Source organism: Mus caroli, unplaced genomic scaffold (genome assembly GCF_978045245.1).
Source record: "Mus caroli unplaced genomic scaffold, Mus_caroli_1 scaffold_12, whole genome shotgun sequence".
Classification (NCBI taxonomy): Eukaryota; Metazoa; Chordata; class Mammalia; order Rodentia; family Muridae; genus Mus; species Mus caroli.
In genome coordinates, this window is record NW_028227267.1 from 67,284,645 (window position 1) to 67,428,823 (window position 144,179).

General features: G+C 42.1%; 1 long non-coding RNA gene across 1 annotated transcript; it reads left to right on the forward strand.

Annotated features, from left to right (window-relative positions):
- The first annotated feature begins 55,244 nt into the window (after positions 1-55,244).
- Positions 55,245-96,593, forward strand: LOC110309928 (uncharacterized). The gene is made up of 3 exons (XR_002379768.2): positions 55,245-55,302; positions 79,920-80,091; positions 96,225-96,593. It is a non-coding gene; the product is annotated as an uncharacterized LOC110309928 (long non-coding RNA).
- Positions 96,594-144,179: the final 47,586 nt, after the last annotated feature.

A 144,179-nucleotide genomic window follows, 5' to 3' on the forward strand; every position in this document is an offset into this window, starting at 1 on the left:
TTAATTTCTTTCTTCAGAGACTTGAAGTTTTTGTCATACAGATCTTTCATTTCCTTAGTTAGAGTTACGCCAAGGTATTTTATATTCTTTGTGATTATTGAGAAGGGTGTTGTTTCCCTAATTTCTTTCTCAGCCTGTATATCTTTTGTGTACAGAAAGGCCATTGACTTGCTTAAGTTAATTTTATATCCTGCTACTTCATTGAAGCTGTTTATCAGGCTTAGGAGTTCTCTGGTGGAATTTTTAGGGTCACTTATATATACTATCATATCATCTGCAAAAAGTGATATTTTGACTTCTTCTTTTCCAATTTGTATTCCCTTGATCTCCTTTTGTTGTCGAATTGCTCTGGCTAGGACTTCAAGTACAATGTTGAATAAGTAGGAAGAGAGCGGACAGCCTTGTCTAGTCCCTGATTTTAGTGGGATTTCTTCCAGCTTCTTACCATTTATGTTGATGTTGGCTACTGGTTTGCTGTAGATTGTTTTTTATCATGGTTAGGTATGGGCCTTGAATTCCTGAACTTTCCAAGACTTTTATCATGAATGGGTGTTGGATTTTGTCAAATGCTTTCTCCGGATCTAAGGAGATGATCATGTGGTTTTTGACTTTGAGGTTGTTTATATAGTGGATTACATTGATGGATTTCTGTATATTAAACCATCTCTGCATCCCTAGAATGAAACCTACTTGGTCAGGATGGATGATTGTTTTGATGTGTTCTTGGATTCGGTTAGTGAGAACTTTATTGAGGATATTTGCATCGATATTCATAAGGGAAATTGGTCTGAAGCTCTCTATCTCTGTTGGGTCTTTTTGTGGTTTAGGTATCAGAGTAATTGTGACTTTGTAGAATGAGTTGGGTAGGGTACCTGCTGAATCTCTTTTCTTGAATAGTGTGTGAAGAACTGGGATTAGATCTTCTTTGAAGGTCTGATAGAACTTTGCATTAAACCCATCTGGTCCTGGGCTTTTTTTGGTTGGGAGACTATTAATGACTGCTTCTCTTTCTTTAGGGGATATAGGACTGTTTAGATCATTAACCTGATCTTGATTTAACTTTGGTACCTGGTATCTGTCTAGAAAATTTTCCATTTCATCCAGGTTCTCCAGTTTTGTTGAGTATAGCATTTTGTAGAAGGATTTGATGGTGTTTTGGATTTCCTCAGGATCTGTTGTTATGTCTCCCTTTTCATTTCTAATTTTTTAAATTAGGATGCTGTCCCTGTTCCCTCTAGTGAGTCTGGTTAAGGGTTTATCTATCTTGTTGAATTTCTCAAAGAACCAGCTCCTCCTTTGGTTGATTCTTTGAATAGTTCTTCTTGTTTCCACTTGGTTGATTTCGCCCCTGGGTTTGATTATTTCCTGCCCTCTACTCCTCTTGGGTGAATTTGCTTCCTTTTGTTCTAGAGCTTTTAGGTGTGTTGTCAAGCTGCAAATGTGTGCTCTCTCTAGTTTCTGTTTGGAGGCACTCATACCTATGAGATTTCCTCTTAGAAATGCTTTCATTGTGTCCCATAAGTTTGGGTATGTTGTGGCTTCATTTTCATTAAACTCTAAAAAGTCCTTAATTTCTTTCTTTATTCCTTCCTTGACCAAGGTATCATTGAGAAGAGTGTTGTTCAGTTTCCACATGAATGTTGGCTTTCTATTATTTATTTTGTTATTGAAGATCAGCCTTAGTCCATGGTGATCTGATAGGATGCATGGGACAATTTCAATATTTTTGTATATGTTGAGGCTTGTTTTGTGACCAATTATGTGGTCAATTTTGGAGAAGGTACCATGAGGTGCTGAGAAGAAGATATATCCTTTTGTTTTAGGATAAAATGTTCTATAGATATCTGTTAGATCCATGTGTTTCATAACTTCTGTTAGTTTCACTGTGTCCCTGCTTAGTTTCTCTTTCCATGATCTGTCCATTGGTGAAAGTGATGTGTTGAAGTCTCCCACTATTATTGTGTGAGGTGCGATGTGTGCTTTGAGCTTTACTAAACTTTCTTTAATGAATGTGGCTGCCCTTGTATTTGGAGCATAGATATTCAGAATTGAGAGTTCCTCTTCGAATATTTTCTCCTTTGATGAGTATGAAGTGCCCTTCCTTTTCTTTTTTGAGGACTTTGTGTTGAAGCTGATTTTATTAGATATAGAATGGCTACTCTAACTTGTTTCCTCAGACCATTTGCTTGCAAAATTGTTTTCCAGTCTTTCATTCTGAGGTAGTGTCTTTCTTTTTCCCTGAGATGGGTTTCCTGTAAGCAGGGAAATGTAGGGTCCTGTTTGTGTATTCAGTCTGTTAGTCTATGTCTTTTTATTGGGGAGTTGAGTCCATTGATATTAAGAGATATCAAGGAAAATTAATTGTTGCTTCCTATTTTTTTGTGGTTAAAGTTGGCATTCTGTTCTTGTGGCTGTCTTATTTTAGGTTTGATGAAGGATTACTTTCTTGCTTTTTCTAGGGCATGATTTCTGTCCTTGTTTTTTTTTTTTTTCTGTTATTATCCTTTGAAGGGCTGGAATCATGAAAAGATAAAGTGTGAATTTGATTCTGTAGTGGAATACTTTGGTTTCTCCCTCTATGGTAATTGAAAATTTGGCTGGGTATAGTAGCCTGGGCTGGCATTTGTGTTCTCTTATTGTCTGTATAACATCTGTCCAGGATCTTCTGGCTTTCATAGTCTCTGGTGAAAAATCTGGTGTAATTCTGATAGGCTTGCCTTTATATGTTACTTGACCTTTTTCCCTTACTGCTTTTAACATTCTATCTTTATTTAGTGCATTTGTTGTCCTGATTATTATGTGTAGGGAGGGATTTCTTTTCTGGTTCAGTCTATTTGGAGTTCTGTAGGCTTCTTGTATGTTCATGGGCATGTCATTCTTTAGGTTTGGGAAGTTTTCTTCTATAATTTTGTTGAAGATATTTGCTGGCCCCTTGAGTTGGTAATCTTCATTCTCATCTACTTATCTATTATCCGTAGGTTTGGTCTTCTCATTTTGTCCTGGATTTCCTGGATGTTTTGAGTTAGGATCTTTTTGCATTTTCCATTTTCTTTGATTGTTGTGCAGATGTTCTCTATGGAATCTTCTGCAACTGAGATTCTCTCTTCCATCTCTCGTATTCTGTTGCTGATGCTCACATCTATGGTTCCAGATTTCTTTCTTAGGGTTTCCATCTCCAGAGTCGCCTCACTTTGGGTTTTTTTTATTGTGTCTACTTCCCTTTTTAGGTCTTGGATGGTTTTATTCAATTCCTTCACCTGTTTGGTCTGGTTTTCCTGCAATTCTTTAAGGGATTTTTGTGCTTCCTCTTTAATATCTTCTACCTGTTTAGCAGTGTTCTCCTGCAATTCTTTAAGGGATTTTTGTGCTTCCTCTTTAATGTCTTCTACCTGTTTAGCAGTGTTCTCCTGTATTTCTTTAAGTGTGTTATTAAAGTCCTTCTTGATGTCCTCTACCATCATCATGAGATATGCTTTTAGATCCGGGTCTAGCTTTTCCGGTGTGTTGGGGTGCCCTGGACTGGGCGAAGTGGGAGTGCTGGGTTCTGATGATGGTGAGTGGTCTTGGTTTCTGTTAGTAAGATTATTATGTTTACCTTTCTCCATCTGTTAATCTCTGGAGTTAGTTGTTATAGTTGTCTCTGTTTAGAGATTGTTCTTCTGGTGATTCTGTTAGCCTATGTCAGCAGACCTGGGAGACAGGCTCTCTCTTCTGAGTTTCAGTGGTCAGAGCACTCTTTGCAGGCAAGCTCTCCTCTTACAGGGAAGGTACACAGATATCTGGTGTTTGGACCTCCTTCTGGCCGAAGATGAAGGCCCAAAACAGGACCTTTCCCAGAAGCTGTCTTGCTTTTGCGGGTCACAGAAGCTGTCAGCTTGTGTGGTGCACACTCTCACCTGTGCAGACTAAGTTCAGCGGTGTCCTGGAACCAAGATGGCTTCCGCTGATCCTGAGGCAAAGGGCTCCCAGCGATATTTATGTTTTATCAAACTCCTGAAATGATATTCTCACCACTACTGCTTCAAAGTGCAACCTTATTTGGAAGTAAGAACACTGCAGATGTAAGCAGGTGAAAGGAGAACGTATGGTAGAGGGTTATGAAGACCCTAGTTTCAAATGACTCCTTATGGGAAGGGGAGCTTTGGGTACAGACACACAGCAATGGAGGGGGGACTGCAATGATGAATTAGAAGCCACCGAATGTAAAGGCTGCTAGCAGCATATCACAATGAAGGAAAGATGTGTGGAGGCTGATCTTCTCAGGCAACTCTCAGCAAGGACCAACCCTGCCCACATCTGATTTCAAGATCCCAGGACTGGGAGATGAAGCCACCCAGTTTGTGTTGACTTGTAGAAATTCTGCAAACTGAACCTCATATTGTAGAGTTTGTAGATTAAAAAAAAATGAAGTAAAAGAGCCAGGGAATAACTATTGGGAGGAGGGAAAGGGGTGGGATGACTTGGGCTTATGCAAACTTCAGTGGGAAAATCACCACTGGGATCCCTGGGGTTCTGGAGCAGCATTGTGCCACCTGCAGTAGGACACATGTGCCCTTTGAGGAATAGCTCTTGGCACAGCATTGAAACCTGGAAGAGACAGAACACTTGGCTATGGGAAGCAAATGACAGTGCATTTTGTAGTTTTGAATTATGCACTGGGCTTTATCAGAACTGTCAGGTTCTAAAGTCAGCCAAATTCTGACTCTAGTAGTAGTAGTAGTAGTAGTCATAGTCGTAGTCGTAGTAGTAGTAGTCGTAGTAGTAGTTGTAGTCGTTGTCGTAATAGTAATAGTGTGTGTGTGTGTGTGTGAGAGAGAGAGACAGACAGACAGACAGAGAGACAGAGAGAGACAGAGAGACAGAGAGAGACGAGAGAGACAGAGAGAGACAGAGACAGAGAGACAGAGAGAGATACAGAGACAGGGAGAGAGTGACAGACGGAAAGAGAGAGAGACAGAATCAAGTGAAGGATTGGGACAGAAAAAGCATTTGTAATATGGTCTGTCCAAATGGCCCCGTCTTTTTTTCTGAAGTGTTCTTCTTTAATGGAAGAAAGCAGCCAGAGTTCCTTATTTCTCTGCCTTCGTAGTCTGTACACTCTGAAGAAGCTCTGCCTCTTTATTCCTTATCACCTTTCCCATATGCACCTTTTTATGGGTAGCCATGTACTCATGTTCAGTGAGAGCCAAGCCAGGGGCTAAGACTAGATGGGAAGCCATGGAAAGCACTAGGGTAGCCTGGAAGAATGGTTGACTTGTGGTTCTGGTTTGGAGCTATGGAGACTGAGGAAAATGAAACCAATGTGCCTCCCCACCCCCATTAGGACCCAAACATGACCAGTAGTGTTCTTCAGAAGAAAGAGGGCAAGGGGAGGTTGCTCTGACTACAGTTATAAAACAAAACAAAACACAGACATGCAGAATGCCGGGGGAATTTAGACAGAGAATGAGCAATTCAATGCTGTTTGAGACAATCTTTGTACTATGCTGGGGAAATCCCCTTCTGTTTATTCTTTTCTTCCTCCTGGCCACATTTACTGGACAACTGCCATCAGCAGGAACTGCTCAAAGGATCAGGATGCAATGCTAGACAAGATAGATGAAAATCCTCCTCTCTGGGGCTGTTGCTAAGTGGTAGTGTGACTACTTACAATAATTATTTGGCATGGAGAAGGTTCCAGAACCTTAAACAAAGAGGATCCCCTTCCTTATATGTTGGGGTGTGTATGTTGTGGGGGGCAGATAAGTAATAGATAAAGCAATGAAATAAATGACCTGTCATGTCAGCAGTGGTAGGAAATAAGGTGTAAAGCTACCCAGGGAGAGTACAAAGCTATGTCTGGGTTGGAATATGGCATGAAGTGAATGGCTTGGAGACAAGACAATATAGTGATTTAAATAATGTGAATAATAACTTGAGTATTCCATGCACAAAACATAAGAACATCATAGGCTTGAGACTAGAACACACCTGGTATTCTCCTGACTGACCCTGGGCTTGCCAACCTGTACACGGGAAGCCATGTTTACAGAGTGTTCAAGTCTCAGGGTCTTACACTCCCAGTTTATGTTTATGTTACCTAGCAGTTTAACAGAAATTTTTATCCCATAATGCCTTACAGTCCATTCAGAAAGAGATACACTCCTTTGCATGTGTCTTAACCCAGAGACTTCTAACTCAAAAAAAAAAAAAAAAAAAAAAGGAAAGAAAGATATCCTGGCTTTTAGATGAAGATAATAGTAACACCCACTACACAGTCAAAGGGGGAGGCAAATAGGATGTGATTTAATATATTATCTTTTTTTTTCTGTTTCTTAACGTTTATTATGGATCCATAATAAAGCATGTCAGGAACGAATGGCTTGAATATCAATCTTCATTTGATCAGAGTTCTGAAGAGTAGGCTGGGCTTAGCTGGGTGGTTCTTGTAGGCATCATTCCTGTATCTGTGATGCAGACATTTATCTGGTGCACATGATCCAAGATGGCACCAAGTGTGTGTCAACATTTGCATTCAAACATCCTCAGCTAAGGCTTGGGGGGCCTTGTCTTGTCTCCTATCATACAGCTCCTTCCCTTTCCGTAAATAATCAGCTACTTTTCAAAGATAGCTCTTATGGTTTTGGTGGCCCCTGCTCTGAAGTCATTCAATGTATCTCCTGCCCCTTTCAGTTGGTCAAAGCAAGTCACAAAGTCATCTAATATGTAAGAGGGGAGATGGGCTCCATCTTTTAGTGTGAGTCATAAAGTTATGTCTTCTAAGAGTGTACACTGTGAATGGAAATAAGAAGCTGTGTTTAGGAGCAGTATACCAAGTCTACCTATTAGCCTCAGTAAATCACTCCATTGTCCTTCACAAGACCCCCAGCAGGTTTTATGACTATGGCATCAAGCTTGAAGTCTATGTGTCTTTTTCAAGTTTAGATGTAGGCAAGGCCTCTCGATATGGCTTCTTAAGCACACGGCTCCTCCCGATCCACAGGCTTTGCACTTAAAAAAGCAAATTTGTTTCTCCTCACTACCTTAAAGCACAGCGGTGAGAAAGGCATTTGATGAAGCTGGTAGACATTCGAATTTCAGATGGAGAGGACAGGACTCACAAAACTGTACAGCAGTTTTAAAGTCCAACTGCTCACAGGTTGGGTTTCTCTATGTGGGACAGACAGAGAATGTCTTTCATTTGGGCCTGGGTTTTCATCCTGAAGGAGTTAACTAGTTCATTGTCTGTCTGTTGGAGACCTTAAACCCTTCTTTTAGGCCCCTGGTTTGACTCTCTGAGAGGGTATTTTCTCTGTCACAAGAAATTGCCCATTTATGTAGTCAAGTAGCCATGGTAGCCTGATTCATGCTTGTTGGAAGTGGGGATTTAGAGGATTCTAGTCCTTTCAATTGTGTCTTTGCTTTTAGTACATCATTGTATAGCTCTCACAGTCAAAACTCTCTAGAAACTTGTGGTCTGCCTTTGAATATCACAGGAGCTCACTCCATGTTCCCAAACCCTCATGGAGTCCTTGCTTCATTTGAGACAGTCTTGTGTCTTGGAAATTGCTATTATTAAGATCTGAAGTAGCTCCCAAGGACTTAGTCCTCAGCTTTGCACTATTGGGAGACAATGGAACCCTTAGGAGGTGGGGTCTGTAGGAGATCTTTTAGTACCTGGGTGGCCTTTGAAGTCAGGAGAATGGGATGCTTCTCCTTCTTTCTCCTTTTCCTTCCTGATCATTATCTAATGAGCCTCCTCTGCACTGTCTCACACCTTGCCACCACAATGGGCTACCTTGTCATGGTTTTTAATGACTGTGGACTCTGAATCTGAGCCCCAAACCTAACTTTTCTTCTTTATAAGTGGGTTATCTCAGTTACATGTTGCAGTAATGGAAACCTGGATGACACAGGTATTCTGCACTTCCATGGGACAATTCTCTGAAGATTTTAAGACATCTCTGCCTCCCCCTGAAAGGATCTAGTCCCTGCCTTCTAAAAGCACATTAGTACATTATCACAAATATACCTGTCTTGTTTGATTTTTATGCTGAGACTTTCTCATATTTGAGGAGCACTGACTAGAAACACTAGTTGTGAGGAAAAGTTTAATTTTTCTAAACTGGCACATTTAGGGTCCTCTGTATTTCTTTTAAAATCTGATTGAAAACTGAACAGCTTCCCACTTAATTCTGGCAGTTCCTTATCACACACAGCTGGAAGCATCCAATGGATGCTTTCAGCACTGAGTTGGAAGAATCTCTCAACCTAATCGACAAGCTCATTAAGTGCTGTCTCTCTTTCAAGTTTCTGTAGGCAACATTTATTTTCAATTATTTCATCACTCCATAACACGGTGCTCCCCCTTTCCTAGCATGCACTAAAAGATTTTGCACCACTTCCCCCAGCCTCACTTACCAACCTATTCACTAATTCCACAGCTCCTCCTCTTTGTCATATCTCAAAGCCACTGCCACACGGTTTGGAGTTCTGTTACAGTATTAACTCCTCTTCTAGATCTGAATTGCTTTCGTTGCTATCCACGGCTGGCAACAAATCACTCCAAATTTTTGTGGTTTCAAACAAGATCCATTTATTTCCTCACTCTTTTGTGGTTCAGTAATTTGGGCCAGTGTCGCTTGGATGGCTTATCTCAGCTCCACACAATGTTGGCGGGATTCAATCACACACTGGCGGTCAGTCTGTCAGTTCATCTGCAAGCTGGCTGATCAAGATGGCCTCACTCGTATTGCTTCCAGCTGGCTAGGGATCCTAGCAGAGGTGCCTTGCTTCTCATCCATGTGTCCTCTTTAGCAGAAACTCTGTGCTTTCCCTGTGGTGGTGGTGACATTCCAAGAGCCTCAGTGTGCAAGCACTTCTAAATCCAGCTTGAATCACATTTGTTGATGTCCCCTTAACCAAAAAGAAAATGACATTGGGTGAACTCAAAGTAGAGCAAAGTAGATGTAGCAAGGGGACTAATTCTTGCAGGGGTAGGGGTCAAGATCAATTGGGGGCCACAAGGAACAATCTCACAGGCTTGATAAACTCTTTGATCCACTCCTATTGGCGTCCAGACTTTGTTTTAGGAAATTTTGGTGCTTAGCCCTATCTTGATTTATGCCTCCCTCCTTATAGGTTCGTGGCAACATTCCTTGTCCCTCTTTAGAATGGTGACATGAGGCCAGAGTAGTCATGGGCAGAAGGTTGTAGAGGAAAAGATTTCATTAGTTCCAGACAGAATATTGCAAGTGTGAACACTGGTAGTCTATTGTGTCTTCTTCCATTGGGCAAAGACATTGATGGAGTGTGTTGTAGCTTCTCTTGGCTGACATGAAGCATCCTGGTGCCTGGCTTTCTACACTTGGCCACTCTATAAAGAGGTGACAATGGAGCTTTACAGTTTTAAGACATGGAGCATCTGGGTTTATTGGTTTCCATCACACAACTCAGTTTAGTTAGATGGACACAGCTCTTCTGCCTCTCTATGCATGGTAAATTCTAGCTTCACCCCAAGGAATTTTTGTTGTAATTTAAGAAGCAAAAAGGAGAGGGTATAAACCACTGAGTGTTGCATGGAAAAAAATAGGAATGGGAGAATAATCCTGAGCCAATGAGAAACCTGTTGGTGGGATTTGGGGAGGGGAGCATGCCAAGCATTTACCAGAGCTTTCTGTATGCCAAGATGGTATGAACTGCCTGGAGTGTGCTAAGATGTATAAGACACATATTCTGAAGAAAGACAAGCCTCCAGGTGAATCTGACATATTGACAATGAGGCACACTAGAGAGTGACAGGAACCACTGCACAGTGTGAATGATCTTATTTTCTTCTTGTAATTAGCTAATTGCCCCTGAGGTGATTTTCATAGGGAAATTTTATCCCTAGGGTCTGGGGTGGCAGCCTCTTTGGAGTAAGTATGTGGCCAGCAGAGCATGGTGACATCTTTGAAGGCCAGCACTCATCTGGATTCATAGGGTCTGTGGTTTGTTTAAAAGCCAGTCTCATTACTTTATAATCACATATCAAATTCAATCCTTGCAGATGACAAGTACAGGGACAAAGGGGGACTCTTCCGAGGCCACAGTTTGCATTCTTGAGGCAGGGACTACAGCTGACACAGGAAACTACTTTTGAACATTCAATGCCAGCCTAGAGCCTAGGGCCTTAGCTGTTGGCTGGTATTCATGACTGAACTTGGAGTCTGACAAGGTAAAGCCACATCGAAGGAAAGGACTAACCCATGAGACACTAGCTCCCTCCTAGAGCTGGTTTCTGAATTGTGAAGGAAAATCTGCCTTGGTTTGCCTGGGATCAGGCAAACTGAGGCTGTATGGGATCCTTGGGAGGCCAACATAAAACAGGCATTCTTGAGGTCAGATCCAACAGAGTTATTGATGGTGTGATTTAACTGACAGATGCGAGCCAGGTCTGGATAGTGGGTGGGAACATGTTTAACTGGTGTAGATTTCAGTCTATAGTATGAGATAAAAGGAGAGACTTTTTCCTTTAGTATTAATCTCATTTGTTCTAAGCCCCCAGCCATATTATATTGATATTACTATATCAAGCCGAAGACAATATAAAAACTTAGTTCCAATAGAGGTACATACTCTAACAGAGTTGTAAAAAGTGCTGAGCATCAGTGGGGCATCTCTGGTGTTCAGTTCACAAAAACATGGTCCTCTTTGAAGTCCCTGTGTTTTTTTGAGGCCAAGCCACTGTGCAAGTGTTGCCTTAGGAATTGAATATGAGTAACAGCCCTTGGTAGTAACCTAGTGTCATTTATCCCAGAACTGAGTCACAGGCACATATTATAGATGATGCAAAGGAAGAGGAAACTGATTCTGTAAGTCCCAAGAACATCTCTGTCCCTACAGAGCTGTGTAAAGCCTTCTGGTCTTCTCTAATATCTGGCTGTCATGTTGCTGTCCTAATATAAAGTTCTGGTGACATCCTCTTTTCAGACAAGCTATTCTTTCTTTTCAATCTCCAAGATTATAGACTTAAAAGTAAACACACATACTGACAAGACACCCCCCACTCCCCACAAACGTGTTTATCCATAGGCAATAACCATAGAGACGTGGTAAAGGGAGGAGTCAGAACAGCAAAGGCAATAGATAACATAGAAATTACCCAGGTTATAGAATTCTTACAAGTGCATATGTGTATGACAAGCTTGGAACCTGGGGATCTTTGGCTTACTGGTATAGGCTTATAAAGGGTCCAGGTAGAGCCTAGCCTGGGGAGAGTTCAGGATCCAGGAGAGACATTTCTGGTATTGAAAAGGTTCATAACACATATTTTTCTACTCCATGGCCTTTGGAAATGTTTATCCAGGACCTGCTATGTTCTAGGTAGTATGTAAGGAATGGAGAAGCTCCAGAATATAGCCAGGAGGAGCCACAGCATGGTGAAGGCTCAGGTGGCAGGTTGCCAATGTTATACTGTCTGGCCTCTAGGTGATTCCAGAGCCAGCTTGTGCCAGTGATGTTTATATGTGTGGAAGAATACTATCAGGAGATAACTCAGGCAGCTGACAATTTCTCCTTCCATCAGAGTCTCAAAACATTCCTGGGTGTGGTTCTCGAGATGCATCTTCAAACATCATTGTCATTATATCCAAGAGAAGACTTTTGAACCCATTTCTCACTTTCTAACTTACTAACAAAACTGTCCTCTTCTTACTCTTTTGATAAGGCAAACACCATTGGTCACAGTGGTTCCAAGGAGACTGGAACTCAAGTGCAGAGGCTGGGCAGGAAACCAGTGCTCACAGGATAGTCAGAGGACTGCCTTGCACGGCAGCATGGCAGACTCATGGTTTCTCGGAGATTGCAGGGAAAGGTCCTTTCTAGGTCCTCATTCTTGGAGCCCACATTCTTAAGTCACAGGTGTGGGTTTAGACTCAGCCACAGGTCTTTTGTCTCTGGACATTGAGATTAACTCATCAGTGAGGCTATTCTGGGTCCTATGGGTCTGGTGAGCTCAGAGGAGTGGCTTGCCTGGTTTCCTTCTTGCCACTTGGCTTCAGTTGTTCTCCACACTCATCCACTCCACCATTGTAACAGTGATGTGAATTGTAATTGGTTCTAATATGATTTGTCCTTGTCAATCTCCAGTGGTTGGACCTGAAGGCTAGATAAGGAAGTTTTCAAAAGGACAAGGCTCTTTTATTCAATTCCTACTTGGGCTGAATATAGAGGCCAACAGTGATGATGGCTGATGGAGGGGGAATTGAGCATGTGGCTTTAGGACTACTGTGACCTCTGGTTTGGCACTCATTTATCCACGTTGTCCACAGTACAACTTGTGTGTCTGTTCTGACTTCTGTAAGCTTGGATGTTGGAGAGTGCCAGGTGTTGACATTTTTATTTCCTGTTACACAGTAGATGCTTAGTAAATATTTGTGGCTCTGGAAATACCAATTTTATTTACACATCAGGAAATAACATTCTCAACTATTTTCACTACCACTGGCCTTGCTCATGGAGAAATTTCTTCCGTGGGGTTTATGTTACTTGGTCCTTTTGTTGCTGTGACAAATACCTAAGGCACACAGTTTAAAGAAAGAAAAATGTGACCCCTCCAGACCTTCTTTCATTGTGCAGGATTGTTTTAGATATTCTGTTTTGTTGTTGTTGTTGTTGTTGTGTTTCCATATGAAGTTGAGAATTGTCCTTTCAAGGCCTGTAAAGAATCATATTGGAATTTTTATGAGAGTTGCATCGAATCTGTAGATTGCTTTAGGTAAGATGGCCATTTCACTATGTTAATCCTACCAATCCATGAGCATGGGGGATCTTTCCATCTTCTAAGATCTTCTTCAATTTCTTTCTTCAGAGACTTGAAGTTCTTGTCATACAGGCCTTTCACTTGCTTAGTTACACCAAGATATTTTATTTTATTTGTGGCTATTGTGAAGGGTGTTGTTTCCCTGCTTTCATTCTCAGACAGTTTATCGTTTGTATAAAGTAGCGCTACTGATTATTTTAGTTAATTTCCTATTCAGCTACTTTGCTGGAGGTGGTTATCACCCATAGGAGTTCTTTGGTAGAGATTTTGGGGTCACTTGTGAATTCTGTGATATCATCTGAGAATAGCAATTCTTTGACTTTCCCTTTCCAATTTGTATTTCCTTGCTCTCCTTTAAAAGTTGTCTTGTTCTAGCTAGATCTTCAGGTACTATCTTGAAGAGATATGAAAAGAGTGAACAGTGTTGTCTTGTCCCTGATTTTAGTAGAAGCAGTACTACAGAGAAAGAGTAATAAAAACTCAATGGTATTGGTATAGAAACAGACAGGTTAATCAATGGAATCAAATCAAAGACTCAGAAATAACACCCAAGGACACTTGAATTTTGACAACAAACAAACAAACAAACACCCACCAAAACCATACAATAAAAAGGAAAGCATCTTCAACAAATCATGTTGGTCGAACTGGATGTCTGCATGTAGAAGAATGCAAACAGATTTACATCTATCACCCCACACAAAACTCAAGTTCATCTGGTTCAAAACCTCAACATAAAACTAGATAAATCTAATAGAAGACAATGTGGAAAATAACCTTGATCTCACTGGTACAGGAGAAAACTTCCTGAACAGAACACCAATGACTCAGTCTCTAAGATCAACAATTAATAAATGCAACCTCATGGAACTGAAAAGCTTCCATAAGGCAAAGGACACTGTCAATAGGACAAATAGCAGCCTACAGATTAGGAAAAGCTCTTCAACAACCCTACATCTGACAGAGGGCTAATATCCAAAATCTATAAAGAATTTAAGGGAGCTAGAGCAATGGCTCAGTGGCTTAGAGCACTGACTGCCCTTTCAGAGGTCCTGAGTTCAATTCTACATGGTGTGGTGACTCACAACCATCTGTAATCTGATCTGATGCTCTCTTCTGGTTTGTCTGAAGACAGCAACAGTGTACTCACATAAAACAAATAAATAAATCTTAAAAAAAAAGAATTTAAGAAGTTAGATAACAGCAAACCAAATAACACAATTAAAAATGGAGTACAGAGCTAAACAGAAAATTTTCAATAGAGGAATTCTGAATGTCTGAGAAGCACTTAAAGAAATGTTTAACATACTTAGTTATCAGGGAAATGCAAATCAAAATGACCCTGAGATGCCATCTTACACCCTTCAGAATGGCTAAGATAGAAATCTCAAGTGATAGCACATGCTGGTGAGGATGGGGGACAAGGGGAACACTCCTTCATTGCTAGTGGGAGTGCAAACTTGTACATCCTCTCTGGAAATCAATGTGGCAGCTTCTCAGAAAATTTGAAATAGTTCTACCTAGAGACTCAGCTATACCACTCCTGGGCATATACCCACATGGTGTTTTATCACATCACAAGGACATGTGCTCCACTATGTTCATAGCAGTTTTATTTGTAATAGCCAGAAAATGGAAATAACTGAGATGCTCCTCAAGCAAAGAATGGATACAGAAAATTTTCATTTACACAATGCAATGCTACTCAGCTATTAAAAACAAGGCCATCATGAATTTTTAAGGCAAATGGATGGAACTAGAAAATATCATCCTGAGTGAGGTAACCCAGAGCCAAAAGTATATGCATTGTATATATTCGCTTATAAGTGGATATTAGTCAGTTAAAAATATAGGATGCCCATTGCTATACTCTACAGACCCAAAGAAACTAGATAAGAAGGCCCAAGGAAGATGCTTGAATCTCACTTAGAAAGGTGAATAAAATAGTCTCAGGATTCGGATGGAAGGATGGAACTCTGTGGGAGAGGGACTGGGGCGGGGGTATGGGGGAGATTCAGAATCAGGCATGGGGAGATACATGAGCAAGGGACAGATGGCAAGGAGGAGTGGACATCAGTGGTTGGCAGGGGTGGGTTGTTGGTGGCATCCTAGGATGTGCCAGAGACCTTGGATAAGGAAGACTCCCAGGAGTCTATTGAGGTGACCTTAGATAAGATGCCTAGCAGGGGTATGGAACTTGAAGTGGCCACCTCCTGTAACCAGGCAGGACTCCCAGTGGACATATAAGGACCCCAGCCTACACCAAAAACTTTCAATCCAAAATCTGTCCTGTCTACAAGAAATTCAGGGACAAAGATGGAGTAGAGACTGAGGGAATGGTCAATCAATAATTGGCCTAACTTGTGACCCATCCCAAGGGCAAGCACTAATGTCTGACATCATTAATGATACTCTGTTATGCTTGCCGACAAGAGCTTAGTATAACTGTCCTCTGAGAGGCTCCATCCAGCAGCTGACTGAAGCAGATGCTGAGGCACATAGCTAAACATTGGGCAGAGCTCCAGGAATAGTTGGGGGAAGGATCAAGCACTCTGGAAGGGTTCGGAACTACTATAGAAGAACAAAAGAGTCAACTAACCTGGCCCCTTTAGGCTTTCAGAGACTGAACCACCAACCAAAGAGCATACACAACCTGGACCTAGGCTCCTCCAGACATATGTAGTGGATGTGCAACCCAGTATTTAGGTGGGTCCCCCAACAACTGGGTCAGGAGTTGTCCCTAAAGCTGTCCCATAACTGGGCAGCATTGTCTGGCTTCAGTGGGAGAGAATATGCCAGCCCTGCAGAGATTTGGTGTGTCATTGGGATGGATACCCAAGGAAGCCTCTACCTTCTCAGAGGAGAAGGGGAAGAGGAAAGGAGGAGGAAGAAGATGGGACTGTGTGGGAGGGTGACTGTGAAGGGGGCAGCTATTGGGATGTAAAGTGAATAAAAAATTAAATAGAACAAAAGAAAAGGAAAAATAGTAAAAAATGGAAGAGTAAAAAAAGAAAGAAAAATGTATTTTGACTCATAGTTTGAAAGGTTTCAGTTCCCAGTTGGCTGGCTCTGTGGGTGCTGAACAATGTCAGAAGGAGTGGTGGAGGAAAGCTGGTCAGGACATTCAGGAAGCAAGTTCGAAGAGGACAGGAAGGGGCCAGGCCAAGATGCATCTTCTAAGTTCAGTCCAAGCCCAATTCACTCCTTCCAGCTGGGCAGCAGCATCTCCTAAAATTTCCAAAACATCTTAAAATAGTGTTGCCAGCCGGGAAGCAAACCTTCCGCACTCTTCGGAAGGCACATCACATTCAGGCTGCAGCAGAGATCCATGCTCAAGATGAAGGTCATTCTTCAAACAAACACAAACAAGCAGACAAACAGCCAGGTCATCTTAAAAGCAAGCATTCCATGAAAGCTTTGAATTACATTCTCCTTTAAAACCTTTCTGGTAGATAGAATGGAGGATGTCTCTTTTCCCTCTCAAGGGCAGTATAGATTCTTAACACACACACACACACACACACAATATGAGAGAGATAGAGATAGATAGATAGAGAGAGAGAGAGAGAGAGAGAGAGAGAGAGAGAGAGAGAGAGAGAGAGTTCAGGCTTTGACCTGACTTATCACATGTACTTGAGTGTCTTTCTTGTGTTTAAATAAAACAGAACCACAACTTGAAATTTCTTCCTCAGATCAGTTCACCCTCCGTAAGTTATTTTATTCTCTTTTATTCTGGCCTTTGCTTTTCAAGGCCACGTTAATGCAGATACCTGATTAGTGAAGCTCTCTGCAGCTTCGATCTTGGGCGCTGAGCCCCTCAGGAAATAAGGTTCTCCCTGTGGGCAGTTCTGACAGGAGCTACAGTGGAAGAAACAGGCAGAAACTCTTGACTCAAATGAAGGGATTAATTATGAATCTTGTCCAATGGGTCTATACCAGTCTAGCACTGTCACCAATAATTAAGAGCTGACAATATAGCAGTTTTCAATGCGAATTCTCACCAGGGAAATTCAAAGTTCTTTAGAAACATCACCTGAAGATCCTTCTTAACACCCTGGAAGCAAAGTGTGATGAATCCACTGGATGTTCGAATGTAAAAGCACTTGAGGGAATATTCGAGAGGACGGATGTGTTACAGGGGAAAGGATGCAGGGCTTAGAGGCAGATGAAGTCTAACTTTTGAGACTTTTCCCTCACACTGTAGACAAATCATAATGAGTAAGTGACTTCAACTTTTGGAGTCTTTATTTTCTCAGCAGTGGAAATGGAAGTGATAAAATAACATTGTTTGTCAGCACTCATTATTATTAAATACCATAATAGCCATAACTTAGTGACCCTCCAATATAACGGGTTATATGTTATTATCCACATCTCATCTTAATTTACCAGGGATTTAAATCAATCTTGCAGTTTTTTGAAACAGATACCCACACGAGTATACCTGCACACTTTTGTACATATGGAATTTATAAAAAAAAAGTCAGATCTTGTCATCAGTTAGAAAAAGAGTTAGAAGGGGGTGACACTGTCATTCAGAGATGTGGAAAGCATGTAGTAGCATTCATAGATGTTTCTTATCCTGATAGTGCTTTTGTGACCTCCTTAGTTTATGACCTATGTTAGATCTCATGTGGCATTAAGAAAAGTGGAACCTTAAACTATATAAGCAAGACTATCATTTGAAAGAAAAAGACTGTTGGGGGATAGGAATCAAAGTCAAGGTGCTGAAGGTTGCAGAACAGTTTCTAGTAGGTGAAATGGGGAGCCTGAATGTTCAGGCTACTTAGACAGACCCTCCACAGGCTGGTGGACAAGAAGTAGCCATAAAGGTTACATTCATGACTTCCAAGAGCAGCCATCATCATAGATGACAGAAGTAGCTGTCACAGTCCTGATGACTCATACCTGTTGTCTCAGCCCTCAGGAGGCTGAGGCAAAGTGAGTTCAAGGCCAGTCTCAGCTATACAGCCAAACACTATCTAAAATGGTATCAACTCAAGTTAAAAAAAAAACAAAGCTTTATCTCTTGAAACTACTAGGAGGTATGAATGATGCTGGGTAGCCACAAGAATGAGGATAACATAGGGGTACCACCTGGACATGGGTGACCCAGGCTGGATGCTACACATGCATGTGTTTAATTTTATCCTGGCTGCTGTAAAAAAAATGTCCTAAATCCTGGATAACTTGTGGATAGTATAAATTTGTTGGAGGTTTGAATATAAACAATGGTGGCATCAAGTTACTAGTTGCTTGTGTGAGTTTATTTAGTACATCACATTGGCCTGTTCCTGCTGTGTCTGAAGGAAGAAGGGCAAAGTTGACCAAACAGTTCCATTTGTGCTTTCTAAAGACACCAGTCCTATTCAGGAAGGTGGAGTACTCGTGGGTGGGTCAGCTCTACAAGTTTCGCCTTCCTCTTCTCTTTCTTTCTTTTTTTTTTTTTAAAGAAAAGTAACACATTTATAAAGTGAACCCATATTTTTCACTTCAGATAGTTATTTATTTCTGTTCTAATCTTCCTTTCTAAAATTAGATTGCAAAATAATTAGTTTCATTAGGACCTATCTGTGTGGCTTAATGAGAGAACTAGACGACAAGAGCTACACTGAGGCCCAAAGGCAAATCCTTATGAAAGGTAGGGACTGCTGGGCTGTCTCCAAGAGAGGGAAGAGCAACCCCAACTAAATGGGGAGTTTGGGTTTTATAAGGTGCTTTAAGATGAAGCGAGGAAGGGAACTAGAACTGCAGTAAGCAACATTTTATGAGGGGAGTGCTCTGGCTATTAGGATAGCAGGAGGCTATGGTCAAGCTCTTTTTTTTCTGAAACAAAAGGTCAGCAGATTTCTGAGAAGGGCAGAATATTTGTTTTCCATTTCTTCAAAGGGTCTGGGTCCCACACAGGTCATTTATCTTGGTGCCTTAGGGTGACTCTATCTTGGGTCAAAGATCTAGGCCACCCTATGCTTTCAATACATGCATACATTCACATGCAGTGTTCTGTCTGGTGTTCCTCTTTCTTTCCTCAACTCCCCTGCATCTATTTTCATTTTATTCACGTACACAGACAAACACAGACATACACAGACACACACAGACATACACAGACATACACAGACACACACAGACACACACACACACACACACACAGACACACACGATATTTATCTTTCTGAGCTTATTTTTATTTAGCAGTGTGATCTCCATCTATCTTCCCATAAATGTCATAATTTCACTCTTTATGGTTGAATAAACTCCTTCATGGATACATACCACATTTTCTTTATCTATTCATATGTTAATGGATATGAAGTTGATTCTATATCTTGACCACTGTGAATATTCGCTCGTGTGCAAGTCCCTGCACAGGGTGCTGATTTAGATCTTTGGGAGTAGCCTACCTCAATCACATGGTGATTCTGTTTTCAGTGTTCTGAGGTTCCTCCATCCTGGTTTAGAGTGTTTACCTCTTAATGTAATTGCAGTGCTGATCAAGTTTCAACATGAATTTCTGAGAGACACATACAAACCACAGGACTGCAGGGATGATAGAGCACACTTAACTAGGACTGAAAAACCTTTGGCTCATCTGGACATAAATTTGTCATATAAGCAGAGCAGAGACCTGGGTGGAAACTGAGTTGAGAATAGAAACCTAGGGGTGTTCTTCATTCTCACATTACGTTTGTGGCCTACAAAGGGATTCTTGTTCTTCAGACGTTTTCTGACATCAGCCTGTGATAGGATTGGCTCTCACACCTTTTTGGCTGCTCCAGCTTTGTCTGCTTGGCTCTCTACATTTGAGGGAACATTGGAGAACATTCGAAACCTTGAACAATGTGGAATTGGGAAACTCAGAGGACAAAATGCCGACAGCTGCCTCCTCAGCTGCACCCAGATCTCTGCTTTTTATCTTGGAAGGAGAAGGAGAGCTGGAGGCAGGCCTTCAGGTTCTAGATATCTATCAGCTGCTTTTTCTTCCTGCTTCTCCCAAGACATTCCCACGGGCTGTGGTCCAAATAGAGTAGTCTAAAGGTATTGTCTATAGAACAAACTTGATACCATGATCCCTTCAGGGTTGTTCATTTAATAGTGCCAGGATTTAACTTGAGAGCCCAAATGGATTTTCTCACCTGTCCTCTCGTCTCTTAGCAGCCCAGACTGAAGCTTGGACTTCTTTTAGTTTTCTCTCTCTCTCTCTCTCTCTCTCTCTCTCTCTCTCTCTCTCTCTCTCTCTCTCTCTTTCTCCTCTCTCTCTCTCTCTCCCTAGCCCCTCTCTCTATGTGCATTACATTAAGCAAACCTAAATTTGCCTTCATGAGAAAACCTTCACACATATTTCTCCATACATACACATACAATTATAACCTAACTCAGTATAGAAACAACTAGAAAATCCATTGTAGGATCTTGCTTCTGTTGTGGTTACCCCACAGGCTTGGCCAGATCAGATTCAAATAGGCTGTTGAGCTTCCCCTGTGCCTCATTACCATTTTCTGTCTACAAATGCTATTCCCCCATACGGCAGCCCTGGAGCCCCTGGGAGGAGTCATGATCTATTCCAGCATATGCAAAGGTAGGTGATGGATGTCCAAATTCTGGTTATGGGGTATCACAGCAGCAATTTTGGCAAGGAAAGATGTTAAGGCAGGTGTTAACAGCTGTGTACTAAGACCATAAAACCCAATGAGAAATAGCACTATTTTTCAAATAATATTGTATATCTATGCATATATGTTTGAAAGATGTTCAATATAAAATTTTTTCTAAGTTCGTTCATTCATTCATTCATTCATTCATTCATTCATTCAGTGTGTGTGTGTGTGTGTGTGTGTGTGTTTGTGTGTGTGTACATGTTTCTCCCATAGATATTCTCGGTGGTCAGAGAGTAACTTAAGAGAATTGGCTCACTCCTTCCATCATGTTTAATTCTGGGGATTGAACTCAGGTCATCAGTCACCTCTACCTGCTGAGCATGTCAGGTAAGTTTTAAGGAGCTGTATCTCCTAAGCATTTCCTCTTGGCTGTTCACAGAAGCTCGACGTCCTGGGAAATGGCTGTGTAAAGAAACATGCTCAATTTTATTAATCTCAGTTGTTTTCTATCCACTCCGGGCATCCTACTCTTGTGGCAAAGCTTTAAAGAACAGTTCACATGAGCTCCGGGAGAGAGGTGATCAGATAAAGGTGCTATGAGAGATTGGCAACCTGAATTCAATCCTTCAACTCACATGTGCTGAAGAGTTCTACATCATCTTGACACAAACTGGAGTCATTTTGGAAAATGTAACTTCAACTGAGAAGATGCCCTCCTCCATCCCCAGATTAGCCTGTGTGTATACCTGTGGTATATTTTAAAAATTGATGATTAATGTGGGAGAGCTAAACCTCCCTAATTAATCCTAAGTATGAGAGTGGTGCCACCTCATGGGCTAGTGATCCTGGAAAGAAAGCCGAGAGGAGCAAGCCTGAAAGCACCACTCCTCTATGGTCTTTGCTTCAGTTCCTGCTTCCATATTCCTGCCTGGAGTTACTGCCCTGTCTCTCCTCAGTGATGGATTAAGCTGTGTGATGAAATAAATCCTTTTCACCCCAGTTGCTTTTGGTTGTGATGTTTTATCACAGCAGTAGAAACCCTAATGCAGACCCTACATAGAGGTGGAAGGGGAGAACCAACTCCACAAAGTTGTTCTCTGTCTACCGTATGTATGCACACTCACATGTATACACACAATAATGATAAATGAAAAATTTGAAACAATGAAACACTTAACAGTGTCCATTGCTGAGACCTACATAGCTTTGGGATTGGCTTGACCAGACTGACTGGGAATAAACTACAGACATACATATAGAACAAGCTGGGATTGATGGACCAGAGAAATCAGCCCTTAAAGGCTAGACTCACAACCAAAATGTCAGGAAAAGTTGGGATAGGTGTGTTGTGTGCTCTGATGGAAATGTGCCAGCAGCAGCTTGGGAAATCAACACATTGATTATACACAGCATGAGCTAGAAGGCAGGTTAGCTGATCTCAGTAGGGGTTTCCTTGGGGAGCAATCTCAGGCTGCAGTCATCCTGGAGGAGGAAGCTGTGGTTGATGCTTTCTGCACACACTGTCACAATATCTGTCCTGGGACCAAGGGGAAGGCCTTGCTAGTCACTTGGATCTGGGGCATCAGGATCCTTGATGTAGGAGTGCCCATACCAATGATATACATTCACTGAGAACTTCATCTGCTCCCCAGTTTGCTTCCTGTGTTAGCTGATCTGTCAAAGGCCATCTCCTGTCTCTCCAGGGTCCTCAGGCTGAAGGACACTGCTGAACCCTTGGCTTTTAAAGGATGATTTTTCTCTTTGACTTTGTGTTAGGTTTCTATGGCTCCCATAATCAAATGACATAAACTACAAGTCTGCAAACAACAGAAGTGTGTTCTTTCACATTATGTAAGCCAGAGCCCCAAATCAAGGTGCCAGCAGAGTCACCCAGTCTCTCTCAAAGCATTACCCCAATCTCTGTGTTGCTACATGTATAGCTACTGGGTGCTAGAACTTCAATGTAACTTTCTTGAGGACATAAAGGAGCCCCTAGTGACTTTGTTTTTCTTTATCTTCTTGTGTGTGTGTGTATATATGCCTATATATGCATATGGATATTTTTGTATGTGTGTAGGTACATGCGTGTGCGGGTTCTTATACACCTTTGCACCCCTGCCTATGGATGTCAACATGCAGAGGCCCTAGGTTGATGTTAAGAATCATTTTCCATCTCTCTCTCTCTTTTTTTTACCCTATTCAAATGAAGCAGCTTCTTGCAGCCACATCCAGGGCTCACCAATATGGCTAGGCTTGCTAGCCAGCTTGCTCTGGGGATCCTCTGTTTCCACATTCCGAGGCTGAAATTGCAGGTGGGCATCATGCCCGCTTGGCATTTATGTGCGTTCTAGAGATCCAAAGTCTTCCTCATGTGCAGGAACTGCTTAACCATGGAGCCATCTCCCCAGCCCCCTGGAGACATTCTTATTTTTTAATAGAATCCTTGGAACACATTTTGAGAATGTGCTGGCCACTAGAATTTGAAATTTTGAGTTATGTAGCTTCCTGGCAAAACCACCAAGATGAATTATTTAAACACTCTATCCCTTGATAACAAGTCAAACCGCGGTGTAGAATTGTTGGGGTAACAACATGAAGAATGTTTCCCTGAACAGATGATTTTGGTTTTAGAATAGCTGATCTGAAGCCATTCTTTCTGCCTTGAATGGGCTGCCAGACAGGTTGTCTGTTCCAACTACACCTCCTTAGATAATGAACAGCTATCATCCGTAGAGAAGGACACGTGTCTGTCAGCAGTCTTCCTCAGTCACCTGCATGCATCCAGGACACCCAAGATACTATCAGGACAGATAGGCCCCAAACACTGCATATCTCTCTCTCTCTCTCTCTCTCTCTCTCTCTCTCTCTCTCTCTCTCATTTTTTTTGAGAATTTCATATTTGAAAATTATATTTCCACTCCCTCTCCAACCTCTCCTGCCCCTCATTCCTCTCAAATTTCAAATTCATGACCTCTTTTTTTATTTACACACACACACACACACACACACACACACACACACACACACGTATAAATACACACAGACTGTTGTGTCCATTTGGTATTGCTTTATGTGTGTGTTTAGGGATGAATGCTTGGTTGGATAACCTATCAGGGGTCTGGTCTCTCGAGAAGTCTGATTCTTCTTCTCTTAGTAGCCAATAGTTGCTCGTAGGTCCCCACTGAAGGTAGAACCTTGGCAGATTTCCCTTAAGTGCATTGACAGAGCAACTGATGCTGGCCTTGAGCACATTTTGTTTAGGCTCTGTATTACTGGGATTTCAGGGGTGCAATTTCCTCGTCATTTATAGATGTTTCTAAATGACAGATGAAAAAGTGTCTTTCTGATTCCTATAATATGTCCAACTGTCCTTTCACAATGTCCTCCTAGACTTAGATTTAGGAGGTGTGTTGTAGATGTATCTATTGGGGCTGGATACCCCTACGGTCAGTTGCTCTCCCCATTTTGAGCAGCTGTCGAGGCCTCTAAGGTGATCTCTGCCAAGGTGGATCTCTTTATTATAACCCATGAAAATGTTAGCTAGACTTCTCCAGGTAACATTAAATGGAGGTTTGTATAATCATTGTGGCCTAGTGGTGAGCACTTGCATTAAAACCAAGGCTGTTACTCTAAATGCCTGTATATCCTTTCCATATTTCTACCACATTGCTATGAAAACAATAATGGTATCTGTGTTTCAAGACTAAGTAAGATGGGGTAGGTCATAGTGTTCATAAATTATAAGTCTGGGAAAGAACAGAATCCTTACAGAGGGTGGAAAGGACCAGCTTGAATGCTAGTATAGCTATTATTGTCTGTTAGTATAGCTATTATTGTTGAGGGGCTTTATGCTGATAATAAGCGTTGGCTTTGGACAACATTACCAAGTCAAGTTTGTGGCTGTCTGCCTGCCCACTTCCCATTCTGTGACATTTTTCTCCTTAAGTCTTACCTGCCCTTGCTAAATGCAGCCCTGCGGTTGACCTGCTGATGTGAGTTGGTGTGGTTCTGGCTATATAAAATGGAACTGCTGATTTTAACAGCCCTGTTATTAGGGGCAGAGGAGGCTCTTCTTAGAAAACAGAAGGAGGCAAACCCTTCCTGTAATCAGAAGACAAGCCTTTGGCAGGGCCTGGAGAAAAGGGGGGTGCAAGACAATGCCCGTTTTGCCCTTGGAGGGAGTTATTTTGGAGTCTGGTCCCCAAGAATCTGTCTGGAGTTTAGAGAATGAGTCTTAGTGGAACTGGAACCCCAAGACCTTGGGGTAAGGAATATGAAATACTAGGGTAGCTGCAGCAGAAAGTGATTGGAGTTCATGTGCTAGAGACCTGCTGGAGAGTGATAGGAAAAAGTAAGGATGGGTGAAGGGGATTATTTAAAAATAAAACAAATATTGGAAACATCTTAAAGGTAACTCATACCCCAAACCATACCTGCTAGTCTTATCGTTTGGATTGAGACTCCTTAGTGTTAAGACTTCCCTGCTGAGGGGCTGGAGAGATGGCTTAATGGATAAGAGCACTGACTGCTCTTCCAGAAGTCCTCAGTTCAATTCCCAGCAACCACATGGTGGCTCACAATTATCTATAAGGGGATCAGATGCCCTCTTCTGATGCATCTGAAGACAGCAACAGTGTACACATATACATAAAATAAATAAATCTTAAAAAAGGAAGACATCCCTTCTGAAATGAAAACATCTATGAACCTGGATGATGAGGTCACAACCTAATTGTGATTTTTAATAATATTTAGGGCATTGATTTATTGATGGGATAGATTTATTGACTAGCTCAAGAACTGTAGAACTTGATAACTATCTTGTCACTTATAGTGGCTGGCCAATGCAAATTTCTGATCAGGTCCCTGTCATTGAATCACAGGGAGATTAAAGGGCTACAGACCTATTGTGCTATGAGGGAGAGGATGGAGAATGGAGGAAGGAGTGTGTCAGGATAGGAGTGATACTCAGAAGCCTTATAATTTGGGAAAAGAGAGATACAAGGATCTACAAAGAGAAGACAGTGTGGTATTAAGGGTATGAAGCCAGAAAGAGCTGATTAATGCTATAATTCTATCACTAAGCACCAGATAATATGCAGGCCTCATGGATCTACATCTTTGAACCTTGGTCTTTCCCACTGCAAAATGGAACATTGATGCAGAGAGACTGTATAGCTGCTACAATATGCAACTATAATGGATAAACAGTTGCATATCAATGAGAAAAGGAGGGGCTGGGGATGTCTCTTCTTTGGTAGAGTGCTTGCCTAGCATACATGATGTCCGAGTTTGATCTTTAGTGCTTTTGAACTTATAGGCAATGTCCAATGCCTAGGGCATTTTTGAGGACCACATAGAAGTTTTGCTATCAGTCTGCACTGCCTCTTCCATAAATGGCAGGGAGCTCCAGTCATGTCAAGGTCAGACAGAGACTTGTCTGCTTAGATTCTAGTCTGCCAATGCAGAGTGCTGTGAGCCTTTTCTCAGAGCCAAGAAATTCCCTTTCTTTTTAGGACCTTTAAGGAAGGCGTTTCTAACTCAACAGGACTAGTGTGCAAACCTGCAAACATGACACTTGAGAGGAGGTAGAGGGAGGGCTATCAGAAATCTAAGGATATATTTAGCCATATAAGGAGTTAGAGGCCAGTCTAGGCTACAAAAGACTCTATCACAAAAAAAGTAAAAGAGAAAGAACTAATCATAACTAGATTATTACTGTTTTCATTTAAGGCAGAACACACTCAGAGCTATGACAACTGATTTTATGTTTTCTGACAGCGAGACACAATGGGCTGTATATTCTTGCATCTTGTTTTTAAGTCACATGGGAAGTATTAATTTACTACAAATTGAGAATCTATTTTAGTCTGACATCTGGCAAAGAGTGAGAGTTCCTTTCAAATACCAAGCTAAAAATCCCCCATCTTGCTGATGTGGACCAAGAAGGAGGCTTCCCCTAGCTTAGATAGACCTCGCTCTGTAGAAATGGGGTTCCAGCATCAAATGGCTGGTCCTAGCAAGATGAAGCAGGCAGCCAACAGTGTGGAGGAGCTCTGATGATGATCACTCAGAACTTTGGTGAAGATACTCTGGCAAGCATGTTGGCCAGTACCAACCTGTTGAGTCGGAAACTGGATCCTTAAAGGTCTTAAAGAAAGGGAATCCATTGTTCTGAACAAAGGCCCATGACACTGTGCACTGGCAGACTAGAATCTAAGCAGATAAGAGTTTGTCTTCACTTGTCATGGCTGGAGCTCCCTGCCACTTATGGAGGAGATTGAGTGGTTTGGTAGTAGAACTTCTTCATGATCTTCAGTGTGCACTGGGCATTGGGTAGCCTCTATAAGTTCAATATTCTCTCACACTGTGCAGACATTCTCTTTTGAGCAATCTATTTGCCATTCATAAAACTGTCAATGATGTAGTTGCAAATGTATTTTCTATGGGAACCTGACTTGGTATTTAGACTCAAGGTTCTGGTTGCACTAGTAAGGGCTAGGCCAGGGAAGGAGTGTCCATTAAAGAATGCCATCATAGATGGGTAGCCAGTCATCACATCAAGACTGGGTCCCAAAGGGTGAGAAACACATGAAGAAATACATAGCAATTCCAGTGAGGAGCTAAGGAAGGTCTTGTGAAGTAAGACAGTTGATACAGGAAATTATGATGTTGCGGTTTGAATGTCCCTACTGAGTCCATGTAGACATTTAATCTTCATCAAGAGGTTAATGAAGAGACCAAATAGGTGGAGCTTTTAAAATATGGTTTCATCAAGAAAAATCCATCCTCATCTCATCCACTCATAAGTTGATAGATGAATGCCTTAGTGGACTGTCTTCAGAGGAAGTCCGTTATAAAACATGGTAGGGCAGTATCTCTTGGAAGTACCCTTCTTGCCATGTACCATGTTGGTACTGAAAATCTCAACCAGCAAAAAGGGCTTTATCCACTGTGAGCTCTCATCCTTGAACTTCCCATATCCCCAAACTGTCAACGTGCCGAACGTTTGCCTTTACTCACAGTTACTCAGGCTGTGGTACTCAGTCACTGCAATGGATGGTTGATGGAGACAGGTAGGATATTTGGAAATGTATACCTTGAGCAGCAAGGAGACAATAGCTCAGGCCAAGTGGGGTAATAGGGCAGTGATGGAGTCTGGGAGAAATGAATGGGAGGGCTTGGGGAAACCACCTATGGTGGTTCTACTGGGGCAGAATAGGGGCTGAGTGGTGGGATTCATCCACAGATGTGGGAGCTAAACACTCAGGATTCTGGACACACAGATCCAAGGGCTTCCTGACTTAGGCAGAGGTCTAAGCTGACCCAAATATGTCCTTTGTTTTCATAGCGCTACTACCTGGAGCTCCTTTTCTGCTTTGTTTAGAAAACGAGGTTGGCATTTTCTGGAGTTGTTACAGGAAGCTTTTCTAAATGAAAGTCCTAAGAACAAGCTTACACCTCCCCCAAAATACTTAGAAGCAGAAGTGCTTCATACTTCATAGTTTTCCTTGTTTTGAAATATTTGCATGTATATAATGAGATATCTTGGGAATAAAATACAAGTTTAAACATGAAATTCATTCACATTTTCACATATTCCTTCTATGTATGACCTAAAGATGATTTATATTGTATTTATAATGATTTTATGCACAAGGCAGTGTGTGTGTGCCTTGACCCATTCTTTCAGTTCATGTCGTCATGTTGACACTCATGTGCCTTCCTATTTGTAGCATTTTTGCATTTCTGATTTTCATGGGAGGGATGGTCAACCTGTGTTACCCTTTTCCCTAAGCAGAGCTTAATCTTTAGCAAGAGTGACACTGGAAACCTAGGACTCACCCTGTTGATGTCACTCACTGCTTGTGTCTACCTCCCTGTGTCATCACCTGGTATGAAAGGTGGCTGGCTGGGGCATGTGAGAAGCATCTCACACCTGTGTCCCGCTTACCTGGAGGTGGAGCAACCTGCTCGCAGTAATTTGTATGATTAACCCTCCCTGAAAATTCAAATAGAGCCTTAATAAACAGAACTTGGGAAGAAAATACAAGTTTATTTAGTTTATGATTATCCTTGCTGGTTTATCTAGTGTGGGTGCACAGGGATGTGTGCATTCGAGTACATTCCATCTTATGCACGTGGAGGTCAGAGGACAACTTTCCGGAGTCAGTTCTCTCCTTCCACGGTGAGGGTTTATGGGAACAAAACTCAGTCACCAGGCCTGATGGCAGGTGCTTTTACCCCCAAGCTGTCTCACCAGCTCTGAGATGCATGTTTTTTATGGTGGCAAGAATGAGCCTTGTGATGGTTAATCCAATTTTTGTCAACTATTTAGGATTTAGAATTGGCAAGGGAAACAAACCACTGAACATGTCTGTGCAGAATCTCTAAAAGAGGTTAGTGGAAGTGAGAAAGATAATCCTGAGTGTAGGTGGCACCATTCCATGGACTGGGGTCCTGACAAGGATAGGATAAGCACCTGCATCCATTTTTTTCCTCTCTGCCTCCTGACTGTGCATGCAGTGTGACATATAACCAGCTACCTTTGTGCCAGCCCCTGTCACATGGACTGTTCCCTTAAACTGTGAGTTAAAATAAACCCTCCTTCCAGTTGCTTTTGTCCATTATTTTGTTGCAGAGACAGGATAATTAACTAATGCAAGGCTATAAAAAGCAATTAAGCGGCTTGCATGCAACCACCTCGACTGCTTGATGTTGTCTGGCCCCACATGTGCAGTTGAAGGTTTGGGGAAGAAACATCTCAAAAATAATAAAAAAAACCCAGGTGGAGAGATGAAGGAGGTGGTATAAAGACAGGCAAGTGCCGAGACTGTGCATGCCTTTGGAGCCAAGGCTCAGCGCACAGCTAGCTATGTTGGTCTGACCTCTGGATGTGTATACTTCGAGGCCGACAGCATCTTGAAAGAGGGTGAGTCAGCCTCTCTGCTTTTTATTTTCCCAATGAAAAATTTCCTTAAAGAAATTCTAGTGGCGGAAATGATGGCATAATTGCACCCCTGCTCTGTTGCCGCAGTGTTTTCCAGCTGCATTGACTATTTATTTCCCCCTCAGGACCTGCTTGCTTCCCAAGAGGAGAGGGTGTTTAATAATAAGGTTGCTGAGAAAGGTCACTGCCAGGGAACAGAGTCATGCAGTCCACATCGATATAGCCTCTGGGCGTCTCCATCCCTAACAGAGGGATAGATAGGGAGTAGCTCTTCTCACTAGCTCACACCTCACTTCCAGTCTTTGGTGTCTGTCTTCCTTTTATCTCTTCTCCACAGCCACCATTGTTAACTGTCATGGCTAAGTCAATGTCTCGGGGAGAAAAAAAAATCCTGCTTCCTCTTCCTGGCATTCTCCTGTTGGCTGTGTGACAAGTCAAGGTTACCTTGAAAAGAATGCAGAGAGGGTGGGGAATCTATCCATCCAGCAAGATCTGAGTCACCAATGTGATATCCTCTGAATCACACAACCTGATTCCATTAGTCTTGACTGTGGAAGAACATTAAGCACTGGGAGAGAGCAAAATGCATCCAGTTACAACGACCCTGCACCAGAATGCACCAGATTTGTACACTGAGATGTGCAGACGCAGAGCCCCATATGCACAGCCATTGGCCTCCTGTGCCTGGGAAGCCGGTAAAGTTCCATTGGTTTTAGAGCAAATAATTGTATGGAAAGAGAGCGAGCTGCCTTTGGCAATGTTAATGAGGGTAACCTTCAGGGGCTGGGGTGGGGGCGGGGGGGGGGGCGATATGCAGGCAGCATGGGATCATGGGAAAGGGAAATCTTGGCCTTCCTCTCAGCAGAAAGCATGGAGGGGCTTACAGAATGAGGTTTAATCGCCTTCACTCTGTCCTCACTGGACGTAGCTCATGCAGGTAGAGCCTAGCTTCCTTGCACATGTGGTCCCTGGATGCTTTTCTTCAAATCAAAACACAACTCACCTGTAGCTGTGGTGTTTGGAAGTCAGGCATGTAGGCCACTGTGACAGATGAAGGTCGGACTCCTTCATGTTATCAAGTTTCTTCCTGTACGCAGGCAGCAAGTATCTGCCTACTTCACCCTATGTCTTTAGGGAATCTTATACTTTGTTTTCTTGATCTAAGGATGAGATTGTTGGCAGAGAACACTGGAGCAGCTGGCATTATAGCCAAAACAGAACCTTAGGGCTTCTGTAGTCCTTAGTTTCTTCCTCAAAATGGGTATAAGAAAATCTACTCGACCTATCAAGATGTCATATCCGACTCTGCAGACTGGCCACTGAGCAATGTAACAGTCCTGAGGAAATGGAGCGCTTGGAGCAGAGGGATCATGAGCTAAATTATTGTTTACAGGCAACCGCTCCTTACTTCTGCTGATTTATTCCTGGGATGCATCCTCTGTTTGGCTAGGCTTGTGGTGTAAACCTATCATCTTCATTTGTGGTCAAATCCTTCCTCTTTCTTGGTTGATAAAACATTGCCCCCAGACCAATCTTGTCCCACCCCTGAAACCTGGAGTTCTCAAGAGAAAAGTAGGGGTAGAGGAATCTTCAGAGCTTGCTTGGGGCTTTGCTGTAACTATAGTTCATGTGTGCTCAAAGCTCACATGTGGAAGGATTTGGGGGAAAGTAGCTCACCAAGAAGAAAAGGGAACTTTATTCTAGGGTGGAGAAAGTATTTGTTATGTCCCTGTTGCTGTGATAAGACAGCAAAAACAACAGACAAAAATGTTTATTTTGGCTTGTGGTTTCAGACAGGCAAGAGACCATCATAGAATGGAGGGGTGGGGGTGGGGGCAAATAGCAGCAATCAGCATGGTGGTAGGGGCAGGATGCTGGGATCACACCTTGATCACAGCAAACTAGAAGCAACGTGATGCCATAAACTCTCAAAGCCTACCTCTAATCATGTACTTCCTCCAACAAAGCTGTGCCCAATAAAAGTTCCATAAATCCCCAGACAGTACCATCAGCTGGGAACCTAGTGATCAAGTTCATGAGCCTAAGAGGGTCACTTTTTATTCAAGCCACTACAGAGAGAATTGAGCAGAGGAGTGAGCCCAACTACATGTCTGTCTACTCCATGGGTACAGGAGTCATACAGCATTTGCAGTTGCCTGAGATGCTGAGAAGTGAGGACAGATGACATTCAAGACAGGGTTTCTCTGTATAGCCCTGTCTGTTCTCAAACTCACTCTGTAGACCAGGCTGGCCTTGAACTCAGAAATCCGCCTGCCTCTGCCTCCCAAGTGCTGGGATTAAAGGCGAGCACCACCACTGCCCGGCAACTGATGACATTTCTTGATGCTCACTTCAGCCAGGACTTTTCAACATACATACTCCTCAGTATCTCTGAGGGTGTTCTCTTTTCCACCATCCTGTAGCTATCATGAACAATGAAACTCTGGGCTTGCTTTCTGTGACTTGTCCAGAAGGATGCTCACCAGGGCCAGAAAAGGCAAATAGACTGGACTCAGAAACAGCAGCATTAAGAGAGCCCTTATCTATTGGATTGAGTCCAGGCAGAACACGCGTGGTATTTAGGACTGTAGGTTGGAGTTCTTTCTTTAAGCATAGGTGAATACTCTGAGCATGGTCAGCCTTGGTGAAGAATTTCCCCATGGCCCTCCCACAAAGACATACAACAAAATCACCCCTGAACATTAGAAAACAGGAATGGATCTCCGGGACCCAGTCTCAGACACTCTGCTTCAATAAATCTGTACCTTACTCATTTTTTTTTAAAGAAGTAAACACGTAGTAGCTTCAGATGTGCAGAAAGCCCACAAAACAACGTGTAATTTAAATCCATTTTAAACTGTGAAGAATAAAACACACGCAGCTCCGTGCCCCAGATGGAAAGGACAGCTCAGCGCTCAGCGATTTATCACAGAGCAAACACCTGAGCCATTCAGGAACAGAGCCAGTGGTTCTGCTTTCCCCTCCAACCAGCAGCTGCATCAGGTAAGCAATATCTCCAACCTGCACTTTCTATCCTCTCCAAATGTTTGGTTTCATTTTTTACCAGTTTTTCAAACCTGATAGAAATTGTGCCATCTCTTCATTGCTGGGACAAAGTAACCTAAGAGAAATCAACTTAAAATTGGAAATGTATGTTTTGGCTCATGAGTCTGGAGCCTTCTAGCTGACATCTCTTGTCCCAGTTGTGTCAAGACGGGACATCACAGAGGAAGCACGTGGCAATGCAGAGCTTCTCACCACAGGTTGTCAGAAGAATGGAAGAGGATAGGATGGAGAGTCTATAATAATAGAGATTACATCGTTCCCCTGTAGGGTGTGTCCCCATTGATACAGCTTACTTCTACTAGGCCCTCCTCTCCTACAAGTTCTAGCACCTCACACAGAGTCATCATAATGGAACTGAGACATGGTGGAGCCTTTGAGAGGCAGAGCCTAGGGAAGTTTACTAGATCCTAGGGTTGCCATGACCTTATGAAAGGATTAATATAGTTATGGGACAGGGTGGATCTCTTGAGATCTATTTGTATAAGACGAGGTCACGCATGTGTTCAGTCCATTATATATGTGACTATCTCCTTTTCTACTTCTCCATCACATTATGATCCAGCCATGATAGGCACCATGTTTAGATTTCTCAGCCATTAGAATTATGAAACAAATAAACCCATCTTTAAAATACATCATCCAGCTTCAGGTATTCTAGTTGACGGATATTTTGGTGGTTTGCAGCTTGGTGTGGCTGAGAAGGCTATTTTTGAGAATGTTTTAAAATGTGTCCTCTGGTCTACCTGAGAGTCTAATCTTAGCTCTGCAAATGCCCATTTTTGCTAAATTATCCAAAGTTTCTTTTCTTTTTTTTTCCAGTGGGACATTAATTTATACTTTTGCAAGAATCTCTTTTTCCAGAGCAGCTCAAGTAATTTTGAAGTTGAACCAAGCTTGGGCTCACTGCTTGATTTCTCAAAATCGGCAGGTTTTTGTTCTTATATGACAAAGAAGTTTCTAATGATCCAAACTGTTTAAAGAATGCCCCATCAGGTGGTACACATCCTGTCTCACGAGTGTCCAAGCTGATGTCATACAACGCTGCCCTAGCAGCTCCATGAAGAGTTCTTGGACTTGGCAGAAAGTCATCCTGGGTGATAGATAAACTTGTCTTCAGCTGCTTGAGCCGCTGAGTCCATCCCTTTCATGGCTATGTTTGGATGGCTACGTGCTGGGCAGTAAAAATTATTCCTAGTTAGGCAGCAGAGGAGAGAGAGAGAGAAAGAGAGCGAAGTGATGCCAGAGGCTCAGATTAAACACAAATTGGATCGTTAGTCCCTGAATAATTGAGTTAGTTGTCCCGTTGATCAATGAATCTCCCCACACTTTCTCTAAACCCACTGTTCCCACTTGAGCTCTTGGGATAATGGGAATCATGGCTTCTTCAATGTCACCCTCTGCAGACACTTACACTCCTTGTTTCTGTTTTAATGGCTTTATTGGATATGTGCCTATTACAGTAACAGTCTTAAATCATGTTGGAAAGCAGGTGTGGCGTGAGTCTTGACACAGTAAAAATACTCCTCCCACCCAGTGTTGCCCAGCAATACACTTTCATCTGTCTTTGAACTATCTCTCTTCACCTGCTTCTCCTGGCTGCTCCCCACCTGGAATTCCCTTCCATCCTTCAGGGGTTAGGCAATGATAAGATTACTCCAGGTCATGAGAGGACTAAGCTTGCTGCCCAAACACTTGAAAGGCTACCCTTTGGGATAAAACAGCTTCCTTTTAACTCACTTAGAAGCTGATTGTTTCTGCTAAGAATGCTGTTAGGGGATTTGGGGAGAAAGATCTTAAATCTCACTGAGTATAGTGGAGCTATCGGATTTCAAGGGGTGAAATGAGACATGGGAACATAACCGGAGCTTATGCAGGGCACATTTCTGGTGACCATCTCTGCTCAATCAGCTCTCCATGGGACTCATGAATGATATGAACAATGCCCAGGGAACCAACATCCAACATCCCAAACAACATGTGAATGTAGCTACCTAAGTTAGGCTGGGTTCTCTACAGAAACAGAACCTATAAAATGTATGTATATGCATTCTAAGAAGTTATTCCCCCAGGGGTTTGTCTTACTTGAAAGAGGCTAGTTAATCCAACTTTGACCATCTCTAGCTTGTTAAGGAGGTGGGGGTCCAGTTCCTCTTCTAGGAAGTTAGATGTTTCAGCATACAAATGTAGCACAGAATATCTGAAAAATGCCCTGGACAGTCGCTGACATTAGGCCCAAATTGAAGGACCTAGAGGTTGCAGTCTGCAGCAGCAGATGTGTTCAATCAGGACAAAATGGCACCCTGAAGGCTCACATGAATTCTCTGATCTCTTGTCTTCCGGTCAGGAAATTTCCCTGGTAAAAGATACTGTTTCCATTCAGGGGACTATTTCCCTCCAGTCAGTGCCCCCAATGCCAGTCCTCTCTGGAAATGCCCTTACAGACCCACAGATGTGTCTCATCAGTCCTAAGCATCTCTGCAGCCAGTGAAGTAGACAACTAAGACAAGCCATCATATCATGCCATGCTGGGCCACCAGGGAAGTGAAATCATGGTGCTTCTAAGTCACGGCCTCGATCACTCCTGCTCTATGAGGTGTGAACTAAGGAACGAGTGAGACTCTATTCCTTTGTCCACACCATTTGCAGGAGCGGGGTTGCGGTGGGGGCAGAAGGGTTCTTTGTACCATAAGTGAAAACTCTAGATGATTTGATGAATCTTATGGGGAAGCCCAGATCTCTACTCTCTGTGTGTTGAGACATTGTCTCACTCTCTTGTCCAGGTTGGTCTGGAACTCATTAGCTAGCCCAGGCTACTCTTAAATTTGCAACAAGGCCTTTGCTTTGACCCCTTGAGGACTGGGATTTGCAGGTGTGAGCAAACTGCCTGGCTGGAGCTCATTTCCAATGGCATTTATTTGAAAACTTCCCTAGAAGGAAGCAGAGAGAAAGTGAGAAGAAACTTGAGAAGGTGACAAGGTTAGGCCTAGGATTCAGGTGCTTCCATGTGTCTTCAGACTGCTATCAATTGTCGTTAAAAATATTTATTTTACTAGTATGAGTATTTTGCCTACATGTATGTATGTGTACTACATGGGGAACCTGAACCTCAATAGAAGGTGGTATTGGGTCCCTTGGATCTAGGCTACAGATGATTGTGGGCCATTTTGTGCATCCTGGGAATTGAACCCAGGTCCTCTGAGAGAACAACAGTGAGACTTCTCAGCCACCTACTTTCTTGATCCTTGGCTTCGTTAAAACTTCAGGAACAAAGGCAATCAAAGGGGTATGTCTAAAGTACGTCCTCCATCCCCAGAGACATGCTAGGATTAATTAGCTGGTACCCACAGGATGTTCTGAAAATGAGAAATGCCCTGGATTATTATCTATCAAATGTCACATACAAATATGCTCATGTTCCCATTATGGATGTATGTGTTGCAAAGTTGCTCAACCGAGCGTGACCCGTTGGGTGGTTTTAATTACAAATATCAATAAAATTGGTTGATATTTATGGGCACAGACCCTTCAGATCAGTGGAAAGGAAGCTAATTGTGGAAGACAGTGCTGTGATTGAATCCAAGGGAGGCACAGGCTCCTGCTAGCTGGGTACCATGCTGAGCTATCTCTAGTCTCTCCATGTTAATTAAATGCGATGAAATGAATATTTACTTGTATAAAGAGTCAGAACCTTCAACTGGGTAGTGCTGAGGCTAGGGACAAGGGATGGTCCTATCTTAAGGTGGATTAGGGCCAGTCCATCAAGGGCTCATACCTTAGGGAAAAGCAAACACCAGCAGAGACAGTCTCAGAAGACAGTAGCAGTCCAGCACAAGAAAAGTAACTTTACTACCAATGCTGTGTCTGTTTAGACACCTCACTGAGTTAGTCTCCTGACCAGCCAGGACCAAGCTCCATTGACATAGTAAAGGGCACTTATGTTCTTGGAATCAGGTAATTGAAACTTCAAAACAGCCATATGTCTTTGAGTTACTTCTGATTATTTTTCCCTGTTAAAATGAGGTTAATTGGAGGGACAGTGTGCCTGTTTGATAAAGTGAGGTCACGTGTGGAGAAGAGTTTGGTGCCCAGTGGGTCTGTAATGCAAGTTCATCTCTCTTCCATCCTGAGATGCTAAGCAGCCAGATGAGCTGAGAAGACTGTGGGATTGGCCATGGAAGCTGAAGTCAGTTCTTTCCTGAGCACAGACCAAGGAATTACCCATAAGCAGAGTCCTTTTCTACTGTAAACTAGCAAACAAAGTTTCCTTCATCGTCCCTCATTAAATGTTAGCACCAAGATGAGAACCTTGAATTTCTATTTAAAAAAAATTATCTCTACTTCCTGGAGTTGGTTGTAGATCCTTCATGGTAGACACTTAGTGAACTTATTTCCAATATATCCAGTTCGTATGCAGAGAAATTTCATTTCTCTGAGGCTCCCTGGTTGCTTGCATGTGCAAATGTACCTGTGAAGCTGTAAGTGGAACAGGGCTGGGTCTCAGAATTAGCAGCTGGAAGGCCACAGCCAGACTGGCTTGTTCTTCCTGCGGCTCACTGCTGCACCTCAAGCTACCTGCGTTGGAAGGATTGACTTTCTTCCTCACAGTTGTTACAAGGGCACTTGTTCTGTGTTTTGTTGGCAGAGACAATGTTCTGAGAAGCAGAGAACAATGATGTGATGGTACATGGGGATTTGAACTTGGGTTCTTGGTACGTCTTACCTTGATAATACATGTTCTCCTGATTTCATCCTGTCTTCGTGTGTGTGTGTGTGTGTGTGTGGTTTGTGTTGATGTTTGTAGACATTCACATATATGGAAGCCAGAGGTCAGCACTGGGTACTGTTCACCAGGACATTGTTTACTCTTTTTTTCTGAGACCAAGTCTTGCACTCAGCTAGGCTGGCTGGCTAGAAAGACACAAGGAACCTCCTGTCTGATAATGGAATTGCAAGAGTACACCTCCATATTAAGCTTTTGGGTTGAAAATGTGGGTTCTGGGGCTTGAACTCAGGGTTTCCTGCTTGCATGGCAAGGACTTTACTCATCCCTTTTAACACATCAAATTGTCCTGCTTGAAACACACACACAGGATGCAATTAAACTAGAGTTCTCTGGCATTCTTGTTTCTTCGAACATTTTCTCATGTCAGCTTTTTACAATTTGTGTGAGAAAGCTCAGTGCACCAAGATTCCCTTGGCATTTACTTTTCTTCGGCATACCTTTCTTTACCTAAATGGTGACAACAGTGTATCTGACAAGGCAGAAACCCCACAATTTAATTTTTCTGTAGTTTTGTTTCTGTCTGGTGACCTGCTGGCCTGGACGTGGGTAGGGTAGAGTTGGAAGGAGCACAGACCTTGATCCTAAGGCACACTTAGTCTGGAATTCACCCCTGTCAGTCACAGATGATTCTTGGAGAATCATTTGGATTCTGTAAGCTTCTGTTTATGCATTAATTAAAATGAAGAAATAATTCTTATTTCTTAAGGCTGATATGAGGATTAGTTTGATACATATTTATGAAAGAATCTGGCAAAGAGAGTGTTCTTGAATATCTGAAATGTGATGAAATGAAGTGATAAAAACGACCAGGCCCCCTCTGTTTCAAGATTGCATTTGGGGAGGGGTGGTGATGGGAGACAATGTACTGATCCTTTTCAGTGACTTAAAATGCAGGGTGTGGATCTAAGGGAGGAAAGAAGATGAGCTGCTTGGGTGGCTACTGTAAAGTCTGCATCTCCTTGGTTTCTCATTAAACCCTTAACACAACTCCAGGAAGCAGAGGCTATTTTCAAAGATAGACAAGGCTCATATCAGCCCTACTACTTAATGAAGGGTTGTGTGGGATAATGTTGGCTTGTTCTGAACTTTGCTTTGCTAATATATACAATGGGGTATATCCTCTTTCTTTCATGACTTGTATCCATGGGACAAGAAAGAACAGTGCATTGTGGGCAGGGCCCTGGAAGGGGACTAGGGGACTGGGAGACTTATCCATGAGAATAAGTATAAATATAGTTGTCCTTTGGACAGTGCACAGGGCACACTGGCATCACCAGCAGAGCTTCCTAGCTAGCAAGATTAGTGCTAGTGTTTCATCTTTTGGGGGTCTGTATCAAGTCCAGCCCCTCTCTCTGCACTGTCTTGCTCTGGGTGGAAAGCCTGTCTTAGCTTAACTCACAGCATTGTTAAGAACTTTGTCCTAAGCATCTGATTTTTAGTGTTTCAGAAGTTTGAATTTGCTACCATGACCAAGGTCCCCAATAGCTCATGCTGTCCGGCATCAGGGCTTGGTTCTCCCTGCCAAATCCCTACCCGACTCTATTTCCTTTATCAACCTGCAGATCAACCCTCATTTGTCATATTTATTGCCTTTTAATCTCCCATCCATTTAGTGCTGGGGTTTAAGAGTAGGATTAGAGGGGGGAGTTTAATTGGATGATCCTCCATGGCCCCTTGAACATCAGATTCAATAAAAGTTTATGAAAAGATAAAATCACGTAGGGTTTTATAGCCCTAGACAAGAGTGCGACGCCGGTGCCAGGACAAGGTAACTGTTTTTCAACCTCATATAATCTGTGTTTCGACTTGATTAAATGAGGAAGTTAGTTCTCTTTCTCTGTGTGATGGTCTCTGTGTCTCTGTCTCTCTTCCTCTTTTTTCCTTGTGTAGCACTATCCTTTTCTGCTTGGTGTAAGCAAAAAGCCACTTTATGCCACATGCTTGCAACTCTCACTCTGATTTTCACTGACCAGAAGACTTAATAAAATCTGGACATACCAGAAAATAACAATTAGTTCACACAGAAATATGCTGAACCACACCACTCAAGGGGTTGAGGATGGGAGAAAGGCTAGAGAAAGGCTAGTTTTCAGTAGGAGGAGGACCATGGTCCATGAAATCAGAGGAAGAATGGGGGCTTGTCAACTCTGTCCACACTACTGCCTCACCGAATTATTTCCCTTTCAGTACACAGGTGTAGATGGCCTGAGAACCTAAGGAGTACATAAAGAATAACCCATAGCAGCTGGATGTGTAAGTTAGTGGTATAGTGCTTGCCTAACAGGTCCTGGCTTCTATCCCCAGAACAGCTCCCATACCATCTAATATGTGTGAAAAGAATATACAACACTCCCAGACTTTTTGGTGAATTAATATTTATATTATTATTTAAAAATAATTAAGGACAAACAAGACAGCAATGCTTCATAACTTGTGAACCAGGAGAGCTCATCTTTCTAGGAGTTGATAGAACTCTGAAATTGGGCTTTACATTTCTAGTGGCTGTGCACTGGGGTCCAAGCTAATCTTAAAGTGATGTAGGCACTTTTTAGTCACATGTTCAAAACTGAACTAATGGCAGGTATGGCCAGATCTTAAACAAGTTACTTGTAACTACCCATCTACTTGGGAAGTGTGGGTGTGCATCAGTAGGGGCCTCACTTGTCAGGTCTGGAAGATGGGTGTGAGTTTTCTCCATAACTGGTGAGTAGAGAAGGGAAGTAGGGTACCTAATGAGGAAGAGGTGTCAGTATCCATGAGGCCAGGTGCTCCAGGCAGATGAGAATATTGGAGTGGAGTAGAGTGCAGGTGATGATCATGGTCATGTAGGTCATGCTATGGCCCATAAGAGGCCACGTGTAAGTGTTCGTACGCAGTGATTTGGGAAGAACCCTGTAATAGATGTTTGCTCACAAAAACATCAGGATAATGTTTTCATTTCAAAACAATCACTCTGGTTCAGTGTGGGGGCTAAATTAGAGGGTATGTAAGGCTAGAATTGGGAGACATGATATACGCTATATGTATACAAATATATATGTATATATAATAAATATGTCATATATACTTGATATATATTTTACATATATAGTTAGTATATATGTATACTCACAGGCACACACTGAGTATATGTATATATAAGATACAGAGGATGGAGCAACCTGGAGGCATGTTTGGAATAGAAATCAATTGAGGGAGACATGATATAGGCCATATATATTTACAAATATATATTTGATATATATGTCATATATATACTTCATACATACTATATATCTATACACATATATACATATACATCTATCTATCTATCTATCTATCTATCTATCTATCTATCTATCTATCTATCTATCTATCTATCTATGCCAAGTGTGTGTATATATAATACACAGGGGATGGATCAACCTGGAGGCATGTTTGGAATGGAGAATGAAAAAAATGGGATTGGTAGAATGAGATTAGGTCAGAGAAAGTGATGTATCACTTCAAGGCCTCTGGACTGGTTGGAGAGCTGCCTGGGAGCTCTGTCTCAGGCATGGGTTGCTGGGAGTTGGGTATCTGTTACAGAGCAGGTGTGCTTGAAGCCTCATGAGTAAAGTGATACATTAAGGCTTACAAAGATGAAGAAGAGAAAGAATGGAAGGACAGTCAAAGAGGAGTAAACTGTTTTTGTTGGGGGGGGGGGTGGGGGAAGGCCTGGTTCCACTGACAGTGTCCTGGGATTCCATGTGTCTGTTTATCTGTGAATGTGGGTTTTTAAACTGTCTTAATTGTGGGCAGGAAAGGAGGACGACTCTAGTGTTGGCAGATATGTGAGACATTAGGCAACTCTGTGAGTGCCTTGCTCTGGATGGTTGCTCTGGGTGAGCGGCTCCTGAGCACAAACCTATGTGGTTAAAGTGACAGCTGTTTGGCTTGAGAGCCAGATGTTTGATTGGTGCTGTTAGAGTGGGGGTGGATCCAAGCTTTGTGGGGCTTGAAGCATGTATGATCTTTAGTAGAAAACAACACAGAAATGTTCACGTGAAATTGAATGGTGAACTTTGGACTGGTAGCATGGATCTTTAAAGCGTAAATCTCATTAGCATCATGAGAAAAAAAGTTGCCTTGTTAGGGAGACTTCCAGAAAGAAATAAGTATGTGTATATGTGCGTGCATGCATGGGTACATGCGTGTGTGCATGTGGGTGCACACAAGTGTGCACATGTGCATTGTGCATTCACATAAGCACTGTTTGGGAGACTTCCAGAAAGGAAGAGGTACTCACACATGTCCATGCACTTTCACATAGACAATGTTCCCAGAACATATTTTTGAGGACAGTACTCAGCAAAAGGGGAACTTAGATTATGTCTAAGATCAAGACCTTGGTGTCTTGTTCTCTATTACAGGGTACCCAAACAGGAGTCCTGGGTATATGCACTGGGCATATTCAACTGAATGGTATATAAGCTCTTTACTACTATCATGAAATACCTGAAGCACTGTCAATTTATAGAGAGAAAATGTTTGTTTAGCCCACATTCAGAGGTCCACATCTCTCTATCTAGTATTAGCTTTCTTTGTGATAGAGCCCTGTCATGGCATGGGGTAGCAAAGGACAAGAAGTGAGGAATAAGCACCTGTTCTTTTCTTGTGGTCTGTCTCTTTTCTCTTAAGGTGACAAGTATTCAGTCACAAGAAGTATATCCTGATGACTTTATGGAACCTTAATATCCTCTACTTCTAAAAACCATTGTCAGGTTAGGCTTCCAATGTCTCAATATGTTTATAGGGGACAATTTTAAGCTACATCTAAACCATCACAGATGGTCCTTCTGGTCATGTATAGACCCTGCTGGTCTGGTCTGGGTTTGTTTGTGCAGAGGCTGACAGTTGATCAATTGTATCAGCCATCCCTGGTCTACCATGGCTGTAGCAAGAATGGCTTTCCTTTTTTTCAGGTGTCCTTTGTACTCACCCAGTAGGCATTCCCAGTAATAATGACAGGGCCCAGACTGGAGTGTGCTGGGAGGCTCTACAAAGGACATAATCCAGCCAAGCAGAACCAGCCATGCTGTTAGAGCAATCCATCCATCATCCCGTGTCTCTTATGAGGCATTATCCTCAGCAAACACCATTCTCCCCCTAAGAGGCATCCAGGTTCCAGCTGTTAAGACAATAATTTGCTTCACTCTATTACATCTGGTTCCTACTTTGCATCTTATTGAACAACCAAATTGCCTAGGGTCTGACATTTTATAAGGGCTTAAGCATTTCCTCGTGAAAGGGAAATCTTCGTAGATCATTTATTTACTTTCTACGGGTAGGGCTAACCTCTATTTTAAAAAAGGTTCGGCCTCTTTTCCAAACACAGCTTAAGAAGAGCAAGATGGCCAGCTAGAGTTACTTTGCCAGCACTTCAGGTCTCTTGGCTCAGATGAGAAACCAAGGCAATGAGAAAATTCCTGCTGACTCTGCATCATTTTAAGAAGCTTTGAACATAGATGCTTCAGGATTATCTAAAGGAATACTGGTTTTCTTTTTTTTTTTTTTTCCAAAGAAACTCGTTTATTGTGGTTGTTCTCTCTGCCTCTTACCTCCAAGCCTCCAAACCATCTGCTTAATACAGCTTCTGATTCTATTTTCAATATGTCATCTTTGGGTGACTCCCCCAAGAAGGGGTTTGGGGAGCAAGAAAAAGCAAAGAAAGCATTTGTCACTGCTGTCCTTCTATGAGAAGGGCTGAGATTGGACAGTACACTCTGCTCCTCATTGGATTAACACACTTTCGTGTGGGAGTGTATATATGTGCATATGAATAAGTAAGTGGGAGAATACATGTAGACCTATATGTCTAGACGGATATCTCAACACACTTCAGGGGTTTGTGCAGAGGGAAGTGCAGCTTTGACACTGCTATGCTCAGCTCTGTGAGGGACCAGACAATAGGGGACATGATTAGGGCCTTGCCAAGTCACCTAACAATGGTGTCAGGCAAATGCAGCTGATTGAGGTTATGTTCCCCACTCTGATGAGCAAGAAAGGAGGGCAGCCCAGCCGGCCAGGGTGGATCTGTGTTTTGCAGGCCCAGTCGCAGGATGAAATGTCCCCCTCTCCCTTGTCCCTCCCTCCTGATTTCCTCAGGGCCCTCTGGGTTGGCTAAATTTAGTGTTCTGACAGATCCAGATCCATATGATTTCTTCCAGGACTCTGCCTCTAAATGTCACCCTTGCTGTACAAGAGCATGGATAAGGGCTGTGTTTCGGGGGGGCAGTGGGGAGCAGATATCTGTGACAAGAACAAGGAGGCAAGTTTTGGTAGGTAAAAAGAGAAAGAAGAAAAGAGCAAAGGAAGGTTGATTTGGGGACAAGACTAACAGGGTTCCTTTTCTGTCAGTCAGCCAACGGTAGTGCATAGGAAGCCAACTAGGGGGTGATAGCATCAAAACACTTCATGGAGGAAATTAAAAGTAAAGGCTGCGTGGAAGTGGATCTGAGTTAGGAACCCTTCCAAATCTAAGAGCGTCCCTCCACTTGTCTTAATAGGGAGTGAAGACAGACAGAGGGGCTTACTTCTAAGAGCACTTCCTATGTTCAGTGGGGATGCAGAGCAGGCAGAGTGGTGAGGCCACCAGGCTGATAAACCACAGTGCCAGGGACCTGTACTCCATCCTTTTGTTTAAGCTCTGGGTTCTTACTCTGTTAAATGGGTTAGCGATCTTTGCTGTGGCCATTTTATAGGAATGTTTGGAGATCTAACTAGGTGGTGTATGGAAAACCCTTGTCAATTACTTACATAGTAGTATCACTGAAAAGCCCTTATGGCTTTGCCTGGGTCAAGCAAAATGGACATTTCAAAGGAGAAAGAGGCATGCACTATGCCTTAGTTCTAGATCAAGTCTTAGGGGTGAAATCTATCCCTACTGTAACCAGGCTGTGTAAGCTCAGAAAACGTTTCGATATCCAGCAGTTTCCTTGGTTTCTTGGCCTCTATCAGAGAGAATGAACAACCAGCCATGTAGGATTCTCACAAGGCTTAATGGGTGAACAAAATATATCAGTTATTTCCCCCAATTCTGTGACAAAAAACACTTGATAGAAAGAGGGGCTTTATTTTGGATGTCAGTTTGAAGCACAGTTGATTTTGGCAGAGAAGTCGCTGCTATAGGAATATGAGGCAGCTGGTCTCATTGCCTCTCCAGCCAGGAAGCAGAAAGAGATGAACGCTGTTCCTCACCTTGCTTTCTCCTTTTTATTCAGCTCAAGACCCCAGCCCAGGGAACAGTGCCAAGCACAGTGACAGTAGATCTCTCGAAAGAGATTCTCTCCAAGACTTACATAGATATTTGCCTCCCAGGTGTCTCTACATTCACCACACACATTCAAGGGCTTACTCAGGTTTGCCTAGCAAATAATAAGCCAGGTGTCAATGTGGTCCATGAGTTCACCTCTTCTCTATGATAGTATACTTTGGGATCCCAAGTCTTTATTAGAAAGACTTTCATAGGATGAATCTGGAAGCTCAAGTTGATTTATGTCAAATCTCTGGTTCCATGCTGTGTTGGTGTCCTGTTTCTCGTGCATCTTTTTAGATTCCTCCTCTAATCCTGCTGGATCCTGTGGGTACCAAGAAAGGAAACTCAGAAGACCTTGATAAAGACACTGTTTCTCAGGGTTGCTACTGTGCTGTCTCATACCCAATCTCTTGCTCAAAGGCTCCACTCCGAATTCACCCTGTTTCTGCATCTTTATAAGGAAGAAATACCCCGGAGAACATATCCAAGACTTCCTGATATGTGATAGATATTGAGAAAATGGTCTTCTCTGGGACTTAGTTATCCTATCTATGAAATGAAATCAACATGAAGCAACTTTCTAACATACCAGGACACCTTTGACTCCATTATTGTCAAAGGATTACTGAACTCATTCTTCTCTCCATGACGGTATCGGTAGATATTTTATCTTTTTTTCCTCTTTGTTTCTTCCACTTGGATATGCCAAGTGTTTATGTCATTTCTGAGGCTCCAGTAAACTGCATTATTGGGAGGAGACAGGGAGTAACACACACAGGCAAAAATCTGCTATTTTCACATGAATGCTTTAGGCAGTCAGCCATGATGGGAAATGAAATGTGTGGAAAAATACAGGGTGAATAGAGATGGCTTTAGTGAGATGATGAGCCTTTTACTGCCTGCATCTGATTCGTGATTTGTAGTTAGTCTGTCAGCCCAGCGACTGTGTCCCAGAATGGCTCCTGCTGTGGAATTCCTTCTTCCCATCCTCCTCCACAGGTTCCATTTGGATATGAGACAGTCTGTGGTTATTTACTAACATTTTATCAGGAGTACAGGTTACCAGACTCCCTGAGGGAGGGACGCAGCAGTTGGGGGTTTAAGGATTATTTCTGGAAAATAAAAGCCATTGAGAAATTCCTCAGGGGATGGCAAGATGTCCTCTGCCAACTAATGGAGCAGAGGGGACATTGGTTTCTTGTGTGTGTGTGTGTGTGTGTGTGTGTGTGTGTGTGTGTGTGTGTGAAGGGTAAGTGTGTTTGCTTGTTTGTGTATCTGTAGGGTGCACATGTATGCTGAAGCCACAGGTTGACATTGGGTGTCTTCTTCGATTCCTTTTTGTTCTATGTGTTGAAACAGAGTGAGAACCTTGGTGGAACACAAAGCTTGCTAACTCAGCATGTTTGAGGAAGCGGTCTTTCTTTAGGGATCCCCTGTCTCCCTGCCTCCTGAGTTCTGCCATTTTAGCCAGACCACCACACATGCGTGAAACTTACATGGAGGCTGGGGTTTCTAACTCCAGTCTTCTTGCTATTGTAGCAAGTATGTTATCCTCAGAACCCTAGAAAGGACACTTACAGCATGAGCTGGAGACAGTAGCCAGCCTGGAATGAGTTTAGATTGATGCTTCTATATTGAGTGGCAAGGTGGGGGACTGCTAGTTTCATAGGTGTGAGAGTCATGAGACAGGGCTCAGGCCCCAAGATTCCCATCTAGTCATTCAGTGCTGGGACAAGAGAGCAGCCATGTCAGCCGGGCCCCTTGCTGCTCATTGACTCAAGTATTGAAGTTCATACATGCTACATGCTACATGCTACATGTCTACATCCTTCCACAGTAGACAGTTTTTATTTACTTTTATTCTTTTTAAAAGGAGTTTTTTTTTTAAAGAGCAAGTTTAAATTTAAAGAAACATTGAACAGGAAACATAGTCCTTTCCATATAATCTCTCCTCTAACATAGTTCCTACTATTATCATCTTGCATTGGTGTGGTAAGTCTGTGGTCACTGATAAGCCAATACTTATCAGTATACATTACCTACCAACCATTAAGCTCTGCATGGATTAACACTTCATGATGTGTAGTTTTACCTAGTTTGGGAACACAAAATAGCATGTAGCCTCCATCCCTGGAAAGCCTCTGTTGCTTCACGAAGCCCTCCCCAGACTCATGGGAGCCACTGCTTAGATTAGTGGCTCTGTAGTGAACCCGTCTTCCTAGACTGTCACATGCTTGGATTTGTGCTGTATGTAGCATTTTTTGATTGGCTTCTTTCATTTGGTAATATGTATTTAAGGTTACTTCACATCCTTTGTTGGGCTTGATAGCTCATTTCTGTTTTACTACTATATAACAATTCATTGTATCCGAGTTCCAGAGTCTGTTTATTGATAGAGGGACATCTTGACTGCTTCCAAGTTTGGGTAATTATGAATAAAGCTGTTATAAACATTCTGGTGTGGACGTAAGTCTGTAACTCAACTTGGTGGAAATTATGGGGTGAGACTGTTGAGTTCTATGGCAAGATTCTGCTTAACACTGCAAGAAGCTCACAGATTGTCTTCATAAAGAGGTGGCCACCCCATTATCCATTCATTCTAATAGTAAATGAGAGCCAATTGCCCTGTGCTAGTGTTTGGTGAGTGGTGATGTTCAGGCTGTGCAACTGAATCTTGCTTTTAATATGTATTTCCCTAATGACATAGGATGTGGATCAAATAAGAATAGTGTCTATACATTTTCGCTTTACAAATAGTCTTAGCAAGCTTCTGCATTTAGTTTTTATTAGTCTTTCAACCAATAGGAAATCAGAAGTACATATTTGACATGGATTAACGAAGTAGGGGCACAGCTGGAAGGAGCACAGGGCCCTGGGTCAGAATTCAGAAAACTTGAGTGTTCACCTTGTGTCTGTTCTCCTGTGTTCAAGACCTTCAGAAGTCACCTTGCCTTTGAAGGTTGTCTTTCTCACCTGTATGTTGTGACATTTGTATTGAGTCAAGACTGTGACATGTTTCTCAGGCCAACATTTCCCAGTTTGGATGATGACCTGGAACAGGGACAGGGTGGTGGCCACAGGGAACACCATGTTGAACCTGAAAAGAGCTGTCTCACCCTTCCTCCACCCCCACTGGGAGAGAGATTACAGTGGTGGTGGGGTGCCTGTGCTTCATGCCTCCTCTTCTGCAGAGCAGTTTCTAACTTCCTCTCTGCTGACAGTTCTATGCTACTTCAGGTGACAAGTGACAGCTTAGCATAGAGAAAAGGAAGACTAATTTTCCAATACCAATGCCGGGTAGGGACAGCCTGTGTTGTAAAGGTAGTGTCGCTCATACTCAGCAGGTGGTAGAACCTGTCCAACTTTTCAAATGCTCCCTGCCTAACTCATGAATTCTATTTGGGAATAAAGAAATATTGTCACTTTGTCACTATCTCCACTGAGTACTCATCCATGCTTGGCTGAGGGAAGATCTCCAGTTTCATCTACCAAGTGCTTAACCTAGGTCTACTGAGCATCTTAGAAGTCACGAATTATTCTCATCACTGTGGGCGCGGGGGGTGGGAGCAGGAGAGGAAAAGGCACTGCCCTTATATGGCTTTTAACCTAATGATGTGCACAAACAACCCAAACTAATTAACACTGTATAATCCATTTCAGACAACAGAGTGGTGCCATCCTATTCTAGAAAGAGGCCAGGCCCATTTCAGTGGGGGGAAATGAATTGGGGATTACAAGCATGAGCCTCAGCTGTATGAAAAAAAAATCTCTCAAATGATTATTGACCTATTGCTGCACACGAAGCTTTATCATGTTTCCTGTGATTTCACCACTCAGGTCAGGTAGTCAGCAGAGGAAAGCCTTTGGAGTACCCTAAGCCCTGAGCTCCTAGCTTTCAGAAGACTGAGATCTTGGAGGAATTTCTCCCTTTCTGGAGCCCATTTCCACACTATAATGCATAGATCCATCTAAAGAAGGATGTCCTTTGGTTAGCAAATAAGCTACAGCCATTGGATGCAGCTCTCACCCACAGCCTCTGGCACTTGCCCATGAAGTCGGGGGAAATGATTAAATGCATAAGACAGCCAAATCATTTCTCTAGATGAAGAGTTGTGTAAGGAGCAGAACAGCCTGGGAAGTCAAGAGATGCTTATCCGGGTCTGTGAGCTCCTGAACTCTTCCTTCCTCACTGAGAAGTCTGGTAATGGCTTTCTTCATGGTAGAATGGCATAATTTCCTCTTCTCATCCTGAAAACTTCCTGTGAGCAGCGACCTCAGCCCATCCTGAGAGCAAGGGAAAGGTTTCTGATAACAGGTAGAGACCACTTTGTAAAGTAGGGGAATCTCAGGCTAGTTCTGTTTCTCTTTGGGATCCTCTTGTGGCTGTACCTGAGGATGGGACAAGAAGAGGACAGAAGTGGAAAATTCAGAGCCACTAGGCTGTCATGTGCCTACAAGTCACTTGGACTCTTTGTATAGTGATTCAGCGTGTTTCGGGTGGAGTCTACAGTTTTCATTTCCAATAGGTTCTCAGAGGATGCTGTTGGTCCACAGACACAACTGAAAGAAATGGTGGTTGGGCCACCGTTCACATTTTAGACAGAAGAAGGGATGGATTCAGAGATTCGATATGAGTAAGCCCAGGTCTGGGTTTGGTCCTGAGCTCTACAAGTTCATCCTGACACTCCAAACTCAGTCTGGTCTTTTGGTTGCCAAAGAAGTTTCTGGTCTTACTCCCACTGGTCTTGCATGGTACACCCATGTGGATCTTATTACAAACTTAAATGTGAATAGAAAACAACAAAAACTGCAATGTCTACACCTTTCATTTGGCAGCTGATGGGTTCAACTTTCTTCAGACCAAAAGTCTGCTCAGGTTGACAATCTAATTCTAGTTCCAACTCTGCTGTTAATAGCATGTTGGATTATAGATAAATTGTTCCCTCCTTCCTGGCTCTCAGACGCCTCATCTTATAGTATTAAATTAGATGTTTCTTGCCACCCAGGTTGCCGCTATGAATGTCTTATTTCTCCACTTTTGCAGGATTAGCATGGTGGTTACTATTTAATGAGTTAGGCAACAAATTCATTTAGTGTGGCAGTTGATAGACTGCCATGAGACAGAAATGATGGTGATGGTATCAAAAAGTCCTGTCAGGTCAAGAAGGTTAAAAGTTAAGGATGGTGTTCCTGGAAGAGCTAACAATAATGGAAAATCTAGAAGAAACTATAGCTCAGCACAAAGTAGTTGGAATACTTAGCGGGGGCGGCAGCAAATGACTTTGTAGCCTTAATGAACTTCCAAGGTTCTCTGTGATGACACTGTACATTCATGTGTCCCTCTAATGTCTGCTCAGAACTGTCACAAGCATTGTTCCCTTGAATCCTTAGAACAACTATAGTAGGTAGATTTGGGCACCATCTGGTTTTACCCATGAGTGATGTCCAGGGAGATTTAAAGACATGAAAGTGATAAGAGGCTTTGTCTCCCTTTCCATAAAACCAACCCTGACATGGGCAGAGCTCACAGTAAGCATGAAGCTGTCACATATGGAACATATCTTTCACCAACAATGGCCAAAGTAAGAAAAGTTCATGTTTGGAAGGATAAAGCAAAGTTATCTGGAAACTTTACTCAGCCTGAACCTTCCCTTGATTTTAGACAAAAAGGCATAAATGAGGCATTCTGAACCTTGTGTTTGTAATCAGTTTCAGGTTGTCCCCAAGTTGGAGCTATAAAGCACATGCAGCCATACCCAATAAATCACACATTCAAGTATACACAATAGGAGGCGATTTAACACATAGTAAAGATGTATGTCTACCCCTTAGCAGGAGAGAGATTCTATCTAGAACAAGAAGCACGTGTCTTGCAACCAGGTGTGGACTTGATAGCCCAGAGGACCCATTCTTGCTATAATGAGAATGGTAAAGACAATGGCTAATGTGATTGATTACTTATTCTCTGACAGGCAGAATGAGAAGAATTCTGCACGTAGTAATTTATTTAAGCTTTATAAGTACCCTGAGGTAGGCACTCTACTCTCCCTGTTTCTGAAAGTGGAAAGACTGAGAAGTAGGTGAGTAAACTGAGACTCTGACACTTCTGTGCAGGTGGGCAAATTCCACCCTGTGCTTTGTAGTGAGACTGAATTCTTCTTGGAGCTTGAGCAAAAGGTAATTCCTAAGTCCTCCAGTTCCCTTTACCCATCCATTTTCCTCTCATACACTTACTCATTCCCCCCTTTTCCTTCTACATTCCATGAGTTTCTGCTTTTTCCAATAGCCACCCATGGTTCTGAAGATACAGAATTTAGAAGAAACATATCCTCTGCTACTAAGAGCCTGAGAATCTAGAAATGAGAGAAAGAAAGATATGAACATTGGTAGATGTCTTAGTCAGGGTTTCTATTACTGTAAACAGATGGCCAAGGAAACTCTTAGGAAGAGTCAGAGGTTTAGTAGGATTGTCACAGTCCACACTCTGTAAATGGGCAGCCTCCTTCAGGGTCCCTCTGTGGATCTCTGTACAAAGCCAACATTTAATTGGGGCTGGCTTACAGTTTCAGAGGTTCAGTCCATTATCATCACGATGGAAATCACGGTAGCCTGTAGTCAGACATGTTGCTGGAGGAGCCAAAAGAGAGTTCTATGTCTTGATCCAAAGACATCCAGAAGAAGACTCCTCTGCAGGCAGCTAGAAGGAGGGTCTCCTCTGTCCTGGGCAGAGCCTGAATGTAGGAAGAGACCTCCAAGCCTGTTTACACAGTGACACACTTCCTCCAAAACCACCACACCTATTCCAGCAAGGCCACACCTCCTAAAAGTGCTATTCCCTATGGGTCAAGCATATTCAAACCACCATAGTAGAAATGTGATTAGGAAAGAATGACCGTTACAGTAGAGCGAGATGTGGTGCACCTGTATCAAGCAGGTTACCACAGAGATTGACTCTAACATACCATGGTGGGGACAATGTCAAAGATTTAGTAGGATTGTCACAGCTCTGTAAATGGGCAGCCTCCCTCAGGATCCCTCTGTGATCTCTGTACAAAGCCATCAAGTATCTGCCACCTTAGAGGAGTTGAGCCTTGGACCTTCATTAGTGGCGGTATTACTCATATGCATGTAGTTGGGACCAGGTGCTTAAGTAGAAACTGGACTGAAACTGTCAACTTTCTCACAAGAGGGAAGGTTAGAAAAGAAACAGAATTCCATCTGTAGTTCCCAGGGCTATGATTAAAAGACAGCGTTGCTTGCAAATTTCAGCGCCTTTTATCAGTCAATTAATTTGCAGATGTTTCTTAAGCTCTCAGCAGAACTAAGCTACTGTTTCAAATACCAGGGGAGAGGACAGAAAGGTAGAATGCCAGTCCCTCCCACAGAACCCTGAAGTGTGTCTGGGGACAAAGAATAACATATGCATTGCCAGGTATACTGCTGAGTACCACATGCATTGTGAGAGATGTACAGTTGCATCCAGGGTGGGAGATGGGCATAGACTGAGCTGGTCTGGCAGACAAGAAGAGCAAGCTTCTTGGAGGTGGTATACCTTGAAAGAGCAATAGGATGTAACTCAACATGGAGAGGATAATTTGGATCGAGTGCCTTTTCAGTGATGGGCAAAGAAGGAGAGAGGGTGGTGTTCCAGGGTCTATCTCTTCTAGATTGATTAGAAAGTTCCAGGGAAAACTCACATCCAGTGTAGTGCAATAGAGCTGGGAATGAATGAAGGCTTAGGATTTAGGCTCAGAAAGGTTATCTAGTGGGGGCTTAGTTTCTTGTTTGTAGGACTCCAGAGGACAGATTCTCCTGGATATTGTCAGACTAGAACAAAGGACATTTTGCTTGCCTAAATGGTGGGATCACAAGTCTGAGGGAAAGCTACTTGCTGACTCTGGTGTGGAAAGAGGTACCTATGCCCTCTTCTATATCTCTTCCTCCTTTCCCATCACTTCCCATCACTCTCTATGAGTTTGCTTTGGGTGTGCCTTAGTCGGGGATACCCCACTAAGAGAGAACCCACCCCATTCTCTAATCCCAAGAGCCTCCCCTGACTTCTGCCCAGTAGCTGCCTCTTGGAGGTACCTCTGAAATGCACACACTGTCCTTGATCAGTCACTAGCAATTTGACGAAGTCTTCCCAACCACTGATCAATCCCAGAGTGGGCTGAGCCCACTCATATTGAATGGCTCTTTGTGTATGTGTACACTCGTATGTGTGGGTGTTATAAAGGTTGGTTTCTATATCACCTTGACACAAATTAGGATCACTTGAATAGGAAACCTTAGGTGAAGAACTATTATGATTACTTTAATTGATTTGGGATAACTCACCCCAGTTATGGGGAGCACCTTTGGTAGCCACTAAGATAAAAAGGGTGTGTCAAAAGGAAGATACTTTACCTTTTACTTCCCTGGATTTCCCTCTCATTGCTCAGTTGGTCTATACTACTGCTGCTACAGCTGCTACTGCTGCTGCTGCTGCTGCTGATAATGGTGATGATGATGATGATGATGATACCTTCTCTGATAACAGAACCAACATGTCCTAGCTCCTATTCTAGACTAAAGAAACAGCCACTCCCCAGGAACTTTTCAGATTTTCAAAACCAGATTGGGATTGTGGAGATATGAAGCTCTGTGAAGTGCACAAGGTTGTCAGCCTGCCTAGTGAGAGACAGCCATCATAAGACTATTCCAACTGCAAAGGCTTCCAGCCTTAAGGACTAAGCAATAGCTGAGATCTCAGCACTCAGTGTGATTCAGTTGCTGTTGCTATTTTAATGTATTCTCTCTCTCTCTCTCTCTCTCTCTCTCTCTCTCTCTCTCTGTGTGTGTGTGTGTGTGTGTGTGTGTATCTGTGTGTGTGTGTGCCTGTGTGAGTGTTCATCCTATTGGTTCTGTCCCAGAGAACCCAGACTAATAGAGGTATACACATGCATGTATATAAATGTGTATAGAACCCAAGGGTCTTCTTCAATTGGTTTCGACTTTAGTTTTTGAGCTAGAGTTTCTTCCCCAACTCTTGAGCTTTTTCACTCAGTCCCACTGGCTGGCTAGATAGCCCCAGGCATCCTCCTGTCTCTGCCTCCCTAGTGCTGGGGATACAGGCACGTGCAGTATACCTGTTTTTTAATGTGGGTTCTGCAGATCTGAACTGAAGTCTTCATGCTAGCATGACAACTCTGATTCAGGTATCTTTTTAGCTCCTTCCTTGTTTTTTGCTTTTGTTCTTGTTTTTGTTTTATGGTGCTAAGATATGTCTGTGGAATGAATCCATAGAGTTGAGGAAACATCAAGAGATTTTAGGGGAGTATAATATGTTTGGGGGCATGAGAGATAATTCTAGACCTTTCAAGGTAAAAACAGAGAGCCATGGAGTTCTGCATATCAGCTGTTCCTAGGACTTTCTTTTCTATAGAATTTCTTCTTTTCTCTTTAGTGCCTCTGACATTCTTCTAGCTCATGGCTCCTTTTGGCCCCTCACTTTTGTGATTATGGTTTCATGGGCTTCCCAACCTAGGTGTTAGTCTCACCTCTGTCATATGGAGGGTAGGCTGTGGCATGGAGTAGCATTCCTAGCCTTCTGCTGTCCTTAGGCCAGCAGAGTCACACTGTTATTTTGGTCAGAGCACAGAGGTCAAGTATGTGACGTGTCTTCTCCTTCCATGCCTGCATGGAAGCTCAACCCAAACCCTGGGACCCAGGACACATTTCCAGATCTTCATGGTGTTGGGTTCTTCATGTTTTCATGACTGCATTTGGTCTGAATGAAAATACTATTGTCCCTGCTTCTGCCCCTACTTCCTGCAGGGTAGCTGTGAGTTGCTCAGGTCTAGCTTCTAGAAGTTAGGAAAGAGCAGGGGATTGTGTGGGTTTCTTCTACAGGGGCATAGAGACTTGGTGGGGGTGTGTACACAGATGGGCTTGAAGAATGGCAGGGGGTGGATGGGGGTGTCGCTCTCCTCTGTGTAATAGCCCGTTTCTGGCAAAGAGCTTATGTTCTCTTCCACTGGAAAGCTTTTAAGAACGCTGAAAAGGACAGGCAATTACAGGAAGGTTAGGTGCGCCTGATTGGATGTTGTTACAAATCACTCATTGTCATACAAGGCATTTGGAAAGGAGGCCATCGGGGACTGATTGCCGCTTAGGGTAAGTGATTTCTGTTTAGAGTGACTGAGCAGATGAAGGCTTGGCTCGTGCTCATTGCCCTTTCTCCCTGTTTGCTGTTGTGTTGATTTTTTTGTGGGGGAGGGAGTGGGAAGAGGAAGGGGTCATTGCAGATGCTCAGAGGATGTGGAAATGCGGAGGGGCTAGACATTCCACTCCCCACTTCACCCAAGCCCTCCCTACACAGTCTACCTGAGGGAAGCAGAGAGAGGGAAAGAGCCTAGCTCACTTTAACCTGGCCGGTTAGTGTGAAGGTGCTGGGCTAGAGGCCAAGTCCAGACTACAGGCTAGCATCCTTGCTCATGGCTAAGCACCAAGATGATGGCTAGAACTCGGAGTTTTATTAACTCACCCTGCATATAGCTGTGCAGGCTCAGCATACCTCATGGGGCAGTTTCTCTGCTTCTGGTTCCAGTCTACAGTCTCTTCCTCTGGACCCCTTACTATCTCGTGACTGGAGCTTCCATTTGACTATGAAAGGATCCCAACAGGGAAGAGAGCTGGCTGGACTCATTCAGTGTCTCTGGTCACTCTCTTTCAGTTGCCTCCATTGTTATGTCAGAAACACTATTATGATGGAGAGATATCCTTAAACCTTGAAGTTGGCTTCACATTCACTCACACACAGAGGTGAATTCCTTGTAGCCTACCAGAAGACACCAAAGTACAAGAGAGGTAAGAAGTTACAAAATTGAAAGAATGGTGATGGAAGAAAGGTCATCAGACATAAATTTTGGTGAACTCACAATTTGTTCAGACAGTTATCTGAGGTTTTACTAACAGGCAAACGAGTCAGAGAGTCGTTGAAGTGCACTGGATGGGTGGGGCCTATCAGCTCTGAGTATGCACCGGAATGAGTTGAGTTATATCTTTCTAAACTACACTGAAGTCTTAATGGCCATACTTTAGCTGGTTTTCACCAGTGTGATGGATATCTGAGAAAAACAACTTAAAAAGAAGGGAGGTTTATTTTTAGCTGATACTTTCAGGGTCTTAACCCATGATTGGCAGACTCCATTGTATCACTTCTGAGGAGAAGCAGATCATTACAGCAGAGGAAGAGGTTGTTTACATCATGGCAGCCAGGAAGCCGTGAGTGGGAGCTAGGACAGTTGCTGTTGGTGGAGGATCTGCTGAGCACCCACACTGGGTCCTGTGCATAGACTCACAAAACTACAGTCTTGCCTCATGGTAAATATGAGGTGAGTGTAAGGGGTGGGCAAAGCAGTCGAGGGAATAGGTCACTGTGGTTGTAATGTGACAGATAAAGGTAGGGGACGGAACATGAAGAAGCTTGTGAGCATAGACCCTGAGTGTAGGCTTGCCCTGCAAATCTGTGTTGACTGACTCAGCAATGACTCACTGACAGAGCAGTGCCTCAGATTCCAGGAACCCAAACTGAGTGAGATGAAATGGAGTCTTACCTGTTTTCTTAAAATAAAAAAAAATCGTGTGGGGGGGATTCTTACTTTAAGAAATTTATATTTCAATGAGAGAGAGAACAGGAGTGAGAGAGCCAGAACAAGAGGGAGGGAGGGAGGGAAGGAGGGAGGGAAGGAGGGAGGGAGGGAGAGAGAGAGAGAGAGAGAGAGAGAGAGAGAGAGAGAGAGAGAGAGAGAGAGAGAGAGAGAGAGAGAAGAATATGATTACACACACAAAATCATAATTAGGTACTATTTAAAAAGACTGATAAAATGCAGACTGATGGCAGGGAGACTCCTTATTTAGGTCAGGCTGACAGAGGTGATTGGGAAGGAGAAGAGCTGGGCTGTGCTGAAGTGAGAGGCAAATAAGTCTCTGGGCTAAAGGCGATGGTCCAAGGATAGGAATAGTGTGTGCTCACAGAGTGGAAAAGACCAGAGGACATCTGTATATGGCAATGCCTTGTCAACGGTGAGAAACTGCACAGTAGATTCACGTACAGTCTCTTGTGCCATGTCTGTGGCAACAACTAAGCCTTTCTTTGTGTTTTCCTCCTTGTCTCTGTTAAAAAAATGTCCTTTCTCCAACTAGCATTCTGACTATTTTCTTGTATGTGGTTTGGTGGTATATGTACGTGGGGATGTCTGAAGGATGTGTGAACACTCTTCTTACACATGTGGAATCATTGCACTCCTGACTGTAGCTTACACTGAGAATGTGGCTTGGGTCATTTGTCCCTTCCCGAATGAAGTGAACTGCATTTCACAAATAGGCTCAGCTTTCACTCTGAGTCAGGTACCAAGTGAATCTGTTTTGTTTTGTTTGCTTTTTTTTTCTCTGATTTGTCCAAAGACCAAAAAACAAAAATAAAAATAAAAAAGCTTGCAAAGTGTGACATCTGTATCCAGTGCTAATGGTATGGTGGAACCTCTCCAAGAGAACTGATAAACTTCTCAGATTGAGGGCAGACTGTGAGGAGAGACCAGCTCCAGATGTGCAATTTGGAACCCATGTCTAAGAAACACTCACAATTTGGAATGCTCAGAAATAAAACCTCAGAAAATGAAAGTCTGGGAGGAACTTCACTGTTGAATCTGACCAAATAGAAACCAAGAGAAGCCAGCCATGCTCAACTTTCTCCAAAGATATGAGAGGGCCAGGAGTCCAGTGTGTGAATTCTGGAAAAATGAAAGAGTATTTGAAGCAATGCTTTGGGAATATGAAATCAAGGAGTCCCAGCCCAGCAATGGTCTAAGCAGTGGTTTTCCCTCCTGGAGCTTAGATGGGAAGCTGAATCTTGGAGGTAGCAAGGTAGTACAAAGTTGCACAGAACCATTTTGTCATAGGAGGACCCAGGGCCTTATAACTCGTCCTTCTTTGACCTTTGAGTTGCTAAGAGGCCTCCAGAGGAGTGGTCCTGTTGCAGAAGACTAGGGACTAGAGGAAACTACATCATGATTAACATATGAAGGTCCAGAGATGTGGCTCAGCTGGAAAAGGCACTTGTCACTAAACCACTACACCTGAAAGTCTGAGTTTGATCAGGCACCCACAAGGTAGAAGGCGAGAACTACAGGAATAAGTTGTCCAGTGGTCTCCACATGTATGGCACACATGCGCACACCAGCACACAAACACACACATCACATTCATACATTAGATAGATAGATAAATAGATGGATAGAAAGTAGATAGAATTTGAAACATTTTTAAAAAGCTTAGTAAATGAAAGAAGCCAGTTTTGGAGAAAAAAAAAAGACAAGAGGATTGTAAACATATTTCCACCTGGGTTCCATGCTACATGAAGCAAGCATGCTTGAGAAAAGTATGCAATGTGGGTAGGTACTATGTCCATGACCTATAAAGGGTTATGAGTCTAGCAGCTTAGAGCAGTTGAGCCCATGCCTTTTCTCTGCTCATCAGCCCATTCCCATTCTTGGAAATGCATTTTCTTTTTAAATAAATTGTCTCTATTTCTATTACCTTGCCCTGTATCTCTGGTGCAATCCTTTGTTCTGAGACACAAAACCAATGGAAACCTCAGCAGGTCCTTCTCAGAACTCCAATTTGTGCTTATAACAGGAAGGCTAGTGTTTATTTCATGGTGTAGCCAAGGGTCTCTTCTTCGGCTGAGCTGACGATGAACTCTGCATCATGGGGATGTGTTGCCTCTTAGGCCTTGGGAAGTGTTTGAGCACTGTGGTCTTGATGTGGAGAACTGCTCTCAAGCCTGGGAGGCCTCTCCATCTTTGTTTGACAGCCACAAATAACTAAATTAGAGTAAGTACCATACTAGGGAGTAAATTGGAGGGTTGTGTTAAGTAAGTCCAGGGAAGCAATTTTCCATGCATTCTTTCATGAGAGATTTGGCCAAGAGAGCCAGGGCCTTCATTTTCTATTAAGGCCATCACTAAATGTGGCTTTTGAGATGGAATTGAGTGATAAGGCAATGAAATGTCTTGCAAAGGTGAGTTGTGGGTTAGGAAGTTCAAGCCCACATGGAGTGCTTGAATTGCTGTCAGCTCCCCAGGAAGACTGTGCCTACATCTTAGATTGAGACCTGCTCTCTGCAGTTCAAGGCTTGTTTTATTTCAAGCATTTGGATGAAATTCTAGTAAAGCCATCCTTCTTACACACTGAGTGTTTCATATGTACATATTCAACCACGCAATGAGGAGATGTCATAGAAAGGGTTCATGGGAACACAGGGGATATTGGTGAGTTTGTATTCAATCCACCATTGTGGACGGGCAGGGGACAGGAGTAGAGTTGGACAGGTAGGCTTCACTGACTCCCCAGAGACTGTATGGCTCAAAGGACTTTCATGTTTGTCTCAAGCTGGAGCAAGACGGCCACCCTTGTATTAGTTACATTTGGGGGTCATGTCTGAGGAAGTCAGAAGAGGGCAACAGATCCTCTAGAACTAGAATTATTGCTAGTTCTGGGAATTGAACCCAGGTATCCTGCTGCAAGAACTGTAAGTACTCTTAACCACAGAGCCACTTCTCCAGCCCTATAAAAGGAGAACAAATAAACGACCTCGTATATTTTCACTTACATCTTAAGCTTTACATAAAATTTTAAGCTCAGTCTTTGGAATGCAGTATAAATTATACTCTAAGTTAAACCATATAACTTGGAAAGAAACAACATCCTGCATGTGTATGTCATTCGTAAGACATCTCAGTGTGACTCTCTTAAGAAGCCTGTATCTATTTCTTTGTTGCATACTGTGATTTCCTGTGTCGGCCTGTCTATCTGCCTCTCTTTCCCCCCTTCTCTCTTTATTTGTCCTCTTCCTTATCTTAATACAATCACTAACTTTGCTTTCTGCTGGCTCATCTTGAAGTCCTTTTCTTCAGTGGCACAGTCAACGGTGTGGCTTTACCTAGCAGAGATCACGACAGGATAAGGGAACTCCTCAGATGCCAATGGTTGTTTTGATGCTCTCCTTCACAAGTTTAATAACTCTTGTGTCCTGGGATAGCTCACAGAACCCAGAAAAAAACAATTTATTACACCAATTTATTACAAAATACAATTGGTATTACAAAATACCAATTTATTACACGTCATACTTTAAACAGCCTGACTGGAGAATATGTAGGATGAGGCATAGGAACTTCTGTCCCTGTGGGACTGCTTGACTGCCTGCTTATGGCTGTGAACGTGCTTGTAACCTGAATGTCTTGAGCCTTTTTCATTCGTCTTATTACTATGGCTTCATTGCTCAATTGTGACTGAGTAATGGAATGTGATCCAGTAAATGATTCTCATTCAGTCAATCATTGGTGAACACCTTAACCTTTGACCTCTCTCCCCTCAGAGGTCATGGCTTGGATCTGGAAATTTTCAACTTTCTAGACCCATGATTGGCCTCCCTAGCAACCAGATTCCTCATTCTGATGCTATGAGGAGCCTCAGGCTTCAGGTTCTTCATTAACATACAAAGATGCACCATTCCCGAGATCCCGAGGATTATAGAAGCCATATTCCAGAAAACAAAAAACAGGTCAGGACTCAAAATATGTTTCTTAATATATCAAAGGCTCACATGGTCCTTCAGGTGTGGTGGCCATGAGTTATGTTTGCTGCCCTGACCTTGTGTTGGCTCAAGGGGATGCATTACTCATCAAAGGAAAGGCTGACTATTATCACCTCTTAAGGGCAGGTGGGAAGTTTCACTTCAGATGATTTAGTTCAGCATGGTGTAGGTAACAAGGGGAGTGAAGGAGCCAGGTACCATAAACTGAGTACCAAGCCAGGCACCAAGTCACAGCCCAGGCTTCTTTTTAACTGTCTCAAAGAGCACCGAAGGGAAAGGTGTGCCCCATTTCTGACTAGTAGACATGGGCTAAAGATGCAGGCCCATGTTCTAACAACTGGAAGCTGGGAAAATTATTAAGTAGTTATCATTTACAGCCAGAAATGAACAGGAAGTCCAGTCATATCTATTTCTGGGGTAGGTGCAACACAGGAGGGCTTGTACATGCTTCTGGGAAATAGATTCAAACTGCTTCAGTCACTCTGGTTGAAAGTGTGGCAAGCGTTGGTAAGATTCATTAATGCATCTCTCCTTCCACCCAGAAGTTCCAGTGCTGGGAATTTATCACAAAGAAACCCAAACAGCAGTGAGTTTAAGTGTGGAAATATACATACGGTTGTTTCAAAGGGAGGGGCCACCAGTAGACACAGTCAGGTAAATTATAGTATACATACACTGCTCACATTCTTCTGATATCAAAAGCAAATTAATCCTAAACCCATTAATTTGGAGAAACTACATAAAGTATATGATAAGCAAAGTGGAGAGAAATGTGGAAAATGATCATTTGGGTAAAACAATGACAACTTTCCCTATATTCATAAAAGATGCAGAGGATCAAAGGGTTAGAGTAAATCTCCTAAAACTCAAAAGAATGTTGAATCAGTACAACACACACAGGCACACATTCACATCACACGGACATATACATACACACATACATATGTACACACATATACATACACACACAATATGGATGGCAATATGACTTCATATGGTTGCTAAATACTGTCATGGTATATAAAGGATGGAACTTACTTCAGGGTTAGGCAACTTCAGTAGTTAACTAATTATCTTTTATTTATTTATTTTTTTTATATAGGTTAGGCTTCCCAAATCCAAAAATCTAAAATCTAAAATGCTACAAGATCCAAACCTTTTTGAGCGCTGACTGGATACTCCTGTTCTGCTCAGCTAAGGTGTAAATTTTAGATGTGGAATGCTATATAATCTATGCACAGATTTCAAGTCTTAAGTGCCCTGAAATCTAAAACACTTTGTATATTTTTTAAATATCTGGTTAAGCTACTTTTTGGCATATATATATATATATATATATATATATATATATATATATATGTATATATATACATATATATGTATGCATGTATATATATATGCCTATATATATATATATGTATGTGTGTGTGTGTTATGTGAGCTATTATCTTATAGTAATAGTATATATAATTACTTTAAAAATACAACACTCCCCATCTCTCCAGGCACACATAGAAATGCCTTCACAGGCTCCTTCCAGGAGCAGAGCAGTTGGAGATATTTTAGATGTGTCCCCCTCCCCCCCCTCTGTGTGTGTGTGTGTGTGTGTGTGTGTTACTAGGAGTTAATTCAGAGTCTTGTGTATGCTAGGTAAATGGTATACTAATAATTTATAGTCCTAACCATTTTTATTTTGAGACAGAGTCTTGCTATCTATGCAGCACAGGCTGTGTAGAACTTGATATGTAGCCAGGATTACTGGTGTGCTGTTTCAAACCTAGTTAGCTGGATTGTATTTTTGAGACTGGGTAAGAAGACAGTAAAAATTAAGGGGATGCAGGAAGGGAGGATTCTCCTTAAGCTAAGATCTTATTTGATTTCCTGCTAGTCAAGAGTCAGAAAGAAATAGCCTGCATAGATACTACTGGCTTTTCTTAAAGACCTCTCCAATAAGAATGTTAAAATAGCAAGTAATTGTGTTTGCTTAGTGCCAGAATATTTTAAACCATATTAGATCTCTTATTCCTAAACCTAAGTAAGGAACCCTCAGAAAAACACTTTGCAATTTTATTTGTAAAATGAACTTCTTTAAGAGAAGCAGGTAAACTAGACCTCATATTTTACCAGTTTTTAAGAAATAAGAAATCATACTTAGCCGGGCGTGGTGGCGCACGCCTTTAATCCCAGCACTCGGGAGGCAGAGGCAGGCGGATTTCTGAGTTCGAGGCCAGCCTGGTCTACAAAGTGAGTGCCAGGACAGCCAGGGCTACACAGAGAAACCCTGTCTCAAAAAAACCAAAAAAAAAAAAAAAAAAAAAAAGAAATCATACTTGTTAAACTTTGTTTAATCTTTAAACATCGCTGTAAATTACATTCTTTCAGCAATAAGACTTAACCAAAGGGTAGTACTTACAGTCAATGCGAGGACACCTCAGGCCCCCCTGTCTTTTTGTGTATCTCTATCTTCCTGTGTCTCTGTCTCTGTGTCTCTGTCTCTTTGTCTATTTATTTCTTACTCTCTGTACCCCTCTCTCAGCCCACCCTTGGACATGTAGCTTCCTCTTTCGAGCCAACTTTCTTACTAGTCTATTTGTATACTACATTTTATGTTTATATAAACTCACGGACTTTGGTTTACCATGTAGTTGGTTCTGAATTTTTTGTTTTCTGTGGCATAGCCAAGGATGAAGCTTTGTCAGAGTGGTGGTCTCTAGGGGCAGGATGGGGTTGTGTGGAAGTGGAGATGGAGATGGAGATAGGAAGTACACATCCTCTCCTTGATGATGACAGATGGTGCTGACCACCAACAATCTTGGTACTAAACCTTGAAGTATTAAGTTCCTCCCTCGCACCTCGGGTCCCCATCATTTTAGTCCCATCTCATTTACTCAGACCCTGAAGCTTGGGACTTGGGCTTCCACTGTGACTTCCCTATTACCTGACTCTGACTGTGAATTGGGTTTCTGAGAAACCTTTTTTGGGCCCTAGACACTTTTCTCCTAAATCTGGTTCTGTGTCCAATTCTCCCAATATCTCTCACTGGGTAACTCTAAGATGTCTACTGTTTCTCTCACCCCAAAGGACCCTTCCAGGTACTGTTGAGTCCTTTACTTCTGACTTTGGTGTACTACTCTGTAGGGGTGTTTTTCTCTCAACCCAGCCTAGAGCTAGCTCCTTGACATGCCTTTCCCACCCCAAGAAAGGTACAGGCAGGTGCTAGCTGAGGAAATTCTAAGATATCTATAAGCAAGAGAAGAGGGAAAAATTCCATGTCAAAGTTCCAGAAGGGGAGATAAGGGGAGATAAGGTTAGATAGAGTAGTGTGAAAGTCTGGTATAGAGTGTTGAATGAGAGCAGAAGCCCAGAATGAGCAAGTTGCGGGTCAGATTAGAAACTCAGGTCTGTGGGCTGCAAAGTATGAGGTTCTTATGTTCAGACATGTAATTCATACATCAACAGAGAGCTACATACTGCTAAAGGTTGGTGTGGATGGGAAGAATCAGGGAAGAGTTCACAGAATTAGAAGTAGAATTGAATGTTGTCATCTGTGTGTGTGTGTGTGTGTGTGTGTGTGTGTGTACATATGTGTGTATGTGTGTTTGTGTGCCTGTCCTGAAGCCTATATAAATTTTACATTATCTGGCCTTGGCCTTTCTACAATACTAGCCATTAACCATACATAGGTACAGAGCATTTCAGTTGTAACCAACAGCATGGAGATAATGCTGTAATTGTTAAATATACATCTGATTTGCATGTATTTAGGAATAATAAACCAAAATATATAATGTTAAAAAATTCTTTAGGTTGATCACACCTTGTCATTTTATTAGGTTAAATTCGATATGTACTTTCTGACATCTCAAGGTGATGGTCAATAGCTTTTATATTTTGTGTGTGACCTATATTGTACTATTCCTCATGCACAGGTTCACTCTAGACTTGGGGTTAGAAAAAAATTGCTGTAAAGAGGCAGAGAGGAAATATTTCAGGCTCTGTGAGCTGTATGCTCTATGCTCATTACAAGTACTTGGTGACCCAAACCATCATCAGTTACAGATAAACTGTAGACTGACATTGGCAAAACCTTGGATAGACCCATCTCCTAATCACAGAGTTGGAGTTAGCCTCTGATGCCCTGATAAACCAATGCAATGCTAGGGTTTCTGGCTTTCCTTCTGGCTCTGTTCACTTTTCAATAAATAGTCAACACAGCAATGTCACTCTCTGGGGCGATGCTGCTCTTTGATTGAGGAGTTCATCACAGCAAACCCTCCCAGAAATTAGGGTTCATTCATGAACTTCCTGAGAATGACATTTTCAAATCCAAATCGCCTTTCAAAGAGGTTCGGGTACTTCTGTCGATGTGTTTGGTTTCTGTCGCTGCTCTTCATATTCCATGATCCAGGTCTGTTTTCTCATTGCTGACCAAGTGTATTCTCAAAGTCTGAAAAGAAAAAAAAAAAAAAAGGGCTTCTGTCAGTGCTCAGGAAATTCCTGCTGACTTTGGGGCAGCTGCATTTAGATATATGTGTAATAAAGTCTGTAATGCAATAGAGACACAGACTGCAATACAACCTCTTTCTTTCAGGGAGAATTGTTGAGTTTTGTTTAACTGTAGAAAGAGCTTCCACCTTCAGGTCTTTTTGTTCACCAGGACTCATGAGAGGTCCAGTAATGCACGTGGTCTGGTTATGGTCATTGCTCTTCATGGGTTAGTGCTGGGCAGATAGCAGTCCACCTGATCCTCAGGTATGGTGTTTTTTGTTTGTTTGTTTTTGTTGTTTTTTTGTAGATGCTTCAACATTAGAACACATCACAATCCCCCAAGCCCCCTCTGTGCTGTTTTTTACATGTACCTATGCTTTACATGTTGGCTCCTATTCATGTCTGATCTTCCTCTCTTCCCTGATTGCACATGACATGCACAAGTGGGTGGAAATCTAGAGGCTGTAGGTAGACCATGGGTAGATTCACAAAAGTGTCCAAGGAAACCCACCGAGAAGGAAGCCCTTATGTCCCAAGACAGAAGAAGAAAGAGTAAGAAAGCTCATGATTGGCTTATGCAGGCACCTCCCCCCCCCTCAGTTTTGCCTGAGGACTTCACTTCCTGTCTTCCTATGAGGAAGGTTCAGACTTTGTCGTTTATTCCTTTTCCCATTGGTTTCACCCTCTGGAGTTGGTGGAGATTTGCCTGCATAGCCCTTTGCAAATACACACCATTAATCCTAAGTGCATAGCACTTAATAGAAATGAAGTACAGCCATTCATGGTGTTTGCAATCTAATAAAATGTATTTATATCTGTTTAAGAATATGATGGCTACATTTAAATATCTTCTGAAATGTTTAAAATGTGCAAAAACTTTACAGATGAATGTGCTGGGTACCCACTTAGAGCTCTGGACACTATCCACACTATTTCTAGAATTCCTTGCCCCAGGTAGCTTCTACCATGCATACAGTGTTATTAGCATGCATTTCATTCTTAATTCATATACATTTGTCTGTAAATATGCATGGGCAATGGATAATATATTCTGACTCCTGACCAGAAGAGTCTACCTATGTGCACAGCATAACACCTAAAGCTCTTAAATAAATTGCATAATGATGATTTAATTTCCTGTTCTGTCTTTGGTTATTTTGTATTTTTTTCCCTTAAAATTCTGTTGAAAAGATTTAGCATTGTGATACAATGTCTTTGCCAGTTTCATTTCATATATGCTCTGGCTGATAGATCTATTGTCTTGCTAATGAATGTATTTGTTTCCAAGTTGCACCACCCAAAAATGCCTCCATGCATGTACTTGCCACATTTTTGAGAATCTAGAATATATAATTGGAAGGGAATTTCCTGGATCCTTGTGTGTGTGAGTGTGTTGATGCATTGCTCTTTAGTGGCATCTGTTTATCTCAATGTCACATTTCTGGCCACCTGTATCCTCACTAACACAAGCAGATATTAACTCATAATGTTTGTCTGGTGTCTAAGAGATGGTAGTTTAAGTGACATGCTTGAGAGGAATCACATGTTCTAAAGAGACACTAGTTTTTCTCTCCCTTTGGCTACCAGGCTGTGAAAGAAGGCACCCAAGGGAACTGGGATTTCCTCTAGGAGTCTCATGCTGCGAGAAGGAGAAGGCTGAAGCCTGGTGCTAGCCAGAGGGAGAACATGATCCCAGAAAGAGATTTCACAGCTCTGAGAACTTGGCAGACCATGGTGCAGAAGGAGACTGCAACCCAGACAGTGATGAGCTAATGATGGGCAGGATTGCTGAGATATGCAGAACTCTCGCCTCCTATTTGCACTTTAACCTGACCCTGGAGATGATCTTCAGGGTGGGGATAGGGGGTGTTCACGATATCTCTTTGTCCATTTTCCCAATGTTAGCATCTCATTTTCACTATTAATTTGATTGCTTTTAATTGTCTTATCAAGAAAGGACAGGTGACTGAATCTGGCATATTACAGCTGCCCAGCAAGTAGGTATTGACTCAGATACCAACTTTGGATAGTATATTTGTTTCCTTATATGCTTATTGGATTAATTTCCTTTCTGCAAATTGCCTGTTTGTACGCATCTTCCACTTTTTCCATTGAGTTCCCATGTCTTATATAAGATGACTTTTGCATACTCCACATAGCTACCTTCGGCTGATTTTCAGGCTTTGAAAACATCTTTTCTCAAGTGTTGATTCCGCTTTGTTCGTACAAGATGTCAGCCATGACCATGCCATTTTCAAAGTTTCTCCACTTAGGTTAAACCACATCAAGTACTGAAAACAATGTTATCTTGTTGCTTTTTAATCCTCATCCCTTATCATTCCCTAGGACAGGAAAGATGCTTCTCTGACACTCTTCAGCTCAGCACACACCCTACCGGCCCCCTAGCAACAACCTACCCAGGACCAGAAAAAAAGAAAAAAAAAGAAAACTATTCACTCTCCCTTTCCCGACTCCCCCTTTCTACCCTCTGCCACTAAGCCTGAGAGGAAAGAACAGACTCTGCTCTTTGCACTAAAGACCACCTCGGCATCTCCTTTCCTGAGTAAAGCCTGCGTTGTCCTTGAGTCATTTGTTCATTTGTCAGTCTGTCCTCCTTTGCAGATCTTATACAAGCGTCAGGACAAAGAGTTTTCAACTCTAACCTGTCTCCTGTGGCCTGGTGAGGCAGCTGCTCAGAGCAGGCTGAAGCAGTGGGCTAGGTGTCTAGTCCTCTGTCTTCTCCTTAGCTTTTAACCCTGGGAACTCTGTTACCCCTGAAGCAGCTGCCTAGATGGGAGGGAAGGCAGGCAGCCTGTGTTCCCTGCTTAGCTATTTTCCCAGGCACTTAATGTGCTACTTTGAATCCCATGGAAATATTTGCAAAAAGCCTCTGTCGTAAGATAACTTAATTAAACATTACTTACGAGAGTTTAATATTCATTATTTGGCTTCAATTACTGTCCTTGTCCCCTCCCTTCTCTCTCCTCCGCTGGAGAGTTCCCTCCCCTCTCTTATTCCGAGGGTCTAATTAGCCTAATGGCTGCTGCTTGCCGTGACCTTCTGTCTGTTGAAAAACAAAAAACATAAAGGCTGTCTTTGGTTCACCTTCCCATTGGTCTTTGCATGTGGCAGGCCAGATTCTGAATTCTGCCTTTCTCTCCCTTTGCAAATACGTGGCCCCACATGAGTGGCCTAGTGGAATTAATGATGTGTATTTGGAAAGGGTTTGGCAGCCAAATCTCCATGAACACCAGAGGGCTGGGGCAATGGAGAAAAGGAGGAACTGAAGGGGAAAAAACCTTCAGAATGCTCCTGCAAGGGCTGGCAGCAGAGGCTTTCAGAGGAGGGTGCCCGCATAAGCCAATTGCATGCTGTCCTGTTCTTTCCTCCCCTGTCTTGGGGCATAATAACATCCTGGGCTTCCCTCTCAGTGAGTTTCTTTGGAGGCTTTTGTGTGTCTTCCCATACAGCCTCTAGTTTCCACATATGGGGCCATGTACATAGCAGGCCCCATCCAGGAAGCAGGCAGATGGATGAGGAATTTGATCTTAGCTATAGCATATTTTGTCTGAGCTCCTTTTGTGTTGTCTGCACAGCTGGACATCATAGGGATTCAAAGGTGAGGATGTTTGGTCTCCAAAGAGCCAGAGAAGCACAGTGGGGACTCTGCCATCAGTCAGCTGGGAGAAGAGCCAGAGGACCTTTGTTAACACCCTTTAGGACCCATGAGCTGCTAGGCACTGGTTCTAAGGGAAGCTGGGTATGGAAAGGAGGAAGCAAGGGCATTGACATCAGGAGGTGGTATCAGAGATGTACCTTAAAGGAGAAAAAGAGACTGGGTTAGGGACAGGGATGGTGGCATTCTTGGCAATGGAAGAAGAGGCACTGAAGAACTGATGTATTTGGGGACAAGTAGGGTATAGAATGGGAGGGCACTGTGCCTGGAGAGAGTAAGGGGATGTTAGATGCAGTTTGGGTGCAGGACGAGGGAGTAGCTATAGGGGTGCACGCCCGGGAGCTTGGTCTTTATACTGGAGATGCATTTTACTGGAATACATTGAAAGTCATCACATCAGACATGATACTGACCGATCCATACCGCGCCTCAAGGGTCGACATAGTGGTGAGATGGGTGAATCCATGAGGAGAAAAGACAAAGCAGAGGAGAATGGAGTCAGAGTGCAGTTGTAGGGCACTGGCTCATGCAGCTGGAGATAAGGGACCTCGGCAGACAGTTGCTTAGAAAGCAGGTTTTACATAATGTGGGACTAATAGGATGGGATGAGTACCTAAGCTGATCAGGATCTGCCCACGAAGCAACTTCCAGGGAGAGAGGAGACTGATTGATATCAGCTACAGACAGAGACCAGACCGTGTGCCAGCCCAGAGAGGCTGACCATAGTGGTCACAAGCACCAGTTCTAAAGAGACAGTGAACTCAAGGCTTGTCCGAGTCTCTAGTAATGTGCAAGGTGTCACCTGGGAGGTGACCTAGGCCACAGGGAGTGGGGACATGAAGACTTCAGTCTAATTTAGGGCGGAAAACTTGACTTAAAAACCAGTACAGACTTCAGAATGTGGTCTTTGTTTTTACTGTCCCTGGCCTCTGCTCTTTAGGAGAGGAAGGACTGTCTATCTGTTGTTTCTCAGGAAACCCAAAGGTTACGTTTAGTATGGTACATCTCATTTTCTACTTTAGGAGCTGTACTGGCTGGTTTTGTGCATCAACTTGACACAAGCTGGAGTTATCACAGAGAAAGGAGCCTCCCTTGAGGAAATGCTTCTATGAGATCCTGCTGTAAGACTTTTTCTCAATTAGTGATCAAGGTCGGAGGTCCATTGTGGGTGGTGCCATCCCTAGGCTGGTGGTCCTGGGTTCTATAAGAAAGCAAGCTGAGCAAGTCAAGAGAAGGAAGCCAGTAAGCAGCACCCTCCATGGCCTCTGCATCAGCTCCTGCTTCCAAGTTCCTGCCCTGTGTGAGTTCTTATCCTGACTTCCTTTGGTGATGAACAGCAATGTGGAAGTGTAAGCTGAATAAACCCTTTCCTCCCTAACTTGCTTCTTGGTCATGATGTTTTGTGTAGGAATAGAAACCCCGACTAAGACAGGGGCCATAGGAGATTCTTGGGGACATCTGTAGGCTGAAGAGGATCCCTCTCCTCCAGAGTTCTTTGCAACCATCAGCCATTGTTTGATACTCTGACCTGAGCTATCCTGGGGGGGGGGGTCACTGATTATTATTGGATGCAACTGAAGTTAGAAGGTATAAAAGGCAGCTGGGCGGGAACACAGGCAAAAAAGAGGGAATGCCTGGCCACAGGGCACTGTTACTAGAGAGCAGAATTTCATATTCTAGGTTCTCTGACTTCTCTTCCTGAGATTCTGCATAACAAAATGAGAAGTCTACTTGCTTTCTCTTCTGTCTTTTCCAGTGTCAATGCAGGCCCATGATGAGGCCTATATGCAGTATAGTACCCAATATGCAGTACCCTATGTGGTACCCTATATGCATGTGGCTCTTTCTTCCTGTTTAGGTCCCAGGGTCTGAGTGGATCCAGTAAGACAAACACACTCTCTGGAGCCAGGTTGCCTAGGTCAACACCTTATGTCTTATACTTACAAGCCAGGTAATCCTGGGCAAGGTAGTTAACTTTCCTATGATTCAGTCTCCTTATCTGTAATATGGGGAAGGTGAAATACATTCCTGACAGTGTTAGTCAAAGCCAATTATCCCAGTGTAGCTATTCATCATGTTTCCTTTCCTTCAAATGTGTTAGATTTGGATAAATCCTGAGGTTACCCTAAGCATGGGGTATTAATAATAGTACTTCATTTATAAGACTGCAATGATTAAGCACATGAGAGCATTCACATCACCGACATAGTATATAGCTGTGTGTTACTAATTATGTCTTGGATATGATAACATTGTAGGGCTGCCATGAAGAATTGTTACAAATTGAGAACTGCAAGCAATAAGAATTTCTTCACTAGTAGTTTTAGGTGCTGAAGGATGGAGATTGAGGTGTTGGTTGGCTCATCTGTATCCACTCCATAAGCTTTATCTCAAATCCCATTGCCTTTCCAGCCATTGCCTTTCCAGGTACCTGGTGATCATGGGCACTCCTGGGCTTGTGGCGACATCATTCTCATCTGGCTCTGTCTTCCCTTGCTTTGTTTTCCCACTTTGATTTTTCCTCTTCTCACAAAGATACCAGTCACTGGGTTAGGGATGAGGCATGACCTCATTTTAACTTGATTACCTCTTCATGTTTGCAAAGTTGTGAGCAGATGCAAATCCGTGGGATGCATCATTCAGTCTTGTAAAGACACAGCCCTCAGCTCACAGTTACTCTTTAATCTATTTGACTTTTATACCTAGTGCAAGACTTCATTTAGCACAGTGGGTTGTTGATTGTCCATTGATAGATACAAGGCTTCTGAAAGATGCTCTGTGTTGGCTCACTGTAGAGCCACTGCTGGCAATGGAATTAGGGAAAATGAGGAACGAATTGCTTCCTGTGATCTCCCCCTCCGCAGAGGATTTGAGCTTCCAGGAGCTGTCAATCTCCGTGCTTGCTCACCCTTCGGCTAGTATTTTTAAAAAGTTAAAAAAAAATAATCTTCAAATCATTCTTAAAAAAGAAAGAATTCAACCACACAAATCAACAACCGCACACACAAAATCCAACAGAAAGCCCCCTCTGCACATCAAGGGGATGCTGTTGCCCAAGCTGAAATAGCTTTTCCATAATGTAGTGAAACATATTAAATTCAATAGACATCAAAGGAACTTTGCGAGCAATTGCTGAATTTCCTGAAGTAAACAGGCTTTCAAAGAAAGCACTGGGATCATGGGGGTGGGAGCACATTTTGAGGGGGCAAAACATGGACTGGCCCGTCTCTACATCAGAGAACTGACTTCTTTAAAGAGTGGTAATAAGTGAGGCCTTGAAACAGTTTTTGACCCGAAGTGCCCCAGGTGCAGCTGGAGACTGCAAGTGACAAGTCTATCTCCAAATGACAGAGGTGGATGGTGCTGTCCCCAATTTCATTCTGCTGGCTATTCAGAATGGGCAAATCACTGCAGACAAAGGGGATTCTAACAAGAGGAAGATGCTTCGTGTGGGCCTCAAAGCAGTAGATGGCTTTGTGTTGGGAGCAGGTCCACAGTAACTGTGACAGCCTCACTGTTGGAGAGATTAACATTTCAAAATCTCAAGGTGTGTGTGTGTCTATAAGTGTGTAAATGTAAGTGTGTGAGAGTGTGTGTATGTATAAGTGTGTATATGTCTATGTATAAGTGTGTGTATGTGCCTATGTGAGTATGTGTGAGTTTGTGTGTATGTGTCTGTGGACTGTGAATGTGAGTGAGTGAGCATGTGTGTGCATGTGTATAAGAGTGTGTTTATATGAGTGTGTGTGCATGTGTGTATACATGTGACTGTGTGTGAGAGTGTGTAGTGTATCTATGTAACTGTGTGTGAGTGTGAATGTATGTATGGGTGCTTAAATGTGAATGTGTACATGAGTATGTGTGAGGGATAGTGTGAGTGTATGTGTGTGTATGCCTGTGTGTATATTGTATGTATAAGTATGTGTATATGTGTGCTTCTCAGTGTGTAGGTGAGTGTGTATATGTGTGTATGTACCTTTGTGTACCTACTCAAATGACGGAACTCCTGTCAGAAAGGGGATAGGGATGCTCCTACTGGCAGGAAAGCAAAGGCCCTCACATTCTCCCTTTTTATGATAGAGTTCTTTGAGATCAACAAAATATAGAAATGTACAAAACATAGTCCCAGAAAGGCTAAGTATCTTGTCCAACATTACGTAGATTTATTGAGTTGTATTTCCTCATTAATGGGTAAGCCTTTACTTATACAGTGATTCCCATAGGCAGGACTCTCTAGGGTACCAATACCCCATGATGCTCAAAATCCTCTCTAACTGACTCACAAGCCTAACATCAGGTAGATGCTGTATAAATAGTTGTCTTGTTTGTTAAGAAATGACAAGAAAAAAAATCTGCAAATGTTCAGTGTAGCTAGGTTTTCTTGAGTAATTTTGAACCTGGTTAAATTTGCAGGTGTAGGTCCCGTAGTAGAGATTTGACTGAGCAGTTGAGGAGTAAGAGATGTGCTCATTTATCAATATATCATAGACCCTCAGCACAATGGCTTCCAGGTGTGAATCACTGTCAGAATCACCTGTGTTGGTCTTCCAAGGATGAGTAGGTGCCTGTAGGAGTATGTCTCTCATTTCTCCCAGGTAACTATCTAGGAGTGTACTATGTTCTATGCAATCCTAGTTTCTGCATGAAATCAGCCCCGCTGTGTCCTAACACAACCCCATCCTTTCACATCCTTACCAGCAAAGCTGGAGCATCCTCTCATGTCACATTATCCCTGCCTCTTAGAATGGTTGGTCTGTTCCATTGCAGTCATTCCATCCTGCATGAGGAGGTCCCTTGTGGGATGTGGCTTTCACTTGAATGCTCTAGTGACCAATGATAGCAAGTATCTTCTCATATGGGTAATTTTATATCTGTACAACTTTTTGTTAAATTATTCTAATTTTTATCCAGCTTCCCCACCCCCCGGAACACCCCGCGGACACAATTTTATTCTTTATAGAAACAAAGTGTCATTCCCCAGCATTCTCCCTTGTCTTTGTCTATAGCAAAATAAATAGCTGTTCCCTCTAGAGTGTTGACAGCAGTCCTGGGGGGGGGGGGGTCCGGCAGAGATGAAGAATTTGTTGGAAGGCCTTAGTCCTGGCTCTTAGAGTCAGCTGTGAATTTTCTGTTTTGTTTTTAAATTAAGATTGGAGGATCCCAAGAGATAGGTCAGTGGATAAAGCTACTTCCCACACAAGCTTGATGATCTGAGTTAGATAACAGATCCTGTGTAAAAGTGGAGAGAGTAAGAGGTCTTTGGACTCTAGCATGTATACAATACCATACCCACACTCATGTCATGGAAACAGTGATGATGATGATGATGAATAGAGGATTTTGTGGTGTGTGTGTGTGTGTGTATGTGTGTGTGTGTGTGAATGTACATAATGTCTCAAAGCAGAAATAATCCAAATATTTACTAACACATTTGTGTTATAACCCAATTGTGGCATATCAGGGGAATGGCATCTACATAGAAGTAAGGGGACACCAGTTCATGTTACAACACAGATTCGTTTCAACATAATCATGATGAGTGCCAGAGGGCTAACACACAAAAAATATACATTCTGTGAGTCCAAATAAATGGAAAATTCCAGAAAATACAAAGTGTTCTTTGGTAACAGAAAAGTGTTCCCATTGCAGCCTGGTGAGGAGGGGAAGGGAAGGATGGAGGAGGGAGATTGCAAAGGCTTATGGGGGGAAACTGGGGACATCGGGGTTCAGGATGTTTATTATATTCATTTTTTGAGAGTCTTGAGTATATACATCTGTCCAAATTTCCCATAATTTTCATGCTAAGCATCTTAGTTTGGGCATAAAAAAGAGTGAGAAAGAGAGAGAGAGAGAGAGAAAATCTAGGCTTGAGTCCTTATTCACTACTTACCAGCTGTGTAGATCTGAAAATAAAAACGAAGTCCAAATCACGTATCTACATCTTAGTTTCCTTCATTTGTACAAATGGGCTAAAAAAAAATTCTTCTGAAGTGCCTAGCACCAAGTAGGTCTCCATAAATGCATGTTTGTTTGTCTTTCGTTTTTCCAATACTTGCCTCCATTCCTCCATCCTTAATCTGCCCTCATCACAAGAGCAGCCCGCCTCCATGTGTGTGTGTGTGTGTGTGTGTGTGTGTGTGTGTGTGTGTGTGCTCTGTGTATGTGCATGTGCAGGAGTGAGTGAGCTGTGTATACGGGGATCAGGGTGAGATTATCTGCCTAACCCAGGGTTAGCATGAAGGCCCACGAAGGCCCACATTTACCTAGTTCATAAATCCCCCACCAAAATGCATACAGAACAACCCCAGCTCCCATAAGGCACTGCAGTGATTAATGTTTATCTTTATTCCACATCAGGGCCCTCGGGCTGGCAGCTCCCCTCCTTCCCTGCTGTCCTTTATCATATGGTTAACTGGTTAGCTGGCTCAGATTTTGCAGCCAGAACTGAAGGGAGGCAGCCAAGCAGTCTTCTTTCTTTGCTCCCCTGCCTCTCCCTCCCCTTTTGTAAGCTCTCTGCCTCTGCTCCATTGTCCTGCGAGCTCCAAAAGCTCTCCAGGCGAATGTGTGTGAGTGTGTGCCACACAAACACACAGACACAGGTTCGTACCCACTCACTTCTTGCAGCTGTAGCCAGGCCTTTGAAAGTCTCTTATCATCCCGGTGCACATGTGCTGGGGTTGTGGGTGCATTTGCAAGGGTAGAAAGGAGGCAGTGGGAAGCTTACAGGAGAAAACCAAGCTCCCAGCTCCCCTGGTCTCTGCCCTCTTTGTCTAGATGAAATTTCAGATGCTACCAGGTGTCTTGTCAGCACATCTTTTGCAAAAGAAATGGAAGTAATATTATATATAAAAGCTGATTTGTTCAGTATTTTGCCTAAGGAGAAGTTGTGTATAAATGTAGAGAAAACGCCTGATTCCTCATGCGGCTGTGACTTCAGGTTTGACAGATGTGGAACCACAGTGAAGGAAAAGAAAAGCATTGATTGAGTGCCTACTGTGTGCTAAGTTCTTTCAGGCACATGTGCTTATGTGATTCTCAGTGCCTGCTATATGGGGTGGGCAATCATTAGTCAACAAGGTCTGAATGAAGTCACTAGTTGGGGAGTCTATCAGCCCTTCTAGTCAATGACAGAGACCTTGTGTAAACCGACTTCTGCAAGCGGTGGGGCACAGAGGGCTGAGAGTGGCATGGATATGGAGAAGGTTGGACTTTCCCGGTAGATGGCAACACTTACTTCCTGGTCCTCCTCCTCCTTTTAAGCTTATTTACCAGCTTCATTAACGACACACTCTGCTTACTTTGAGGCTGCGGGCTACACTTACCGAATTAAAAGAAAAACAACAAAATAAATCCGAAAACTTCAGATAATTAAACAAGTTCGGCTTTGAAACAAGTGTGGAAACAGGATGCATCTTATCCTAAAAGACAGGGCAGGGATTTGACAGAGCCCCCTGACTGATCACCAAGTATTCCCTCTGCCTTCTCTAGGATGATGAACGTGGAACATTCTTGAGCAACATACTGTCATCTTCTCTCCCCAAAACGCTCCAGCAATGACTGTACAGGGATGGTAGAGGCAATGCTTTTTTTTTTTTTTTTTTTTTTTTTTTTTTTTTTTGGTTTTTCGAGACAGGGTTTCTCTTTATAGCTCTGGCTGTCCTGGAGCTCACTTTGTAGACCAGGCTGGCCTCGAACTCAGAAATCCGCCTGCCTTTGCCTCCCGAGTGCTGGGATTAAAGGCGTGCGCCACCACGCCCGGCTGAGACAATGCTTTGTCCCTGTTCATTGAGCAATCTGTTCTCTCTCTCTCTCTCTCTCTCTCTCTCTCTCTCTCTCTCTCTCTCTCTCTCTCTCTCTCTCCTATCCAACAGCCACAGGCCTCTCAGAATCACCTTGTCCGAACTGAGCTAACTGCTTTGTGCTCCATTTCCTGTGTGTTCCCTGACCCAGCAATTGTCAGCATCCTTGACCTAGATGTTAAGAAAGATACCTGGAGGTCACCCATAATGCTAACCCCATAGCCCTAAGCCATTATGTGAGTGGTGGAAAGCAAGGCCCAGCATCCACATAGACACTGGCATTGAAAATTCTAGACCTGCATGCTCCAGTATGCTCCAAAGACCAGGTCAACTGGTCTTTGGAAACGGACTTCTGAGAAATGGGGTGTTCCTATTTGGAACTTGGAATTTGGAGTAAGGGTTACAAAGAAACAGTCTGGAACTGACTCTTGTGAATTGGACTGGCTTCAGTAGAAGCATTGCCATTTTCCCAGTAAGTCAGGGGATAGACATGGGTTGTGCAATATTCCATCCAGCAGCAATGCAAGAAGCATCCTTTGTTTATGCGGATTATCTCTAAGTGAGGTCTGGATCCCTTTATTGTCTGTGCCAATTCTGTGAGCTAGCAAGTTGCAATCTGATACTTGATTTTAAATTAACTAGGCTCGCCCCGCCCCGCCCCGCCCCGCCCCGCCCCGCCTCACCTCGCCTCTCCTCACCTTGCCTCCCCTCTCCTCCTCCTCCTCCTCCTCCTCGTCCTTCTTCTCTATCTCTCTCTCCCTCTCCCTCCCTCAAACTCCCTCCTTTGTTTTAGTGATACAGGGTCTTCCTCTGAAGTTCTAGGTGGCCTTGAACTCACTATATTGCCCAGGTTGGCCCTAAGCTTGAGGCAATCCTCCTGTTTCCTCCATGGCTTAGGATGGTCTGCTGACAGCAATACCACATTAGCCTGGGACCTTCTATCTACTGTTACTGTCAGAGACACCAAAACTCCATCACTGCTTTCAGGAATGTCACTTGTGCTGATGTTTTGAGCTCCCCACAAATGTCGCCCCTCCCAACTGCTGGGAACCAAAAGAACACCCAGAGACACAAGCATGTGATACTTTTGAAAAGGAAATTCCCTCTGCTTTTTTTTTTTTTTTAACAGAGAGTTTCAAAGGGCTGGTTCACCCATCATAAATATGGTAACTATTTTGAGGAAAGGGGTACCATAAATCCCCAGAATTTCTGTTACTGGTCTGTTCCTTGTGGGGAAAGGACCTTCGTTTCAGTGAGTGTCACATTTCTCAAGAGCAGCTTCCAGGTCTGAAAACTTGTAGCTATAGATGTTCTTGCTCAGACATCATAGCTTACAAAGATCATGGCTCTTCCTTTAGTTTCAGGCCCAGCACTAGGCAGGGAAGCCTGGTTTTGCTATGTGACCCCATCATTTCCATCAGTCATGCTCAGTAAAGTCAAGGAATGTGTTCTAAGTGGTCCCAAGGGGAAATATGTGGTTAGGCGCCCACTAGCTTTTGCTTAGCTAGGGTTTCATTGCTGGGAAGAGACACCATGACCATGGCAACTCTTCTAAAGGCAAACGTTTAATCAGGGCTGGCTTATAGTTTTAGAAGTTCAGTGCGTTATCATCTTGGCAGGAAGCATGGCAGTGTCCAGCCAGACATAGTACTGGAGATGGAGCTGAGCGTTCTACATCTTGATCTGAAGACAGCCAGACTGTCTTCTACAGGCAGCCAGGAGATGACTGAAATTGCACATTGGGCAGAGCTTAAGTCTGGGAGACCCCAAAGCCCACCCCCACAGTACCACATCCCTTCCAACAAGACCATACCTCCTAGTAATGCCATTCCTTGTGGGCAAAGCATTCAAACCTGTGAGTCTGTGGGGGCCAAACCTATTCAAGGTACTACACATCTCATTATTTAGTCTACATGTAACCTTATCTATGTGTGTTTCTGTTTTAAGAGGCTTGCTTAATGTGCATAGTTTATTCATGAATGATGAAGTCACAGCCAGAAGCCATCATATATCTTGCTTAAACAAAAACTTTCTAATGACTGTATCTTCATTACAGGTAATATGTCAGCCTTCTTGCTCTTCACCACTGCACTTGAGGAACATCTTATTTTAGCAATAGAAGTGCCACCAAGAGGTGCCACAGAGCCTGACAAGGACTGCTGGTTAGCATGTGAGAACTGCAGGAGAAGGCAGAGTGTTTGCAACCTTGTTGGGTCTCACCTATCTTGAGATGTGCATGTCAGCAACTCAAAACTTTCACTACTCTTCACAAGTCCAAAAAGTGCTCTGAGTGTTAATTCGGGGTTATGACCCAACTTGAGTGAGTTTAGCATCTGTAACTAGCAAGGAGCAGCTTGTGTGTGTGTGTGTGTGTGTGTGTGTGTGTGTGTATGTATGTGCATGCATGCATGATCATACATACTTTGGCTTCTCTGAGAGGGCAGGGGATTTGTTCTCCTAACTGTGGGCTGTGAAAAAGTAGGAGCTAGTTCAAACCAGATGAGGTTGTGTACACATAACAGTCTGTAGAAGGCAAGGATCATGCTTGCTTAGTCGTAGCATGTGACAACATGGCTAGACCTTCAGGTTGGTGGTTCCTTATTTGAAGTGCAGGGGCTCTGACGCCCAAAGCCATGTTTATTGAGCCATGATGGTCAAACTATTTTCATAAGTGCAAACTGTTATTTGACCTCTTTTCTTTTGTTCTCTCATGAGTAGAGACTGGGGGTCCCCAGAGGCTTTGGGATGGATGATGTCATTGCTCTGTTAATCAGATTTATGCCATTATCATAAATGCACAATTGAGGTTCTCAATGGTTTATCTTGTGCTCGGACTACTTGGTTCTCTTTTCTCTGGGAAAAGCTGCCCTTTGGTCCACTGAGGAGATGCAGTTTTCCTTTGTCAGGGCACCAACTTCTGTCCATGGTCAGTCCTCTTGTTGACTTTACTAGCTCTCTCTCTGTGCTTCAACTTCATGACCTCTGAGCCCTTTGTGCTGTGACACTCACTTGTCCTTTGACCTCCACAGGCAGTTTCTTGCCTTTGCTTCTCTCCTATAACAGCATGGCTGTGGGAAGGAGGCAGCCAGCTATCACTCCTGACCTCTCCAGCCCCTGAGAGGCACATCTGTTTTAGGCAGAAGAAGCTTCCAGAAGTTCTTGAGTATGAGTGGTGTGTGTGTGTGTGTGTGTGTGTGTGTGTGTGTGGTGTGTGCACACATGTGAGCACATGCATACGTGCATGTAGTGAGTGTGTGTACATGCATTGTTTATGTGTGTGCATAAAAAGTGCATGTGTTGTGGAGGTTGGAGGATATCTTCAACTGTCCTTCTTCTTGTTTTTCAGACAGGGTCTCTCACTGGCCTAGAACTCATCAAGTAGGCTACAATGGCTGGCTAGCAAGCCCAGAGGTCTGGTCTACCTGTCTCCACCTCCAGAGGTGGGGACTACAAGCACTTCTCACCATGCCTGGCTTAAAAACAAAACACTTGAATTCTGGGAGATCAAACTCCAGTCCTCATACTTTCAATATAAGGGATTTGCTGAGTAGCTCCTGCCTCTGGGAGTTCTAAGGAATGAGGTGACTGTAGAGGGATGGTATCTGTGTCGTCCTTGTTCTTGGATAGTATTCTACTTACTTCTCTGTTGCTGTAACAGAATCCTGACCAAAAACAACTTAGAAGATGAAAGAGTTTATTTGGCTTAAAATAAACTCTTGTTTGTTTTATCTAACCATGATTATTTAACTATGTTAGAATTCACGATGGAAGGAGTCCAGGGTAGGAGGGCAAGGCTGAGGCCATGAGGCAGGAGCTGAAATAGAGACCTCCGGGAGACGCTGATTTATTGCCCCTTTTCCAGGCTCACATCCATTTACGTCTTTGAGACAGTCCAGGCCCACCTGCTCAGGTTTGGCACAGCTCACAGTGACTGGGTCCTCCTATGCCAACCGTCACCCAAGAAAATGAGCCATTGACATACTGAAAGGACATGTGACGGTATCAGCTCTTCAACTAAGAGTCCATAGCTCCAGGTATGTCAGGCTGACAATAGACCACATCAGGCCCCATAGCTATGCTAGCATCATAGTGGGGAGAGCCCCAGGATGAGGGGGCTCATGCCGCTGCTGTTTTCAGCTCTGTGGCTTGCTCTTCTACACAGACACCTCCTTCTCTTTTAAGGTTCTTTCCAATTCTTTTCCTGTCTGTCCTAATTCTTCCTCAGCTTTATCCAAATAGGCAGCCTGGTATATTTGTATCAATAAGAAGCAATCAGGACAGCTACAACCCCTGCAATCAATATATAATTGCACCAGCGTCCTATCACCTCAGGCCTCTACACACTGATTACCACTGAGGTCTCCTGATTCTGACAGTGGTTCCAGGTTCTACTGCTGGCTGCACCTGAGGATCATGTGGGTGGTTTACAGACTGAGTGTAAGGAAACCATTTATGCCTGGGTAAGATTTGCTGAGACCATTAGAGACCAAGAAATCATGTGATATACACAATTAAAAGTAATAAAAGTCTTTAAAATATGTGTTTTAAAAAACTCTACATAGATGTTAACTATGGTAAGAAGTGAACTGTAATATTCAATGATGGTCAAAATATAAATGAAGATTATAATCCTAAAACACCCCCGGGAGAGTCTAATGGGAGATAATTAGATCATAGAGTCCCACCCTCAGGAATGGATTAATGCCTTGTGCAGAAACTGGGTTAGTTCTCTCCATGGGATTAGGTTTGCTGGGGTGGGGGAGGTGTTAGTTCTCTTGGGACAAGTGTAAGCCTTTCATAACCTCCCATCTCTTCTGCATGGCCAGCTTCTATTTTCTACTCTCCACCATGGATTGCTGAGCAAAGCCAACTGGATACAGCTACCCAGTTGTAGATAGAACTCTTAGCCAAATTTATCTGTTCTTTTAAGCATCTTTTCCTGTAGATATTCTGTTACATCAGCAGAAAACAGAGCAAGATACCCAGGTGTGATGGTTTGTATATCCTTGGACCAGGGAGTGGCACCATCTGAAGGTGTGGCCTTGTTGGAATAGGTGTGACCTGGTTGGAATGGGTGTGTCACTGTGGGTGTGGGTATAAAATCCTCACCCTAGTTGCCTGGAAGTCAGTCTTCCACTAGCAGCCTTTGGATGAAGACATAGAACTCTCAGCTCCTCCGGCGCCGTGCCTGCCTTGCTCCCACCTTGATGATAATGGACTGAACCTTTGAACCTGTAAGCCAGCCCCAATTAAATGTTGTTTTTTTTATATAAGACTTGCCTTGGTCATGGTGTCTGTTCACAGCAGTAAAACCCTAACTAAGACACCAGGAGAACAAAAGGGTCTCCATTGGCTGTATAGCACTCTCTCATACATCATTTCCCTTGTCTCTTGTAGTAAGCCCAGGAGAAAGACAGCATATGGTATTATGCTCACTTACCAGACAGGAGGAACAAGTAGCCCATTATTTCTGTTTGCTTGGGATTATGGGAAAATTCCTGGGATTTTTTTAGTGCTAACTGAGAGATGGCCACCTTAGGTTAGATACAGTTCTCTTGATGTACTACAATGGCTTAGGGTCTGGATTTTCTTTCCATAGACTCCAGCATTCTCAAGGCTGGCAGCTGTTCCTGTAATAGTGGATGACTACAGGTGCAACTGTAGTCAGTTGGGATGACAGAGCTTGGGGTGATATGATCTTGGTTCAAAACCTGGAAGGGCAGAAGAAGGTCATAATTTTAAGGAAACAAAATGTCTGGCCATGGTAGACTTGTTATTATAGGGAATAAAAATGGGGTTTAATAATTGTCCATAGATTGGAAGGTAGGATGGTGGTTTGGGGGGCAGAGCCAGAGGTGCAGAAACTATGATTTGAACATGAGGTGAGAGCCTAGTTATAAGAAAGCATGAAGTCAGCAGAGTCTCTGGGGCAGTGGATCAGTGTGGCACGATGGTAGGAATAATGATGATACAATTGTAAGTCATTTCAGAGTGCTGAAAGCTTCTGGGATGTGCACAGGTAGGGGATTGCACCAGGATGTGCACAGGGATTGTACCGCTGTGGGAGCCTTAAAGGATGTTTACACACACAGTATCAACTTCCCCACACAGCCGCTTCATGTTGCCAAGGGACATAAGCAGATGTGTGAAGTGGCTGCTGGCATAACAAAACATCTTGTTTTACAATAAGTTTTTCAAAAGTAAATACAAAAAAAATACACTGCGAAATAATGGCGAAGCCATGCCAAGCACATGAACCAATGCCAATCACTTATTGTTGTTATCAGGTATCACATGCCAGGCAGGTATAATTGGATGTGTGCTACATTTTTATAACAAGTAGCTCAGCAGCTTTGTTTCCAACATTATTTCCACAAACGCAGGAGCAATGCATTTTGATGTGACACCACGTTACCCGGCAATGTGGAATTTAAGTTCCATTGTAATTTTCATGGGACCATATTGTGCATGCCATCCATTGCTGAGTGAAACATTGTTATATGGTAGGTTACTGTATTTCTGCAAAGTATTTTGAAGATTACATCATTATTAATTTTTCTTTAATTTGTGAACATGTGTGTGTTGGCCATACATATATATGTGCACATGATATAGAGACCACAGGTTTACCTTGGATATTGTTCCTCAATATAGTGTTCCCCTTGAAATTTTTTTCAAGATGGGGCTTTCCACTGGCCTGGACTTGATGATGTGGTTAGGTTTGCTGCCTGGCAAGCCCCGAGGACCCTCTGATCTCTGCCTCTTCAGTGCTGAAATTTCTAGCACATTCTGCTATCCCAGGCTATTTCATCTGGGCTGTAGAGATTGGACTCACGGCCTTATGTCTGCAAGGTGAGAACTTTCCCAGATGAGCTGTTATCTCAGCCTGGATTACATTGTTTTATTTACAACAATTAAACCAGAGCCTGGCACCATAGCTGTTGCTAGAAGCATTACAAAAGTAGAGCCCCACGTCAGCTGATGATTCAGTTAGCTGACAGCCCTGGGAAGGACTGCATTTGTGGCTCGTTAGGTGGCTCCGAGATGCTCCGTGAGGTGGGTACGCAGGCAGTGGGGTGAGGTGAGTCTCAATGGAAAGAATTAGTAAAGAGAAACAAACCATTATCATTACCCCATTCCACTGGACAATCTATCAAGACTGAAAGAGGTTAAGGGCAGTCTGAGATTGCATAGCTAGTTAGTGCAGGACCTGAGGCTACTTGTCAGTTTCCCATTTCCATTGTCAGAGGCTCCTCTATCAGCTCAGAATCCTGCATCATCCAGAGCCCTCTGCACTCATTACCTGATCCTGTGCAGAGGAGACCTTGATCAGAGCTAGGACTGCTCTTCTGATCTTCAGTTTGTAGAGAGTAGGGCATCCTGTCTGGGACTCCGCTGGTGCTTAGGCTACATCCTCATTACACTTTTGACTGCTATTTATGTCAGAGGAACTTGTCACCATGTCACTTTGGCACCTTGATCATGTATTTAGCTGTCATATCCTCATATGCAGGGGCTGACAGTCTGCCATTTTTACAGAGCACACGATTCTTCACTGGGTGTCTCTGATCCTGACCTCAATCTTGACTCTGTTCTTCGTGTCTCTGTACCTGGGGGCTGTTTACACCTGCAGCAAGTCCACTGCTCACTCAGAGAAAGAGTTGGGTAACCCTCAAAGGGAAGCCGCGTTAGCTATCAGTACATAGGGTAAAGACAAGGCACCTCAGACCCCAGGAGCAACACAGGGCAAAGCTGTGTCAGTGGCAGGTGCTGTAGCGAGCTTGGGCTGAGAGCTGGCTGGAGGCAGAAGTGTGATCTGGCAGGGGAGTGGTTGAGAAGCAGGTACAGGCCAGTACAGCTCTTGCGGCTCGAGTGGGGTGCAACTCAGAAGTCACCCTTGACTATTGTCTTCCTGTTCCAATGTGAGGAATGAATTCCTTCTCCCAGAGAGAGGGAAAACACAGAGGAAACCAACTCTGATTAGTACACCAAGACAAGATGACATTGTTTTAGCTGTTCCTTTGTTTTCTAATACTCAGTCACTCACGGACCCATTCATATGGATTCATTAATCCAACACAGCCTGACTAATGATCAATAAAGTACATGGTCAGTCTCCAGAAATTGGGGGGAAAAAGATGACTTAAGCTTTACTTGGATAGTTAATATAGACATTGAAAACATTTATTGTGATAGCTGAACTCAGTTTTTTACAGCATCAATTCATACAGAAGGTCTGTTTATTAGACCGTGCTCAGTAAATTGCATGGCAGTCTTATAATGCCAGAGACACCCCCATGAGATCCAGCTAAGCCTAGCTTTGCTTTGAAGATATCTATACTGCCATCAAGGAACTTTTCCCATTCCTCTTTGCTGAAGTTTTAGGAGAATGCGGTTGCCCTGATTATGTACCAGGACACAGAGACTCCCTCCAGCCCTCTGCTCTGGAAGTCTCAGAAGTTTTGATGGATGGCATACACTTGCCTCACAGTTTTGTATTTGGGAAGATGCTCAAGTGTTGACTGGCTGTTATAAACCTGTTGATAACCAGAGAGCTTGTGTTTCTGTATCAGATACCCGATGCCCTTTAAGCCTTGGCTGAGTCTTCTCTGCTTAGTTCTGTCAGAACAGCAATGTGGATCTCCTTTATTGGCACTTGAGAAGAGAGTTGGTACCTGTCCCCACCCAAGAGTGTATCAAGTCAAAAGCAATCCACATGGTCTGCCTCATAGCTACCATGGGATGGGCACTTTATGTCATGTTCAGAAATAAAGGGTAAATTGGAAAAAAATGCTATGGATTGTCTAAGCAAAAAAGTAGGAGGATGAGAAAAAACCTGGGGGAGGAGGAACAAGTGGAGATGAAAAAATAAGGAATAGAAAATGGCGAAATGAAATGAGTGAAGGATACCCACGTGCAGGCCATGATGAAGGCACACTGAAGGAGAGATGCTATGACCCAAAGACTCAATAGGAAAAATTGACTTTCCTTCTACCCAGAGGGAGGAAAATAAAGAGAAGAAGGTGATGTTGAGCTGCTAAATAGAGAGAAGAGAGAAAGGAAATTCAATCTAAAATTCATCCTCTGTGTTACTGAGGAATATACCACGAAACAATGCAAATAGAAACAAAGATCAAAGTCAAAACTAAAGATAGTGCACTGCAAAGCTGCCTCTGCTGTTTATAGGAAGCCTGGCTGGATTGTTGACTTAAAAGATTATGCATTATAAACACTGGAAGAGTGAAAAAAGGAAACCAAAAGATTGAATACCTCATCACAAAAGTTAAATGAATTAAAATGTCTTCTAATTTCTCTGCAAATACCAAAGACAAGAGAGCATCTTGTGGTACAGACAAGGCTCCTATTCATCAAACCACTTGGTTTCCATAATCTGATACTATGGTTAAATGTAAAGAATTTTCCCACAGACTCAAGTATTAGAACACTTGATCCCCAACTGCGGTGCTATCTTGGAGGTTTCTGTTCAACAAGTAGGTGGGCCTACCTGGAGGAAGTAGTCACAGGGGGTGGATCCTTAGGAAAATATTATTCATGACTCCCTCTCTGTTATTCTTGGTGCTTCCTGATCGGAAACCTCAATATGACAGCTTCCTCATGCTCTCAGAGATGCAAGACCAAGACACTACCACTACCATGACTTCCCCACCACACTTTTCTGATGGACTGGAATATCTTGGAACAGTGAGGCAAAATAATTTCTTCTTTTGAGTTGTTATGTTCATATATTTGCTCATAACAATAGGAATTGTATTTAATAAGGTAAGCCGTGTAGATGGTTCTGTCAGATGGACTTGGGTAGAAGTGAGAAGCCACTACGAGCCTGGCCCCTGGGATCTGTCACTGTACTTACCAGCTTATCATCTCCTCTGATCTCCTCCCCTTTTCTCTTTTTCTTGTTTCTTTATATGCTCTCCTCTCCTCTGCCACCTCTCCCTCCCTTTCTCCTTCTCTCTGTCTCTCCCCATTGCCAGTCAGATTCCAGGTACATTCTAGAGGCATGTCCCTCAGTGACAACAGAACCCAATCCATCTTCCTTAGGCTAGCCTGCAAGAGTCTCTGACCATTATTGAGCCTCTATGATTCTGGGGCTATTATAGTCTCGAATCTGCTTTGCATAAAGTACTTCAGAGTTTCTAAGAGAAGCCAATGTTATTCAAATTAGTTTGTTTTATAATTTAGTCAAGTAGGGACTGAGGACTAAACACAGAAACGTATTTTCAGAAATATAAGAGTTTAGAACATGGGACAGACTTATTTTCTTTCAGAAAAAGTACTTCAGAGTATACTCCAGCTGATAAAAATGTGTCAAAATAAATGTAAGCATGAGGACATTGTCTAAGAATGAACTTGGTGCTGAACACTAAGATCTATTGAGTGTGGAGTAAAATCTAAATGATTCTTGTTAATAGGGCTGAAGGTGGCATGAAAATTAAAGTTATCCTCAAAAGTTCTAACAAAATAAAACAAGAAATGTGGCTCATATGGATCACAGGGCCCCCAGTGGAGGAGCTAGAGAAAGTACCCAAAGAGCTAAAGGAGTCTCTGCAACCCTATAGGTGGAACAACAATATGAACTAACCAGTACCCCCACCCCCAGAGCTTGTGTCTCTAGCTGCATATGTATCAGAAGATGGCCTAGTCAGCCATCATTGGGAAGAGAGGCCCATTGGTCTTGCAAACTTTATATGCCTCAGTACAGGGGAACGCCAGGGCCAAGAAGTGGGGGAGTGGGGAGGAGGGTATGGGGGGCTTTTGGGATAGCATTGGAAATGTAAATGAAGAAAATACCTAATTAAAAAAATGAAAAAAATGTGGCTCTGAGAATGTTTATTCTAAGAGATACAAGAGACAGGGTGAATAGAAAGAATTTAGAACATCCCAACTTCTTCATTTCACAGGGAGAAAAGAAGAAATGATTTATTCTTTGTTTTTCAGATTGATTACAAAACACCACCAACACCAACACCACCACCACCACCACCAACAAAACCAAAGCTTAAAAGTTATTTTCTGAAACCTAAGAAGGCCACCAAAATTTTTTCAATATTTTAAAATATATTTTTTTCTGTTGGCTAAGCTATTAGAGGGGAAAGATCAAAGAAAACAATTCACCACATCTTTAGTAAATAGAAATGAAAAAGGAAAGAAAGCTGTAAGGCAAAAATAAATTAATAAAGAGAATAGAAGAAGGCTGGGCATGGTGGCATGAGCCTTTAATCTCAGTACTCAGGAGCCAGAGGCAGGCCTACTTCCATGAGTTCAAGAACAGCTTGACCTACATAGTGAGTTCCAGGGCAGCCAGGGTTACATGATGTCTTAAAAATATTAGAAGACATAAATGAGTCCCATGGTCAGAAATAATAAAATGAAGTCATGGTAACAAGTACAGATATTTAATTTATAACAATAACTGAGAGAGTCAACCCTTCTACCATAGAGCATCAATTAGGTTAGATAAAAGTGTCAACTACATGCTTCTATAAGATTCAAATCTAATGTGCAATGATTGACAAGGGAAGATGAGGAATAACAGGCTGGGCAAATGTTGCAGAGAAAGGGTATACAAAATGCAATAGTGTTAATATTAACATAACTACAATAGAACTTGAAGCACAAAAGGATTATGCAATATTCATGAAACAGACAATCAAAAATAAAAACACCACACTTACAAACCAAATAGTAGATGATGTCAAGTAATTGAATGTCAAATGTCCATAGCAAAAGCGTTAGGGAATGTAAGGAGATTTAGTTTTTGATTCCTAAAAGGATAACAACATATTCGTCTGAATATAGCAGGCAATGATGTTTTAAGGTATTAACTAGGGTGAAGCATACATTGATGACATGAACTTTGTTTAATAAAAACATGAAATAAAGCCCAGGAACAGATCATGCTGGGCTAAATGTATTTTTCATAGATTGTGTTTTTCTTTTCTTCAAGTAGAATGAAACATTAATTCAGATATTTTAATAAGCAGCAAGCAGAAACTAAATAGAGAGCAAGAAAAGAGAGCCAGCTATGGTAGCGAGTGCCTCTAATCCTAGTATTCAGTGTGCCAAAGGCAGGGCATTGTGAGTTCAAGGTCCAGACCAGCCTAGGGCTTGGCTACATAGACATAGCAGGGTTGTCTCAATCAACTAGCAAAGAAACAATGAAACAAATGAATTAAATAAAAAAAAATCAAAAGAAGAAAAAAATGAGAAGAAACAACCATCCCAAATAAAACACAAAGGAGTTGTGTTAAAAGAAATTAAATTGAGTTAAAATGCCAGTAGAAGACCTAGGACATTTAATAGAGAAAAAAAAGGAGAAAGCAAATACAAAATTAGATCCTGGAAAATGGATATAATTACAGGTACTAGATGTAAAACATGCTGCCTGATATCAATTATAACATTCAATGTGATTTTTAGTATTTAGGATCCTGTATCAAGATAAAAATCTCAAATTGACAAATTAAAGAACTTATAGTTTTGAATAACTTGTAAGAAAAAAATTACTGAAAAAATGCCTTTTGCTAGTTTCCCTATTATTGTAGCTCAATTGATCAAACTTGAAGAAATGTTAATTTAGAAGGACAACTTAATCGTTTCCTATTTTATAAAATTATAAATCTTTGTGAGTCATTTCATAAAATTATCATATTCCCAATAATGATAATTGTAAACAGTGTTCAGTTTAATGTATGAAATGAAAACTGTAGTCTTTTCCCTAAGTTAACCTATCACATTATACCTTCTGCTATTAAGAAAATGAAAACTTTGGGGCTTCTTAAATGTTTTCAGTTGTGAACCCCTTTCATCTGAGACATGTTTTCATTATGCTGGGTATGATGTTACATGAAATATGGGGATAAAATCTACTAACAAATAATAATTTCACTTAAAAAAATTTCATACATATTGATCATATTATTTCCCCTCCCCCAACTCCCCCCAATTCCCCCTAGATCCCTCCCACCAAACTTCATGCTTTCTCTCTCCTAAAACCAAAGACCAAACCAAAACAATAACATGCAGACACACAGACACACCTGTGCACACTGCAAAACAAAACAGAACAGAACAGAACAGAACAGAACAGAACACAACACAACACAACACAACACAACAAAACAAAACAAAACAAAACAAAACAAAACAAAACAAAACAAAACAAAATCAAACCCCATTTTGTTGGATTGAGCACGTGTCCCGCTCTGGAGTACAGCCGATATCCAACGGAGTCCTATATGACTCTGTTAGAAAAACAGAGTTCCCTCTTCCCATCAGTTGTAAATGGCTTCTTGGTTATGGGTGGGACTTGTACAGGTCTTGTACATGTGGTCACGGTCTCGGTGAGTTCATATGTGTATTGGTCCTGTTGTGTATGGAAAATTCCATTTCCTTAGAGTCATGTGTCTCCCCTGGCTCTCACAGTCTTTCAGTTCCCTCTTCTGCATAGATCCATGAGGCTTAAGGGGGAAGGGATTCGATAAAGACATTCCATTTAGGACCTCTCTTGCTCTGTTCACATTGCCCAATCTCTGATAATTACCATCTACTGCAAGAAGTTTCTGCTGATGAGGGTTAGAAGAGGAGGGGTAGGAGGGTGGGGTAGAGGAGGGAAAAGCATGCGGGACAAATAACAACAAAGGCCTTACAAAATCCCTATGGAACCCTCCTACTGTAGAAATGTCCTAAAATATAGACATATATAAATTAAATTTAAATGAAGTTATAACATAAGAGGGAAACAATACCTCAACTAGACATCATATGCTACCAATAAAACACTGAGTACCATGGATGCGTTATGTAGTTTTGAGCATCCAAACAAAGGAGTCCGTAGACTTCCTTAGGTATTAAAGGGTAGTGACAATGTTTTTTTTACCTTCTACAATCTAATGGCAAGACCCTATTGCTGAAGACACCACATACTTAAGTCATTGAACATCGAGAAACTGAGTTGGTCCTTCATTCCTACACTAGTGTTTATAGTGCTGGACGGTGTGATATAGCCAACTGGAGAAGAAATGTACTTGCCAGTCTCACAGCTGGGGACCCTTCAAGTTACACTAGCAACCTACCTGCAGGTTATACACCACTGATGCCATACGAACACAAATGTTATGAGAATAATGAGCAGCATTTGTTACTGAGTTTAATGCCTGCTCCATGAGGTGGAATCCATACTAACTCTGTTAACAAAGCCAAGAACCTGGTTATAGATAGGTCTTATTCCTTGAGAAAAAATATACTAGTTTTTCTGCTAGATGAACATAGGAAAAAAAAAATTCTTAATGTCATATTGCCATACCCATAAATTACATTGCTCATCTCTCATCTGACAAATTCTGTTAATTAATCAGTCAATTAATTAATTTATAGACAATATCTCACTATATAACTCTAACTGGTCTGGAACTATGTGAACTAGGATAGCCTTGAGATTACAGAGATCCCCCTGCCTCTGTTTCCTGGGAGCTGGGATTAAAGGCATGGGCTGCTTCACCCAGACTTTTATATATATATTTTTAAGTAATTATTTGGGAAGGTAAAACTTTATCATTTGTTAAAGACCATACTGGGCTTGCATTCCAATGAGATGGATGTGTTTGCCTCTTTTCAAATAAAGAGTTAAATTTGGCTGAAACTTTGAGACTGAACAAAGTGGAGAACCTTAAACTGTTTTCAGAGTTGATCGAGGTTTTGATTTTGCAGTTGTTGGTGCTGAGAAGGTCATTTTGCTTAAATACATGTTACAAAATGGCAGAGGCATGGTGAAGGCTTTTCCAAAATGTCTTAGAAATCCTATCCCAATCCCAAGCAAAACTTCATTATTTTGTCTTTCTGAAAATGTATAGCAGGAGGCCAAATAGCAATGCTTGCTTAAAAATCAAACATCCCAATGTCATGATCCAAGCATATATGAACTACTACTGAAATCCCAAGGAGCAATGCTAGAGAAAGATGGAAAGTTGTTGCTTTCCACAACTAAACCACAAGGTTTTCACAAAAGCATGCAACATTATCAACTTTGTAAGTAGAGCAAAAATTGAACAGTAATTCTAAACCTCAGGCTCTTGGGCCATGTTCTTTGGCAGACGTACTTCACTTTCCCACTCAAGGTTGAAGAGAAGTAGCCACACAAATGAGTGATGCCAGAAACCCCTCAGCTTCAGTGTGCGCTCAGTTTTGAATGTTTGATTATTGTGCGTTCAGAAACCATTTCCTGTCGTCAATTGACTTCGCCACTTTGCATTCAGTTACATGGCTCCATATGGGGTTGCCAGGTTAAGAAAGGGTGACCTGCCATGTTAGGCAGAAATAGTGTTGATGTAAGTACTTGAACAGTAGCAATTCTATTGATTCAAGTCACAGCTACAATATGACGGTCACCTAAGTTTTGTGCATTCTAATTATACAATAAAGAATGAGTTAAAATACCCTGAAGTGTAGCTATACAGTGAAATATCCTGCAAGTGTAACTTTCTTTGGGAGATATTTGTTTCCCAGAGGTCACTTATTAATGTCTGAATATTTTTAGTGGTGAGGATAAAGGTGGGGTGGAGGTAGTTTGGGGTGAGGTAGCATCTAGTACTTAGAGGGTAGGGATGAGCCTACATATCCTACAATGCCCAAGACTGATTCATCCAACAACAACAATAGCAACATCATCACCACCAGCACCATCATCATCATTGTCATCACCATCATCATCAACAACAACTGTTGCTTAGCCCTTGTATGTCAAGTTCAATTTGTCCAAAACTGAGGTTATAGTATATGCCAGCTCTCACACTAAATACTTAACCTGCTTTAATCCTCACAAATCTCTACAAATCAATTACTGCCACCATCCATTTTTCTCTTTGTGTGCATGACACATGTGGGGTTAGTGGCATTTCATGCATGTCGAGGTAAAAGAACAACCTTGTGCAATCAACTCTTTCCTGGGTTCCAGGAATTGAACTCAGGTCTCTAGGCTTTCTGGACAAGTGACTCCACCTGCGGAGCCAATTCACCAGCCCTCTCTATGCTAATTTTATATGTAAAGCCATCAAGACATACAAGGCATAGCCTGGCTTTGAAAGTCACATTCATGAAGAGACAGAATTTGATCCCCAGCAAAGTAGCAACTTTCTCTTTTTATTTTCTACTGTGCTAGTCTGATAGCACATGGGACTAAAGCAAGAGTCCAAATTATGTGTGTGCCCACATCCATTCCAATTTCATAACATACCATCCATAATTAAATAAAAGTAAATATATCTTGTTTGTTAGTAGTAATCTTCCATGGTGGAGTTTCTAAATTGGTTTTAATGGACATGTATTATTTTGTTATCAGATAAAACAAAAATCCAATAAGTCATATAAAAAAATCAATGGAGCTAATTGTAGTTTGGCATACTCCCTTATAAAAATTCAAAGTCTGAATAGAGGGTCAGGCTGCTTCTGTGTTGATATGTTTTAGAACAAACACCACTGTTCAAGTATGTGTTAGAATCCCTCCAGGGGCAGAAATCCTGACTCAGAGTACTTTAAACAAAGAGAAACCAATTGCTGCCTGTAGCTGAAATATCTAACAAAAGAGCTTCATTAGCTTCAGGCAAGGCTTGATCTTCTAGCTTAGAGTGTTTGACCTTAAGCCATTTTCTCTATTTCTGACCTCCCCTCCCTCCCTGTTTCCTGTACTAGGAGAAGTTATGGTCACTCAGATCAGACCAGCTTAGGTCACATGAATGCATTGACTAGTGTGGCTTTCCTGGATTCCATCTGTGGACTAGGGATGGATTCAGGTCTCTTGGAAGCCTGTCATTCCTAGGAGAGAATGGATGGCCATTGTAAAGTTGAACATTTTATATCAATTGAGAAGCACATGGTGTGGATTCAACTAATTAAGGGGTACTACCTTCAGAGACAATGAGATGGGACTCATCTTTCTCAAATGCCAACTTGAGTATATCTGTTTTCTCATAGGGTAGACTGTATTTCCACTATTCAGAGTAAAGACAGGTCATTGGTGGCTGGACTTACAAGGGAGAGCTACATGGTGTGTAGGGGGGAACTGGACATAGATCTTCAGGGGTAGAGCTGACTTGAAGGGCTGAAGGGAGAGCATGTGGCCTTAGCCTGGTGAGCTGGGCTATGTGAAAGAGACAGAGCCTGTGAGAATCATGAAAGGCACACAGAATCTGAAGCCTGGCTCGGCAGTACAGGCCGACATGTTTTTATCTTGGCTCTGTACACCAACTTAAGCAGGAACAACACACTGGGGGAAGATTTTAGATGAGGCGTGCCTGGGTCAGTTGTGAAAATTTTGTATCACAAGCCTGCCTTTCTGTTCCAGCTTCAGTTTCCACACTTTTAAAGTGGACAGCAGTGTAATCACAGAATTGATCTGCTGAGTAAATGATACAGTGTGTGCCTTAGATCCTCTGTAAATTGTGAGGGAGCAGATGCGTGCAGGAAAACTGTTTCAGAAACCCATATATGCACAGAGATAGAGATCACAGGACAGACTGCAGGGATTACAGAGACCTGTCCTACCTAGAACCCCTCTGCCTCCTGGTTCTCCAACACATCCCTGTTTGCCTATGACTTCACCCCTGGGAAAAGCATCAGTCTGGGACCACAAGGAGAAGGCAGCAGCTCTGGGTTTCCCTGGCCTTCAGGATGGAGGAGCTCAGGAAGTGAGGTTCAGAAAAGGAGCAAAAGTACTTCAAGGAAGAGAGGGAATTACTTCTTGGGTCAAGTTTGCCAAAGACCATAAAAGCCTCAATGTATGAAATTAGCTTGATTTTGTAAAATAGTTACATCAGGCAGCTGTCAGGAAATCAATAGCACACAGTAATTATGCCCATAAACATGCTGAAGAAGCAGGAGAGGTCAGAGGCAAAGAAGTGGGTTGCTACTGCCCAACCTTTCAAGACATGACTCACAAAGCCTGTGGGCACTACAGCTACCAGAGGACCCAGCTCCCCGTGTCTGCCACCAATTAATCCAGGGAGAAGGGAAATTGAATTGGGCAAACATTTATTGCGCATTTACTTCAGGCCAGGCACTGGGATGATTTAACCCTCTCAGGGCAAGCCTTATTTGCAAACAGGCAGGGTAGGAAGTTCCTGGAACTAACACAGGATCAGTGGGTGTGCTATAGGCATAGATAAGAATCCAGTAAGTCACCCAGTGAGTTTTCATATTTTTGTGTCCTGGAGCAAAGAATTGAAAGAAGGAACCATGGCTAGTGGCAGACAGTTTGTGGAGAATAAAGGCACATCTGTGAGTGGAGCTGGGGTAAGGACTTGGGGAATGTCTGAGGCTCAAAGGCACTGGGCCACCAGAATCTTAATTTTTTTATAGGTCATTTACATGGTGCCTGCCTTCTCTAGCATTTGGAGAGCATGAACCTTTTTGCCTGGGCATTCTCTGTTTTATTACATGCAGTCTTAGGTAGGTTGGTAGGCCAAGGGAAGGTTCCTTGTTTTCCTCTGTCTTTAATTTCTTTCATGTCAATCTTGAAGCCTTTGGGACTTTCCTTTCTACACCATGGTGGAGACTTCTATCTGAGGTATAAACTTGAAAAGGAAAAGAAAAGGAAAAAAGAAAAGAAGAGAAAGGAGAGGAGAAGAAAAATCATGTCTGCACAGTAAAAACACTGGCTGCTCTTCCAGAGGACCCAGGTTCAATTCCCATAACCCATGCATGCCATGGAGCATGTGTGGAGGTCAGAAGACAACCTGTTTGAGTGGGTTTTCTCCCTTTACTGTCACAGATCTGTAGACTTAAGCTCAGGGTTTCAGGCTTGGCATCAGGAGCCTTTACCCACTGAACCATCGCACTGGACATGTGTGGAGTTTTGCAGAAGATAACAAGAAAGGCATTTGCTGACACTGCCTCCTGTCTAGATTTACAGGTACAGCCATTATGCTTCTGGGGACAGTGCCTGCTGTTTCCAGTTCAGGAACAATCCATTTGCCCTGGAATGTTCTTCTCTTAAGAAGCAAACATTGCATTCTTCAGAGAAGGAGCAAAACGAAGCACTTCCCTGGCACTTAGCTGCTCTTGCCTGTCCCTTTATCGTTTCATCTTCTCAAAACATATTATGGGCTGGGGATTTTTATCTCCATTTTATAGACCAAAAAATTGAGGTTCAGTACGATGAAGTAATATTTTCCATATCGTGCGGATAGTAAGTGGAAATTTGTGGATGATTCATAGCTTAGTCTGAATGGCTTTAATTAAATTGTCATAGCGGTGATTAGGCCAGGCTGGTGGCTGGTACGGATTTTGCTCAGAAAATTGGAACATTACAAGGGATGGTGGTGGGGGCTGGGATAGCAGCGAGAAGCAAGAAGGTAGATTCGAGCCAGGAAGCAGGGTAGTTGGGTGTGGACAAGCCTTAGGGTAAACTGATTAGATGGGGATAGAACCTTGGTGGGAGGGAAGAGAGGCAGTCAGGCAGATGTGAGATGGAGCGCATCCTATATCTTTTTTGCCTGGAGCAGTGGAAGGCTTTCTGACATGGTGCTCAGGCTGAGAGTCTCAAGATAGTCCCATTTATGGGCTGGCTGGTGGAGACTGCCCAGGTGTGATGCTCACAATTGGGAGGATTTCTTCCTGGGACTGTCTCAGAAACTATATATGTTCATCTAATACCCAGGAAAAAAAATCCTGTGAGAAACAGGGAAATAATAAGAAGTGTTATTGTTCTCTTGGGAGAATTCTATCTTAACAAGCAATGTAGAGATGTTGCTGCTTTGAAAGAATCTGTGGACATAAAATAGGACACAAGAGAAGGAACAGCATAAGAGCTGACCCTTAAGGTTGAAGTTCCCAGGACAAGATGGGAACAAGAAGTGTAGCTGTCAGCCTGGGCAGGGGCTGCTCATCCCTGCTGCATCCAAGCACATTCTTGGTCCTGTCTGCTGCTCCTGGTGAGTCCAAGTTGCAGATAAAAGTCGAGCATACCCATGGGAAATACTTCTATAAATTCTGTGCATGGTATCCCAAGACATAATAAACTTTGGAGTCAAAATAAGTCATTCGAAAGGCAATTTTGGCACATGGATCTGGGTGTCTCTGTAAGGAGCATTTTAGGAGATCCGGATATTGTTATTTTCAATTATGGCTAAAATATTTTTTTTTCTGTACATTGCAGCTGTTTGTAAATACTTCAGTGGAGAAATACAAAGAGAAGATGTGAATGCCGGGAGAAGACTATAACATTAAAGCAGAAATTGATTTAAAAATCCAACTTAGCAGAGGCAATTACAAATTCAAAGACGGAGCCCAAATCAGATCGGGCAGAGAAAATGTGTTTGCTGCAAGGAAGGAAGTGAGCTTATATAACACCAATTTCAAGTTGATTTTGGACACAAACTTACCAAATTTGACAACTGTCCTTGCAAAGCAAGAACATTTTTACTTTGAGTGGGAACAATGAATGCTTTGTGTGTTTAAAACGTCCTTTCTTTAGTATGATAGCCTTTTAAACATTGAATATTGCGTTACTATCTTTGAATTTTTAAATGGTGTCTACTCTCTATGTATTTTCTTTGAATATTCTATTCTTTTAATGATGCTGGAGCTCAAATGTCCGTATCAGGGGGAAATCATTTGGTTTGTAATAAAATGAAGTTATGCGTTTATTACATATTTACAAAAGAGCTTCTCTGATAGCATGTTGAGTAAGAAGCAATGCACAGTTGATTATCATAGCTACTCATTATTATTGTGTGTAGGCATGTTTGTGGGTGTGCTTTTGCGGGAGGGGACTAACGTGTGCTCATGCATGTGGAAAATAAAGGACAAAGTATTGTTTCTCAGGTAATATTTATATGATACAATCAAGTAATAATACAATAAATAACAATTATATATAAAATAAGTGTCCCTTACTGACCTGGAGCTCACAAATAGGCTAGACTTGTTGAGCAGTGAGCTCCGAGGACTTGCATGTCTCTATCTTCCTGGTGCTGGGATTGCAAGCAAAGCAAATGCCATCAAACCAGGATTGATAGACTGCTTGCTTGCTAGCTCTCTCTCTCTCTCTCTCTCTCTCTTTCTCTTTCTCTTTCTCTCTCTCTTTACTTCTTTCTTTCTTTTCCAATGTGGACTCAGCCAATTGTTGACATTATTTTAAAATGCACAACTAAAGTAGAATAACATGTGCTCTGAGAGCCTACTTTTCTAGAGTCTCCCCTTCATGGGAGAAAGGATTTAGTTTCTATGGTTTGCCTTAGGGAAGAAGAACTCTGGTTTCTACATGTGGGTTGAGGCAGTTGGGAGAAGATCACAGGAAGGCAGGAGAGTTCTTTGTATTGCTATAGAGAAATACCCGAAGCAGTTGACTCAAACAAGAGAAAAGGTTTACTCAGCTCCTGCTCCACTGTCATTCTAGTTCAAGATCAGATGGCTATTTTCTGTAAGCTCATGGTGGAACAAAGCACTTGTATCTAAACCAAGAAGCAGAGAGAGAAAGAGTGGGGGGTGGGGGAGGAGTGGGGAGGGGAGGCGATGCGATCCCATTATCCCTTTTGAAGATATGCACTAAGTGGTGCAGACCTCGCATAGGGCCCATAAAAGTTCCACAGTGGCTCCTACCTTGTCTTTTCTGACTAGGTGGGATTCTATCCATAGTACAGGAGGAGCCAGCGAGACCTGGCCTCTAAGGCTCCCCTCTCTTCTGGTTCAAAGTTCTGGGTGTCCCACAGGGCTGTACTCTTTCTCTCTCTTTTTCTTTTTTCTTTTCTTTTCTTTTCTTTTCTCTTCTTTTTTTTCTTTTCTTCCTTCCTTCCTTCCTTCCTTCCTTCCTTCCTTCCTTCCTTCCTTCCTTCCTTCCTTCCTTCCTTCCTTCCTTCCTTCCTTCCTTCTTTCCTTCCTTCCTCTCTCTCTCTCTCTCTCTCTCTCTCTCTCTCACTCTCTCTCTCTCTCTCTCTCTGCTGTTTTATTACATTTGTTTAACTACTTGTATGTTTGTGTGTGCCCGTGCATGCACTGGCCTTCCTCTTGAGGCCAGAGGACAACTTGCAGATGTCTGTTCTTTCCTTCTACTAGGGAATCCAGGGACTGAACTCAGGGACTTAGGCTTGTCAGCAGTGCCTTTATCTGCTGAGTCACTCCACTGGCCCAGAATATGAGTTTGCTAAGGATTGTGTTGCAATACCTATCTTATTACCTGACCTGGCACTGAGCCATAAATACAGAAAAAAAGGTTATCGGTGAACGCTTGCTCAATCCAGTTGAATTTGTAAATTAGGCTCTCTTAAGGGAGAACACACATGTATTCATTTTGCAAAAGGATTTCCTGGATATATAATTTCCTGGATATATAATCCTTTTGCCAAAGGATCTTACACCAAGGGTAGCAGACACCCTGCTATATTTGGTAGAGATGTGATTTCAAGTAGAGCTCATTCCATCACTTTTGTGAGGGATATAGGTGCGTGTACCACCCTTGGAATTACAACTGATGCTGTGCTTGCATGAAGGGTTCATATAATTTTTTTCCTCTTGCTTGTTGGCATTTGCAAACATGATCTGGAATCATGTTGCTAAGGACTTTCAATCCTAGGTAGTATGTGAGTATCTGCAATCTGGTGGAGACAATGTCCCTAAGACTAGTTCTCCCTGGGAGAAACACTTCCTGGTTCACATCTCGCAGTCTTAGTAACAGTGTATTTCAACTCTACCAGGAAATCACTCACCTGTCACCATTTATTAAAGGTGTTTGTCTGGAACTGCAAACTATTGAGGCTGATGCTTTGGGGCAGTCATACTGCTATTAATATTAATACCCTGATGACGCCTACATCTCTCGAGAAGTGCTTCTTGCAGGCTCCGCTGATGCCCCCTCCCCCCAACACTTTGAAGATCCTCAGCCTTGCCCTGAAGCACTTTTTGAAGGATTTTAGGAAGTTATTGATCACACAATAAAAGGCAGCAGGAAATTAAACATGGCCTTTATGGGGCTGGAATACGCTTAGAGTTGGGCTGGCCCGTAGGCTCTATAGAGGAACTTTTTCCTCTGATGTTGTACGCATGGCTAGTCTAGTCCCTTATTTATGAGTGTATGTAGATATTCACTAGTTTATTTAAGATGATATGCTTTGCTAAGGGGTAGGCTTTTCACTTTAAAAGTTTATAGTTTTCAAAATTTCTCACAAGTGTACACTGTATGTTGGGCATACCCCCTCACATTCCCTTCTGTTTGTTTTTCCTGCCCTCTCCCTCCATTTAATCCATTTTGCCCTCCCTCAACACACACAAAATCTACTTTTACTTTCATTTACTATGGCAAATATGATTGTATGTGGCCATTTAAAATCTTGGAACTCCAAATGAGAGAAAATATACAATATCTATGTTTTTGAGGATGGCATTATTCATTTAATAGGATCTTCTGCAGTTGTATCCTGCCCCTCAAATGATATGGCTATTCTTCTTTAGAGATGAAAATAGTCTGGCTGTGTATACATACCACAATTAAAAAAATCATTCCTCTGCTGTTGGGCACTGAGAGGTTGGTTTTATTCCTCTGTTGTTGGGCACCATGAGACTGGTTCTGTAACTTGTCACTGTGAGTAGTGCTCCAATAAACACAAGGTGATCGATCAATCATTATGCAGGTCTATCCTCCAAGCCAAACAACTGCCATCTTGGGGAGTTCAGCTGTGTGTACTTGCAAAAGGACATCCCACCTGGGTTTGTTGACTACTTACCTCCCTTTACAGAGGGGTGGGCTGGGGGGGCTTGACCCTCTCCTGAGTATCTAGTCATACCCTACCACCTGTTATGTAAGTCCACTTTAATGGTTTGAAGCCCTGGAAAGTGCTAGACTTTATAGTCCAGAGGAGATAAAGAGGAGGGTTTCTATTCAGCAGGTATAGGAAAACCATCACTGTTCCAGGTAAAGACTTTCTGGGACAGTCTTTTGTTAGGGGAGCACCCACACTTCGGTAAGTAACCCCTTACCTGTGTTCTTAAGGAAGCACAATGAACTTACTGGTTCCCCAGAGTACACTTTGGTGGAATTATGCCTTTGTTTAGCATTGGGATCTCAGTAGGAGGGTAGATGCTGCTTACATCTCCTCCTGGGAAGGAATTTTTGAACAGCAATTCACTGAGCCCTTGGGGAACCTCAGGTATTGGGCAGCATGCTGTGAATGCAAAGCTGAACGGTCAGGGTCCTGTCCACCAAAAGTCAGTCAGGAGGGAGAGGTATAGTCTCAGCAGTGAGAGGTACTGTGTCAAGAGGCAAAGGCAGAAGCAGGGAATCCATATATGAGTGCAGGGGAACTGAACCCAGGTCCTTTGCAAGAACCCTAAGGGCCATCTCTTCAGCCACAGGTCATGGTCTTTAAAAAGGGTGATTAAGTTAACTTTGGGCTACCAGGGTGAGCCATTACTCAATATGATTGGTGAACCAGAAATTGGAAGACAGAAACATAGAAGGAGGATACACAGAGAAGACAGCCATCTATCAGCCAAGGATGGAGGCTTCAGATAGAATGAGCTCTCCCTGCACATAGTCTTCAGAACTTTGACAATACATATGTGTCTTGTTGAAGACACCGTTCAGTGGTGCGATGGCCTGAACAGTCTAATAACAAAATTCATGGGTGATCCAAGTGGAGGTGTCTGGCCGGTAATCTGGGCGTGGTGTGATTTGGGAGTTGGAGGTCATAGAGGGCACTTGTAGCCATCAAGGCAGATGGCCATCCACAGGAAGAAGATGTAAATGGAGAAGTGAGTCCTCACGCCCCTGTCCCAGATAGTAAGACTCCCTGACCTTTCTTTCTTCCACAAAACCTAGCAAATAGCACAAAATACAGCTCACTGCTGCCTTTGACAAAGAATGGGCAGAAACCTAGTGAGTGAGCCTTCTAATTACTTGGACGGCTTCCTGTTTAGAAAGTCCTACTTTTGGTACCTCATCCCCATCCCCTCTCACTTGCCATGCATAGAGGTGTGTTTTAGTTGGCATCCTCATTTTAAGGATGATGAAACTGAGAATTCAAAAATTCCTCCTGCCTTTATGTTTGATGAGGAAAGGTTGCATGTAGCTCAGGCTGGCCTCAAATTCTCTATATAATTCAACTCCTAATCCTCTTGGCTCCATCTCGTGAATACTCTGATTGCCGGTGTGCACAACTATGCCCAGTTTATGTGTTGCTGAAGATCAAAATCCAGGGCCTTAATACATCCGGGTACCATTTTAACTGAGCTACATCCTAAGATGTAGCCCTTCATGGATAAGTCCTCTACCTCAGGAGGACAGCTTGTAAGCACAGAAGTGGACCAGCCTGTGTCCCTCCGATGGCCACGGGGCAACCTCTGTCATCTGAAGTCTGTTGTATTTAGCTCATTTACACAACTGTCTCAGGATGTATTGTGTCCTGTTAGAAAGATAGGGCCAGGGTTGCTTTAATATTAGGCGAGTGAGGGAACAGATTAACTTCTCCTAACTTCAGGCTAACATTCCCTCTTTCCTTCAGCTCTAGCCCAGGCCTCTCTATTCACATCTCCCTGTCGCTGTTTTGGAGGCAGCTTAGTGTGTGGCCACACTGAGAGACATCCTGGCTTTTATCCATTGTCTCTGGTCTCTGGGCTCCTTAGCTTCTCAGATGCCCGAGGACAGCTCTGAGCAGATAATGGCGGGCTCCTCCCATCTTTCTTCTCTTTTCTTAAATATGGATGAGCCTTCGGAGTCCCCTCCAGTCTGCATACTCTGCTTTCTGCCTTTCCATGTGGATGGCAGGATGACCAGGGTGGGAGATGCTTGCTTTGCACTTTGCTCAATTGCTGCGGTTGCTAAGCCCACAAAGGTTTGATCTGTAGCCTTCTGCACAGACTGCAGGAGTGTTCCTCTTTCTCTCTTGGCTCCAGGGAAGGCTTAAGCCCTTGTGTCGTTGCGCCTCAACTCCCGGCCAGTGTGCGGCTGGACTCTTAGCTTTGATCCCACGTCAGGCTCTGGCTTTATTATTTTTCCAAGCACAGTGATTATCCCCCTAATCACGCCAGGAAATGAAAAGCCACAGACGCTTTCAGCTTGGTGGCCTGCAGATCTCTGTTGTATTATGAATGTGAAAGTTGATTGAACCAGGGAAACAATTTGAAAGCAGAGTTTCCAAAGCGACCTCGGTAAGTGGAAGCCCGGGTCCAGAGTGGCAGTCAGGCTGGCTCTAAGCCAGATAGAGCCAGCATTTGTGGCTGGAGAGCCTTTTCCTTGCCTACTCTCTGCAGATCTGGGTGGAACAATGTTTTGGGGCCAGATTAGCCTAACATCTTTACCAACCAGTGGGTCCTCAGTCTGCATAGATGCACAGCAGTCTGACCTGCCAACTGGCCTTAAAAGAAGGGGCTTGCTCCTTTATACCCCCCTCCCCCTTCACCTGTCTCTCATCAATAGTGAAGCTTCGTCTCATTTGTATAACCTGGATACTTGTCCATAGTACACCATAGGTGTGCCATAGCTCTGTTGTATGGATATCAAAATGTTAGCCGATAATGAGCATGATTGTCAAAAATAAGGATTAAAAAAAAGCCTAAGTAAATAGCATTGTATGTTCTGAGCATTTGAAACATCTTGATGAGTTTTTTTTTTTTTCTTAAAGAATCTTGTGGGCTCTGTCAGGTGTTTGCTTTCATATTTTTCTTCTGTCCCCCTCATTCCATGTCCCTGTCCTATCTGCACTCCATTCACTAAGATCTAACTGCAGGGTAACTGGGGAATCAGTCATCCATGAGTCTATCTCTGCCCTGGTATTGATACTTACTTTTCATTTTCTGTTTTGCTCCACCCTTGCTCTTACCTCCTTGTACCTCCCCAGTTGTACCAGCTGCTCTCTTGGCTTGCTTCAGCTCTTCATGCACTAACAGTATGTCCTTGCTAAGAGGTCTGGGGGAGCAGCCTCTGTGAGTGCTCAGCCTAAGAACACTGCTCCTCCTCTCCCTCTCTTTACTGGCTTCTATCCTAAGGACCTTCAGCCTCATCATGTACCTTCCGGCTTCCCAGTATTGCCCTAGGTCTTGTGCCTGCTGATACTTGGTCATTTTCAGAGATGTCTTTGTTATGTTGTCAGCATGACTAAAATGTAGAAATCAGCTAACATAAAACATTATGAAGACCCATTTGGCGTTGAAAGGCTCTGGAGCTACCAGACAGAAGTGAAGACACATGCTCTCCAATTAAAGAATAGCCAGGCATTAAGGCAAATATTGGAGTCACTAGAAGAGACCATGCCTATTGAACCCCACATCTGTGTTTTCCAAAGCATTTTGCTGCTTATACAGCAGAATTCATTTAGTAATCATGACTGCACATGCACTATCTACAAGGCTCCATACAGCTTACAGAGGTGAAAGTCTTCTCCTTTAGGAAGCTGAACGGTTGGGTGGGGATGTGGAAATAGATCTCCTCTGCCCAAGGTTCTTTGTGATGCTTGATAGACAGTCCCTTTTAGAGTCCTTCTCACAACCCATGAGCACACAGCGCCCGTGCCACCCTTGCCACTTTGCAGATGAGGAAATGGATACACAGTTGAGAGGAGAGAGGAACTCGGTGGAAAAACTCCCAAGTGGCAGAACCTGGTCTCTGGAGTAGCCTCTGATCAGCTACTGTGTGATTCTGGAAGGACCCGTGCATCAGGGGCATGAGTGACAGGCTGAGGTTTTTCTGGGGCATAAGCACTCTGGGAAGTTCCCTGGGGAAAGTGGAGCCAGTCTTGCTTCTTCATAGAGGAGCAGGAGTCAAAGGAGAAAAGGGTTAGGGGATTGGCAAGAGTGCTAGGTTAGCTACTGCACTCACTAGGCTTTTCTCTACTTGTCCCAAGCTAGAGTCGTTTGAAAAGAGAGGATTTCAATTGAGAAAATGGCCTCATAAGATGTGCCCATAGGCAAGCTTGTGGTGCACTTTCTTGATTGACGATTAGTGTGGGTGGGCCCAGCATACCAGGGATGATGCCGTCCATCCATGGGAAGGTTGTTGTGGATGGTAAAAAAAAGTAGCTGAGCAAGCCAGGAGGAGCAAGTCAGTAAGCAGCACTCCTCCATGGCCTCTGCTTCAGTTCCTGCCTCCAGATTCCAGTCCTGAGTTCCTGCCCTGATTTTTTTCTTTCTCCTTTTGTGTCAACGGTGTGTGATGCAGAAGTAGAAGCTGAAATGAACCCATTTCCCCAGAGTTGCTTTTGACCATGGTATTTTATCACAGCAGTAGAAACCCTAATCAAGACAGTCACTTTTCTTGTTACTGTGACAAAACTCTTGAGAAAATATTGACATAAGCAACATAGGAAGTAAAGTGTTTTTTCTCTTTATCTTTTCCTCTTCTCTTAGTTAAAGGGTATAATTCATATCACAGTGTCTGAGATGCCTGGTCACATTGTGACTACATCCAGGAAATTGGACATGGGCAGGAAATACGGCCAGGTTATCAAACATGTGTAGATGTGCATCTGTGAGTACATGTATTTGCACAAGTCTATGCATACATCATGTATAGATATGGTTATGTTTTTGCCTGTAAGTACTTGTAAACCATGCTATAGTTTGAACACTTGGCTCCCTGTTGGTAGCACTGTTCTGGGTTGTAGTGGTGGTGTTGGAGAACTTTTTAAATATGGTGCTTGTCTGGCAGACATAAGGCTGTGGAGGTGGGACTTGAGGGTTATAGCTTGGCTCTGCTCCCTGACCCACTGAAATGTGGGAGAGCCATGCATTAACTTTCTGCTGCCATAGATAGGAGAAGCTAAGTCTTCTCCAGTGTGACAGGCTGAACCTTCTCAACTGTGAGCCAAAAATTAATTTCTCTCCCTTTAAATGTTTGTCATTAGGTTTCTTTCATTTTTTTTTTCTTTTGTCAAAACAGTAAACAAGGTAGGTGATACAATCAATCCTTGTGCAGGTATGGACAGGTGAGCCTGTATGATGGTCTGCAGAGACACTATGTCCCATAGTGTTTTTTCAGGAGAAGGACTGGGTTATGCTTTTATGTGGGCGAATATAGTCAAAGTCGGTGGGGGGTGGGGGGCTGCACATGGGGTAGACAGGCTGGCTGACAATGGCCTCTCTCTAGCGTCACCATCAATTTGTTGAGTGTACTTTCTGCCTTTTTCATGCCTTTCTAAATGTAAGCTGTCGGCCGAATGCAGGCTGCCATTTCCAGCTTCTTTCAGCTGTCATGGTACTACTTGTAAAAAACAACAACATATATTTATTTCCTGTTATTTACAAACTGCAATATTCAGCAGGAAAACAAATTGAGATTTCTGGGCAAAGAGGCAGGCGATGTCTGATGTGAGATAGAGCATTTATTTATTTATTTTAGCTTGTTCATATTTACTCATTCTGTGGCAGTAAAATGACCTTGAAAGATCTTGCTGTGGTCATCTCTGGTTGTAGGAGAGAAACATGATAAGAACACAGAAGAGAAACGTCAGGCAGTGAGACTTACACTCTGACATTCTTAGCATCCTGTCCCCATGGACCAGGACACATGAGTTGGTCACTACTATCAAATTGTGGTAAACAATGGTGATGCTTTTGTGACAGGTGGACCTGGGCTCAGGAATGCACTATCCACTCGATAGTGTGTGTGTGTGTGTGTGTGTGTGTGTGTGTGTGTGTGTATGTGTGTAGGCATCTTTGTTCTTTGGGATGCCCTTTTCACTGTCTCTTGTTTTCTTCCTCAAGGATTCTAGGCTACTTTCCCCATCCCAGAGAAAGCAGAGAAAATTAGAGGACAAAAAGCCAAGAGGCAGGGCAAGACAGACATGGAGGCAAAGCAGGATTCATGTCAGATTATGACACTGACACTCTCAGCACAGTGACATTCACCTCTCCTAGCAGAGTGATTCTTAACCTCCCTAATGCTCCAACTCCAATACAGTTAATTCCTCATGTGGTGACTCCCAACCATAAAACGATTTTCATTGCTTCTTTATAATTGTAATTTTGCCTCTATTATAAATTATAATGTAAATACCTGACATGCAGGATATCAGATAGGCCACCCCTGTGAAAGGGCAGTTTGACCCCCAAAAAGGTCACGACCCACAGGTTGAGAACCACTGCTCTAGCCAAGCTATCTGTCTTAGTTAGGGTTTTATTGCTGTGAAGAGATACCATGACCATGGCAATTCTTAATAAAGAAAGACATTTAATTGGGGCTGACTTATAGATAAGAGGCTTAATTCATTATTATCATGGGGAAAAGCAAGGTGGCATGCAGGTAGACATAGTGCTGGAGAAGGAGCTGAGAGTCCTACATCTTGATGCGCAGTCAGTGCCAAGAGATTGTGAGTCACACGAGGCAGAGCTTGAGACCTTAAAGCTTGAGCATATGAGACCTTAAAGCTTGTTCCCTCAGTGACACATTTCCTCTAATAAGGCCACACCTACTCAAACAAGGCCATACCTCCTAATAGTGCCACTCCCTATGGGCCAATCATTCAAACACATGAGTCTATGAGGGTCATAGCTATTCAAACTACCAGACTATTTGTTGGGTTATCACGGAGCATGATTTGACTGACACGCTCCAGGCAGAATCTGCAGGATCCAAACAGTGACAGGTACAGCCTGAGGTATGGTGGAAGAAGGGCAAGGTGAGTGCCCATGTCAGAGTACCTATGAAGTGATTCCCTGAAGATGCTGAAGGAAGTCTGCAGGGGTGTGAGTCAGGAGGAGGAGAGTGTTCAACTGTTTCCGAATGCTGCATACATTAAACTTCAAAGGTATCCGGGCGTCACGTACACGAATTTGCGGATTCTGAACTTTTTTTCTCTGTCACACCAGTAGCATGTGTAAGAACGCGGTTTTAATCTCCTCACTCCAAAAGTTATTCGTGCTTTCTGAAAGTAGAGGCCGAGCTGGTGACAAATTGCTGACTCCTTCGACATGAATATTGTTCGTTTATTCACAGATGCGTTTGCCCTGACAAAAGCCCCTGCTTCAGCACATTTGGGCGGGTAACCGAAGGCATTCATGCTAATGCGAAATCAGCTATCATTAGCGCAGACTTTCGGCAGCTTTCAGCTACTCCCGTGTCTCCTTTCTTCTACTCCATCATTTTCTCTTATGATTTAATTAGTGTGAGGCTGGAGTCCTCCACTCTTAATTTATCTGGGAAGTTGAACAAACTGCATTTTGACACCTGCTGAATTTTCTGAGCCTGGCTGTCGGCTTCAGTCTGTATCCACTGCCACTATAGTGTGTGTGTGTGTGTGTGTGTGTGTGTGTGTGTGTGTGTGTGGTGATTTCATAGCTCTTCCCACACCTGCCGGCTAAGGACAGCCACTAGCTGCAGTGAGATTTGCGATTCCAGACAAATTTCTTGTTGTAGGAGCCAGACTTACCTATTCTATTTCAGATCAAGGTGAGCCGAACAGGGGCTTTCATATACCTGGAAGGCCTATAGGCCCTCATGCTCCTTGCTTGGCTTGTACCTGGGATTCTCAGATGCCTGATGAGTGGCAGATGCCTTAGGAACCATGAAGATGAGCGATTAGAGATATGGTTCAGTGGCAGAGCACTTGCTTGGCATTCGAGAAGCCCTGGGTTCAATGCCTAGCACTGAATAAAGAGCATCCTAGTCAACAAACCACTCAGAACAATAGTATTGGAGCCTCTCATTGTCAGCAATACAACACTTTTGAGTGAAACCTTATGGTGGATGTATATAAGTGACTCTTATGGAACCAGGGGCCTGCTACATGGTCTTTCCTGCTTCCCAGACCTTGAAGACCCTCCTGAGAATCTCAGCCTGAAATGTATGGCCAATCAAGGCCCAGTTGAGGAAAGGAGACTGAGCTTTGACTGCAGCTAGTCACCAGGCATTGCTGAGCTGCAGTGTCTGCAGACTGACCATCCTGGAGGCCCTATTTGAATTCACTGGCCTAAAGCCACCTTCTTTATGAAGCCACACCCAATGCTTTCACTCAGTGATGCCCAGTTTTTATTCCATAAGTAGTTATCAAGTTAACTGCTAGGAGCTGCGTTCTGTGCAGAAAAGAATGGCTGAACAAAATGTAAATCAGTATGTCTGATCTTGTGGGCTTGGATTCCAGTGTGAGAGAGAAGCCAGAGGCAAAGGATAAGTAGATTATATAGTGTTACATTAAGTCTTGGAGAAAATTATAAATCAGAGGGAAGGACAATCAGAGAAAGGGGGTTATAATTACAAAAGAGTATTCTGTTGCTTCAGTGATGACAAAGGTGTCTGTAGTACTTTCAAAGAAGGGTGGAGGAAGAGAGAAAGCCACTGGACCTGGCTTGGGCTTTTGAAACCTCAATGCCTACCTCAGTGACACACTTTTGCCAATAAGGCCATTCATTCTAATCCTTCTCAACAGTTCGAATCCATGGTGACCAGGTGTGCAAATATATGAGTCTAGGGGAACCATTCTTATTCAAACCACCACACTAGCTAATGAATGGTACAAGGGGAGAGAGAGAGAGAGAGAGAGAGAGAGAGAGAGAGAGAGAGAGAGAGAGAGAGAGAGAGAGAGAGAGAGAAAAGCACTTGGGGCTGAGGCAGGAAACATAAGCAGAGCATAAGCAAGAGCAAGGAGGCCTGAGTAGCCAGAACAAGGGATCAAAGCAGAAGGTACTAGGAGTCCCTCAGGAGTCGGGAAACTGGGATGAATCAGAAAGTCATATGATCTGCCTTGGCTTCCTTTTATTGTTTATTTAATTTTATTTTACTTGGAATGTGAATGTGGAAGTCAATTCTCTTCTTCTACCATGCATATTCCAGGGACCTAACTTAGGTCAACAGGCTTGACAGCCTTGCCTTGGGCTCAGAAGAGATTACATCTTCTGTAGGGTCCAACAAAACCTGAGGAGTGCGATGGAGAGAAGGTTTGTTGTTGTTGTTGTTGTTAGGATACAATGACAGTGACATAAGGATAGAGGTGGGAGGTGGGTTACTCAGCCCTGTGTGGCAGTGAAGGCAGAAGGGTATTTGTGTTCTGGATGCATTCTGAGGGTCAAAGCAATCAAGTTTTCTACAAGATTAGTTGTGAAGTAAGGATAAGAAAATAGTCAGGATAATTACATAGATTTTAGCCTAAGTGAACAGAGAGAGACCATCCTTGTAGGTTGGAAAGACTGTACCCTTGCAGGTTCAGGAAAAGTTAACATGAGGTATCTGCTAGGTATGGCATGAAGATTCTGTTGAGTCATGAATTTTCCAACTTTCCAACTTACAAAGCATTCTCATACTCTTCAAAAGACACTGGACCACGTGTGTCCTAGGATTTTAATTATTTATGAACATCTCTGAATACTCTTGGTGAAGTGTAAGCATCTGGGGTCAAGGACCTTATTCATTTCAGTGTCCTTTGCTGCTCTAGCACAGACTATGTGGATGACCTGTGGCTCATAATCCTGGGAACAGGAGTTCACAGTGAGAAATCTATAAACTCATGAGGACACCAACTGCTATTAGTTAAAGTTAAAAACAATGATCAGTGGCAGAATCAGATATACTAGAACCTTGGATATTGGACTGGGCAGATAGAGAAATCAAAGCAAAGATGTTTATACACTTGAAAGAGTAAAAGAGGCAATAAAAGTACGTTAATGCTCTCCTCCAAAATTATGGTAATTAAAGAGAATTTGAAAAGGAACCAAAATAAACTTCTAGAAACAAAAAGAAACACGTCTTTATATAAGGTAATAACTTAGAGGGCAATTAAAGAGAAGATAAATAAATTGCAAGGCAGATATGAAAGAGGTTGAGAGAGCTTGGAACATAAACAGATATCAAAATAAATACAAAGAAAAGAGAGGAGAGGCCATTTGGTTTTATAAGTACAGAGAGTTTTTCAGAATTAATGGAATACAATAGTGTTCACCTTCATTAAACCCATGCCCAGTTTTGTTCCAGTGAAAAGACCAAACCCCAAAGAGAAGAGAGTTACAAAGATATTCAGGAAGAAAAGATGCATCATCCCAGGTTGGTGGAAAATGGCTTGATGATAGTTTCTCAAAGACAATGACCAGATTCGGAAACTCAGGGAAGGAGGCTTGTACTCTTGGAGCATGATCGACAACACACGATGCTAGGAAACGTCTCTTAAGAATGTGGATCACAAAAAGAAACTTCTCGGCAATCAAGCCAGCATGTGTTTATTGACAAATGCCTTACTAAAGGAACATCTAGAGATTCTTAATTTAGGAAAGAGAATGATTTGAAACGTAGGTTCTAACACACTAGAAGGGTGAGAGAGCAAAAAGTGCAATAAATGGTCAAATCTAAATGAATATTGACTGTAAAAATCCATGTTCATTATGCCTGATCTGTGGAGTTTAAAAAGTCAGCACAGGTTCTTATAAATCAGAATGTGAAATGAATGGAGGGTTTATAACACCAGAATGCTTGTTGTTTGAGAGGAAATATAGATAGCCTTGTCTTCCCTCTCAGTGCCTGCTGTAGTGTAGTTGTGGGGGACGGATCTCTCAAACTCATGCCAGCAGCATCCCCCCTTGATATCCAATACTTTTTCCTCTTTATGCTAAGACTGTTGTTACTGTGTTAACTGAATACCTTTAATATATGTATAAGGAGTGAATATTTTATCTAAAACTAGCATAAGGAAAATGAAACAGGGGGATAACTCATTTTAAAAGACTTTTTTCCCTTCAATTTAAGCAAATGATAGAAACTATCCAAAATGTATGAGAAATCATGGGCAAGCATAAAGACTAAATGTTTCAATTAAAACATAAAGAATGCCAAAATTGCTTTGACACATATCAAAACAATGCAAATACCTGACACATGCCATTTATGAGAGATATATTAAAATACAAGGATTTAAGATGGTTGAAATAAAAAGGAGAGGAAAAATACCATAAGCAGGCAAACACTAAAATAAACCTGACACCGGATATAATTAGAGACATAATTATATCTCAGATAGAATGTCCTTTAAAGCTAAAATGTGTTTAGAGATGAAGAGAAGCTCACTATTTACCAATAAAGGTTTCTATCATTAAAAAGTCTAACTTTGAATGCATCTTATAGTCAGCTTCAAGGTATATAGAGGGAAAAATAGATCCAACTTCAAAAAAAAAGGTGGATTATTCCTGTAACTTGGAGAGTTTAATTTCTTGCTCTCAGTGACTGAGGGGCCAAGGATATGAAGAACAGTAATGACAGTGAACGTCCTGGCAACATATGCTACAGTTCAGTGTGAAAAACATGGGCAGAACACCCCCAACAATCAGAGAATGTACATACTTTTCAGGGACATGCACTTTTACAAAACTGACCACATGCTAGCCTCTACACATTATAGTGAATTCATATCTCACAAACAGCAAGCCCAGCAGCCATAAGCTTTGCCCCACTCTATTGGAGCTCCATCTTCTTTCCTGTCCACATGCAATCCAGGATATGCAACCCACACCCCAGCCCACAGCTCTGCCTGCCTTTTGGGAGGCCTTGTAGCTATCCAGGACAACCAGTCTCAGAGGCTTACAACTCCCTGGGACTACCAAGCCAGCCAACACCAGAGACAACTAGATGGTAAAAGGCTAGCACAGGAACACAATCAACAGAAGCCAGTACAATATGACACTATTAGAATTCAGCTCTACCACAATAGCAATCCCCTGAGTATCCTAACATACCTGAAGAACAAGACTGTAACTTTAAATCTCATCTCATGAAGGTGATAGAAGCATATGAACAGGATATAAAAAAAATCCTGTAAAGAAATACAGGAAAACACAATCAAACAGGCAGAAGCCTTTAAAAATAATCAAATAAATCCCTTAAGGAAATATAATAAAATACATTCAAATAGGAGAAGGAAATGAATAAAACAGTCCAAAACAGAAGTGATAAAGAAAATACACTTGGAGGCAACCCTGGAGATAGAAAACCAAGGAAAGAGAAAGAAAACTGGAACTTCAGATGCAAGCATCACCAACAGAATACAATAGATGGAAGAATGAATCTCACACGTAGAAGATACCATAAAAGAAATTGATACATTGGTCAAAGAAAATGTAAAAAGTTCCTAACTCAATACATCCAGGAAATTTGGGACACTACAAAAAGGCCAAACCTAAGAATAATAGTAATAGAAGAGGGTGAAGATTCCTAGTTCATGGGGCCAGAAAATATCTTCAACAAAATCATAGAAGAAAACTTCCCTGACCTAAAAAAAGAGATGACTATAAAATGTACAAGAAGCTTACAGAACACCAAGAAGAGAAAATAATAATCAAGATACTAAATATACAGAACAAAGAGAGACTATTAAAAGCAGTAAGGGGGAAAAGGCCATGTAACATATAAGAGCAAACCTATTAGAATTACACCAGACTTTTCATCAGAGACTCTAAAAGCCACAAGATCCTGGATAGATTTCTTGTAGATCTACCACAGAGCCAACCCATACTACTACACCCTGGAAAACTCTCAATCATCATAGATGGAGAAACCAAGACATTCTGTGACAAAATCAAGTTTAAAGAATATCTCTCTACTAATCCATCCTTACAGAGGGTACTAGGAGGAAATCTCTAACACAAGCAGGGTAACTATAGCCAAGAAAACACAAGAAATTAGTCAACTCACAGCAAAATCAAAGGAAGAGAAACACATATACATAGACACACACAGACACACACACAGACACACACACAGACACACACACACACACACACACACTGTACCATCACCAACATCAAAATAGTAGGAATTGACAATAATTGGTTATTATTAATGTCTATTAATATCAACGGATTCAATTCACCAATAAAAAGACACAGACTAACCAACTGGATATATAAACAGAATCTATCACTCTGCTGCATACAAGAACAGATCTCAGCAACAAAGATAGACATTACTTCAGAGTAAAGGGCTGGAAAAAAAGTTTTCCAAACAAGCAGACCTCAGAACAAAGCTGGAGTAGCCATACTAATATTTAATAAAATAGACTTTCAACCAAATGTAATAAAAAGAGAGGGAGAAGGACATTTCATACTCATCAAAGGGAAAACCAACCAAGATGATGTCACAGTTCAGAACATATATGTCCCAAATTCAAGGGGATCCACATTTATAAAAGAAACTTTACTAAAGCTCAAATCACTCATCGAACCCCAACTCCCTACTCTCACCAATGGACAAGTCATGGAAACAGAAACTAAACAGAGAAGTAATGAAACTAGTAGATGTTATGAACCAAATGGATCTAACATATATCTATAGAACATTTCATTCAAAAACAAAAGAATATACCTTCTTCTCAGCACCTCACAGAACCTTCTCCAAAGTTGACCATATAATCAGGTACAGAGCAAGCTTTAACAGATATAGAAACAGAAATAATCCCTTGCATTTTATCAGACCACTATAGACTAAGGGTGGACTTCAACAACAACAGAAACAACAGAAAGCCCTCATACTTATGGAAATTGAACAACTCTCATCTCAATCTTCTAAATCTTCTAAATCATGAAACGAATAAAGAATAAATGAATGAATAAAATGGAATGAATAAAGAAATGAAAAATTTTCTAGACTTCAATGAAAATGAAAACTTATAGGACACAATGAAAGCAGTGCAAAGAGGAAAATTCATAGCACTACATGGGTTCCTAGAGAAATTAGAGATCTCATAGTGGCAACTTAACTGCATACCTAGAATCTCTAGAAAAAAAAAGAGACAAACACACCCAAGAGGAGTAGACAACAGGAAATAGTCAAACTCAGGGATGAAATCAATTAGAAACAAAGAGGTTGGTACAAAAATTGGTAAGATTGTGTTTGTGATATAAACAAACAAATAAATAACTAGTAACAATGAAATGACATATATGAGTTTAATATTGGATAAACTACATCAGAAATGAAAGAACTTTTGATAATATGCTTTAAATGGAAAATACATATATATAAAAACTTTTTCATCACCACATATTGTTCATAGACAAGGTGTTTCAGGATAACATTTTTATTTATACAATCTCTTTGATCATATTTACCTCCATCATGCTTTCTTGAGCCCTTCTACTCCTGCTGACTGTATTTCTCTTCCCAATTTGTCACCGTCTATTTTCATGCAACCCTTCTTCTTTCTTTGGTGATTCAATGAAGTTAGTTAGGTCAAACTACAGGAGCATGGGTGAGTGGTTGTTGTTTATAGAAATATGAGCAACTTAGCAGTGGCTACACTGAGGAAAATGTCTCTCCCATTCCCACAGCAACAATTAACTGCCTATGAATCCTTATGGTGAGTGTGAGACAGTTAAACTGATGAGCTGATGCCATGAATAAGATAATAGCCTGAAAGTTTACAGTAGAGAATCTAAAAAGAAGCCAAGTATTTACTGTACTTTGAAAGGTGGATAATAATAACTAAGAAAACCAAAACAACAAAAACAACAACAACAACAAAACATCAGGCAAATTGTAAAGACAAGGCGAAAATTAGGAGAATATAAAATGGGTTCAACTTCATGGAATATTAGAAAATAGAACTTTATTGAAAATTCTAATAAAATTGTCACATTTCTGCGAGGTTGACCAATGATTAAAAGGAAGAATAAGAGACAGCTATATCAGGGTCCTTTCAGCAAAATCTTGCTGGTGTATGCAATGGTGTCAGCATTTGGAGGCTGATTTTGGGATGGATCCCCAGGTATGGCAGTCTCTAGATGGTCCATCCTTTTGTCTTGACTCCAAACTTTGTCTTTGTAAATCCTTCCATGGGTGTTTTGTTCTCAATTCTAAAAAGGGCCAAAGTGTCCACACTTTGGTCTTCGTTCTTCTTGAGTTTCATGTGTTTTGCAAATTGTATGTTGTATCTTGGGTATTCTAAGTTTCTGGGCTAATTTCCACTTATCAGTGAGTACATATCATTTGAGGTCTTTTGTGATTGGGTTACCTCACTCAGGATGATACCTTCCAGGTCCATCCATTTGCCTAGAAATTTCATAAATTCATTCTTTTTAATAGCTGAGTAGTACTCCATTGTGTAAATGTACCACATTTTCTGTATCCATTCCTCTGTTGAGGGACCTCTGGGTTCTTTCCAGCTTCTGGGGCCCCTTGGTCTTGCAAACTTTATATGCCTCAGTACGGGGGAATGCCAGGGACAAGAAGTGGGAGAGGGTGGGTAGGGGAGTGGGGGTCTGGGGGACCTTTGGGATAGCATTTGAAATGTAAGTGAAGAAAATACCTGATTAAAAAAATAAATAATAATAAAAAATGAATAAAAACACAAATGATAATTTCCGGTGAAGATAAAAATAAAAGGAAGAAAAAACACATTAGGAATGAAGGAGGCCTAACTATGAGTGGAGGTAGGGATATCATGAATTTGGCTAATAAAGGCACAAAAGATGGTAAATTGTAAGAACAAATTGTCTATAACTGGCACAAGAAAAGCATTTATTATAACACTGAGGTACAGATGTTCTACAAACTATGTGATTTGGTGGGACAATTTATATGGAGTTTGAGAGGAGAAACTATGAGAAACTTCCTTCCATCTATGTATGTATGTACGTATGTATGTATGTATATATGTATGTATGTATGTACCTATCTATCTATCTGCTTATTGATCTATTTTCACAGAACAGATATTTCTTGACTTAAATTATTCCACAGGGTGAATAAGAGTTTAGTGTATCCTTAATATGAAAACCTGACAGTGCCAGCTTAGGGAAAGAATGTTATAAATTGACAGGATAATTGATAAAATGTTCTTAAACAGAATATTCACCTGAATCTAACTGAAGGTAATATATAATGACCAAGTGTGTATTATTATATGAAAATGTTAGGTGAGTTCAAAATTGAAAGCTTATTAATTGACCACTGGAACAAAATAAAATATGTAATAAAATCAGCAACATTTTCATAATAAAACTTCTTGGCAAACTTAAAGTATAAGACAATTTCTTTAGCCTCATATACTTTGTCCACCTGAAATCATTAAATAATATTTTGTTCTATCAAAATATAGAACATCTTCTTTTGTATAGACAGAAAAAAGATATGATATTTGATGTTATGACTTCTAATTAACTATATATTCAGCCAAAGCAATTAGATATGAAAAGAAAACATAGAAGAACTAGAAAGAAAAAGAAGCAATATTATCAGAGACTATGACAAAGTCAAAATGATGTTAAAATTATGAGTATTAATAAAATATTTTATAAGATGTCAAGTTTTGATTGACAAATTATGATCATGTATTTATGCATTCTTAAATATTAAAACATATTAAATGTACAATGCAACTAGTAATGATGCTTAAGATAAGAAAATAAATGTATCTAGGAATCATTAAAGTAAACATATTTATTATGGGCTTGATTATCTTCTAAGCACTTTCATATATATTTATCTGTATATCTATGTAGCCATGCATACTGTAACCATCTTATTTGATAAGTACCACAATTAATACTATTTGTTGTGGAAAAAGCTGAGACACGTAAATTGTTTATATTGCAGAGCATATCAGTAGGAACTGAAAGAAATAGCGGAGTAGGAATTGAGAGCTAACATCTGTTTTCCAGAATATGTGCTCCTAACTGCCATTCTATAGTTTCTTATTTTTTGAGAAAAATACAAAGCTTTATTGAAGTATAAAAATGATCTTGAAAACTAGAGTGCTGAGCTGCATTTGCAGATACAATTTAATATCATAGCAGCCTCTCCCAAATTGATCTATATCGTCAATGGAGTACCATACCAAGTCCTAAGAAGTTCCTCATGGAACTTAAGCAACTTCTCATAAAATTTATATGGATAATAAAAAGGCCATGAAGAGTCAATACATTCCTGAAACATATGGGCAAGGAAGTGAGGGGTATGTGCCTGATCAGATAACAACATAAAATAAAGAATGTGGATCTGGTGTAAGTATAGACAAACACACTGAGCCCAACAAAGAGTTTGCAAGTGCTCTTGTGTTCTGTGTACATGTGGGAGCTGCGAAATCACAGAATATATGCATGGGAAAAATTAAGGTCTTCCCTACCTGGAGCTAGTTCTTTAAGTGCAAAAATTTGAAAAATATATTCTTATTTCACACCACATACAAAAATTAATTCCAGATGGTTTAAAGTCTTTAAATGTGTGAGATAAAAGTTTATGAAATGTGGATCACTTTATGACTGTTAGGATAGTTATTTCTTAAACACAACACACAAAAACTCCAATGATAAAGAAAAAGATTGTAAAAGCAGGGCACATTAAAATTAATAACTTCTAGTTATGTGAAGACCACAGAGAATAAAAAGATAAGCCACTAATTGAAACTTGCAGCTCATTTAGCTGGCACCACTTCAGTATCCACAACACCATAAAGACCTCCTATGATAAACAGCAAACACCTAACAGTCCAAAAAAATGAAATTTTACAGTATTGAGTTTGAACAGCCAACACACACTTTAAAAAAATAATAAAAAAATGTGTAGCCTCTCTAGTAATCATGGAGTGTGTATAAAATCATACCATGATATAATTTGTTTCTAGTTTAGATAAGCAGTAATTAAAAAGTTTTAAGATACTAACTTAATCAGTACAGGGTGTTAAATGGAGGAAAACTTGCATGGGCAATGGTTTGGCATTAGCTAGTGTGATCATTAATCTTGCTTGCAAATTTGATTGGGTAGAGAGACATTGAGAAAGTTACTGTTTTGGAGATGTTCAGAGTGTTCCCAATGGTCATGTGGGATGGTGAACTGTGGTGAAGGAAGGGAGGAGAGACTCACCTTGAATGTAGGTGGAGCTGTCTTATAGGGTGGGGGCCTGCATGGAACTAAAAATAGGTTGAGGAAGCCTATAGGCACTGTGCAAGCACCTTTTTTCTTGAGCATGTGCCTTTGTGATCTTTGTGTCTGAATGCTGGTAGACATCAGACTCCAGCTTCTTCTACTCTTGAGCAATGATTCACACCAACAACTCTGCAGAGAACTTCTGGGTCTTCAGTTATAAGTTTGGGCTGCATCACCAGCAACCCCCACCCCCGCCTTGTTCCAGGGCTTCCAGATTCTTGAGCAAAACAGAACTTAGTTTCTTTGGCTCTCTGGCTTATTACCAGTCATTTGTGGGACTATCTAGCCCCTGATCACATAAGCCAATCTAATAAATCCCATTATAATTACATTCCACTAGTTCTGTTCCTCTAGAGAACCCTGGCTAAAATGCCTTCTAAAATTGAAAATACGAAGGCACTACAATCAAGAAATCCAGAAATTCTATTCATATGAATATCCTGTAAAAACCCTTGCAAAGTTCACCAGAAGGATGAGCAAGAGCATTATCGGTAGCAATAAGTAGTAGAGAGGTGTCAAAGATCCCAAAGTGCACCTAGCAAAATGGAGAAGCATAGTTTTTGGTAGGGTAGTATGAAGGAATTCTGCATAGTGATGGGATTGTGTGTGAGTTGCAACTGAGTCTGAACACGTAGGGATCGGCAGTATCAAATACGGTTGAGTCTAAGAAGTGTTGGCAGAAGAATACATTGAACATAGCTCTGTCTATAGAAAGCCAGGAAAAATGAAACAATGTTTTGCCAGAATTTTTATTCTTTTATGTATGTTTTATAGGCAATACTTTGTGTGTTTGGCGTATTTCTCAGTAGTTTTCAAAGATACGAAGAAAATCTGTGGAGGGAGAGTTTTCTATTTTAGAATGTGAGTGTTGCCCTTGGCCTTTCCCAAGCATTTCTGAAAGCATCACATAAAGGAGACTAGAACAATCTCACCATTGATGTAGGTGCAGGAGAGTCGATGGGCTGACCAGCTCAGATAACTTTCATACCCAGATCCAGGTCTTTGTTAAAGGGCTGGTCCTACAGATCTCAAGAAACAGAGAAACAACAGGATATCTAAGAGTAGTTCCAGTGAAGTTCCAGTAGTGACAGTGTAATAGACACCAGAGACCTCCAAGGAGACCGACAAGTCATTGCAATGAACATTTGCAAGCAGGGAAGTATGGATAAAATGGTATACCATGGGACATACTGTGACACACTACAACAGCTTCCACAATGAGGTCCCCACCCCCTGTTGTGGGAGAGGTTTCAAGGGTGGAAGGTGGGCATGAAGGGATGCAGACATGAGTGGGATTGGGGTGTGTCTTAGTTAGGGTTTTACTGCTGTCAACAGACACCATAACCAAGACAAGTCTTATAAAAAACAACATTTTCTTGGGGCTGGCTTACAGGTTCAGAGTTTCAGTCCATTATCATCAAGGTGGGAGCATGGCAGTATCCAGGCAGGCATGGCACAGGCAGAGTTGAGAGTTCTATGTCTTCATCCAAAGACTGCTAGTGCCATTCCAGGCAACTGGGATGAGAGTCTTAAGCCCACACCCACAGTGACACACCTATTCCAACCAGACCACACCTCCAGATGGTGCCACTCCCTGGTCCAAGAATATACAAACCATCACAGGGTGCATGATGTGAAATTCACAAAGAACCAATAAAAAGTAAATAAATAAAAAAGGAACTTGGCATCTCCCTCTGATCCACCCAACTTTTCTCATTTCATTACAGGTCCCTGATCCAAGGACTCCCTTCCCAGGTTCTGCATTTAGGGAAGATTTTATGTATGAAGCACCTAGAGGGGAGCATGGTTTTAAGTAAAAAGGAATGCTAGATTAGTTCTCACAAATCCTGTAGATTTGTCCCTAGAATGTTCTCAAAAGTAGATGGAGAGGCTCCCGACTCCTTCCCTACTTCTTAATATTCTTTAGCAAATAATTGACTTGACTCACATACAACTTGCTATTTTATGAAAGGTCACAAGTACACAATCGTCACAGAGGAATGATAGATTAAATGGGGTCGGGGACAGAAGAATAAAAAGTAAGATCTTAAAGTAGGAGAACACATACATTAATGAACTATAAGAAAACTTTGGGAAAATCTTACCTTTAACCTTAAATGCTTGATCACAACAGAGTTTTACTTGGTTTAAACTAAGCTGTTTCCCACATTCTTGTAGACATCACATATAGTGTAATCTTTCTAGAAAAGAGTTCAGGAGAAAATAGATGGTTCAAAGAGGAAGAAATGACAGACAGAAATGCCACAGAAGTTAATGGAGCTCCTGAAGAAAATAAAGGTGCAAACAAAATATCACAAAGACAAAAGTTACAACAGGCTATAAAAATAGAATAAGAGTAACCAAAAATGGGATGCCTTGAGGAAATCATGCAAGACAAATGGAATAGCAGCAATACACTCATGAACATAGAGCAGGTGGCCTACAAGGTTGTATCAATTGAGTTATCTGTAGGTGGGTTTGAGGTGAGCAGTGGTTGGCAGAAGGCAGTTCATGACCACTCAGGGCAACAATTCTAAAGAAGTTTCAAAGGAGTCCAGAGAATGTATTTCTGTGATTTGCTTGGAAATATTCTCTATGGGCTCCACATGGAACTGTCCCATATGGTCATGAGTGAGTTACTGACTCAGGAGGTCTACAGCCTTTGCCTCTAGAGACTGGTATTTCCAGCAGCCATGGCACGGGCAGCATGATCTGAAAGAGGGAAGCTGATGGAGTGCACACTGCCCATCCAAGCTCATACTTCCTGGAGAAAGTGTATCCCAACTGAAAGCAAGTCCCTTGCTGCTGGTCCCACAGCTCTGGTTTCTCTCGGATCCTATAACTTCTAATAAGCACTGGAGCTGGAACCTTCTGCGGAGTCTTTTCTGAACTGGGGATCACTCAGCCAACAACCTTCTCAGTGTGAGTCACAAATGGGTCAAATATGCAGTTACCTGACCTGGAAAATGCTTCTGTCTCCATTACGGACTATTGCACAGGACTATTTTCTGAGCCAAAGTGCCACCACTTCATGAGCTCTGATGGGGCTGGTCAGATCATCACAGCTGCGTCTGTTGACTATTTAACCACTTATCTTCCTCCAGAAGGAGGGGGTAGAGAGGGTCATATGACTCTTACCTAAATATAGCCACCACTCCCAACCAGGTGTATGAAATTTGTCCCCATCGCCCTTGGTCTGGAGGGAGGGGATAGGGGATATAGGTGGGCAAAATTAGGAGAGAGAGTTCAGTCTGGCAGTGTTGTGGAAACTATCATACCTGTGGGGAACAGACCTTCTGTTATCGATAATCTAGGTTCACCTATGTTCTTGCTATATCCACCACCATTGTTCTGTAAGCCTAATAAACTCATTGGGTTCCCATGGTTAGCCTTGGTGGAATCACACCTTAGTTTATCTTTGGGACCTTAGAAGAGGGGTTGACATTGTTTATGTCTCTCCCAGGGAAGGAATTTTAGCACCAGAGACACTACAATATATAATAATTTACCCTTAACTTGGGGGTGGGGGGATTACATATATCTCAGGTCCCTGGAAATTCCATTAATATGTTTGGTCACTGGATCAGAGAAAAGTAAAATAGAGATCTTTGGGATTTTGTTAGTCTTATGATTTTATTTTATTTTATTTTATTTTATTTTATTAGTTGATAGAAGAAGAAGACATAGGAGAAGATCCTGAGAAAATATGTTTGATCTTATAAGGTACTATTCTTATTTGAAGTGCCCGCATAAACTTTAAGCATTGAAGATTGATGACCCATTCTCACAGTGGGCCTTTATGCACACCTGCTAGGTTATTGGAGGATCTGAAGTTCAAGAATTTTTATCCCAAGTTCAAGATGCCTCTATCCCAAATTTTAGGCCCCAATCATTTTGTACAAGTGCCCTGATTTTTATGTAAGAGACCTGCTGGGATTTCTAAGCAAACTGCTCTGGGCATGTTCTTTCCTCTTTCTTTTATTTTTTATATTTTTATTAATTCTTTGGGAATTTCATATCATGCACCCAGATTACACTCATTTTCCAGTTCTCCCATGTCCACCCCTCTTGTGATCTCCCTCCTCAAAACTCCAATTTGAATTATCTATGTACTCATTGGCAAATGGTCAAACTCTCAGTGGACTGCCCCTTAAATAGAACTGAGTAGTCCTCCCCACACACACCCATGCCAGAAGCTATCAATGTAGAGAGATAATGTCAACATTCTTAACATACTTTTAAAGCATTTTCTTCAATGTTTTCCTGTTTAGATTGGTACTTTCTTGGGAGGAATGTGGGTTGGAGTAGCGGATAGGGGTTGTCACAGAAGCCTTCTATGTCCCTCTTTTTCCACTATGCATATGCAATCATAGATATCACTGCAGAAGTATCTTTCTTCTGCTTCATAGTTATCTAGGACCTGGGTCAAGGGCCTTCACACATTTTCTGGCAACAGGACTATGAACACAGCCCCCAGCTGCAGTAGGACTATGGACCAAACAAAGACCTTGGTGGCAGCACAGGCCACTCACATCAGTGTGGCCCCTGGTAGTAGCTCAGTCTACAGACATCATGTTTTCAGGCAGCAGTCCAGAACAAGGACATCTGCATAGCCTGAGGTGGTGATACGGGCTATGGACATTAACACAGATCCCAACTCCATCAGGACCACAGACTCTGTCATGGCTTTCAGAAGCCCAGACACCACCATGGTTTTAGGTGGCACTGAAGCCCGTTTTCATCAGCCTGGTCCTCACCGCCATAGCATCCCATGAGGTCTCCACTTCCTCCTCTCTCCACAGCACCCACATGCTCTGCTTATCTACTTTTACCATCTCTTCATCACATATTTGTTAATCACAGTGGTGCCACCACCTGCACCAGGAAGGCGGGGCAGCCTGGGTGGCTTCTACTGTCATTGCTCTCTCCTCTTCTGGTCAGCATCCCCAGCAATTAGGCTTTTAAATGCTGCCATGGAGACACACTGACTTTCACATGTTTTCTTGCATTGAACCTCTTGATGAAACACTTCAATACCTGTCACTCAAAACAGTCACCTCATTCTATTGTCCCTACAACCACATCCTGTCTCTTAAAACTGAGGCTCCTTCCACTAGACTCATTTGCTCATATAACTCTTTAAATGTGCCTGAAAACAACTGCATGTGTATTGGCCCTTCTGAGCATAAAGAAAGGCTGCCCGTGCTTTCATGTTGATTTTTCAAACATTATTCTAATCGCAAAGGGTCATGAATCTTGGTTTACCATTCACTATGTTATTCTCCTAGTTTTGTGCCACCTGTAAATTTGATGGGCACATCTTCTATGTATTTATTCAATGTATTGATGAAAGTATTGAGAATGATCGGGTTAACTGGTCAGAGACGCTGCAGAGGGCAAGGTCAGAAACAGGTTTTCAAGGCATGCCAATAAAAGGCATGCCTCGTTACTTTCACTGATTCAACACATATTTATTGACCAGCTGATATCTTCTGGGCAACTGGTGTTCCAGTGAGTATACAGTCATAAATACAATTTTTCATGACCATAACCTCCTGATGCCCTTTGTAAAGGTTTTTATTAATCAACATTTTTTATACTGGGGAAGGAGAGCTTTGTGCTGATCATCAACTAAAGGAGTTTCCTGTTGAGTAAGGGCTACCTCCATCATGGTGCATATCCTTGCCTTTCAATAGTTGGTATTTCAATTAGATTATGAATATTCAAGATGTACTACTCTCTATCCATGTGCTTCTCAGAGATAATGATTTAATGGATCATTAAGAATCTTAATAAAGGCCAGAGCATCTGTGGGAGACATCTTGGTTCCCGGACTTCACCGAGACTAGTCTGCACAGACATCCGGGCATCTTCCCTGCCAGAGGAAAGGTGTTAGGTCCAGCTCGGGAGGGAATTGTCAGAGCAACTGCAGGAGACATCTTGGTTCCTGGACTCCACTGAGACTAGTCTGCACAGGTGAGAGTGTGGACTACAGAAGCTAACAGCTTCTGGGACAGGTCCTGTTTTGGGCCTTCATCTTCTGCCAGGAGGCAAGTCTGAACACCAGATATCTGTGCACCTTCCCTGAAAGAGGAGAGCCTGCCTGTAGAGAGTGCTCTGAGCACTGAAACTCAGGAGAGAGCTAGTCTCCCAGGTCTGCTGGTAGAGAATAACAGAATCGCAAGAGGAACAAGCTCGAACCAGAGACAACTATAACAACGGACTCCAGAGTTTACCAGATGGTGAAAGGCAGACATAAGAATCTTACTAACAGAAACAAAGACCACTCATCATCATCATAACTGAGCACTCTAACCTCAGTCAGTCCAGGGCACCACAACACACACGAAAATCTAGACCTGGATTTAAAGGCATATCTCATGATGATGGTAGAAGACATCAAGAAGGTCTTTAAAAACTCACTTAAAGAAATACAGGAGAACACAGCTAAAGAGTTGCAAGTCCTTATAGAAAAACAGGAAACCACATCCAAACAGATGATGGAAATGAACAAAACCATACTAGACCTAAAAAGGGAAGTAGACACAATAAAGAAAACCCAAAGTATGGCAACGCTAGAGATGGAAACCCTAGGAAAGAAAACTGGAATCATAGCAACAGAATACAAGAGAGGGAAGAGAGAATCTCAGGTGCACAAGATTCCATAGAGAACATCTGCACAACAATAAAAAAATGGAAAATGCAAAAAGATCCTAACTCAAAACATCCAGAAAATCCAGGACAAAATGAGAAGACCAAACCTACGGATAATAGAAGTAGATGAGAATGAAGATTTTCAACTCAAAGGGCCAGCGAATATCTTCAACAAAATTATAGAAGAAAGCTTCCCAAACCTAATGAATGACATGCCCATGAACATAAAAGAAGCCTACAGAACTCCAAATAGACTGGACCAGAAAAGAAATTCCTCCCTACACATAATAATCAGAACAACAAATGCACTAAATTGTTAAAAGCAATAAGGGAAAAAGGTCAAGTAACATATAAAGGCAAGCCTATCAGAATTACACCAGATTTTTCACCAGAGACTATGAAAGCCAGAAGATCCTGGACAGATGTTATACAGACACTAAGAGAACACAAATGCCAGCCCAGGCTACTATACCCAGCCAAACTTTTAATTACCATAGAGGGAGAAACCAAAGTATTCCACTACAAAACCAAATTCACAAATTATCTTTCCATGATTCCAGCCCTTCAAAGGATAATAACAGAAAAAACCAATACAAGGAAGGAAACCACGTCCTAGAAAAAGCAAGAAAGTAATCCTTCAACAAACCTAAAATAAGACAGCCACAAGAACAGAATGCCAACTTTAACAACAAAAATAATAGGAAGCAACAATTACTTTTCCTTGATATCCCTTAATATCAATGGACTCAACTCCCCAATAAAATGACATAGACTAACAGACTGGCTACACAAACAGGACCCAACATTTTGCTGCTTACAGGAAACCCTTCTCAGGGAAAAAGACAGACACTACCTCAAAATGAAAGGCTGGAAAACAATTTTACAAGCAAATGGTCTGAAGAAACAAGTTGGAGTAGCCATTCTAATATGCAATAAAATTGACTTCCAACACAAAGTCATCAAAAATGAAAAGGAGGGGCACTTCATACTCCTCAAAGGTAAAAGTCTTTGAAGAGGAACTCTCAATTCTGAATATCTATGCTCCAAATACAAGGGCAGCCACATTCATTAAAGAAAGTTTAGTAAAGCTCAAAGCACACATTTCACCTCACACAATAATAGTGGGAGACTTCAACACACCACTTTCACCAATGGACAGATCATGGAAAGAGAAACTAAGCAGGGACACAGTGAAACTAACAAGTTATGCAACACATGGATCTAACAGACATGTACAGAACATTTTATCCTAAAACAAAAGGATATGCCTTCTTCTCAGCACCTCATGGTACCTTCTCCAAAATTGATCACTTAATTGGTCACAAAACAAGGGTCAAGAGATACAAAAATATTTAAATTGTCCCATGTATCCTATCAGATCACCATGGACTAAGGCTGATCTTCAATAACAAAATAAATAGTAGAAAGCCAACATTCATGTGGAAACTGAACAACACTCTTCTCAATGATACCTTGGTCAAGGAAGGAATAAAGAAAGAAATTAAGGACTTTTTAGAGTTTAATGAAAATGAAGCCAAAACATACCCAAACTTATGGGACATAATGAAAGCATTTCTAAGAGGAAATCTCATAGCTCTGAGTGCCTCGTAAAAGAAACTAGAGAGAGCACACATTATCAGCTTGACAACACACCTAAAAGTTCTAGAACAAAAGGAAGCAAATTCACCCAAGAAGAGTAGACAGCAGGAAATAATCAAACTCAGGGGCAAAATCAACCAAGTGGAAACAAGAAGAACTATTCAAAGAATCAACAAAAGGAGGAGCTGGTTCTTTGAGAAAATCAACGAGATAGATAAACCCTTAGCCAGACTCACTAGAGGGAACACGGACAGCATCCTAATTAACAAAATAAGAAATGAAAAGGGAGACATAACAACAGATCCTGAGGAAATCCAAAACATCAACAGATCCTTCTACAAAATGCTATACTCAACAAAACTGGAGAACCTGGATGAAATGGACAAATTTCTAGACAGATACCAGATACCAAAGTTAAATCAAGATCAGGTTAATGATCTAAACAGTCCCCTACAGAAATAGAAGCAGTCATCTTGACTCTAGCTGCATATGTATCAAAAGATGGCCTAGTCGGCCATCACTGGAAAGAGAGGCCCATTGGACTTGCAAACTTTATATGACCCAGTACAGGGGAACGCCAGGGCCAAAAAGTGGGAGTGTGTGGGTACGGGAGTGGGGGGGTGTATTGGGGACTTTTTGGATAGCATTGAAAATGTAAATGAGGAAAATATCTAATTAAAAAAACAACAATAACAACAAAAAATTGTCTCCCAACCAATAAAAGCCCAGGACCAGATGGGTTTAGTGCAGACTTCTATCAGACATTCAAAGAAGATCTAATCCCAGTTCTTCACAAACTATTCAAGAAAATAGATGCAGAAGGTACCCTACCCAACTCATTCTACTAAGCCACAATTACTCTGATACCTAAACCACAAAAAGACCCAACAAAGATAGAGAACTTCAGACCAATTTTCCTTATGAATATCGATGCAATACTCAATAAAGTTCTTGCTAACTGAATCCAAGAACACATCAAAACAATCATCCATCCTGACCAAGTAGGTTTCATCCCAGGGATGCAGGGATTGTTCAATATATGGAAATCCATCGAAGTAATCCACTATATAAACAAACTCAAAGACAAAAACCACCTAATCATCTCGTTAGATGCAGAAAATGCATTCGACAAGATCTAACACCCATTCACGATAAAAGTTCTGGAAAGATCAGGAATTCAAGGCCCATACCTAAACATGATAAAAGAAATCTACATCAAACCAGTAGCCAACATCAAAGTAAATGGTGAGAAGCTTGAAGCAATCCCACTAAAACCTGGGACTAGACAAGGCTGCCCACTTTCTCCCTACTTATTCAACATTGTACTAGAAGTCCTAGCCAGAGCAATTCGACAACAAAAGGAGATCAAGGGGATACAATTTGGAAAAGATGAAGTCAAAATATCACTTTTTGCAGATGATATGATAGTATATATAAGTGACCCTAAAATTTCTACCAGAGAACTCCTAAACTTGATAAACAGCTTCAATGAAGTAGCTGGATATAAAATTAACTCAAACAAGTCAATGGCCTTTCTGTACACAAAGGATAAACAGGCTGAGAAAGAAATTAGGGAAACAATACCCTTCTCAATAGTCACAATTAATATAAAATACCTTGGCGTGACTCTAACTAAGGAAGTGAAAGATCTATATGATAAGAACTTCAAGTCTCTGAAGAAAGAAATTAAAGAAGATCTCAGATGATGGAAAGATCTCCCATGTTCATGGATTGGCAGGATCAATATAGTAAAAATGGCTATCTTGCCAAAAGCAATCTACAGATTCAATGCAATCCCCATCAAAATTCCAACACAATTCTTCAACGAGTTAGAAAGGGCAATCTGCAAATTCATCTGGAATAACAAAAAACGTAGGACAGCAAAAACTCTTCTCAAGGATAAAAAACCTCCAGTAGAATCACCATGCCTGACCTAAAGTTGTACTACAGAGCAATTGTGATAAAAACTGCATGGTACTGTTATAGTTGCAGACAAGTAGACCAATGGAATAGAATTGAAGACCTAGAAATGAACCCACACACCTATGGTCACTTGATCTTTGACAAGGGAGCTAAAACTGTCCAGTGGAAAAAAGACAGCATTTTCAACAAATGATGCTGGCACAACTGGCAGTTATCATTTAGCAGAATGCGAATTGATCCATTCCTATCTCCTTGTACTAAGATCAAAACTAAGTGGATTATGGAACTCCACATAAAACCAGAGACATTGAAACTTATAGAGGAGAAAGCAGGGAAAAGCCTGGAAGATATGGGTACAGGGGAAAAATTCCTGAATAGAACAGCAATGGCGCTCTTCCGGCCAGAAAAGCACCGGGCCGCTGGGGCGCAGGGTCGGCTGACACTCGCCAGCTACCCACAACACCCGCCACAGGATCTTAAGACTTCTGGTGAGTGGAGCACAGCTTCTGCTCCAATCCAATTGCGCGCGGGACCTGAGACTGCATTAGTTAGGGAAGCAGAAACCGGCCTGAGTAGGGCCACAGGCCTCATCCAGCCGGATCAGCGCCGGGGTAGCTGGAGCGCAGGGTTGCCTGACACCCGCCAGCTACCCACGACCCCCGCCGCAGGATTTTGGGACTGCTGGTGAGTGGAACACAGCTTCTGCTCCAGTCCAATCACGCGGGACCTGAGACTGCTTTGGTTGGGGAGGCAGAAATCCGGCCTACGTAGGGCCACAAGCCTCTTCCGGTCAGAAAAGCACCGGGGCAGCTGGGGCGCAGGGTCGGCTGACACTTGCCAGCTACCCACAACACCCACCACAAGATCTTAAGACTTCTGGTGAGTGGAACACAGCTTCTGCTCCAATCCAATTGCACGCGGGACCAGAGACTGCATTAGTTAGGGAAGCAGAAAACCGGCCTGAGTAGGACCACAGGCCTCTTCCGGCTGGACCAGCACCGGGGTACCATCAGCTACCCACGACCCCCGCCGCAGGATTTTGAGACTGCTGGTGAGTGGAACACAGCTCTGCTCCAATCTTTAAACAGTGACGACGATAACAACTAACCCCACAGATTACCAGATGGCGAAAGGTAAACGTAATAATCTTACTAACAGAAACCAAGACCACTCACCATCATCAGAACCCAGCACCCCCACTTCGCCCAGTCCAGGGCACCCCAACACACCGGAAAAGCTAGACATGGATCTAAAAGCATATCTCCTGATGATGGTAGAGGACTTCAAGAAGGACTTTAATAACACACTTAAAGAAATACAGGAGAACACTGCTAAACAGGTAGAAGACAATAAAGAGGAAGCACAAAAATCCCTTAAAGAATTGCAGGAGAACACTGCTAAAGAGTTACAAATCCTTAAAGAAAAACAGGATAACATAATCAAACAGGTAGAAGTCCTTAATGAAAAACAGGAAAACACATCCAAACAGATGATGGAAATGAACAAAACCATACTAGACCTAAAAAGGGAAGTAGACACAATAAAGAAAACCCAAAATGAGGCAACACTGGAGATAGAAACCCTAGGAAAGAAATCTGGAACCATAGATACGAGCATCAGCAACAGAATACAAGAGATGGAAGAGAGAATCTCAGGTGCAGAAGATTCCATAGAGAACATCGGCACAACAATCAAGGAAAATGTAAAATGCAAAAAGATCCTAACTCAAAACATCCAAGAAATACAGGACACAATGAGAAGACCAAACCTACGGATAATAGGAGTGGATGAGAATGAAGATTTTCAACTCAAAGGACCAGCAAACATCTTCAACAAAATTATAGAAGAAAACTTCCCAAATCTAAAGAAAGAGATGCCCATGAACATACAAGAAGCCTACAGAACTCCAAATAGACTGGACCAGAAAAGAAATACCTCCCGACACATAATAATCAGAGCAACAAATGCTCTAAATAAAGATAGAATACTAAAAGCAGTAAGAGAAAAAGGCCAAGTAACATATAAAGGCAAGCCTATCAGAATTACACCAGATTTTTCACCAGAGACTATGAAAGCCAGAAGATCCTGGACGGATGTTATACAGACACTAAAAGAACACAAATTCCAGCCCAGGCTACTATACCCAGCCAAACTCTCAATTAACATAGATGGAGAAACCAAAGTATTCCACGACAAAACCAAATTCACACATTATCTGTCCACGAATCCAGCCCTTCAAAGGATAATAACAGAAAAAAACCAATACAAGGACAGGAACCACGCCCTAGAAACAACAAGAAGGTAATCCCTCAACAAACCTAAAAGAGGACAGCCACAAGAACAAAATGCCAACTTTAACAACAAAAATAACAGGAAACAACAATTACTTTTCCTTAATATCTCTTAATATCAATGGACTCAACTCCCCGATAAAAAGACATAGACTAACAAACTGGCTACACAAACAAGACCCAACATTTTGCTGCTTACAGGAAAGTCATCTCAGAGAAAAGGATAGACACTACCTCAGAATGAAAGGCTGGAAAACAATTTTCCAAGCAAATGGCATGAAGAAACAAGCTGGAGTAGCCATTCTAATATCTGATAAGATTGACTTCCAACCCAAAGTCATTAAAAAAGACAGGGAGGGACACTTCATACTCATCAAAGGTAAAATCCTCCAAGAGGAACTATCAATCCTGAATATATATGCTCCAAATACAAAGGCAGCCACATTCATTAAAGAAACTTTAGTAAATCTCAAAGCACACATTGCACCTCATACAATAATAGTGGGAGACTTCAACACACCACTTTCACCAATGGACAGATCATGGAAACAGAAACTAAACAGGGACACAGAGAAACTAAGAGAAATTATGAATCAAATGGATCTGGCAGATATCTACAGAACATTCTATCCTAAAACAAAAGGATATACCTTCTTCTCAGCACCTCATGGTACCTTCTCCAAAATTGACCACATAATTGGTCACAAAACAGGCCTCAACAGATACAAAAATATTGAAATTGTCCCATGCATCCTATCAGATCACCATGGACTAAGGCTGATCTTCAATAACAAAATAAATAATAGAAAGCCAACCTTCCGTGGAAACTGAACAACACTCTTCTCAATGATACCTTGGTCAAGGAAGGAATAAAGAAAGAAATTAAGGACTTTTTAGAGTTCAATGAAAATGAAGCCACAACATACCCAAACTTATGGGACGCAATGAAAGCATTTCTAAGAGGAAAACTCATAGCTCTGAGTGCCTCCAAAAGGAAACTAGAGAGAGCACACATTAGCAGCTTGACAACACACCTAAAAGCACTAGAACAAAAGGAAGCAAATTCACCCAAGAGGAGTAGACGGCAGGAAATAATCAAACTCAGGGGTGAAATCAACCAAGTGGAAACAAGAAAAACTATTCAAAGAATCAACCAATCAAGGAGCTGGTTCTTTGAGAAAATCAACAAGATAGATAAACCCTTAGCCAGACTCACTAGAGGGCACAGGGAAAGCATCCTAATTAACAAAATCAGAAATGAAAAAGGAGACATAACAACAGATCCTGAAGACATCCAAAACACCATCAGATCCTTCTACCAAAGGCTATACTCAACAAAACTGGAGAACCTGGATGAAATGGAGAAGTTCCTAGACAGATACCAGGTACCAAAGTTGAATCAAGATCAGGTTAATGATCTAAACAGCCCTATAGCCCCCAAAGAAATAGAAGCAGTCATTAATAGTCTCCCAACTAAAAAAAGCCCAGGACCAGATGGGTTTAGTGCAGAGTTCTATCAGACCTTCAAAGAAGATCTAATCCCAGTTCTTACAAACTATTCCACAAAATAGAAACAGAAGGTACTCTACCCAACCCATTCTATGAAGCCACAATTACTCTGATACCTAAACCATAAAAAGACCCAACAAAGATAGAAAACTTCAGACCAATATCCCTTATGAATATTGATGCAAAAATCCTCAATAAAGTTCTTGCTAACCGAATCCAAGAACACATCAAAACAATCATCCATCCTGACCAAGTAGGTTTCATCCCAGGGATGCAGGGATGGTTCAATATACGGAAATCCATCAAGGTAATCCAGTATATAAACAAACTCAAAGACAAAAACCACATGGTCATCTCGTTAGATGCGGAAAAAGCATTTGACAAGATCCAACACCCATTCATGATAAAAGTCTTGGAAAGATCAGGAATTCAAGGCCCATACCTAAACATGATAAAAGCAATCTACAGCAAACCAGTAGCCAACATCAAAGTAAATGGTGAGAAGCTTGAAGCAATCCCTCTAAAATCAGGGACTAGACAAGGCTGTCCACTTTCTCCATACCTATTCAACATTGTACTTGAAGTCCTAGCCAGAGCAATTCGACAACAAAAGGAGATCAAAGGGATACAAATTGGAAAAGATGAAGTCAAAATATCACTTTTTGCAGATGATATGATAGTATATATAAGTGACCCTAAAAATTCCACCAGAGAACTCCTAAGCCTGATAAACAGCTTCGGTGAAGTAGCTGGATATAAAATTAACTCAAACAAATCAATGGCCTTTCTCTACACAAAGAATAAACAGGCTGAGAAAGAAATTAGGGAAACAACACCCTTCTCAATAGTCACAAATAATATAAAATATCTTGGCGTGACTCTAACTAAGGAAGTGAAAGATCTGTATAATAAAAACTTCAAGTCTCTGAAGAAAGAAATTATAGAAGATCTCAGAAGATGGAAAGATCTCCCATGCTCATGGATTGGCAGGATCAACATTGTAAAAATGGCTATCTTGCCAAAAGCAATCTACAGATTCAATGCAATCCCCATCAAAATTCCAAATCAATTCTTCAACGAATTAGAAAGTGCAATCTGCAAATTCATCTGGAATAACAAAAAACCTAGGATAGCAAAAACTCTTCTCAAGGATAAAAGAACCTCTGGTGGAATCACCATGCCGGACCTAAAGCTCCACTACAGAGCAATTGTGATAAAAACTGCATGGTACTGGTATAGTGACAGACAAATAGACCAATGGAATAGAATTGAAGACCCAGAAATGAACCCACACACCTATGGTCACTTGATCTTCGACAAGGGAGCTAAAAACATCCAGTGGAAGAAAGACAGCATTTTCAACAAATGGTGCTGGCACAACTGGTTGTTAACATGTAGAAGAATGCGAATCGAACCATTCCTATCTCCTTGTACTAAGGTCAAGTCTAAGTGGATCAAAGAACTTCACATAAAACCAGAGACACTGAAACTTATAGAGGAGAAAGTGGGGAAAAGCCTTGAAGATATGGGCACAGGGGAAAAATTCCTGAATAGAACAGTAATGGCTTGTGCTGTAAGATCGAGAATTGACAAGTGGGACCTCATGAAACTACAAAGCTTCTGCAAGGTTAAAGACACCATCAATAAGACAAAAAAACCACCAACAGATTGGGAAAGGATCTTCACCTATCCTAAATCAGATAAGGGACTAATATCCAATATATATAAAGAACTCAAGAAGGTGGACTCCAGAAAGTCAAATAACCCCAAAATCAAAAAAAAGAAAAAAAAATATTAAAAATCAAATAAATAAAAAAAAAGAACAGCAATGGCTTGTGCTGTAAGACCGAGAATCGACAAATGGGACCTCATAAAATTGCAAAGCTTCTGCAAGGCAAAAGACACCGTCAATAAGTCAAAAAGATTACCAACAGATTGGGAAAGGCTCTTTACCTATCCTAAATCCTATTGATATCCAATATATATAAAGAATTTAAGAAGGTGGACTCCAGAAAATCAAATAACCCCATTGAAAAATGGGGCTCAGAGCTAAACAAAGAATTCTTATCTGCCGAATACTGAATGGCTGAGAATCACCTAAAAAAATGTTCAACATCCTTAATCATCAGGGAAATGCAACTCAAAACAAACCTGAGATTCCAACTCACACCAGTCAGAATGGCTAAGATCAAAAATTCAGGTGACAGCAGATGCTGGCGAGGATGTGGAGAAAGAGTTACACTCCTCCATTGTTGGTGGAATTGCCAGTTTGTACAACCACTCTGGAAATCAGTCTGGTGGTTCCTCAGAAAATCGGACATAGTACTACTGGAGGATCCCTCAATACCTCTCCTGGGCATATATCCAGAAGATGTCCCAACCGGTAAGAAGGATACATGCTCCACTATGTTCATAGCAGCCTTATTTATAATAGCCAGAAGCTGGAAAGAACCCAGATGCCCCTCAACAGAGGAATGGATACAGAAAATGTGGTACATTTACACAATGGAATACTACTCAGCTATTAAAAAGAATGAATTTATGAAATTTCTAGGCAAATGGATGGACCTGGAGGGCATCATCCTGAGTGAGGTAACCCAATCACAAAAGAACTCACATGATATGTACTCACTGATAAGTGGATATTAGCCCAAAAACTTAGAATACCCAGATATAAGATACAATTTGCAAAACACATGAAACTCAAGAAGAACGAAGAGCAAAGTGTGGACACTTTGCCCCTTTTTAGAATTGGGAACAAAACACCCATGGAAGGAGTTACAGAGACAAAATTAGGAGCTGAGACGAAAGGATGGACCATCTAGAGACTGCTATACCCTGGGATCGATCCCATAATCAGCCTCCAAATGCTGACATCATTGCATATACTAGCACGATTTTTTGAAAGGAACCTGATATATCTGTCTCTTGTGAGGCTATGCCGGGGCCTAGGAAACACAGAAGTGGATGCTCACAGTCAGGTATTGGATGGATCACAGGGCCCACAATAGAGGAGCTTGAGAAAGTACCCAAGAAACTAAAGGGATCTCCAACCCTTTAGGTGGAACAACAATATGAACTAACCAGTATCCTCCCGGAGCTCGTGTCTCAAGCTGCATATGTATCAGAAGATGGCCTAGTTGGCTATCAGTGGAAAGATAGGCCCATTGGTCATGCAAACTTTATATGCCTCAGTACAGAGAAACGCCAGGGCCAAGAAGTGGGAGTGGGTCGTTGGGGGAGTGGGTGGGTGATCGTGTGGGGGACTTTTGCCATAGAATTGGAAATGTAAATGAAATAAATACCTAATTTAAAAAAAGAAAATAAAGAATCTTAATAAATAAGAAAGTGCTAATGTGGGTATATTTTTTGTGGGGTATAATTTTTTCTACTTGTGAGTTTGTAAAAGAATGGTACTAATTTACACTGATATAAGGCGATATAAAATGATATCATCATTTAAAAAAACATAGTCCCTGCCTTTTGAGAGTTTCTTGTCTTGTCAGAGCATGCTGCTAAGCAAAGACACAAAGGAATGAATGTAGAATGGACACTGTGCTTTTTGCAATGAAGGAAGCAATTGGGTGTAAGAGTAGTGAACGAGGGAGGAAGTGGGGAGATGGTTGTCAGAGAAATGGCATTCTGGCTTATACAAGAAGGAATACACAGAAGCCATGCAGAAATTCCTGCAGAGACCACTCAAGGTGGAAGACTGTGTGCAGGAAGCTTCCTATGGTGCAGTTGTTGTTGGTCTTCTCTGTGCTTGAATATCTGAAGGAATCTAGCAGGATATAGAAACAGTCAGGGCTTGGAGGCATTAACTGTGAATGAAAAGCATGCCTCTCTCGACGTGGTCTGCCAACTGTCTAGATGGGACCAATGCCTCTGTTACCCTCTGAGGGAAGGCAATGTCTGACCTCAGCTCTCCACAGGGACTCCAGGTGCAATCAGAACTGGGCTGCTGGCTCTCCCAGCGGGTGTATGCAACTCCCCTGAACACCTGGTACACAAGCACTCACAGGACCAGCTTTTACAAGAGCCAATGACAACTGAGAGCATGGGGTGGTGTCCATCTCCTGGGCCCAGTCCAAAATGCAGAGAGGCATCAGTGCCAAGTGGCACAGCTGCAGAACCCCTGTCACTTGTTTACTGGGTCCTTGTCAGGGAACTGGCCAGGGTTTGCTCAGCCACAATAGAGTGCTTGGATTTCATTCAAGATGCAAAGGGCAATCAGTGAAAAGCTTTGAGCAAGTAGATGAGCAAGGAATCTGACTGGTATTTAAAGCCCTAACGCTGCTGGCTGAATAGGAATGGAGTATCTGCAGACACAAGCTGAAGTAAGGGACAAGATGAAAGACTACTACTGAATTAGCTAAGATGAACTAAAGTGAATGTGCAATCGAGTTTACACTGGGGATGGAGATGGCGAGAAGTAAGGAGGTCCCACATGAGGCTAGGAAGCAGGAATAGTAAGAGGCACCAGCAAGCACACAGCAACTGGAACCTTATGTAAAAGAAGCCCAGGTATCTGTATGGAGCTACTGCTCAGGGTCCACGGCCTACCTGAATATTATGGGAAGATATGGGGATTCTAGTTACATACATGGGGAAAGGGGAGAATTAATTTTAGGAGAGACAAAAAAAAAAAAAAAAGAGTAAGTCCCTCTGGTGGTTTGAATGTGAGGTGTCTTCCATAGGCTCACAGAACTTAACATTTGGTCCCTTGTTGATGACTCTATTTTGAGAGGTTGTGGGACCTTAGGAGGTAGAGCCTCGATTGAAGACATAGGGGCAGGTTTGAGAGTTTATGATCATCTTCTACTTTGCTCTCTGTCTCATGTCTGGCTGGAGATGGTGATCCCTCCGTTATCTGGGCTGGCTGTCCCCTGTCATTTCTCTCCCATCATTGTGGAGGCCCCTTCCGTAACCATTAGTCAAAATAATCCTTTTCTCTGTAAATTACTTTTAGTCATGGTATTTTATCACAACAACATAAAGGAAACCAATCAGTAACCTTTAAGTGAGTGGTGTTTGAGTGGTCTGTCAGGCATTCCAATGGAGATGCTTAAGTAGATTGTTGGATGTATCTATCTGGAAGGTCAAAGAAGTGTGAGGTCTGGAGATGGAACTGCTGGAATGTTGTTTGGTATCATAATTCATGGTACTTAAAACCATAAAGCCAAGATGGGGACGGGGAAACAGAGGGTGAGGGTGTAAGGTAAAAAAGATCTACTCTGTAAGAAAAGAATGGACTGATGACTAACAATGGAGAAAATGTTTAGGCAGGAAATCCTGCTAGTAGTGTGTGAAACACATAAGGCTAAAAGAGAAGTGGCCTGCATATTTGGCAAACTCAGATGATCTTGATAGTAACAGGTTCAATGCTGGGATGCAGACCTGTCCCAGGCAGAAGATTGGAATCCCCCCCCCCCCTGCTTTATTAAGTATAGATTAATTTCTCACACAATACAATCTGAATACAGTTTTCCCTCCTTCTCTTCCAGTTCATCTCCTTTTCCTCTCCCCTCTTGATCCACTCCTTTCTTCCTCTCATTAGAAAAGAACAGACTTCTAAGGGATAGCAACAAAATATAATAAAAACAAACAAACAAAAATACCCATCATATTGAAGTTAGAAAGGGCAAGCCAACAGAAAAACAAAAGATCCCCAAGAGAAGGCACAAGAATTAGAGGCCCACTCATTTACAAATTCATGGGTCCCATGACAGTAATAAACAGGAAGCTTTAGTGTATATATAGAGGTCCTGGTATAGATTGCATAGGCCCCGTGATTGCTGCTTCCGACTATGTGAGTTCATATGAGCTTGGTTTTCGATGGACTTGTTCTTCAGGGATAGAAGAGTAGAAATTGAACAAAGGGAAAATGGAAGAAGTCCACTGTCAGGAAGCAAAGTTCTTGTTCGTGTTTATCATAGGCTCGCAGCTGGTACTTTCTAAAAAAAGACAGGTTAGGAAGAGAAAGATATAATAGACTTATTTCATCAGTGTTACATGACACAGAAGGCTTTGGAAAGAATAACCCACAGAGCCAGAGTCTGGCCCAAGCAAGCAGATGGTTGTGGAGAAATGTGACTGGGTTAAAAAAAAAGTATGCATTGGGGTTGCAGAAGCAAAGGGCAATAGGCGAGAGAGCTTGTCAAGGGGTGATTTTCTGGCTTATCCTGCATTCTGTTGGGTTCTGAATGGAAAACAGAAGTCTCCTGTGGCAAGACCAGTCAGTTTCTTCTTGACAATGCTTTTGGGGTGAAAAGCAAGAGATCATAGTGTTGTCTTGCTTCTGTGATTTTGTCAGTGCCAGCATGGGATAATTTGAGGTCTCCTTTTCTGAGTCCCAAGGATTTGTAGAAAATTCTGGTGAGGTGTTTGTCCCCTAAGGATGAGCTTCGAAATAGTATGATAACGGGACGAGGGTGAGGGACTCCATGATGCTTTTCAAAGACTATGCTGTTCTGGAGCACTTTCATGAGCTGCTGGGGAAGTGCAACAAAGGAGGGAGGAAGGATGTGAACAAGGGAATGATCTGAGAAAGTGAAGTTGTTGAGCCATGCCAGTAAGTCTCCAGAACCTACCTTTTTCTAAAATCTTCTAAATAACTGGATCTAGTGAGTTTGAGGCACCTTCGTTATCCTGTTCCATTCTGATCTACCCTGACATAGACTCTGACTATATGTCTATGCCTGCTCTCTACCTTTGGTTGATACTGCACTGTTTGCTAAAAATCTCCAGTGGTCTTCACTCTGTTACAGCAACCCCATGTAAGAGAACATTTGCATTGTTCTCCCTAGGGCCACAGTAGGTCATCATTAGCTGTACCCTCCAGAAATAGCTCTTCTTGGCATATCCCACTCTGGTTTTTCTCCCCGGTGATATGCTCATTTGTAGTGATCATTTTGACATATTTCTCAAGGTCCACCTTATCTATGAAGATTATTAACCTCAAGTTTTATGAAGCAATTCTTGCCAGTGATTGGCTTGGGGTTGATTCTATGCTATGGAGTGAATTTGTATGTTAAAGCACACATGCCCAGTGGGACAGTACTTGGAGGTTGTAGTTAGGGGTGTTGTATCTTTATGGTGGGAACCGTATCCATACAGAGGGATATGGGAAGGTCCTTTCTTCTTTGTAGGGGCACAGTGAGATGGCATCATCTGAATTCCAGATAGGCCCTTGCTATCCCTTGAGTCTGTTGGTACCCACTTCTTCACCTTCCCAGATTCTATAACTTTAAGAAATGAATGCTTGTTTTGAAAAAAAAATTGCAGTCTGTAGCAATGGGTTGTGGAAGCTTGTAATTGATATTACATTGTCATTATCCCCGCCTGAGAGTGAATCCAAACAACAGAGGGTGGCAGGATCACAGGAGATACAGAAAAATCAGGAGCTACACTCTCCCTAAGCCTGCTCCTGCTAATGAAGCTCTGTGGTATAATGTACTTTCTTTTAAGTCAGTTTGAGATGGTTTTCTGTTTTTCAGCCCATGCCCTCCTCTTCTTACATCTTCCCTCTACTTCTCCACATTCCTCTAAAGCCAGTGTTCACCAAAAATAATAATAATAAAGATGTTGGTCTCATTCCATGTCTCCATGCCATTTTAATTGGTAGCAAGCATATTGCATCCTGAAGAATTCTCATTTTGGGGCCTCTAAACATCTCCCTTAACAGCCCAATGTTATAAAATTTGAGACACCCATATCTTTCATCTGCTATTCCCTAAGACTATTATAATGTGTGCTAGAAGCAGTGTTGTGTCATCTAGCCTTTTCTTCTGAGTTTCCCTTGCACCAGCTGCAGCATAAAATCTCTGCTCATCCTATAAAATGTCCTGCCTTTCAGTTTGGAGACATAGCCACTGTTCATTTAGAGTCTCCCTGGCACCAAGCTGACATGAATGCTTGATACCCACTTTTCAAAGCAGCACGTCTGACCAGAGCCAATGTTTCTTTCATTCACAATAACAAACTCCAGCATGACACAGCCCCTTTCTCCCAAGGTTCCCGTCAGTACTCCTTCATCAATTTGTTCTTCCTTGTTGGGTAGAATGGAGTGTGGGATGGCAGTTCTGCTTTTACATCCTTTTCTCTTTCAGAGGCGGAATTGTTAGCTCTGTGAGTCAGGTAGCTCAATTGGGACTGACCCAAGGGATGTATTTGTGGTAATTCACATGCCTGGAAGTAAGGAGTTTGATATGAGCTTCAGATCAGCAGAGAAATTGGATTTATTTTGGACACTATATCAGGAGGAAAAGGACCAGAGCTGTGGGAGAAATTGAGGTGATTGAATAGATCAGAGCAAGGCTAAAGGCTGTGCACTTTTCCTTTCAAGAAATGAAACACGGCCTTCTAGAGACACTGTGTCTACGTTAGAATGACACTGTCAAGGTTTGGCAAACACAGGATAAGATGCAGACTACTTTAAGCCGGGGCTGGCAAATGTCAGCTTGAGATGTATCCATGTTTGGGGTCACCATTGAGTCTCCTGATGCTTCTTCCAGAAAGCCAGAAACATCTTTCTGATTGAGGCTCCTTAGAGAGAGAAGAAAGCCTGCAGATGGTAGTAGTGTGTGGGGTATGGTAGATCTTTCTCTATTACTTAGGAGAGGTAGGATAGTGAGATGAGTTTTAGAATCAGCTACTTTTGAGTTAAAGTTCCTCTGCCTACTTCTAGCTCTGGCCAAGAATAAGTCACAAAACCCATTCATATGTCAGCATCCTCCCAGGTGGACATAGAGAGTAACCTTTAGACAAGCTGGCAAGGGATTGATTTTCAGCTTGGTAAACATCTCATACAGGATTAACACAGCCTTATGGATTCAAGAAACGAGAATGTTGAAGGTGTACAGGTCCTGAGGCCCAGCACTGGGAGTAGAAGAGGACACAGGATCTCATCCCTAACCAAGAAGCCATGTGCAAATGATACCTTCCAGGAAAGGTAAAATTTCACTGAATGTATCAACCACACTCCAGCTCAGGGCCCATGTCAGCAGTAGATGGCTAACTACTCCACATTTCTTTTTGGTAGGCTTTTTTGTTTTATTTATTTGTCATTTTTCTTACTGATTTTTTTGGTTTGATATTTATTTATTTATTTATTTGAGATAGAAGAAAGATCATGAAATTGAACTCTGAAAAAAATTAATAAACAAAAGAAAGAAACAAGAGCACATGGAGCAAATTGGGTAAGAAGGCACTTGGGAACTTTGTAAAGTGTGGGGAAATGGTGACTGGAGAAGAGTCTGTGAGGGGAAGCCAGGTAGGGATGGGCGAAGACTATCCTAGGAATGCTGAGGCAGAAGTGTGCTCAGGAAAGGGTAATCTAACGTCTCCTTTCTGCTGGCTCACTATGTATGCGGTTTACATTTCATATGGATATGTGTATTGAAAAGTCAAAGTGTACATAGAAAGCACACAATTATGCACATTTTAAAAATGATGGCAGAGAGAGATGAAGGACATGGAGGAGGAGCCTGGCCCTGGATCTCCTATTTGGATCAGAAAGACAAATCAGTACCTGGACCTTAGAAGCTCCTTTGCCTTCTCCGTTGGTCACTTCCCTCCCATTTCCTCCAAAGAATGATTGTCCTGGCGTTTCCGGCATTCTTATCCTGCTTTCCCTCCTTGGTTTACTATCTCTCAACACATCTCTAAGTACTGTCCCCTTGTGGGTTGCTGTTTTAAGCTTCACGTGGGCCACATCATACTGAATGCTTCTTCTGTTACTTACTTCTTTTGCTGTGCATGGGTTTTGTGAGGTTGGCCAGTTTGTTTGCGGATGACAGATGACAGTGGAGAGAACATAGTAACAAACAAGAAGAGAAGACTTACCCTAATATGGGCAGCTTCATTCCATGGGTAGGGACCTAGGTCTAATTTAAAAGAGAATGAAAGCTAAGTCCTAGTGTTCAACTCTGCTTTCTGACTGCATATGCAATGTGACCAGCTGCCTCATGTTCCTGGTGGTGTGAATTCCCTGTGGGGATGAACTGTATCCTCACACTATAAGTCAAAACAAACCCTTCCCTTCTTAAGTTGCTTGCTGTCTGGTAATTTGTTCACCAAAATGAGAATAATAATGAATTCAGAAGACTGGTACCCAGGCCTGAGGCTGTTGCTGTGATGAACCTGACCATGTGACCCTTAGGTAGCCTTTGGAACTGGACTGAAGAAAGAACTTGAAACGTTGAGCTAGAAAAGTGCTCAAATGCTACAGGTAGAAATCACTGGTCCACCCCAGTCCTGGGAGCTCAGAGGACCAGGATGCTGAGCTAAGAGTCAACAGTGGGAATCTGAATCTTCAGATTTCAGCAGGGACTTGGAAACTGGGTTGGAGGCAGCTAGTGCAATATTCTGGCAAGGAATCTAGTTTCATTTTGTCTGTGACGCAAGGAGGTGACTAGACGAAGACATTGGGGTACTTTCTGGAATGACAGAAATGTTGTATATTTAACCTGGGTGTTTACTCAGGCATGTACATTTTTTTTCAAAACTCATCAATTAATGATATCTATATGCCATTGTATGCAAATTTCTATCCCAATATAAATAGCTACAAATAACAAATTATTAAATAAGTATTTACATTGTCATCATCTAGCATCATGTTACCTTGTTATTATGTCTCACTCTTCACTGATGGCATCAAAATGCTCCTATCATGGACTCTGAGCCTTATCTACTGTGTATAGGTTGTAGTCCATAGTATAGCAGGGCTATGTCTGCTCACACAGTCATGTACAAGGAGATACATATAGATATGTTAATAAACAAAACAGAAGACAAGCAAAATGCCTTACTGTAGGACAACATCCCAACAGGTGACCCATGTGCCCCAAGTTTTGCTATGTGACACAAATGGCCAGCATAATGCTGCTTTTAAAACTTGGTTTCATGGATATACTTACGAAGTTTTATGATGCGGTATATTTTCATGCTTATAGTATTTTGCACTATGCTTTCAAACTATAAATATATGTTTCTAATAAGAATCAAATGTTTTCAAAAGCCCTGGAGTACCTCCCAGGTTGAAAATCATTGGTCTAGTCATATTAACTCTGTGTTGGAGGCCCGGATGTTGCTGTCTGTTTATGCTAAAGAGCTTGGTTAATAGCCAGCCTTAAGTGTTAACACTTTAGCAGTAAGTAATGGGTAAGCTGGTGGTCTGGGAGACTAAATGTCTCTCTCTCTCTCTCTCTCTCTCTCTCTCTCTATATATATATATATATATATATATATATATATATATATATACAGTAGTTAGTGCGCAGAAGCAAACAACAGAAATAAGTCTCTCTCTCTCTCTCTCTCTCTCTCTCTATATATATATATATATATATATATATATATATATATATACAGTAGTTAGTGCGCAGAAGCAAACAACAGAAATAAGTATAAGGAGGAGGCTGGGAACTCTCTGATCAAACTACAGCCCACACTAAGGCTTAGGGTCAATTCTCCAGACTAGTTTGGGTTGTGTGAGATTTGGGGGGGGGGAACACTCATTTCCTCGTGTGCTCTGCTCAACCCACTGTGCTACAATGATCCTTTGCTAAAATACAGGCATAAGGACTATCACGATGATGAAGCTGAAGAAGCACTTCCTTTGTGACTATAAGGTTCTTGTTTTGCATTCCCAGCACCTACATAAAAGCCTTTCCCAGTGGCTGCCTGTATGTGCTTATAATCTCCCAGCAGTTGAGGTGGATACAGGAGAATCCCAGGAGTTCACTGGCTGTCCAGCTTGGTGAAGTTGATGAACTGTAGATTCAGTGAGAGGCCCTGTCTCAAACTATAAGGTGGGAACCAATCAAGAAAAATACCTAACTCCTACCATTGGCCTCTCCCTTCCCACATGTGCAAAAAGACATGTATGAACATAAAACTCACACAAATAAAATAGCTATAGTTGGGGTTGAGGTGAGGTTTGGGATTCCGTGTTTCTGACAAACTGAACAAGATAATTGTGCTGTGGACTCGAGGCCAGCCCTGAGAGGATCATGGGGTGAGATAGCCACACTGCTGCACTCTCAGAGTCTCTCAGGGAGAATCCAGCTTAATGGCAGATAGGACTGAAAAAAAGTAGAGATACATCAGGGATAGGCTGTCCAACATGGTAGCCAGCGTCCTCACATAGCCATTTACATGTAAATAAGATAAAATGACAAATTCAGTTCTTAAGTTCAAATAGTCACATTTAGAGTTCGCAATAGTCAGTTGAAGCAAATCGTGGAGAATGTATTGTTAACAACGTAGACTCAGAACACTTTCCTGGTCATGAAGAATGCTATTGTGCAGTCCT